Source organism: Salmo salar, chromosome ssa14 (assembly GCF_905237065.1).
Source record: "Salmo salar chromosome ssa14, Ssal_v3.1, whole genome shotgun sequence".
NCBI classification, from domain to species: domain Eukaryota; kingdom Metazoa; phylum Chordata; class Actinopteri; order Salmoniformes; family Salmonidae; genus Salmo; species Salmo salar.
In genome coordinates, this window is record NC_059455.1 from 28,326,075 (window position 1) to 28,470,253 (window position 144,179).

Here is a 144,179-nt window from a genome sequence, read left to right on the forward strand (position 1 = left end):
TGTGTGATTGTGTGTGTGTGTGTGATTGTGTGGGCGTGATTGTGTGGGCGGAGACAGGTGTGCTGGAGTCAGAGCAGATCCGCACCAGCTGCAACCTGTTCCATAATCAAGACCTCTACAAATACTCAGTCCTGTCACTTCCACACTGCCAGATTGTAATCTCTGCCCAGTCAGTCCATGTTTCTAGCTGTTTGTTCCTGTTGTTGTCCCTTGCCTGACGCTGTTTTCCTCTCCGCTACAGTTCTGCCCACTCCGACTCTGGTCCCTGTCTCCAGTCTGACTTCTCGTCAGTCCTGTTACTCTGTCCTGGATTCCCCACTCAACGTTTCCTTGGATTCCCCTCCGGACCTGCTTACCCTGTCCCCACACCTCTCGCTCCAGCCTCAGCCTCCGCACCTGGTTTCCAGCAACTCGCCCGAGCTTCCCCGGGCCTGCACTCAATCTTCCCCCCGTGTTTCAATAAATACCTTGGTTACCTCATCCTAGTCTCCTCGTCTGAGTCAGTCTGCTCTTGGGTTCACCTGTTCCATTCCACGTGACACATTGTGGATCTGGTAGGACAAAAAAGCATGGCGAATTGTTTCCCCCCCCCATGTGTTCATCAGGTTATACTGTAGGTGACAGGGTGACATGTTGTGTGGACTAAAACAGCATAAAACACGGTGTATCACAAAGCATGATCAAAATCATTAGCCAGCTACAGTAATTTTGAGAAACAGTTTGGTAGATTTTTGGGGTCAAATGAACCATTTATCTGCCTTTGATAAGTAGCTAGCTATAGTTAGCTGGTAACTTGCTAGCTAGTTAGCTCCCATGCCAATACCAAGACTTTCTAAACTAATATCTAGCTCAGAAATATTAAGTTATTTCAGAATGAAAGTTAACTGGCTAGCGCATATCATGCTTTAAGACATTATGCTAGCTAGCTATCCCTAGGTAGATAATGTGTGGTAACTTATTGCATCTGCATGCTACTTGTTGCATTCTCCCTGGTGCACTTGTTCATTCCTGAGCTGGCTGCTCGTTCTAAATAGTATAATCTAATCTGTTCAAAACAGTGGCAGCATGTGCAGCAGTGGTCATTCAGTTTTTGACACGCAAAAGTGAAATGGGTGTATTTATGCTGTTGTTCAAAGGCACAGATTGCTTTATTTTTCTTAAAGAAGCTACCGTTAGTTCCAAAACTTGGCATCATATTTCTGTCATGCTGCTTTGTTGACAACTCTAACTATCTCGCGACCCGGGTATTCAGCCAATCAGTGGCCGCCACTGTGACGGATGTGTCTGTGACAGCAGCATCCAGATATGTTATGTGCATGATAGCTAGAGCAGTAGTTAGTGTGACACCCTTCCATCTCTCTCTCCTCCTCCTCACATTGTTTTCTTCTCACCCCTACTTCCCACAGTCCCTTGTGACCAGTATAGATGCACATTCCCTGAAGGCAGAGCCCTGCTGGGCTGAGTGTCCTTCCTCTCACTAGGTCAGCTAGCTCCTCTCTGGACTGTTGTACACCCCAGAACCAGGCAGATAACAGCTGGCTCTAGCTGATCGATATGTGCTTGATGACCTTTTGACCTTTGTGAGGAGGACATAAGAGATTCTGAATATCTGTTTTATGCCCTTTGAATATTGACCAGAAAACTAATGTACACTCATGCATCTCTACTCATATTTACTGTAAACAAACATTTACAACTAACTCTTGGTAGAAAAAGGTCAAATCAAATGTTGGTCAATAGCTACTTTTCTTGTAAAAGTGGTTGTTATTCATAAGAAACAATGCTTTGAGTTTGAGGAATCAAGAAATAAAGAGACAATCGTTAGCTCCAAAATTAGCATTTTATTCGGATTGTTGGGGTCAGATGTATCATTTGTATTCCAGTACATACGATTATCCACAAAGCTTCAGACAAAAACCTTTCCCAGTCTTAAAGCTGATTCAGTAATTAGTGCCAACGGTGGGTACCACAACACCCCACCCACACCCTTTTTTTGGTACAAATTCAAACAGTTGTGCTGACAAGATAGCAATTTTTTCATTTTTTTTGTTCAGTTGTTTCTTCATTTTATACAAAATACTTTCTTAACTTATCTTCTACACATGTAATGTCACCTGGTTTTCATTTTTTTGCTTTGTAAATACATTTTGTAAATAACATTTTTTCATCATTTTTGTTATCGTGAAAAGATAAAAACATGCAAAACCTTTAATTTGTAGTCCAAATTATACATTTACAAGTTCAGAACTTTTTGCACTGCTTCATAGACTACATCAAAAGAAAAAAAGAAAAAACAACATTATGTACACATTTTCTTTACAGTGAAGAAAAAGTTGAAAGTACCCGATGATGACCAAGGCAAATGAAGTGTACATGGATTAGAAGAAAATAAACAATTGCTGTTTTTGTAAAGTACTACACCACTTCAGAAAAAAGAAAAAAAACGTATTCCGCTACAAAAGTATCATTTATGACTCCCTTTATTTGCAACCAGCTGCATAAGTTATATGTTTTAGTGAAAAAAGTCAAAAACTCTAGCATACTGTACAGTGCTGTTCTCAGTTGTTTCTCCCCATCCAAGTTAACAAAGGATCCTTCATCATCTCTTCCTCTTGGTAATTCACTTAAATAATCATTGTTCAACAAACAGCAGTATTGTGTAACCAAAAAAGCATGTAGAAGCATACCATAGTTTAACATACTTTATGTTTTGAAATCACTCCAAAAGTCAGTACCATTAAAGCCTTGAACATAAAACTAATCATTCAGATCCCCAAAAAATGTACAAAAAGGCACATTATATCCCAGTGCTTCTGTACTGTGAAATTCAAGTGTAACTGAGCGCTCTCAATATCAACGATCCAAACAGTGACAGTTCACCAATGTTCCCTCCCCTTCTCCAAAACTGGACCACATTTCAGCCTATGCCTAAGCCTTCAACAAGCATATGTATGCGTAGACTACAACAATAAGCCTAGGTTGGTTGTTTTTTGAAAATATTTAGAAATTATGCTGTAATTTTTTGTACTTTTCTGTCATTGTTCCTGTCACCACTCGGTCAGGGGAATATCGGTAATCAGAACCTGTCCACGTCCATCGAGAGGAAAACAAAATATATTTTCTACTTTCCTGGGTTCACCATTCTTTGTCATCTTGTTTTTTGTAGGTCTTGTCTCCTAGTCGTCGCTCCCTCCGTACATATCTGCCAGTTTTCTGAAGCGAGGGCCCCAGTCGTTGAGGTAATCGTAGTCCTGGTCCCCGCCACTGCTGGAGGAGTTGAGGGAGCTTAGGGAGCCGGCTGTGGAACCACTGCCCTCGTAGTCGAACACCAGCAGGGAGTCGTAGGGCGGGGCTGTGGGGTCGTTGTCTGCTGCCTTAAGTCCCTGGATAGACAGGAGGAAATAAAAAAACACGGTTAGATGAGTGAGGAGATTAAGGCCAGCCAGTCCCCCACAACAGACCCAGTCCGTGTCTGACTGCAGCTACAAAATGCCATTCACATTCACAGACATGTTCTTATCCCCCACTTCCACCTAACCAGGCTAATATTAGACACATTTCCTTTGTTTTCCTCCCTTCTACATGATCAGAAAATCAGGTCCGGCTCTAACTGTCCGTCTGCACCACAGCATTTTGGCTGTGATTCTCCCTGATGTTTCTGGCATTCAGGATTATCTAGAACTTGATCAAATGCTGAGATTGAGCATGACCAAATGCCTCAACTCACTGGAAGGCTGCCACTGATGAGCTGGCCCTCCATCCTCAACCCTCCTTCACTCCCCTCTCCACAGGCGCTGCCTGAGGGGCTTGGAGCGCTGAGTGGAGGAGATCACTGTAGTGGCACTGACAATATGGCAGCTTTCGCCACCACATTCTGGATCATGATGTAGTACTACATACCCCCTCCATTTCATGTGTTTAAGTTTTGCCCTAAAACTATGAATGAGGACTGGGGAACGGTGAAGAAGTGCAGAGCAGTGTGTGTGTGTGTGTGTGTGCGTGCGTGCGTGTGTGTGTGTGTGTGTGTGTGTGTGTGTGTGTGTGTGTGTGCGTGTGTGTGTGTGTGCGCACATGTGTACAGTATATGTATTTGTTCCAGTGCGTGTGTTCCAGAAGGTAGGGTGGGATTGGGGGGGGGTTCCATTTTGAAGACTTACATTCCCAGTACTGTACTTAACATTCCCAGAAACTCTCATTGCCGCGTGAGATTGCTTATCTATCATTGGAGATGTGCTCTGGCCATGAACTGCATTGGGCTCAGGCCTGAATCCAATCTCTTATCACTGCCACTGAAATCTAACAAATAATAACCGAATTAAAAGAAAGCGAGCACAACACAGAGTCACGACCGAGCCATTAGGCTCATTAGAAAAATGTCAGATATGTATTGGAGCTCTTCCATTTTGTTGTTACAACACCACTACCACTTTCTCTCACGCTCTCTGTCTCACGCGCTCTCTGTCTCTCGCACTCTCTGTCTCTCGCACTCTCTGTCTCTCGCACTCTCTGTCTCTCGCTCTCTCTGTCTCTCGGTCTCTCTCGCTCTCTGTCTCTCTCACTCACTGTCTCTCACTCTCTCTCAAATAAGGGATAGATTGAAACAAAGTGCCTCGACGCTCAGTGATTATTTTCCACTTGTTAGCCTTCGCTAAATGTTTGCTCAGGGCTGTGGCGCTGATCACTTGGTGGGAAATATGACAGAGGGATCGTTCATTACAATTACTGCCATCACTGGTCCGGTGGATAGAGCAACATCCGACATAACCACCACCCCACTGGCAGTGTGACAAAGTAAGCCAATCACAAAGCTTCATCCGCCTAATTCCACCAAGATTGAATCATCCACTGTGTGAGAGAGACAATAGTCCATTTTAAGAAAACATTGTGCTGTAGTGTCTTTCCATGTCTACCCTGACTTTCTCTTTTGTTCCACTGCTCACAATAAAGGTCTCTGATTGAATTGAATAACATCCTATTCAGAGATTATAGAGAATGACTGCCTCGCCTGGTTCACCAACTACTTCTCTGACAGAGTTCAGTGTGTCAAATCAGAGGGCCTGTTGTCTGGACCTCTGGCAGTCTCGGACCGACTCTTTTCTCTTTATACATCAATGATGTCGCTCTTGCTGCTGGTGATTCTCTGATCCACCTCTACGCAGATGACACCATTCTGTATACTTCTGGCCCTTCTTTGGGCATTGTGTGATAACCAACCTCCAGACGAGCTTCAATGCCATACAACTCTCCTTCCATGGCCTCCAACTGCTCTTAAATGCAAGTAAAACTAAATGCATGCTCTTCAACCAATCGCTGCCCACACCTGCAAGCCCGTCCAGCATCACTACTCTGGACGGTTCTGATTTAGGAAATGTGGACAACTACAAATACCTAGGTGTCTGGTTAGACTGTAAACTCTTCTTCCAGACTCACATTAAGCATCTCCAATCCAAAATTAAATCTAGAATTGGCTTCCTATTTCGCAACAAAGCATCCTTCACTCATGCTGCCAAACATACCCTCGTAAAACTGACTATCCTACCAATCCTTGACTTCGGCAATGTCATTTACAAAATAGCCTCCAACACTCTACTCAGCAAATTGGTTGCAGTCTATCACAGTGCCGTCCATTTTGTCACCAAAGCCCCATATACTACCCACCACTGCGATCTGTATGCTCTCGTTGGCTGGCCCTCGCTTCATATTCGTCGCCAAACCCACTGGCTCCAGGTCTTCTATAAGTCTTTGCTAGGTAAAGCCCTGCCTTGTCTCAGCTCACTGGTCACCATAGCAGCAGCCACCCATAGCACGCCCTCCAGCAGATATATTTCACTGGTCACCCCCAAAGCCAATTCCTCCTTCGGCCACCTTTCCTTCCAGTTCTCTGCTGCCAATGATTGGAACGAACTGCAAAAATCACTGAAGCTGGAGACTCATATCTCCCTCACTAGCTTTAAGCACCAGCTGTCAGAGCAGCTCACAGATCACTGCACCTGTACATAGCCCATCTGTAAATAGCCCATCCAACTCCCTCATCCCCATACTGTTATTTATTTTTGCTCCTTTGCACCCCAGTATCTCTACTTGCACACTCATCTTCTGCACATCTATCACTCCAGTGTTTAATTGCTATATTGTAATTATTTTGCCACTATGGCCTATTTATTGCCTTATATCCCTTATCCTACCTCATTTGCACACAATGAATATATACTTTTTCTATTGTATTATTGACTTTATGTTTGTTTATTCCATGTGTAACTGTCTGTTGTTGTTTGTGTTTCACTGCTTTGCTTTATCTTGGCCAGGACGCAGTTGTAAATGAGAACTTGTTCTCAACTAGCCTACCTGGTTAAATAAAGGTGAAATAAAAACAATTGCAGTAGCAAGTTTCTCTGTTCATTTCACCAGCTGAAATGTTGAATGGAAAAACTTTCCTCTCAATAACATCTACATCTTAAATCTAAAACTGTGTGAACTTTTGGTCCAGCACATGTGGCCAACAAACGGTTATGTGTATGGTGAGGCTGATTTCCCAGACATTACCTCCCTGAGCGGGAACAGACTAAAAGCTGAATAATAGACTATTGTTGGCCACTCCGAGAGGCTAAATTCTTAGGAGGATTTGAGACCTATGCTTCAATTTTAACTCCCCCTTTTTGAATTAACTGCCAAAGGCTCTGTAGGCATGGGGTTATGTGCACACTCCAGACTTTGAGCCCAGACCCGTAACCCCACCCTCACCCCCCTCCACCCCCTCTCCCTGGGCAGCCAGGTCAGATTCCAACCCCAATGACGACAAGGCATAAACCAGCTGCCAGCAGGGTGTAGTGGATAGAATCTACCATGACCGCCTATGTGTGTGTGTGTGTGTTATGGGAAACAGGCTGACATGTACTGCCTGTAATGTGGATGTCTGGGTCAGGATGCTCCGGACCACAACATCTTCCTGTCCTTGTATAGAAAGAATACATTAACCACCAGACTTTTCTCTGCTCCAACAAGTTGCTCAGTTTTGCAACTTTTTTTTGCTCACTGGGCAAAACACTCAAACTCACTCTATATAAATTGAGCTGACAGGAGCATTAAGTGTATTCAGGACTTTTCTGAGAGAGCGAGAGAGCGAAGGAGGGGGAATGGGAGAGATATAGAGTGAGTAGGGGAAGCTGAGCTGAAAGGGCAAGTTCTAATCTAAAAACATGGGAATAGGCCAAAAACTGGGAGAGGGAGAGAACTCACTTTGTAATACTGTGAAAGTATTGTCTGTTGGAGCTGGTGAAGAATACATGACTGTCTTTTTCATTATAAATTCCCCCGCTAGACTCAATGGTGGCCTGAGGCAAGCGAGGCCATGTTGAACAGAACAGGGTGCCTCTATGGAAAGCCAATGTGCTTCTCTTTCTCATCACACTAGATATCTACAGAGCGACGTCTAAAGCTAACTCCATCCCATGCTACACGGCTAAGAGAAAAATAAAATGATCTACAAGTGAACTCTTTGAATACTCATAATAACATGTGGATTTAGCTCATTTATATTGGACACATTATAAATAGTGAAGTTTTATCAATGAAAAAAAAGTGAGGTTTCCATCAAACTTTTTATGCAAGTAAAGTACATGTCAGATAAAAAATGTAATGACAGGCCTTTCCAAATGTCAACAAAACAATGCTAGACAAGGTGGGATCATTTTGTGTCGGTAAAATTAATTAATGCGAGAAATGTCGGTGGAAACCTTTTTATGCGCAAATATTGGTGATGTTATGTGGTCTTCCCACTACGACTTGTTGGGAAACCATGCAGTTTATTAGGCTACAGATTAAATAAGTTATGAGGAACTTCACAGGGTGGTGAAAGTGCAAGGTGATGCTTGATGCTCCTTTCCAATAAAAATTGAGGGTCTTATTCGGGTGACATGATAATCGATGCCTGGCTGAAGTTTGACAAGTACAAATATCTCATCATGTAGGCTATACGTGGACTCTATCTGCACTCTATCTGCGCTGTTGGCTAGAGTGCCCGTGCCAATACCAGAGTGGGCACACTATATAATGCAACATTTTTTGTGATAAAACCATCAACAGAGTTCAAATGCAATGGAAACCCATTTCACTTGTATTTTTTATTCGGTACATGGGAATTTGACCAGAAAAGGTATTATTATGTGCACTACGTCATCACGCACAGCCATTTATCTGCAACAAGTCAATTTGATGGAAACACATCTCTGGTGAGAGAATGCAAGTTGTTTTTATGCGGATTTTAGAATATTTGCATGAAAATCTATTGCCAATTAGATCGAAACCTAGCTATATTTATGTAATTTTAAAATCAAAAGGGAAAGTTTATTCATGAAATTCATTAACCTTTCATGTTTGTATTTTTTATTTTATTTTATTTATTATTTTATTTATTACCTTTATTTAACCAGGTAGGCTAGTTGAGAACAAGTTCTCATTTGCAACTGCGACCTGGCCAAGATAAAGCGTAGCAATTCGACACATACAACAACACAGAGTTACACATGGAATAAACAAAACATACAGTCAATAATACAGATACTATTTGTATTTATTATGGATCCATATTAGCTTCTGCCGAGGAAGCAGCTACTCTTCCTGGGGTCCAGCAAAATTAAGGCATGTGTCTGCTTTTGTTTCAATCAATACTTCCATGAGTACAGGGAAAGAGCTTGCTAATTTAACCTCAACGAAATTCAAAAGTGAAGCCTGCACCATCTACCTCTGTTTTCCTTTATTTCGAAGCATTCGCTTAATTTAATTAAATTGACAATTGAATGAAATCAATGGACTTTGAGAGGGAGGCAATTTCCTCTCCCTGTTGCATTACTCTAGATGTTTGTTTTTTTACCTCGTTGATGAAGTCTCCGATGTCCCCTGGGTGTGGGGCTGCTGACCTTATAGGGTACTGGGGCTCGGGGTGCAGTGGCCTCTCGTCCATACGCCGTATCCCCACGGGCTTGATGGCATCAGGCTCTATCGTGTCGGGCTGCTGGAGCTGGCTCAAGTCGTAATCCTTGAGGGGAGGGTGAGAGGAGAGGCAGATGGGAGTCAGCAAGGAGCCAGAGATAAGTGTATATCCTCACAGAGCTGGGGAGAGGAGCTTGGCATGGGCAGAACCCCCCCAACCGGACCCAGACTCGGATCCATACACACCACAGGAGGTTGGTGGCACCTTAATTGGGGAGGACAGGCTCATGGTAATGGCTGGAGTGGAATCAGTGGAATGGTATCAAATACATCAAACACATGGTTTATATGTGTTTTATGCCATTCCATTTTCTCCACTCCAGCCATTATCATGAGCGACCTTGTAACATTAGAGCTAAAGAAACCTATCAATGGGTGGACTTTAGACTGTTTGTAAACATCACTTAGACAGTTGGCTGCTTTTAACAAGAAGGTCAAGGCTAAGAAACAGAGCATCAGTCAACAAGCCAGTTGCAATAGAGAGGTGTTCTTCTGGAAGGGTGCGCAGGAAACTGTTCTGCTGTAATCAAGCCCTAGGCACGGAATAGCGGATATGCATAAGCCATTAATTATCCTATTAACATTGCCAAGGCAACCTGACTGGCTTGTTTGGTTTGTGCAGTGTCGAGAGAGAGAGCGAGAGAGAGAGAGTTGTGATGTGGATGAGAAGACAGCAGTGAGGAGCTGGACTGATATGCTATCAGAGAAGATATGATGGAGAGAATGTCATGGGAAAATAGCTGTGTGTTTAATAAGCGTGTATGATGGATTGTCCCTCAGCAGATTTTCGGTAATCCATCCATCTCTAATATCCCCCTTCAAAATTGTCCCTGCTTACTTGCACATACAACTATGCACATTTACACGCTCGCACATGCTCGCACACACACGCTCGCACACACACACACACACACACACACACACACACACACACACACACACACACACACACACACACACACACGCGCACGCAAACAAACACACACACGAACGCACACACACACATGCGAACATTTGCATGATTAAAGATGGACCATTTAAACACATACAGTGCCTTCAGAAAGTATTCACACCCCTTGACTTTTTCAACATTTTGTTGTGTTACAGCCTGGATTTAAAATGGATTAAATTGAGATTTTTTTACTGGCCTACACACAATACCCCATAATGTCAAATTACATATTAATAAAAAATGAAAACCTGAAATGTCTTGAGTTAATAAGTATTCAATCCCTTTGTTATGGCAAACCTAAATAAGTTCAAGAGTAAAAATTTGCTTAACAAGTATGGTAGAAAATTACAAGATTATGTTATAATACTGTTTTGCATCAAATAAGGTTTCTCAGTACTCTCTCATCTGTGTCTGTGTGGACTGAGTTGGGCTGGCAATGGATTTATGATAGCTTGGTAATACAACCTTCAGCCTGCATTCCATAGAATGAGTTGGTGTTTGTGTACTCTGAGGTAGCAGGGAAGAGATGGCTCTGGCATGGATAGCTGATGAGAAGAACCTCGTCTTGGAGGCCAAACCCTGGTTTCTATACAATGAAAATAGTCTTCACAGTAGATACTACCTGATGTGAATTATTCATTTATTTTATACAAATCCTAACCTTTTCACCCATTCCAGACATCTGTTGTTTGTCACGTATTCAGAAGGATGTGTCTTAATTATAAAATGCAGTGGCACAGTTCTGCTCACTGGGCTCTCAACGGTCAACTACAGGTGGTCGTTGACCAGCTCCATTATTGCAATAAATAATCAATATTAAAGTATGATTGTTTGAAGAAATAACAAAGTCTCTCTCACTTGGTTAGAATTTCCACCACACAAGTCACTTAATAAGTTGCATGGACTCACTCTGTGTGAAATAATAGTGTTTAACTTAATTTTTGAATGACTACCTTATCTCTGTACTCCACATATACAATTATCTGTAAGGTCCCTCAGTCGAGCAGTGAATATCAAACACAGATTCAACCACAAAGACCAGGAAGATTTTCCAATACCTCGCAAAGAAGAGAACCTATTGGTAGATGGGTCAAAAATACAAGTTATTACACTTTGGATGGTGTATCAATACACCCAGTCACTACAAAGATACAGGCGTCCTTCCTAACTCAGTTGCCGGAGAGAAAGGAATCCACTCTGGGATTTCACCATGAGGCCAATGGTGAGTAAAACAGTGTCATGACTGACCATGAGAATCCAAATACGTCAGGTCAGGTTTGCAATGACTAACTTCAATCAGACCCCCTTTCACCAGTAGAGAGGGTAGGATAGAACTAGTCGGGATTGACACTCACGCCATGTTGTAAATCAAGGGAGAAGATCTAGGCCTGTGCTCTCAAAATTCACAAAAGCAATGTGCTTAGTCTCAACAGACCTTTTCCCGCTGAAACTCTAACACGATCAAAAGTGAATACTGGAACAATATTTTGAACGTAGAATGTGGGGAATAGTCAAAGGCGATCTATATAACACTAATGTCATGTTTGTTATTAAGTGATGTCATTAAAAATGTTATAAAGGAAATACTGTAACTTGGAAAGTATACACACTACATATAGTTGAAGTCGGAAGTTTACATACACCTTAACCAAATACATTTAAACTCCGTTTTTCACAATTCCTGACATTTAATCCTAGTAAAAATTCCCTGTCTTAGGTCAGATAGGATCACCACTTTATTTTAAGAATATGAAATGTCAGAATAATAGTAGAGAAAATTATTTCTTTCAGTTTTTATTTCTTTCATCACATTCCCAGTGGGTCAGAAGTTTACATACACTCAATTAGTATTTGGTAGCATTGCCTTTAAATTGTTTAAAGAAAAAATCTTCCAGTTCGAGGTGAGTAATCACTGTTCTGATGTCCAGAAGTTATTTTCAGTCATAAGAGATGGTAGCAGCAACATTATGTACAAAATAAGTTTTAAAAAACTAACAAAATAGGACAGTTGGTTAGGAGCACGTAAAATGGCAGCCATCCCCTCCGGCACCATTCTGACTCAGGAGCGGTGAGAGATGATGCACAAAAAGGGTATCTACCACAAAATCACGACACTAATAACCACCCTGGTCAAAATAACTATAAAGAATGTCGCCAGTGCAACGACTACCGCTACAATCAACCCACACAAAGTGTCAGGGCACAAGGGTACCAAAGCGTTCAATGATGCTAAAAACATAAACCAATACTCTCTAAAAGATCTGCTAAGAGAAGTACAGAAGCGGCAAAAAAATTGAGAAGGAGGAAAAAGATAAGTCGCCATGACTAGGCATAGAATTGGTGGAGAACAGGCCCGCCGGAATTAACACCATTAGCGAGGACATAAACAATCCAATAACCCCCGCTCTCACTTGATACCCAATCCAGTGCCTGCTTGATCCAGAAACAAGCCCACAGGCTTTGACAATAGACTTTGATACAAAGGTTGTAACACACAAGGTAAACAACATTGCAATAGCCAATTCTACTCGAACTCCGATAAGTCGATCTGTTTTCACCATGAACACAAATGACACATCACGCCATTGTGAACAATCACTCGACTTTGTGGGGAATATAACTACAAAAGGCAACTGTGAAAGTCGCTGCCTGGAAACCGTCATAGAGGACTGCTTAACCTGTGATGCGCTAATTAATTATGGCACGACAATATCACTCATCTCTCAAACATTGTTCAGTGATCTCAAAAGGACTGTGAACCCAGCTAAACGTTGGTTAAAAACGGTACGATGCAGAACTAAACTTCGAGCTTTCACTTAACCTGTTTAGGATAGGGGGCAGTATTTGCACGGCCGGATAAAAAAAGTACCCAATTTAATCTGGTTATTACTCCTGCCCAGAAACTAGAATATGCATATAATTGTTTGATTTGGATAGAAAACACCCTAAGGTCTCTAAAACTGTTTGAATGTGTCTGTGAGTATAACAGAACTCATATGGCAGGCCAAAACCTGAGAAGATTGCATACAGGAAGGCCCTCTCTGACCATTTCTTGGCCTTCTATAGCCTCTTTATGGAAAATAGAGGATCTCTGCTGTAACGTGACATTTTCTAAGGCTCCCATAGGCTCTCAGAAGGCGCCAGAACGGGGAATGATGACTCTGCAGTCCCTGGCTGAAAAACAGTAGCGCATTTGGATAGTGGTCGATCTGAGAACAATGAAACGGGCGTGCGCGTGAAGAGTCCATTTTACATTTTCAGTCTTTGAACGAAAACAACGTCTCCTGGTCGGAATATTATCGGCATTTTACGAGAAAAATCGCATAAAAATTTATTTTAAACAGCGTTTGACATGCTTCGAAGTACGGTAATGGAATATTTAGACATTTTTGGTCACGATACGCGCCGGCGTGTCACCCTTCGGATAGTGTCTTGAACGCAAGAACAAAACGCCGCTATTTGGATATAACTATGGATTATTTGGAACCAAAACAACATTGGGTGTAAAGTACAAGTCCTGGGAGTGCATTCTGACGAAGAACAGCAAAGGTAATCCAATTTTTCTTATAGTAAATCTGAGTTTGGTGAGTGCCAAACTTGGTGGGTGTCAAAATAGCTAGCCATGATGGCCGGGCTATCTACTCAGGATATTGCAAAATGTGCTTTCACCGAAAAGCTATTTTAAAATCTGACATAGCGATTGCATAAAGGAGTTCTGTATCTATAATTCTTAAAATAATTGTTATGTTTTTTGTGAACGTTTATCGTGAGTAATTTAGTAAATTCACCGGAAGTTTCGGTGGGTATGCTAGTTCTGAACGTCACATGGTAATGTAAAAAGCTGGTTTTTGATATAAATATGAACTTGATTGAACAAAACACGCATGTATTGTATAACATAATGTCCTAGGAGTGTCATCTGATGAAGATCATCAAAGGTTAGTGCTGCATTTAGCTGTGGTTTTGTTTTTTGTGACATATATGCTGGCTTTAAAAATGGGTGTGTGATTATTTCTGGCTGGGTACTCTCCTGACATAATCTAATGTTTTGCTTTCGTTGTAAAGCCTTTTTGAAATCGGACAATGTGGTTAGATAAAGGAGAGTCTTGTCTTTAAAATGGTGTAAAATAGTCATATGTTTGAAAAATTGAAGTTTTGGGATTTTTGAGGAATTTGTAATTCGCGCCACGCCCTATCATTGGATATTGGAGCGGTGTTCCGCTAGCAGAACATCTAGATGTAAGAGGTTAACTTCCTCGCCGCTCACAATGTGACTCATGCTGAAACTAGACTTCCAAAATGTATCGCTTTTTCACCCTGTGTATGTTACCAGCCTCGACATTGAACACCTGCTACTCGGAGCAGACTTGATGGATAATTTTTTCCCACTGATGGATTTGAAAAACAACCAATTGTGGTCACCGTGCCGTCTCCACTGAAGTTATTTGAGCAAGAATTAAGACGACTTTCGAGTAGTAGTAGTAGACGTGTATAAAAGCAACAGATACCATTAACTTCTTTGGGATAGGGGGCAGTATTTTCACGGCCGGATAGAAAACGTACCCGATTTAATCTGGTTACTACTCCTGCCCAGAAACTAGAATATGCATATAATTAGATTTTGATAGAAAACACTATAAAGTTTCTAAAACTGTTTGAATGGTGTCTGTGAGTATAATATAACTCATATGGCAGGCAAAAACCTGAGAAAAATCTAACCAGGAAGTGAGAATTCTGGTGCTTGTAGTCCTTTCAAGTCATTGCCAATCGAACACACAGTGAGTTAGGGTTCATTTTGCACTTCCTAAGGCTTCCACTAGATGTCAACAGTCTTTAAAGAGTTGTTTGAGTCGTCTATGATGAACAGAGACCGAATGAGAAGGCTGAGAAGTTGGTGACCCCGGGAATGAGAAGCGCGTTCACGCGAGAGGTAGCTCCACGTTCCAAAATGTTTTTCAAAACACTGGTTTCATCCGGTTGGAATATTACTGAATCTTCACGTTCTAAAGGCCCTAAAGATTGATGCTTTACAACGTTTGACATCTTTGAACGAACGTAAATCGACTTTTCTTCGTGACATTTCCTCGCACGTCCTACATTTGGAGTAGCTGAACTGAACGCGCGAACAACAAGGAGCTATTTGGACATACATTATGGAGTTTATCGAACAAAACAACATTTATTGTGGACCTGGGATTCCTGGAAGTGCCATCTGATGAAGATTACTAAAGGTAAGCGAATATTTTTAGTTTTATTTATGCTTTTAGATGACTCCAAAATGGCGGCTATCTGTATTGCTTGATGTCTTTTTCTGAGCGCAGTACTCAGATTATTGCAAAGTGTGCTTTCCACGTGAAGTTATTTTGAAATCGGACAACGTGGTTGGATTCAGGAGATGTTTATCTATAATTCTTTGAATAACAGTTTAATATTTTATCAAGGTTTATGAATAGTATTTTTGTAAATCGTGCTGATCACCGGCAGTTTTGGAGGAAACATATTTTCTAAACGTCAAGCGCCAATGTAAAATGGGGGTTTTGGATATAAATATGAACTTGATAGAACAAAAAATGCATGTATTGTCTAACATAATGTCCTAGGAGTGTCATCTGATGAAGATCATCAAAGGTTAGTGCTGCATTTAGCTGTGTTTAAGGGTATTTGTGATGCATGGTAGTTGCTTGGAAATGGCTGTGTGGTTTTTTGTGTCTATGTACTCTCCTAACATAATCTAATGTTTTGCTTTCGCTGTAAAGCCTTTTTGAAATCGGACAACGTGGTTCGATTCAGTAGAAGTGTATCTATAAAATGGTGTAAAATAGTCCTATGTTTGAGAACTTTAAATTATGACATTTTGTGGTTTTAAATTTGGCGCTCTGATTTGTCACTGGCTGTTGAATAGTGTGGGACGATTTCGTCCCACCTCCCCTAGAGAGGTTAACCTCTTGACGCACGCCAAGGATAGGGGGCGCTACAGCGTTTTTTGAAAGAAATACGTGCCCATTTTAAACGGCCTCCTACTCAAACTCAGAAGCTAGGATATGCATATAATTAGTAGATGTGGATAGAAAACACCCCAAAGTTTCTAAAACTGTTTGAATGGTGTCTGTGAGTATAACAGAACTCATATGGCAGTCAAAACCCCGAGACAGATCCTAACAGGAAGTGGAAATCTGATTTGTGGACTCAACTTCAGCCCTTTGCCTATAAAACACACCGTGAGTTAGGATTCATTGAGCACTTCCTATGGGTTCCACTAGATGTCCCCAGTCTTTACAAAGTGGTTTGAGTCTTCTACGGTACAAACTGACCGAATGAGAGGCTGTGGAACTTGGTCATAGGGGGAGGGCCATTACCATTATGACGCGGGCCCCCCTGGCTACCCTCCCCTTTCGAAATGTTTAGAAAGACAATGCAATCGTCCCCCTTGAATATTATTCAAGCTCTGGTTGAAAAAGGCCATAAATATTTATGTTATACAACGTTTGACATGTTTGAACGAACTTAAATATATATTTTCTGCACATTCGTGACGAGAAGTCCCGCGCACTACGGTACATTTTGAGTAGCCTTCGGAACGCGCTAACAAGAAGAAGCTATTTGGACATAAATTATTAACTTTTTCGAACAAACCTACATTTGTGGACCTGGGATTCCTGGAAGTGCTTTCTGATGAAGATAATCAAAGGTAAGGGAATATTTACAATAGTATACAAGAGTAGATTTGATATTCGATTGTTCCTTGATGGCGCTGACCTGTATCGCTAGCCTCCCCTTTTATTGCAAAGTGTGATTTCCCAGTAAAGTTATTTTTAAATCTGGCAATGCGGGTGCTTTCACGAGATGTTAATCTATAATTCTTTGAATGACAATATTACATTTTAAAAATGTTTTCGAATAGTAATTTAGTAAATTGTAGTGCTGTTTCACCAGATGCATTTAAGGGAAAATAGTTTCTCAACGTCACGCGCCGATGTAAAATGCTGTTTTTATATATAAATATGAACTTTATCAAACAAAAGAATGCATGTATTGTGTAACATGATGTCCTAGGAGTGTCATATGATGAAGATTGTCAAAGGTTAGTGCTGCATTTAGCTGTTTTTTGGTTATTTGTGATGCATGTGGTTGGTCGGAAAATGGCGATGTGGCTACTTTGACGATACACTCCTCTAACATAATCTAATGTTTTGCTTTTGCTGTAAAGCCTTTTTGAAATCGGACAATGTGGTTCGATTCAGGAGAGGTGTATCTATAAAACGGTATAAAATAGTCCTATATTTGAGAAGAAAAAAAATATTAAATTTTGTTATGGTTCGGTTATGAATATGGCGATATGGTTTTTCGCTGGATGTTGATCCCGCATGCGGGACGAGCGCTTCAAGAGTTAACTTGGGTCAAATGTTTCGTGTAGTTTCCACAAGCTTCCCACAATAAGTTGGGTGAATTTTGGCCCATTCCTCCTGACAGAGCTGGTGTAACTGAGTCAGGTTTGCAGGCCTCCATGCTCGCACACGCTTTTTCAGATCTGCCCACAAATGTTCTATGGGATTGAGGTCAGGGCTTTGTGATGGCCTCTCCAATACCTTGACTTTGTTGTCATTAAGTCATTTTGCCACAACTTTGGAAGTATGCTTGGGGTCATTGCCAATTTGGAACACCCATTTGCGACCATGCTTTAACTTCTTGACTGATGTCTTGAGATGTTGCTTCAATATATCCAAATCATTTTCTCTCCTTCATGATGCCAAATATTTTGTGAAGTGCGCCAGTCCCTCCTGCAGCAAAGCACCCCCACAACATGATGCTGCCACCCCCATGCTTCACGGTTGGGATGGTGCAAGCCTCCCCCTTTTTCCTCCAAACATAACGATGGTCATTATGAGCAAACAGTTCTATTTTTGTTTCATCAGACCAGAGGACATTTCTCCAAAAAGTACGATCTTTGTCCTCATGTGCATTTGCAAACCGTAGTCTGGCTTTTTTATGGCGGTTTTGGAGCAGTGACTTCTTCCTTGCTGAGCGGCCTTTCAGGTTATGTTGACATCAGCCCCTTTTTACTGTGGATATAGATACTTTTGTGCCTGTTTCTTCCAGCATCTTCACAAGGTCCTTTGCTGTTGTTCTGGGATTGATTTGCACTTTTTGCACCAAAGTACGGTCATCTCTAGGAGACAGAACGCGTCTCCTTCCTGAGCGGCTACGTTTTCCCATGGTGTATATACTTGCGTACTATTGTTTGTCCAGATAAACGTGGTACCTTCAGGCATTTCGTAATTGTTCCCAAGTATGATCCAGACTTGTGGAGGTCTACTATTTTTTTTCTGAGGTCTTGGCTGATTTATTTTGATTTTCCCATGATGTCAAGCAAAGAAGCACAGAGTTTGAAGGTAGACCTTGAAATACATCCACAGGTACACCTCCAATTGACACAAATTATGTCAATTAGCCTATCAGAAGCTTCTAAAGCCATGGCATAATTTTCTGGAATTTTCCAAGCTGTTTAAAGGCACTGTCAATTTAGTGTATGTAAACGTCTGAGCCACTGGAATTGTGATACAGTGAATTATAAGTGAAATAGTCTATTTGTAAACAATTGTTGGAAAAATTACTTGTGTAATGCACAAAGTAGATGTCCTAACCGTCTTGCCAAAACTATAGTTTGTTAACAAGAAATTTGTGGAGTGGTTTAAAAACAAGTTTAAATGACTATGTAAACGTTCGACTTCAACTGTATGTGAGAGTGGATTCTCGGCCCTCACTAGCTTGAAAACTAAATACAGGCACAGTCTGTGTGTGGGAAATGATTTAAGAGTGGTTAATAAACTCACTTCCAAGCTCACAACTGGAGCTTGGTACACAAAGGAGTGAAGACGGCAGAAGGTTTCAGACTTCGGCACAGTGCAATACGGCGCATCTTCACCAACAAAGCCAAAGCTTGGCTTCTCCTCGTGGCCTTTCGGTCCATTATTCCCCACAGGATCAAGCCAACGCCTTGACAAAATCATCAAAAACTTCTGCAACTTTGACCCCGTTCCAGGGAAGCCAAACGACACTGAGACGTTCATAGAAGACATAGAGAACGCCTTACCCGTTTACCCGTTGATGCGTAAGTCGAATAGACACATGACAAGTTCATCTGTCTACAACAGTAACATGTGCAAAACGACTACGCAAAACTAAATTTCTAAAACTGTTAAAATGATGTCTGTGAGTATAACAGAACTTAGTTGGCAGGCGAAACCCCGAGGACAAACCATCCAGGAGAATTTGTTTTTGAGGTGGCTGTGTTTTCAATGGGTTTCTATGTGAATCAAGATTTCTGAGGCATCTGGTTGCAGTTCATATGGCTTCCACTAGATTTCTACAGTCTTTAGAAATTGGTTGATGTTTTTCCTTTGAGAAATGAAGAAGTAACCATATCCTTTCTGGGTTTATAGCCAAGTGGACTGTTTTGTTTGGGGTGCGCATCCTGAAGCTTGCTCTACTTTCATTTGATCTGCTATTGATCACAGTTTATCCCATCTTAAATTTGATCGATTATTAACGTTTTAAAATATCTAAAGTTGGATTAGGAAAGTTGTTTGAAATGTTTGGACAAAGTTTACAGGTAACTTATTAGATATTTTGTAGTCATGTTGGGCGAGTTGGAACCGATGTTTTTCTCAATCAAACGCGCCAAATAAATTGACATTTTGGAGATATAATGATGGAATTAATCCAACAAAAGGACCATTTGTGATGTTTATGGGACATATTGGAGTGCCAACAGAAGAAGCTCTTCAAATGTAAGGCATGAATTATATCGTTATTTCTGAGTTTTGTGTCGCGCCTGGCAGTTTGAAATATGATTGTCATGTGTTTGTTTGATGGGGTGCTGTCCTCAGATAATCGCATGGTTTGCTTTCGCCGTAAAGCCTTTTTGAAATCTGACACGGTGGCTAGATGAACAAGAAGTTAAGCTTTAATTTTGTGTATTGCACTTGTGAATGTATGAAAGTTAAATATTTCTAATAATTTGTTGGGAATTTCGCGCTCTGCAATTTCCCTGGATCTTGTCGAAACGTTCCGCTAGCGGAACCCCTAGCCGTAACAGGTTAACGAGTCCGACATGAAGGATATACTGCTTTCTCGGCAACGGGCCCAAATCCCTGTCATTTGCGTGAAGAAAAGATGGAGAAAAAGGGTAACGGAGGTCGGGCTGCCTTCTGAGAATTCGTCGGCGAGTGAGTAAACCCCCACTGCCATACATTCTATTGGCCAACGTGCAATCATTGGAAAATAAAATGGATGATATACGATCAAGATTATCTTACCAACGGGACATTAAAAACTGTAATATCTTATGTTTCACCGAGTCGTGTTTGAACAACGACTTATTGTTGTTCAAAGAGCTGGTGGGATTTTCCATGCAACAGCAGGACAGAGAAGCTATGTCTGGTAAGACGAAGTGTGGGGTTGTGTGTCTATTTGTCAATAACAGTTGGTGCACGGTGTCTAATATTAAAGAAGCCTCGAGGTATTGCTCGCCTGAGGTAGAGTACCTTATGATAAGCTGTAGTCCACACTACTTACCAAGAGAGTTCTCATCTATATTATTCGTAGCTGTCTATTTACCACCACAAACCGATTTTGGCATTAAGACCGCACACAACCAGCTGTATAAGGCCATAAGCAAACAAGAAAATGCTCATCCAGAAGCGGCGCTCCTAGTGGCCGGGGACTTTAATGCAGGCAAACTTAAATCCGTTTATACCTCATTTCCACCAGCATGTCACATGTGCAACCAGAGGAAAAAAACCTCTAGAGCACCTTTACTCCACACACAGAGATGCATACAAAGCTCTCCCCCGCCCTCCATTTTGCAAATCTGACCAAAATTCCATCCTCCTGATTCCTGCTTACAAGCAAAAACTGAAGCAGGAAGTACCAGTGACTTGCTCAATATGAAAGTGGTAAGATGACATGGATGCTACTCTACAGGACTGTTTTGTTATTACAGACTGGAATATGTTCCGGGAATCATCCAATGGCAATGAGGAGTATCAATTATCGGCTTCATCAATAAGTGCATTGACGACGTCATCTCCACGGTGACTGTACGTACTTATCCCATCCAGAAGCCATGGATTACAGGTAACATCCGCATCGAGCTAAAGGCTTTCAAGGGGCAGGACACTAATCCGTACGCTTATAAGACATTCCGCTATGCCCTCCGACGAACCATCAAACAGGCAAAGCATCAATGCAGGATTAAGATTGAATCCTACTACACCAGCTCTGACGCTCGTCGGATGTGGCAGGGCTTGAAAACTCTTACGGACTACAAAGGGAAACCCAGCCGCGAGCTGCCCAGTGACGCAAGCCTACCAGACGAGCTAAATGCCTTTTATGCTCGCTTCGAGGCAAGCAACACTGAGGCATGTATGAGAGCACCAGCTGTTCCGGACGACTGCGTGATAATGCTCTCAGTAGCCGATGTGAGCAAGACCTTTAAACAGGTCAACATTCACAAAGCCGTAGGGCCAGATGGATTTCCAGGACGTGTACTCAAAGCATGCGCGGACCAACTGGCAAGTGTCTTCACTGACATTTTCAACCTCTCCCTGACTGAGACTGTAATGCCTACATGTTTCAAACAGACCACCATAGTCCCAGAGCCCAAGAAAGCGAAGGTAACCTGCCTAAATGATTACCGCCCCGTAGCACTCACATTGGTAGCCATGAAGTGCTTTGAAAGACTGGTCATGGCTCACATCAATAGCATCATCCCGGATACCCTAGACCAGTTATTCCCAAACTGGGATGGCCCGGTTCCATCATGAGGTTAGCTCCTCCGTGGATAACATAGCTATGAAATAGACTCCTTCATACCTATCATCACTACAATGGTATAAGAAACATTGACTTGTAGTAAAACCACTAAAGGTCCCCTTGGCATATGGGTTGAGGTCGGCACCGATTCTTATTGACACACGGTCAATGACATGGAAATTATCTGATGACGTCAGACTCACTCTGCCCAGGTTGCAGCCTACCAGGCTACTTGGTTTTCTTGCCCTTGGCATGTGCGCTTGTGCATGCATAAACACACATGCACAACAGAACCGGGCTGCGGTTCGTGTGCAAAATATATATGGTTATTGTAGGTGAGAGTAGTTTCTGAATGTGGCAATGTTAAGTGTCTCTGTCCCTCTCTCCCTCTCCATCTCTTCTTTAACAAGTATCCATGTTGGTGATATGAATGGTGTCACGATAATGAAAACCGAGGAAGGATCAACAACATTGCAGTTATTCCACAATACTAACCTAATTGACAGAGGTAAAATATGGAACCCTGTGAAAAATAAATATATTCCAAAGCATGCATCCTGTTTGCAACAAGGCACTAAAGTCAAACTCCCCAAAAATATGGCAAAGCAACTAACCTTTTGTCCTAAACACGAAGTGTTATATTTGGGGCAAATCAAATACAACACATTACTGAGTACCACTCTCCATATTTTCAAGCATAGTGGTGGCTGCATCATGTTATAGGTATGCTTGTAATCGTTATGGACTGAGGAGTTTTTCAGGATGAAAAAGAAGCAGAATGAAGCTAAGCACAGGCAAAATCCTAGAGGAAAACCTGGTTCAGTCTGCTTTACACCAGAAACTGTGAGATGAATTCAGCTTTCAGCAGGACAATAACCTAAAACACAAGGCCAAATCTACACTGAAGTTGCTTACCAAGAAACAGTGAATGTTCCTGAGTGGCTGAGTTATAGTTTTGGCTTAAATCTACTTGAAAATCTTTGGTAGGACCTGAAAATGGTTGTCTAGTAATGAAGAATTTTTTAAAGAAAAATGGGCAAATCCCTCTTTCCTTTTTGGAAAGCTGTTAGAGACTTACCCAGAAAGACTCACAGCTGTAATCTCTGCCAAAGGTGCTTCTACAAAGTATTGACTCAGCAGTGTGAATACTTATGTAAATTAGATATTTCTGTATTTCATTTTCAATACATGTGCAATTATTTCTAAAGACATGTTTTCACTTTGTCATTATGGGGTATTGTGTGTAAATTAATACATTTTGAATTCAGGCTCTAACACAACAAAAAGTGAAGGGTTATGAATATTTTCAGAAGGCACTGTACATGCCGAAAATATATATGAATAGACACATGTATCAGGTTTGTCTCAATATAAACACATGGCTCATGTTTATCTTAATAAAAAACACATGGATCATGTTTATCTTAATATAAACAAATGTATCATTTTTTATTAGAATTTTTTTTACACCCTTTTTCTTCCCAATTTTGATCTTATCTCATCACTGCAACTCCCCAACGGGCTCGGGAGGCGAAGGTCTAGTCATGTGTCCTCCGAAACACCGCTAAACAGCACTTCTTAACACCTGCCCGCTTAACCCGGAAGCCAGCCGCACCAATGTGTCGGAGGAAACACTGTTCAACTGACGACTGAGGTCAGCCTGCAGGCGCCTGGCCCACCACAAGGGGTCGCTAGAGCGCGATGAGCCAAGTAAAGCCCCCCCCAGGCCAAACCCTAAACCAGATGACGCTGGGCCAATTGTGCGCTGCCCTATGGGACTTCCGATCACGGCCATTTGTGATACAGCCCGGGATTAAACCTGGGTCCATAAGTGACGCCTCTAGCACTGCGATGCAGTGCCTTAGACCGCTGCGCCACTCGGGAGGCCTCGTATCATGTTGATTTTAATATAAACACATTGATCATGTTTATCTTAATAAAAACACATGTATTATGTTTATTTTAATAAAAACACATGTATCATGTTTGTCTTAATATAAACATCCAAACACACAGATTGACAGTCACATTGGCTGGAAGGGGACAATGGCCATTACACATCCTAGAGCAGAAAGCCATGTGTGCGTCCCCTCTAGCCTCCGTCCTCCTCCCAGCCCAATCGTCCTCCTCCCAATCTCCCTGTGACCCTTCCATGACCTTCTACGCTACAGGGTCATCCCAGAGGTCAGGGCTTAGTAACAGAGAACTACACCATAAAATTACAGCCACAGAGCCACAACTGGATAATGATGACACACTACGCCCTCAAGGTAACCATTCTTCACACATCACACCACTAAGCACCAACCTGCAGACATATCATTTCCCCTGCCACGCCCGGACAACACAATGAATCACCAACACTGTGGCTGGACATTCCAATGTTGGACTTTAGCCTCCCCTTGATCTTAAAATGGGTGGAGCTGGGCAGTAAACAACCACAACAACATCGGATAAACAAACTCATCACGTAAGGGGAGGAATTTGTTAGGCCATATTTTCACTTCAAATATCTATTTAATATTCTGCTTAAAGCAAAGGTTTGGCTGACGATGGCCCTGATCTACACCTATTGACTGACTGCGTCCTTCCTCTGAGTGAGAATTTAAGAGGTTACTGTTTTCCACCCTTTTTTTCTTTTGACAATTGAATGATTAATTAGGATACCTGCTGCGGCTGCATAAACAGGTTTGCTCTGTCAAGAAAAAATTGCCCGGTGGTAATTTAATAACAGGACTATTTTTCCAGATAATGAAAGGACGCATCTCCAAGCTATTTTGTTTGTGTGGCCTCGAAATAATAATTTCCATATGTATTTGTAACGACTATATCATATGCAGCTTTCCACTGTGGTCCTTTGAAAAACTAGACAGAGATCAAGAGGTCACACTTTATTTGGATAGTCCCATGTAGATGATCTACAGATTGTCATACTATCAACAAACAATATGTTGATATGCAAATGCTTGCTAAGGTTAGGTTAAGAATAAGGGTTAGGGTAAGGTTAGGGCTAGGGCTAGGGTAAGGGTTAAGTTTAGGGTTAGGATAAGGATTTGGGTTAGTGGATAGTTAGTTTAAATGTGGTCAACATATACAAAATTACTAAGCATCTACACTGCCTTGCAAAGTATTCATCCCCCTTGGCATTTTTCCTATTTTGTTGCATTACAACCTGTAATTTAAATTGATTTTTATTTGGATTTCATGTAATGGACATACACAAAATAGTCCAAAGTGAAATAAAAAAAATAACTTGTTTAAAAAAATTCCAAATAATAAAAACCGGAAAAGTGGTCCGTGCGTATGTATTCACCTCCTTTGCTATGAAGCCCCTAAATAACATCTGGTGCAACCAATTACCTTCAGAAGTCACATAATTAGTTAAATAAAGTCCACCTGTGTGCAATTTAATTGTCCTATGATCTGTCACATGATTAAATCCATTATAAACATTTTTTAAGAATATGGCACCACAACAAACCTGCCAAGAGAGGGCCACCCACCAAAACTCAAGGACCAGGCAAGGAGGGCATTAACCAGAGAGGCAAAAAAGAGACCAAAGATAACCCTGAAGGAGCTGCAAAGCTCCACAGCGGAGATTGGAGTATCTGTCCATAGGACCACTTTAAGCCGTACACTCCACAGAGCAGGGCTTTATGAAAGAGTGGCCAGAAAAAAGACATTGCTTAAAGAAAAAAATAAGCAAACAAGTTTGGTGTTCGCCATAAGGCATGTGGGAGACTCCCCAAACATATGGAAGAAGGTAGTCTGGTCAGATTAAACTAAAATTGATATTTTTGGCCATCAAGGAAAACGCTGAAGCATGGTGGTGGCAGCATCATGCTATGGGGAAGTTTTTCATCGGCAGGGACTGGGAAACTGGTCAGAATTGAAGGAATGATGGTCAGAATTGAAGGAATGATGGATGGCGCTAAACACAGGGAAATTCCCGAGGTAAACCTGTTTCAGTCTTCCAAAGATTTGAGCCTGGGACGGAGGTTCATCTTCCTGCAGGACAATGACCCCAAGCATACTGCTGAAACAACACTTGAGTGGTTTAAGGGGAAACATTTAAATGTCTTGGAACTGCCTAGTCAAATCCCAGACCTCAATCCAACTGAGAATCTGTGGTATGACTTAAAGATTGCTGTACACCAGTGGAACACATCCAACTTGAAGGAGCTGGAGCAGTTTTGCCTTGAAGAATGGGCCAAAATCCCAGTGGCTAGATGTGCCAAGCTTATAGAAAAATACCCCAAGAGACTTGCAGCTGTAATTGCTGCAAAAGGTGGCTCTACAAAGTATTGACTTTGGGGGGTGAATGGTTATGTACGCTCAAGTTCAGTTTTTTTGTCTTATTTCTTGTTTGTTTCACAATAAAAAATATTTTGCATCTTCAAAGTGGTAGGCATGTTGAGTAAATCAAATGATGCAAATCCTCAAAAAATCTATTTTAATTCTAGGTTGTAAGGCAACAAAATAGGAAAAATGCCAAGGGGGGTGAATACTTTCGCATCCCACTATATAAACCATCTACTTGGGACAATCCAAATAAAGTGTTACCCACAGATGTACTTCAGTTTGAGACTGCATTTAAGTGCAGGCAGGGCTAAAAGAACACTCATCACGATTGAGTTTCTCTATCAACTTCCAAAACTTCCACAGAAGTTTCTGGAATTTTATGTTCTTTCTTCACCACATTATTCTCCACTTCCCACATGGCCAGTGAGCAAGGGGATGATCATCTGTCTCCTCTTGGTAGAATGAGTGCCACATGGACTAATAAAAACCCAGGTAATGGCAGTCAGCAACTAAAATAAAATACTTTGAGAGCGCCGAGCGGCCACTGCACTGACACTTCAATTTCCTCCCCAGCGGGAGAGATAGGGAGAACAGAGGTGAGGCATTATATAGTCCACATCACTGGGGCTGTATGGTTCATTTTTTACCCACAATACAACCCCGACGGACTGACTTCCAGATTTCATAGACAAGACCATTTCCTTCTGACGTCCATACCTCCTCCTCCCCCTAGCTCAAAATGGAAGCTTGTTTTCTTTTGATAAATATGAAATATGTTACCCTTCCTGCTTCTAAGGTCTTTGAGGAGTGTTATATCACAGTGTCTTCAGACATTACAGTTTGTGTGTGTGCTTCCCTGTGTGTGTGTGTGTGTGTGTGTGTGTGTGTGTGTGTGTGTGTGTGTGTGTGTGTGTGTGTGTGTGTGTGTGTGTGTGTGTGTGTGTGTGTGTGTGTGTGTGTGTGTGTGTGTGCTTCCGTGTGTGCACATCCTTATGCGTGTTTGCCTCTGTGTATGTGTGCCCGTGTGTATGTGTGTGTGTGCCGGTGTGTGAATGTGTGTCTGTTTGTGTGTGGGCCTGTTCGTGTGTGTGTGTGTGTGCCTGTGTGTGTGCATGTTCCCTCCTGCCCAATCATTGGTAGATGTGTAGATGGAGCTTCATTATAACACAGCAGCAGATGTCTGTCTCCCAATTACATTATCGCTGCAATAACCAGCCCTGAACACTACCTGGCCCAGTGTGTGGAGTCCATCACAAAATGGGCCCATGGCAAGAACACACTCCATTTGTTAATGATATTACCAGACATTTACGAAATGATTCCCTTGTATTAACTGGAGTTTATTACAACAAGTGCGGGTTAGTATTGTAAGTCATCTGATGTCTTGTGTGTGTTTTTGTGTTTGTGTGTGTATGAATGTGTGAGTGAGTGTGTGTGTGTGTGTGCCTGCACGTGTGTGTATGTTTGTGTGTGTGTGTGTGTGTGTGTGTGTGTGTGTGTGTGTGTGTGTGTGTGTGTGTGTGTGTGTGTGTGTGTGTGTGTGTGTGTGTGTGTGTGCACGCCTGCATGCATGTGTGTGTATATATGTTAGTGTGTGTGTGTGTGTGTGTGTGTGTGTGTGTGTGTGTGTGTGTGTGTGTGTGTGTGTGTGTGTGTGTGTGTGTGTGTGTGTCTCTACCTGGTCCTCTTCTCCTCCTCCCTCCTCGTCATACTTCAGGATGTTGTCTCTGACATCGTCCTCAGGGTCAATAAGCAGCTGCTTGGCCTGACGCTCCTTATCACGACGCTTCATCCACACCACAAACAACAACACAAGAACTACAGAGGAGGAATGGAAAGGGAGGCAAGGAGGGATCGAGAGAGAAAGATATAAAGAAATAAAAAGAGAGCAAAATATCCCATATTACAAAACATAAGATATTTTGCATACACATGTAAACCTTGCCACGAGACTGATCAGTGCTATCTATCTTTTGGGTAATTGAGAAATAATCTACTGCTATCTCTTGGGCATGACGTTGAGCTCCTTAATAATCCCTGCGGCTATGTTTAGGGATGGTAAGGGATGACATTTATCTTGTTTTGTACAGTGCCTTGCAAAAGTATTCATCCCCCTTGGGGTTTTTTCCTATTTTGTTGCATTACAACCTGTAATTTGAATTGATTTTTACTTGGATTTCATGCTTTGTTTCACAATAAAAAAATGTTTTGCATCAAAGTGGTAGGCATGTTGTGTAAATCCAATGATACAAACCCCCAAAAAATCTATTTTAATTGCAGATTGTAAAGCAACAAAATAGTAAAAATGCCAAGGGGGGTGAATACTTTCGCAAACCACTGTATGTGTGTGGTGGGTGGGGTGACGGCACTGGTGTCTGGTGTGTGTGTGTGTGCATGTGTGCACTGAGGCAAAGCGGCAGTGGGACACTCACTGAGCAGGATAATGATGCAGAGTAGGATGGCGATGATGGCGCCCGTGCCCAGCCCTGCAGCGACAATGTGCTGCTGGTCGGTGCAGTCCCCGTTGTGGTCACACTGACACACCTTGACACGCAGGTAGGATGTGTTGGACATGGGCAGGTTGCCAGAGTCAGTGATGATGATGGGGATCTCGTAGATGCCGCTTTCCAGGAAACCAATCTTCAGGCTCAACTGGGCAAAGTCACCTGGGGGTGGGAGGGAGTGGGGGAGGATGAGAGCGGGAGGGAGGGAGACGTAAAGGAAGAGAAAGAGAGAGAAATAGAAAAATGTTACTTAACACAAAACAACACTAACCTTACCTCTACATAACAAATCCAAGTGCAACTTTTTCATCTCTGAACTTATCTATATTGAGTACACAAATTAGATAACCAACTTATTACTACTGGGAAAAAAGCTTAACAGAACAGCATAACTTCCTATACCTGGAAGTTGCCAGCATATGTCATCCAAAATATGGTCAGGATTTATATTTATAATTTTATAAACCCACTGAAGACCTTTTAATAATGGCGCTTAGGCTAAACTCCCCCAGATCCTATAATCCATTTGGCTGTTATACTATTATGATATTTATTCACTGTGGTTTACACTCACAACATCTAACCACTAGCAACGCACAACAAATGAGTCATTCCTCTTTTTTTGTGTTAGCATAATTAGCATAATCAATTAGTGAGCTGCTTGATGAAGCGAAGGCCTGCTATTAATCTCTTTTATAGTACATTGTCTTCATTAAGGTCATGTGAGGAACCCACACTGAGAACACTGTCTAGTGTTATAGGTCACTGCACCTGGCCCTATGGAAAGCCTGAAACCACATGTCAACCCATGGACATGAAGCCATTACAGTACTGCCTCTAAGCCAGTGCCAAGCACATACAGTCCCAAACCCTACAGTGTTATTATCACCATCCAAATAACTAGGGCCACACGGTACTGGTGGTTCTCCATTTTCACTGGCAGTTGATTGATGAATGTCATTTATTGGCCAGAATGGCTCCTGGTGACCCAGGAGGACTAAATCGGTCTCTGATTACATGGGAAGAATGAAAACCAGAAGTACTGCCAACCCACAGGCCCAGGTATATTGATTAGCCCTCATTTTGTTATTGTTGTGTCTTACCACTGAGCCGTGTGATGGTCCAGTTTCTCTGTACGTCTGAGGGTCTGTTAGCCAGCTCGAATGCGAAGGGTCCGGCATTGGGGCTGAGGTCTCCGTCTAGCGCTGTGATGTTGAAGCCGTTGGGCTCAGGTTTCTCACACATCTCAGTCTCCTGGGGGTAGACGTGGGGCGCGTTGTCATTGATGTCCAGCAGGAAGATCTGCAGGGTGCCTGTACCGCTCGCCGGGGGGATGCCTGGACGGGACAACACATACAGACAGACAGGGACACACGCATGCACACACACGTACATTGATAAAAATATCGATTTTAACAAATCAACATAACGATAAGGGGAAATATATAACGAAGTGATCTGCCTCATTTTAATGCATGATGTCTCACTGCACTGTGGCAATGCATAAAGTCCTTATCCTGAGCCTGGTGCTTGGTGCTAAACTAGGGCATAGAGGAGCAGCAGCAGCCACCCTGCAGGGACAGGACCCCTCCAGACGGGGGGAGGGCAGAGGGTCTGGGTGTGTGATCTGAAGAGAGTGTGTCTTCCTGACGAAGGGGGAGGCCACAGGGTGAGAATACTAAAGCAGACAGACAGAGAAGAGCCTACTGTCGCTGCCTTAGCCCCGGAGCCCCAGAGCCTCAGCTCCTCTATGTATTCATGGGGCTAAGAGGATTTTTTGCCATTCAGGCCACGCTCAAAGGAGCTAGTCATCCAATCCTAACCTATTAATGCTGAGAAAACTCTATATTGGGTGAGTTTAAGCCCATTGGCCTGTGCTGTGCTCCGTGGAACAGGCTAAACCTGAACAGAGGTAAATCCAGTCAGGGAAGGAGAGAGGTGAACACGTCCACAGTGTGGCTGTTTAGTCTGGGCTGGCTCGGAAACATTTCCTTCAACAGGGTGGCTTTTGCTACATTGATGTCAGGGACAATGTTAACCTTGAACAAGGTAGCTGTGTTTGACATTTTTGCTTGCTAAAAACAATATTCTCCTAGGTTACTTGTGGGAAGCAGATATTAGAGCCTGGTGGCTAAGCTACGTACCGCTGTCAGAGGCTAGGAAGGTGGCGCTGTACATGTTGTCCTTCACGTAGGGCGATTCACGGTCCAGGACGGCGATGGTTGTGATGTGCCCGGTGTTAGGGTCGATTCTCAGCCAGTTGGCTGGGTCTGAGAGCCTGGTGTATCTGAGAATACAAAGGACGAGTCAAAAGAGAATCATTGCGCTCTCCCAGAAGCTTGGTTGGTGCGTAAAACCCGCAAATTCAGACAAACAAAAAGGTGTAATGGGTCCGCACTCAAAAAGATGTCGCATAAAGCTTACTTCCTTATTCTACTTTTTAAAATTATTTTCACTGCATCAGGCTTCACAGCCTTCTTCAGTGTGGACATTTACAGAGTACGAGGAAAGCTTACAGAAGATACAAGACAACCTTACATGTTACTTTTTCTCTCATGCAGACATGTAAATTTAAGGCTAAAGGTGTTGAATGTTCAGTAAAAGGGAGTATTTTCATTGACATAATGCCAGTCAGTGCTTTGAGCAAACTGTATGAAAAATTCTGCATGAATACAGCTATTTAGTGTCATTACTACCTAATGGTCTGCTGCATGAATCTATCAGGGTCCTGTGCTGTGAAGGTGGTTAGTGCTGATTCTGGTTGCATCCCCTCCTCCAGCTTGATGAGTTTGGGGTTGGGGTCAAAGTTAGGGCTCTCGTTGACATCGATGACCCTGATGGAGACCGTGGCGGTGGACTGGCGAGGGGAGTGGATGCCCCGGGCGAGGGACACCTCGTTCACCGCTACCACCGTCAACACGTACGTCCTGCTGATCTCATAGTCGATTGGCTGTAGGGAGGAAACCAACAGTATATAAGTGTGTTCCATTGAGTGTAAGAGAATGGATGGATAAAGTATTCATTCTGTTTTTCTTGATCAGTAAAATATTATTATTATTTTTCTAATGCCATAAGACAAAGAGCCCAGGAGAAGACAGCTAGGAGCAACTGTAGCTAGTTCTACAACTGTTGACCAATTAGTCTTCAATTGCTATACATACACACACACACACACACACACACACACACACACACACACACACACACACACACACACACACACACACACACACACACACACACACACACACACACACACACACACACACACACACACACACACACACACAGGGTTAAATAAAACAGTTGACATGCACCTTTGCTCTCTCTGCTATAGATAACTCCTACAGCTTACATACATAGAAGGCATTATAAACTATTAATTTAATCTTTAAGAGCTGTCTTCGTTATTCATGGTCAGTGGCTCCTAGGGGAGATGGGGGGGTGGATTGAGTCTGAGGGGGTACTAGCCAGTCTCACCTTGACAACAGTTACCAGGCCCTCGTTAGTGGTGGGATCGGTTGGCACGGAGAACCTGCCGGTGGGGTCGCCCCCGGTGATCTTGTAGACGGTGTTCCAGGCTGGCGTGTTGGGCTGGTCTTTGTCTGTCACCGTTAGGTTGGCCACGATGACATTCACCCGGTTCTCAGGCACCTCTCCAAAGAACTACATGAATAAAAGATTGGGGATGGGACAGAGAGCAGTTAGAGAGCAGTTAGACATACTGCTGCGCCAGTGGAAAACACAGGCTCTGTGCTCCAGTACTACACTCCCGACATTTCAGGTAAATAAATGTCCACAGCAACTTATCATGTTATCTTCACCATCTCGGTCTGATAGAAAAACAATACACTTACATTACACAGAGGGGAAGCATCTCTCACAAATACATTCAGCACCTTTCTCAGCTCTCCTCTCCTCTGCTCTCGCTCATCTCCTCTCTTTGTCTGCCTGATGTACTTAGGGTATCAGTACTTACATGTGTCAACATCTGGACGGAGTAGGACAGAACAGCAAACGGATGGCTGGCTAACAGCTAATCTTTATGCCATCTGAAATGCTCTGCAAGCAAGGCTGAGTGTGTGCTATGTGTGGGTTAAGTACATATAGACAGTGTGACAGTGCTATGACCGTAACACACAGTGTGGTGTAGTACATGGATGTGAAGCTGTGTTCTTTCTCACCGTCTCTGCAGTGAACTCCGGTGGGTTGTCATTGATGTCCGTGACTTTGATGACGGCGGTGGCGGTGTTGGAGAGACCGTACATGGGGTTGCCCTCCATGTCTGTGGCCTGGATGATCAACGTGTACTGAGGAACTTTCTGCAAGAAGAAAAACATGTTGGAAAATAATTAACTATGTATGCGAACAACACCTAAACCCTTGTGTTGAGCCTTACGTGTAGGTTGAATCTTACATAAACTAAAATAATGATCATTTTCAATTTCTCTACATTATTAAGTTCAATTTCTCTTATCCTAACAACCTAATATCTGTCAAACCACAATGAGGAGGTTGAGGAACCCTAGTTATTCTCACAATGATCAAGTCCACATCCTTTCCCAGTGGAGAGAGAAATGATCTATAGAAGTCTGCTTGCTGTGGGAGTGCAACACTTCCACATTTCCACTCTGTGTAGCATCATGGTGCATGATGGGTAATCCCACTGTAATAAATTACTCCCTTCACATTAAAAGACACTCAAGTGACTAGGTAATGAGAATCGGGCAAATTACTTTCACGGTGGCAACTGCCGTACATATAACAGCTATAACAGTGGCCCCAGGGGTGAACTTGATATAGCAGGCCAGCTAGCCAGATTGCCCTCGCCAGAATTGCACCAACTGGCTTTGTTTCTCCCCCTCAACTTGTGTATTTGTTTCGTCAATTCCATCCAGTATAAGCAAGACCATCGCCATGCAATTAAATAGGAGAGTGTTACCATTAATAGCAACGGGGAGAAAAAGAAACATTTATCTGCTCAATGATGCATGTTGCCTCCTTGTTAGAGGCAATAAGTATGAAGTGGGCGATGAGTCCATTTCTGGGCTCCGTTGGTAAAATGGTAATCAGTCATGCTTAGCGAGCTTAATTAGTTTTGAGACACAGTGAAGATTATCATCAGCAAAAACAACCCAAAACTACATTGTTCTGTTTGTTTTCAAATCTGTATCTGCAATCCACAGCTCATTTAGGTAAACAAAGGAAAGGATGTCTTGACTTATGCATGTTCGAGGAGTGCTGTGCAGCAATGAGGAGCACACATGAATTAATGTGATAAATGGCTATGATACTGGGACTGTAACCTTAATGCTACTGCATTGGGGGTTTAATAGGCACACATATGCGCGTACACACGCATACACAAACTCCTGTATTGCGTACCTCTCTGTCCAGGCCGGCTGCGACGGTAATGATGCCTCCTGTCTTATTGTTGATGGTGAACATGTTGGATGTCGGGCTCTCAGGATTCTGGGATACGATCTTGTAGCGCAGCATCCCATTGGCTGTTTTGGGGTCATCTTTGTCAACAGACGTTACCGTCATAACAAAGGTCCCTGAGTGATGACAAGACAGACAGAAGATGCAAATAGGGGATTTAACAAGGGTTTTTAAAATAGTATGACCTTGTTTTATTTCAGTACTGCATTTAATGTACCTACAGTCATTAAACTACTTCCCTTTTATGAGGATCCATTGACTAATATGGAGCACAGTCAAAACATAGCCCCCAAAAAACTTTGGCTTTGTCTGAAATGTTGACAAAGCACTTCCACAAGAGAATACATTCTATTGGCAGAGATCTTATCCATATCGAACAGCAGCAAAATTAACAAAATGATTACTCCCTGTGATTAATCAATGCTGTTTTATCTAGTGATAGTTTAGTGGCACCGAAGGCCAGAGGATAGGAAGGCTGGGAGGTTGGTCTTGGCCACTACCTGGTTTCGAGCCCTCAGGGATGGTGCCGTTCCATATCTGATGGATGAACTCTGGCCGGTTGTCGTTCATGTCAATCACATTGATTACAATGTCGATGGGGCTCTCTACTTGGTTACCATTCAGATCCACAGCATGGGCTCTCAGCTGGAGGGAGACACCAGAGAGATATCAGCACTCAGCTGACTGTGGTGGACACATGCATACACATGCATGCAAGAACCAAACAATAAACATTCAGCAAAAACACTTACATTTGCCTGAGCAGAACTTTGGCATTGCAATGGCTCTCTTACTTCAGCTATTTCCAATTATAGAAAAAAAATAAACCCAGAAATGTGCCTTTCAATACTGTTAATGCTTGTTTGTTCACAGTGCAGCGCTTCGAGCGATGCCTGCTCCATTATACCTTCATTACAAACCTGCAATTTATAGTTTTTTTCTGTCTGCCCACTGTCTAATACAAGTCTCACGCTGACTACCAAGGGAACCTTGAACACATGCCAGACAGCCTCCTAGAGTATGCAGACAATGTATTAGCCAAAGAGGACACATACCTCTGGATAAAGAATGCTTAATGCTTGGTACACTGTTTAGAAACCTTTTACTGTAACTGTTCAGAATGTCTGCTCTGTTTCTCCTATTCACTGAACTGCACAAGGCCAAGCTTCTCTCTCTATCACTTAAAGTGAATGCACATCACTTTAGGTGGTGCTGAACCAAAGAAAGCTTGAGATGAATAGGACCCGCAGACACTATTGCTCCACCTTACCGTTATTTGGCTAGAAAATAACAATGTTTTGATCCAAAGTGGATCTTGACTTTGTCAGTATGTGTGGTCCTAATCATCTCCTCTCTTTCACGTAGACCCATGTGTGTGTGTATGAGACTTACATGGAAGTTGGAAATGTGTTCTCTGTCCAGGGGTTTCATGACGGACAGCTCTCCAGAGATGGGGTGGATGATGAAGATGCCAGTGGGCGGCTGGTCAGCTCCGGGTCCAGTCACACTGTACCTCAGGGAGCGGTTCTTGTCATTGTCCGACCGGATCTGTTTCAGAACCCAAAAGTACGTTGGTCAACGATCAATAATCAATTGTGGGTATATATACTGTTCAGAATTCTACTTAAAATAATGATGTTATGGCAGGGGTATGTATCGGTGTTGGTGTGTTGCCCCGCGCTAGAGTCCCGTTGGTGAGTGGTACAGACAGATCTTCCTCCCTTGCGTGTGTGTATGTGTCTAAACTATATGCGAGTGTGATGTATTTGAGCCTCTATGTCTTCCCTGGCCTGTCTATCTCTACCCATAAGCCTTGGTATCCATGGTGTGTCTGGATGGTGCCTGGTGCCTCTCCCTTATGTCATCCATTAAACTCAGCCCCTTAATGCTTCTGGATTAAATATAATACATACAGAAAGTATATACTGGATTTAGCACTATGTCAGGATCCAGTAGGCTTATGTTGAGAAAGGATATACTTCTTAACTGACATGAGAAGGATAGCCAGTCCTCCATCATTCATATCCACCCACCCCCTGCCCCTTGAGCACATGATAAAGTGAGGATAATATCTCAACAGGAAACCTGAGGGAAACAAGCCACTGGAGGGCTCTTTGTCCTTTTCACTCTCATCTCTAAAGCTACATAATAGCAGGAACATTCATAGTGACGGCTTGCCTGACTGGGAGAGGGAAATCAGATACTTTAGCACAAGCACTTGACCTTTCAGGACGTGGAGTCAATATGGTGGTGGATTGAGTGATAATGCTGGTAGAACAGAAATGACCGGTCCAAAATCTGCTGCTGCTCCACAGAACCATGAAGCTCAGAATAAGAGCACCGTCTCCTTTCAGGTTGTGGATAACCGGTGTGATAGGTGTGTGTGTGTGTGTGTGTGTGTGTGTGTGTGTGTGTGTGTGTGTGTGTGTGTGTGTGTGTGTGTGTGTGTGTGTGTGTGTGTGTGTGTGTGTGTGTGTGTGTGTGTGTGTGTGTGTGTGTGTGTGTGTGGCTATGTGTGTGGCGTCTTACCCGGACCAGGTCCTGGGGGAACTCTCCTCTGGAGTTCTCTGGGACGTTGATTGGGGGGATTACCCAGTCCCTTTTCATGCGTTTGAGCTGGCCCACGGAGCTGCTGTCTGTCTGCCGCGATGGGAACCAGATCTCCTGGAGACCCTGGGACAGAGCTGGGGGAGCTGGGATATCTTGGACCTGGAGGAGAGAAATAACATCTGTTTACCAACTTGACACATGTAAAAACCAATGGCTTTAGGTAGACTTTTTATACAGTAGCCAGAAGACAAATTATCTTTACCTACCAATGAAGTTATGGAAATAATTCAAGAGAATGCAAATTCTTGACAGCCTAAAACAGTTTATTGGTAATATCATTTTACATGCTTTGTTAATATCAAACGTTTACATGCTTGCAAGAATAATGATTTCCTTAATAATCCTGTTTACATGGACACATCTGAAATCAGGCTACCTGATAGGACTGATAAATGCAGAAAATTGGCAATCAAAATAAACGTTCACTCAGGCATAACATGCACAGATCAAATACACAGCTTGAATTCAGATTAAGGTGTTTATATTTCCTAATACTTCCAAAGATTGCTCAGAAAACCAGGTGTTTTAATCGGTGTATGCTGACTTCGATTATGACCTTAGGATGTTTACATGACTAAAGCTATACTCGACCTACTGCCATAATCACTTTAATATCGAATTATTAGTGTGCATGTAAACATACTCATTGAACTATACCAGCTAGAGGACCGAACATAGGAGGGGGGAGGCTTTTTGATGTGGTCATATTATATTTTTGAGAATTCAGTGAAGGCTAACATTGCCTTCATACAGTGAGGTAAAAAAGTATTTGATCCCCTGGTGACTTTGTACGTTTGCCCACTGACAAAGAAATGGTCAGTCAATAATTTTAATGGTAGGTTTATTTGAACAGTGAGAGACAGAATAACAACAACAAAAATCCAGAAAAACGCATGTTAAAAATATTATAAATTGATTAGCATTTTAATGAGGGAAATAAGTATTTGACCCACTCTCAATCAGAAAGATTTCTGGCTCCCAGGTGTCTTTTATACAGGTAACGAGCTGAGATTAGGAGCACACTCTTAAAGGGAGTGCTCCTAATCTCAGCTTCTTACCTGTATAAAAGACACCTACCCACAGAAGCAATCAATCAATCAGATTCCAAACTCTCCACCATGGCCAAGACCAAAGAGCTATCCAAGGATGTCAGGGACAAGATTGTTGACCTACACAAGGCTGGAATGGGCTACAAGACCATTGCCAAGCAGCTTGGTGAGAAGGTGACAACAGTTGGTGCGATTATTCGCAAATGGAAGAAACACAAAAGAACTGTCAATCTCCCTCAGCCTGGGGCTCCATGCAAGATCTCACCTCGTGGAGTTGCAATGATCATGAGAACGGTGAGGAATCAGCCCAGAACTACACGGGAGGATCTTGTCAATGATCTCAAGGCAGCTGGGACCATAGTCACCAAGAAAACAATTGGTAACACACTACGCCGTGAAGGACTGAAATCCTGCAGCGCCCGCAAGGTCCCCCTGCTCAACATTTTACATTTACATTTTAGTCATTTAGCAGACGCTCTTATCCAGAGCGACTTACAGTAGTGAATGCATACATTTCATACATTTAAAAAAAATATACATTTTTTTTTTGTACTGGCACCCCATGGGAATCAAACCCACAACCCTGACATTGCACACACCATGCTCTACCAACTGAGCCACAGGGAAGAAAGCACATATACATGCCTGTCTGAAGTTTGCCAATGAACATCTGAATGATTCAGAGGACAACTGGTTGAAAGTGTTGTGGTCAGATGAGACCAAAATGGAGCTCTTTGGCATCAACTCAACTCGCCGTGTTTGGAGGAGGAGGAATGCTGCCTATGACCCCAAGAACACCATCCCCACCGTCAAACATGGAGGTGGAAACAATATGCTTTAGGGGTGTTTTTCTGCTAAGGGGACAGGACAACTTCACCGCATCAAAGGGACGATGGACAGGGCCATGTACCGTCAAATCTTGGGTGAGGCAGGGCATTGAAAATGGGTCGTGGATGGGTATTCCAGCATGACAATGACCCAAAACAAGGCAACAAAGGAGTGGCTCAAGAAGAAGCCCATTAAGGTCCTGGAGTGGCCTATCCAGTCTCCAGACCTTAATCCCATAGAAAATCTGTGGAGGGAGCTGAAGGTTCGAGTTGCCAAAAGTCAGCCTCGAAACCTTAATGACTTGGAGAAGATCTGCAAAGAGGAGTGGGACAAAATCCCTCCTGAGTTGTGTGCAAACCTGGTGGCCAACTACAAGAAACATCTGACCTCTGTGATTACCAAGAAGGGTTTTGCCACCAAGTACTAAGTCATGTTTTGCAGAGGGGTCAAATACTTATTTCCCTCATTAAAATACAAATCATTTTATAATATTTTTGACAAGCGTTTTTCTGTTTTTTTGTGTTGTTATTCTGTCTCTCACTGTTCAAATAAACCTACCATTAAAATTATAGACTGATCATTTCTTTGTCAGTGGATAAACGTACAAAATCAGCAGGGGATCAAATACTTTTTTCCCTCACTGTATGTGTGATGATGTTTTTGAACAGCCTCTCTTTCCAGGCTCTCTTCTCCATGGCTGAGAATGAGAGTAGTGTTTGAGATTCTTTGTCGAGGATAGTACTGTAGCCCCTCAGTTAGCTTTAAATCACAGACCTCCTCTCATGTTCTGATAAAAGCAGCATGCACGCACAGGCACACACACAAACAGGCACACACACACACAAACAGGCACGCACAGGCACACACACACACACACACACACACACACACACACACACACACACACACACACACACACACACACACACACACACACACACACACACACACACACACACACACACAGGCTTCTAAAATGGATGTGCCATCCTCCCTTGGCTGTAATGAAAGTGATTTGAAACAAAGCAGGATGGTACCTGCAAGCCAGACTCTATATAGCCAGATGGCTCCATTTGCCTTCGCTGTTCCACAGAGAGAGAGACTGTTGGGAGAGAGACCCAAGTAGCGCCAGAGAAGTCACAATAACCTTGAATGCCCGATAGAAAATGTAAACAAGACGCTGGCAAACTTAGGTAGAACAGTCATCCTGCAGAACAGTCATGCTTCAGAAAGTCCCTTCTTAACTCTCTCTCGTCCGTCTGTAATTACTGATCATCAATTTGTTACACAATATCCAAAGTACTAAAACTAGCCTAAAGCCAGAGTCTGTGCAAACAGCCAAATTAATTACAGTTTTGCCACGTTACAACACGAGCCCCATCCCACGCAGCCTCACCAAGCACGCAGCCCCTCCCTGACCATCTGCGGAGTTGTCGGAGCGCCTCCACTAATCATGTTTGAAATCCGATTATGCTGCTTTCACACATTTGAAATGCAGAGAGGCAAGCGGACAGATAGCGGGGAACATGCATCAGAAATATCTATTACCCTATTAAACCAAAGGAGAGAGTGAGAGCGGTAATTATTTCTGACCTGTCGGCTGGAATGATGAATGGTGTGGAGGGTTTGCTTAGCAGTCTCAGCCCCAGCACAGTCACATCTATCTATCTCTGGAGAGTACTGGAGGTCTCTCTGCCCCCTACATCCTCTGACTGCTAGACTACACTTCAGTATCCCTGAGAGCTTGGGAGTGTTTGTGTACTGTGTGTGAGAGAGAGAGATTGTGGCTTTGTGTGTGTGTGTGTGTGTGTGTGTGTGTGTGTGTGTGTGTGTGTGTGTGTGTGTGTGTGTGTGTGTGTGTGTGTGTGTGTGGGTGTGGCTATAGACAAGTACAAAATCGCCCTCTCTAAAGCCTAGGGTAGGTCTTGGTTTTCAGCCTGACTCTTGTGGTGATGTTTATGCTGATGGTCGTGGTGGTGGTGGAGGTAGGGAAGGTCACCCTAGGCTTTAGAGAGGGCGATTTTGAACTTGTCTATAGCCACACACACAGATAGATAGATATATGTGACTGTGCTGGGGCTGAGACTGCTAAGCCAAAGGTTACTTTTTCATTGATTAAAACATTCCCCTAGGGCCGATGCGTTCGCAGTGTTTGCTAATATAGCATCTAACCGCTGATGTGATTATGGATCACATGATGATGATTCATGACAATCATTGCATTGGAGAGAGAACCACATAAGCACACCAGTGTTTCCCCTATATTCATTTAACAATGGCGGGCAGCTGCTGCTAAATTGTGACCAGCTCTTCCGAAAAACATGATGTATTTGGTCAAACTTTTTCAGTGTCAACTTAAACGACTAAAACCAGATATAAAGTATGTAGAAATTATAATGGAGCTATATTGTTTGATAAGTTATTATTTGGGTATGAGTTAACATAATATGAACTTTTAAAAGTGAGATTTTCAATGGACAGTTACTTTAAAACTGTTCATTTTCTCTCAGCCCCATGGCAAAATGTGTAGAATTGCAGGAAATTAGCTTTAAAACAGGAACATTTTGTCTCAGCAGAGGAGGGCATCAAACTATTTTTGTCATAGACCACGTCATTGGCCACGTCCACTACCAACCCCCCAACCCCTCCCACCCCCCTTCACTAACTTTGCCACCTCTGCTAAAAAATGTCCTAGGGGAAACCCTGACACGTGGCCCAATAAACTGGTGAGATTGACTTCTATATTCTATCATAGATTTGATTGCTACCAATGTTCCCTCTAAACAGTGCGCGGGCGCACAGTAGCCCGAGACTGCCGCGTAGCTCCAATGGACTGCCGTGCAGAATAAATACTGTATCAACCCACAAAGAGAAGCCCTAGATTAAACTTCACTAAACTTTTTAGAGTGTTCCCTGTTAGTTAACACAATCAACGTTTCACTTTACTGTGGCAATTGTGATCGAATCAACTCAATATTAGCCACTTTCAATGCAACATCCCGAAACAAAACAAACTATGCAAGAGATTTTGTTGTAGGCAGAATGCATTGGAGTAGGATTCTATTGCATTGACACGCACCACACAGCTCGTACTCTACACAGACCGTGCGGCATAACTAATCAGAGCTGCAGTAGGCCTATATGCAAATAGACCATATATGGATCTGTGCCATTTACTTTGACCTGGACAGTGTTTACAGCAGGACATGCGTTTGTTTTGAGATCAAAGCGAGAGCTGCGTGTAGCCACGTGTGCACATTTTGTTCACATCCTTTGGTAGTTAGTGAGTCATTACCCCAGTTATAGATCATTTGTAGTCATCAATAGGGGAGGGATTGCTTCCTACAGGAGCACAAAATGTGTACATTTCTAGACATCTTTCAAAAGCAAGTCAGATAAAGAGCTTTTTTTATGTCTTAAAGGGGCAATGTTGCATTTTGAGACAGGCTTAAATAAGCTAAATAGCTAATAGGCAGAGGGTAGCATCATTTGTCTGATTCTCTGTAATAATGGTATGGAAATAATAATGCATTTTATTTTGTAAAGTGTTTTCTTGCATTAAACATCACCACCATTTTCAGTCACCTCCTTGTCAATTGTTTTTGATGATAGGACACTCTGGTGTGCCTAGATTATGGTTAAATAGCCTACATGGCAACTGTTAAAACTGTAACTTAAAGCGGGTACAGCCTCAGTGTTCACAGTAAACACCCGCTGGAAGTTGCACAGAATTTTCACAAAGTTCAAGCAGACCTGCAATTTGCTCAGTGATGAGAAAAATTAGAGGGAACATTGATTACTACCATAATCATCCAGGCCAAAGCAACAACTGTCCATACAATCACATAGAAAACAACACAGACATCTAGGGTCAATCAGAGTCGTCTAAAATGGACATGATTACCCATGATGGTCTTCCTATTTCTATTTAAAAGCTACTGTGGCCAATCCCCTTGTTTATCTGGCCTGGACAAGTGTACACTTCTCTTTAAATGAGTGGCACGTGTGACCAATGGTGTTATTAGAATCACATACCTGCAGGAGTCACTGTGGTAAATGAGCATCAGTGCCCTAACAATGCTGTTTTAAAAACTCTCACTAAATCATCCCCTGTAGAAGTTTAATTTGAAACCACAAAATGCCTTCATTGTTGCTGCTGCTGCTGTTGGCCCACTGCACTCACACCAATTTGACATAACTGTAAAAATGTGCGTTTAATCTGGAGGCTTATAAAAGAATGCACTTGCCTTTTATGTGATGTTTCGGAGAGGTGCTTTTGAAATGGGCAGCTAATTTGTTCTGTATATGACTGGAGGAAAAGACAATGTATTTTCAGATGGTGTCTTGGTTGAACAAAGAGGCTCATTGTGCTGTACTTAAAAGGCATTCATTAACAATAAGAGTCCACAATGTATGAAGATCAGACAATGCAGACTTCAATAATTCAACCTAAAAATTGGAGAGAGAGATAGAGCAAGACAGAGAGTTTAAATGTGAGTCTGTGCACTCTAGCCAATTAACACCATTCCAGCTAGTGAGAAAGAAAGACTTTCACAGGTTATGACCATTGAACTGAACAGAAACACATAATCCAGTACTGAGAATGAGGCTAGAAATACGTTTGAGCCTTGTTTCTCCTCATCTCCCTGTTCTCTCTCTCAATTACACACTTGATTACATAACCACATCACACGGCCTCTCTCATCTACAGAACATTGACTGAATGGCAGGATCTTTGAAGCCTAGAGACAGATGCTCCCTGTTCTCTGAATCACCACTAGGGGTGCACTGCAATGCACTCCCCTCTGGTTGGATGACAAAGATACAGCCATAAACATCGCCGCTGCCGCCACAAGGAAGCTGATTGAAATCAGTCTTTATGAGGAGCTATTCTGCATCTGTTGTGTGTGGCGCCGCTACTCACTGACCGTGTTGAGTATATGATTGTGCTCCCCTTTAAATTGACACATTACGTTTTAATTAGCAAGCATCCATCCCAGTCTCCCGGAACACCTGCTACAATTTAGGGAACAAATCATCTGTGAATGCTCCGGCACGGCTAATACGAGGAAGGAATTAGATGCCGGGGCGGAATTGGAATTAGAACATTCCACATTCCAGAATGCTACCCGAAGTCACAAATAATCAAGAAACATTAGAGAGAGAGAGGAGAGGGTGGAAAAGAGAGGATGTGTGCGGAGGTGTTGGACGTACCTGTTGGCTCTGGCCTATAGGGGGTGTTAATCTCACTTGGGTCTGCCATTGCTGCTGATTGGTCTCGTCCCTGGCCACGATCACGAGGGGCACCGCCCGGAGGGTGGACACGGTCAAGGGCCTGAGGGCGTAGACCACCCCGTCAGCCTCTATATGGAAGTCGGACGGGTTACTGCACTCGAACTGCACCAGTCCACCTTGGCCGCAGTTCACAAACTTCACTGTAAGAGAGAAGGAGAGAAGAGACAGAACATGAGATTGAAGCTGAGGCAACCAGGGAGAGAGAGACAGAAAGACAGTGAGTAGACACTCAGACAGACAGATGCACATCCAGATAGACAGGGACCCTCCTCCCACACCACTCCCAGACTGTGTGGTATAGTCCACAAAGGTTCTCCAATTCCTCCTAAAACTCATACATAATGTATTTCAAGCTGTGCCCCAAAAGTATTGTTTAAAACTGGTGCAGTAGAAAGAGAGAAGGAGAATGTGAGAGAAAAGAGAAAAAGAAAGAAAGCAAAAGGGAAATGATACACCCCTGAAGGGCACTTGCTGAATCACACCGAATATATCTAAAATACCCAAACATTGTTTTTTAAAACTGATGTGCCAATTAGACTGTGGCTAAATGCATTGTTGTGTCTGGGTAAATAGAAGCACCAGCTTAAATAAATAAGAGAGGAATCATTTACATAGGTTCCAGACTTTTTCTAATGCTTTAAGCTCAAGACGTTGCATGCCAGCTTCTCCCCAATAACAAACATGGATGCTTTGCCGTGGTCGGCTAGCAATCCTGACTCTCAGGGAGTGAGAAGTGTGTGATGTTTATTTCATCAGTGTGTACACATACATATACACACAGCTGTAGTGACACACACACACACACACACATACACAGCTCCCTGGAGCTCTAGTACACAGTCCCAGAGCAATTCAGTGGCAGTGGTCTAACATTGGTTCATGTTTCAGGTGAGTGACAGTGCATCTCAAACACCACACCTACACACACACACACACACACACACACACACACACACACACACACACACACACACACACACACACACACACACTTCTACACGTTTAAACACACATAAACAAACGTCTATGCACACACACACAGAGAGAGAACAGAAAAACAGCCAGACATACAGATAATACTGAAACTCCTCCAAGCTAAAGAGATCAGATGTAAAGATATATAATTTCTGTGTAGGCTGCGCCGATGCCATTTTAAATTATTAAACCAAACGGCAAATTACTTAACAAAAGCCTTGAAGAAGGACATCTAATCTCCCATTCTTGTATTACCTTAAGGACAGACAGAGCTACAGAGAGCTGCGATTTCAGTGGGTCTTTACACTGGGAGCACAGCAGTGGGAGGGAGCACACCTCATGTGGGCCTGTGGAGAGAGGTTGAGCCCTGGCTCTGAACAAGAACTAAGGTTTAACCCCTGGCCCTATTGACGGGGTGCTGATCAGGGATGTTGGAGTGTGAAAAGCAAAATAGGAGCTACAATTCTTTGGTGCACGCACGCACACACACCGAAATAGAATTCACCACCTACTAATAACAACCTTTCAGTGACAGAAAGAATTAACACTGTCTTGCTAGTTAAACTAAAGAGAAAGTATATTGTGTTCACTTGCATCCAGCTCTCAAAATAATACACAACATGTACAAGATCCTTTCTACAGTGGCTTGCGAAAGTATTCACCCCCCTTGCATTTTTCCTATTTTGTTGCCTTACAACCTGGAATTGAAATAGATTTTTTGGGGGGTTGTAATCATTTGATTTACACATGCCTACCACTTTGAAGATGCAAATTTTTTTTATTGTGAAACAAACAAGAATTAAGACAAAAAATAGCGTCCATAACTATTCACCCCCCCAAGTCAATACTTTGTAGAGCCACCTTTTGCAGCAATTACAGCTGCAAGTCTCTTGAGGTATGACTCTATAAGCTTGGCACATCTAGCCACTGGGATTTTTGCCCATTCTTTAAGGCAAAACTGCTCCAGCTCCTTCAAGTTGGATGTGTTCCGCTGGTGTACAGCAATCTTTAAGTCATACCACAGATTCTCAGTTGGATTAAGGTCTGGGCTTTGACTAGGCCATTCCAAGACATTTAAATGTTTCCCCTTAAACCACCCGAGTGTTGCTTTAGCAGTATGCTTAGGGTCATTGTCCTGCTGGAAAGTGAACCTCCGTCCCAGTCTGAAAACTGTGGAAGACTAAAACAGGTTTCCCTCAAGGATTTTCCTGTATTTAGCAGCATCCATCATTCCTTCAATTCTGACCAGTTTCCCAGTCCTTGCCAATGAAAAGCATCCTGACAGCATGTTGCCACCACCATGCTTCACTGTGGGGAAGTTGTTCTCGGGGTGATGAGAGGTGTTGCGTTTGTGCCAGACATAGCGTTTACCTTGATGGCCAAAAAGCTACATTTTAGTTTCATCTGACCAGAGTACCTTCTTCCATATGTTTGGGGATCTCCCACATGCCTTTTGGCAAACACCAAACGTGTTTGCTTATTTTTTCTTTAAGCAATGGCTTTTTTCTGGCCACTTCCATAAAGCCCAGCTCTGTGGAGTGTACGGCTTAAAGTGGTCCTATGGACAGATACTCCAATCTCCGCTGTGGAGCTTTGCAGCTCCTTCAGGGTTATCTTTGGTCTCTTTTTTGCCTCTCTGATTAATGCACTCCTTGCCTGGTCTGCGAGTTTTGGTGTGCGGCGCTCTCTTGGCAGGTTTGTTGTGGTGCCATATTCTTTCCATTTTTTATTAATGGATTTAATGGTGCTCCGTGGGATGTTCAAAGTTTCGGATATTTTTTTATAACCAAACCCTGATATATACTTCTCCACAACTTTGTACCTGACCTGTTTGGAGAGCTCCTTGGTCTTCATGGTGCCCCTTGCTTAGTGGTGTTGCAGACTCTGGGGCCTTTCAGAACTGGTGTATATATACTGAGATCATTTGACAGATCATGTGACAATTAGATTGCACACAGATGGACTTTATTTAGGGGGATGAATACTTTTTCAAGGCACTGTATTCTGGAACATAAAGCACAATGGCTAAATCACCACAGCAGGTGACGGAGCCATTTTCCCAATGGCAAAGTATTGTGAAATTGTGAAAATGGGCAAAGCGTAAAGAGAGGGGAAAAACATTCACTTGATCAGATTGTTGACTTTCACAGTGGACACAAAGTTATCCAGTGAAGTGTACCTTACTGAATAACCACCATGTCCTCACAAAAAGAGGCCCGAAATACAGGCCTTTTCTATGTATAAAAAAAATTAAAACAGAAGAGAGTAGAGAGACACCTAGAGATAGATAGAGAGAAGAGAGAAAATAATGAGGGTTCTAATCAATGAATACTGTAGAAGCACTGAGCCTTGTTGGTTGAAAATAAAACACTGAACTAAAATGTATTCAGAGGGTTCTCAACAAGTTGAATGAAAATAAATCCTGCTTTACTTCATCACGTTCGTAGAGAGGGAGGGAGAAACTGTTGAAAGGACCCTAGGTGCGACCCGTTACACTGTGCTACAGTTAAAGCATCGCATCTGCAAAACAAAGCCATAGCAGTGCACTGATCTGCTGCACCTGAGGAATTGCCATTCATCTAAATATTGATGAAAAGCACACAAAGGTGTCTCAGAGAGTGGCTCGGCATTGTGGGGGAAAGAAGCAAAGTGAACACTATGCAATTAAGATATACAAGAATCAACAGAGGAGTATCTATCCTATGCCTATATGCTGGAACACACCAAGTGCCTATATATTGACCATCTGCACACTGCTCAGAGCAACCTCATCCAATTCGTTTTTTTCTGTCTGTTTGAACCTGGCAAGCCAACTTCAGAGCGCGATGTGACCTTGGTTAGCTGAAGTTGTTTCCTTCCAGCCTTCAGGCAATCACCTCCACAGCACTAGTCCGTCTGATGCTCAGACACATACAGAATACACAGAGAAGTGTCAGAACGGCTCAGCTCACAATGACAGCTTCTACAGGGTGGATGAGACTTGAGAGACAGCATATCGTTGAAGGGAGAGGTGGCACAATCTACTTCACACACTCTATTCTTAAATTAGGTATATTGATTGGTTGGCTAAAGTGCTTTGTGCTTTGTTTATTATGGCCTATAAGATCAAACAGATGATAGATCTAATGAATGTTTTAATCTAAATCACCCCAAAACCAAGTACTGTACACATTCTATATGTATGCACCTGGATGGAACATACGCAGATTTGTGTAGTGAGCACACAGTTTGAGAGAGAGAGTGAGAGAGAGAGAGAATGAGAGAATGACTGGGTGGGTGGGATTGACCTCTTTATATTGCTTCATCTTAATTAGCATTTATGGGGCTGCTCTAGCTGCTGAGCCTAGTCGGTAGCTCAAATATATTTTTCTTCAATTGAAGGATACATGCAAGCAAGGCTGCAATGTTGCTCCCTGTGTGTGTGTGTGTGTGTGTGTGTGTGTGTGTGTGTGTGTGTGTGTGTGTGTGCGTGTGCGTGCGTGCGTGCGTGCGTGTGTGTATTCTCTCGTGGACAGACTACATAAACATAAATGGTTCCGTAGATCTGTCATGATACAATGGAATGCGTGAGATAACAAGCACCATTAGGTCTTGGATTTCGGAAGGAGATAGGACGGTTGGTGCAGATGGGACAGTTGCAAAGAGAGAAGGTAGAGCTTTTCTTTCCGGTTCCGATCCTCATTGTCTCTCTTCTCTTAACACGCATGGACCCAGAACTTAATTGAGCATCTGACCAATTACGCAAGACTTTAGTTCTGTGTTAACTGATATTAGTGTGTATGTAATACCATGGGTTAGCCTACACTCGACTGCAGTGGTTTCCTTGTGAGTCTTTGTGGCACCGAGGCCTGTTGTTTGGCTGCTGAGCTGAGCTCCTGTTCCCTAGCTCAGTCTGAGATTTGGCCATATGAACACCTCTGGGAGGCCCTTCAGCAACCAGGCGCCATGGCAATCACTGTGCAAATTCCCAGCAGGCAGCACAAATTCCAATAATAATGAATGGGGATGTCCAGCGTGTGTCTATTCATTTATCATGGCCAGCTCCCCAACCCCCATCTCCCAGCCCCCAAGCTCCCATAGCCCATAGGAGACCAGAGCAGCATTTACTGTACTAACCCTGGATGTTCCAGTTTATCTGCAGTATATCTAGATTTATTAGCTCCCGGAGGTATAACGAAACTGAAAGAGATCCTTGCTGCCACCACCACCACCTCGGCATATCAGACATGTCGTCATGGCCACAGGGCCAGGGAGATAAAGGCCTTTGGTTTGGACAGAAACGCCGATGCAGCAGAGAGAGGGGTATATACTGCTGCTGCTGCTACTGCTGCTGCTGGGGGGGGGGGAAGAAAGCGGGCCAGTCAGCAGAAAGGCCAGTCCAACTAATGCCCCACGCCGGGGCCCAAAATTACCTCCGACTCAACGAGCCCATTCACAGGCTTATAGAAACCCTCATAGCTGACTAACAACACATAAACCACAGCTAACCTTCCCAATGTGTCACTCTTTTGTCTGTCTCCATCACGTGCTGCTGCTTATAGAGAGGCACAAATACAGAGAGCAGATAGAGAGAGAACAGAGAGACAAAAGAAAGAGAGAAGGATAAATTATTAGGTAAATTTGCAGCGTTCTCGAGAACGTAACAAGGGACAATCATTTTAAAAAAAAAACTCAATCAGATGCAGCATATCTCAGTGGGAACACATAAAGAGGCTGTCCATGGTAGCCTAACGTCGAGAGAGTACATCAAATGTTCCAGCCTATACCTTTTTATGCCTGTCTGAAAATCCAAATCCAGTAAGCGAGTAAAAAGCTCAAGGTCCCTGTAATGAGCAGTAAATGTGACAAGGCTGAAGCACCACGTCATGTGGTTCGTCCTGATATTTCCATCATTCATCCCCAGCTGGTGATGTCACTGACAGGTGTGAAATACTCAGCATAGGTGTTTCATCAGTCACCTAACAGAAATGCAGACCCCGGCGAATGCTCCAGAGGCAATTCCATCGGGCAAATGCCTGGACGCCACTGACAAAATGCATTATTCACGAACACAGTTCACCAAATCTAGTTCATGCTCTTACGCTGGCCCTAGCTGACTGCATTGGGGATGAGGAAATGCAGTACAGAAAATAGGATCAAAATTAGCTATGCTCGGTAGAACGTACATGCAAGAGGACGTTGATTACGAGATGGTCGCTAAACTGTAGCTGATCCACGTCGCACTTCAGTGTCTTAATTCAAATTAAAGTGCTAAGAAATTCACTCTGCTATTGGAAAATATAGCAGGGGCTAAATGAATGAATGGCAATTCATGTGACATGAAATGTCATGTGAAATTAGGACTGTACACTATATACACCGAACGAACAATACATTAGGAACACCTTCCTAATATTGTCTGGATGTCCTTTGGGTCATGGATAATTCTTGATAAAAACGGGAAATTGTTGAGAATGAAAAACCCAGCAGCGTTGCAGTTTTTGACACACTTAAACTGTTGCGCCTGGCACCTACTACCATACTCCATTCTAAGGCACTTAAATCTTTTGTCTTGCCCATTCACCCTCTGAATGGCACACATATCCAATCCAAGTCTCAATTGTCTCAAGGCTTAAAAATCCTTCTTTAACCTGTCTCCTCGCCTTTATCTACACTGACTGAAGTGGATTCAACAAGTGACATCAATAAGGGATCATATCTTTCACCTGGATTCAGCTGGTCAGTCTATGTCATGGAAAGTGTATTCCCTGATTGCACCTCGTCTTTTCTACTATGGCGTAACACCCTTCACAATATTTCATCCTATAATTAGCCAATTATTATATAAAATCAAAAGGAACACCATAATAATGCTTTTAAAGTATCATAGCTGGATACTACCCATAATTATGCATGCCTGTGTACTTCATTCACATGTAGGTGGTGTTTAAGCATTTACTATGAATACATTTTATACAGCCTCAAGGGTAATTAGCAAACAACTAAGCCTCTTTAGCTTAGTTTTTTCTCAAACTCTTTTTACCATCTGGGGGCTATATTGAGTAGCTTGGATGAATAAGGTGCCCAGAGTAAACTGCCTGCTACTCAGGCCCAGAAGCCAGGATATGCATATTATTAGTAGATTTGGATAGAAAACACTCTGAAGTTTATAAAACTGTTTGAATGATGTCTGTAAGTATAATAGAACTCATATGGCAGGCAAAACCTGAGAAAAATCCAACCAGGAAGTGGGAAATCTGAGGTTTGTAGTTTTTCAAGTGATTGCCTATCCAATATACAGTATCTGTGGGGTCATATTGCACTTCCTAAGGCTTCCACTAGATGTCCACAGTCTTTAGAACATTGTTTCAGGCTTCTACTGTGAATGGGGACAGAATAAGAGCTATTGGAATCAGGTGTCTGGAAAAATGGCATGAGCTCAGTCATGCGCACGGCCGTGAGAGCGAGCTGAGTTCCTTTTCCTTTCTGAAGACAAAGGAATTGTCCGGTTGGAATATTATTGAAGATTTATGATAAAAACATCCTAAAGATTGATTCTATACATCGTTTGACATGTTCTACAAACTGTGATGCAACTTTTTTGACTTTTCGTCTGGACTTAGTGCATGCGCCTTCTGCATTTGGAATAGTGAACTGAACGCACGAACAAAAAGGAGGTATTTGGACATAAATATGGACTTATCGAAACAAAACAAACATTTATTGTGGAACTGGGATTCCTGGGAGTGCATTCCGATGAAGATCATCAAAGGTAAGTGAATATTTATAATGCCATTTCTGACTTCTGTTGACTCCACAACATGGCAGGTATCTGTATGGCTTGTTTTGGTGTCTGAGCGCTGTACTCAGATTATCGCATGGTGTGCTTTTGCCGTAAAGCTTTTTTGAAATCTGACACAGCAGTTGCATTAAGGAGAAGTGTATCTTTAATTCTATGTAAAACACTTCTATCTTATATCAACGTTTATGATGAGTATTTCTTTAACCTCTCTGGGCTAGGCGGGACGAATTCGTCCCACCTACGTAACAGCCAGTTGAATCCTGTGGTGCGATTTTCAAAACCTTTGAAATGCTATTACTTCAATTTCTCAAACATATGACTATTTTACAGCTATTTAAAGACAAGACTCTCGTTAATCTAACCACACTGTCCGATTTCAAAAAGGCTTTCCCATGAAAGCAAAACATTAGATTATGTCAGCAGAGTACCAAGCCAGAAATAATCAGACACCCATTTTTCAAGCTAGCATATAATGTCACAAAAACCCAGAAGACAGCTAAATGCAGCACTAACCTTTGATGATCTTCATCAGATGACAACCCTAGGACATTATGTTATACAATACATGCATGTTTTGTTCAATCAAGTTCATATTTATATCAAAAACCAGCTTTTTACATTAGCATGTGACGTTCAGAACTAGCATACCCCCCGCAAACCTCCGGTGAATTTACTAAATTACTCAGGATAAACGTTCACAAAAAGCATAACAATTATTTTAAGAATTATAGATACAGAACTCCTCTATGCACTAGATATGTCCGATTTTAAAATAGCTTTTTGGTGAAAGCACATTTTGCAATATTCTAAGTACATAGCCCAGGCATCATGGGCTAGCTATTTAGACACCCGGCAAGTTTAGCACTCACCAATATCAGGTTTACTATTATAACCTAACATAATCATATGGTATGCTTTTGCCTTTTTGAAATCAGACACTGTGGCTGGATTAACAAGAAGTTAAGCTTTAAAATGGTGTATAATACTTGTATGTTTGAGGAATTTTAATTTTGAGATTTCTGTTGTTTTGAATTTGGCGCCCTGCAATTTCACTGGCTGTTGTTGAGGTGGGACGCGTCCCACATATCCCAGAGAGGTTAAGAATCTAAAAACCCATTTATTGTGAGGGAGATGAGGCTTGAGCAGCAATAACCCTGTGTTCTGTAAAATGAAACTCTCGAGAGAAAGTAAACAGTTTACAGTTGTTGTCTGGATGGTAGGATGATGAGGTTGGGCTTTGCCAGACTTCAGCCTCGCTTGAAGGGGTTTTACTAATGCAGAGCACTTCAAACACCATGGAGAGCCATGTGTTTAAGGCTCTGACTAAAATATGTACAGGATTCACATGAAAGAAACATGGGGAAATGTCGACTTTCTCCAATAATGGCTTTCTGCAAAATAAACTTGCGAAAAGGCTATGAAGTCACACGGGCTACGCTATAGCCAGCAGCCTTACATTCTTATGGTGACCAACACCCACAACAATTATGTGTTATTGCAGAAGACATAGTCCCCTCCTGAAACAGAGGCTTCAACTAAAGGATGAAAACACACTAACAAATTGCATTGATACCACCTTTCTTTATCATGCTCGCCCACACTGGCACAAACGCACACAAAGAAACACAACCAGCACAAGCAGCATCATCATAGCAGCGAGCAGCAATATCCTATGCAGGTCCCTTTTAATCTCAGATAGACTGACCCATGGGCTCTTTGGATATGCTAAACAGACCCCCCCCCTTCCCCCATCCGTCCCGAGGGAATAAAACTAGCCTTCTTCCATAAATGAGATTCTCTCCTGTTCTCCTTTCTCTTTACACTTAACATTTCTCTCACATCAGCATATGACCATTTGCTCTCTTGGGGGCTAGCGGACCTGTCTGACAGTCGTTGTATTGGGAGGACAATAACAAGGTAAGATGATCGACTGCCTGCCAGTGCCCAACAGCCACCTCCATTTACTTCACTGTGAGGGAGATGCATCTAGCTTCTCTGGATCTGGCCCATTAAGGTACAAAGGCCCTGTGTTGTTCTGGCTAACCTGCAGAAATTAGTCTTAGCTAGCTATATCTCCTCTGGGTTACAGTATCGTCATCATAATATGAAGGGGTTGTATTGTCATTGTGAAGAATCTGAAGCGAATCAAAGGGTTGTTAGCTGTTGTGTTCTAACTGCTGTTTTCTACAGCTAGCATGTCAAAATTAGCCTTAGTCTTCTCCTTGTTAGGCTACATCATCATATGAGAACCTCTTATTATGAAGGCTGAAGAGCTTTTGAAGTGCTTTTAGTCACAGAATGAAATGCTGCCTGTTAGCTGATGCTAGACGAGGAAAGTTCTGACTGGTCTAAATGGGTCACTGTGAAAGACTCAAGGAGATACCACATATTTAGAAGTCCATCAGTCTTTGTTGGGTAAATTCGATTATTCTAGTGTGTGTTTTCTGGTGCCATATCGTCTCGTGCCTAGCATCTCGCTGGATTACTGTGTCATTGGAGCCAACAGCTGATAACGGCTAAGCTACATCCTTCTATACTAATCAGCAACATAGCTACTGGGATTTGGGTTCTGCGAGCGGAGCGATCAGGACGGCCGCTTGATACAGCGGCTCAGGCTTTAGGATGATATTAAACTAACCACATTATTAACAGGATGTCAAGTAGCTCCCTACAGCTCTTTATGAAGACTTTAGCATGGCTAGCTAGTAGCTAACTCAATGCTTATACATACAGGTTAATGGAGAATATCAGATAAATACGACAATATTACACTCGTTTTAACTGCTAGGGAGCAAACACTTCTTACCACTGTCTTTCATTCTGCTTAGAAGTGTCCTGAGTTTCTTCTTACCACGTGAAACGGTCAGATCACGCTTTGAAGGAATAATACCCACTTCTTTGAAGGAGATCACCAGTAGCATACCATAACCGCTAGCATGTTTCACATCTCCTTCGCTCTCTCTGAGATCAAAGCGAGATAATGAAAACCTATTTCTTTGAACAATAAAACTGTAGTTTTAACTGTAAACAATTATGGGGCTAACAGAGGGGTTAGTGTGTGTGTCCATATAAAACCACTGTAACCTCTCCTCCTCCCGTTGGAATCTATCTGACTGTAGCTGCCTGGGCCGGCACTGCCAAGAACCCTTCGGACAACGTTAAATCAATGTTATTAGAAATAAAACTGTTTAACTTTGTGTCTTTAACAGCCGTCCTTTAGCTCCCCCTCCCATAAAGGTCATCCAGTTTTAATTGCTCTCTACCCTTGTTCAATTTTTAACTACTGAACATTGCTCACTTTGTCCAATCTGCAGGCTAACAGCCTTCCATGAGAGAGGGATGGAGGGAGTGAGGGAAGGAGGGAAAGAAGAGGAGGGCAAGGAAAAGCAATCTATGTGAGGATAGATCCCAGAGGGGCGGATCCTAAGATGCCTTTTCAAAATCAGATTATGAATAATAAGCCACTTTCCGTGTCCACATTCATTGGACCTTACTGCAGCAGCGTGTATAACCAAGGTTAATTCCCAGTGATCATACAGTTAAAACCTCTTGGGGCTAGGGGGCAGTATTGAGAATTTTGAAAAAAATATGTGCCCATTTTTAACTGCCTCCTACACCAACTCAGAAGCTAGAATATGCATATTATTGTTCAGGTTTGGATAGAAAACACTCTGAATTTTCTAAAACTGTTTGAATGGTGTCTGTAAGTATAACAGAACTCATATGGCAGTCAAAACCCTGAGACAAATTCTGACAGGAAGTGGATACCTGATGTGTTGAATTACCTTTAAGCCTATGCCATTGAAACACACAGGGGCTTATTAATTGTTGAGCACTTCCTATGGCTTCCACTAGATGTCACCAGTCTTTACAAAGTGTTTTGAGTCTTATACTGTGAGAACTGAACGAACAAGAGCCTTGGAACGGTGGTGGCCGATTAGACTCTGGCGCGCGAGTTCATGTTGGGTACTCTCGTGCCAAAACATTTTAAAAGAGAATGCAAACGTCCGCCTTGAATATTATTCATGTTCTGGTTAAAAACGGCACTAATGATTTATGCTATACAACGTTTGACATGTTTGAACGAACGTAAATATTTTTTTTCCCCTCGTTCATGACGAGAAGTCCGGCTGGCATAGATCATGTGCTAACAACACAGAGCTTTTTGGACATAAATTATGAGCTTTTTCGAACAAAACTACATTTGTTATGGACCTGGGATTCCTGGAAGTGACATCTGATGAAGAGAATCAAAGGTAATGGATTATTTACATAGTATTTTCGATTTTAGATCTCTCCAACATGGCGGTTAGTCTGTATCGCAAAGCGTATTTTTCTGGGCGCAGTGCTCAGATTATTGCAAAGTGTGATTTCCCAGTAAGGTTATTTTTAAATCTGGCAATCCGGTTGCGTTCAAGAGATGTATATCTATAATTCTTTGAATGACAATATAATATTTTACCAATGTTTTCGAATAGTAATTATTTAATTTGTTGAGCTGCTTGACTGGCGGTTATTGGAGGGAAACGATTTCCTCAACATCAACGCCATAGTAAAACGCTGTTTTTGGATATAAATATGAACTTGATAGAACAAAAAATGCATGCATTGTCTAACATAATGTCCTAGGAGTGTCATCTGATGGAGATTGTCAAAGGTTAGTGCATCATTTTAGCTGGTTTTCTGCTTTTGGTGACGCCTGTCTTTGAATTGACAAAACATTACACACAGCTATTGTCAATGTACTCTCCTAACATAATCTAACTTTATGCTTTTGCCGTAAAGCCTTTTTGAAATCGGACAACGTGGTTAGATTAAGGAGATGTTTATCTTTCAAAGGGTGTAAGATAGTTGTATGTTTGAGAAATTTGAATTATGACATTTAATTGTTTTCAAATTTGGCGCTCTTGATATTTCACCTGTTGTTGATTGGGTGTACCAGGGGTGGGACACTTGCGTCCCACATAGCCCATAGAGGTTAAGGGAAACACATTTGTCCAACGTTATACAGCTTTCTGCATCCCTTTCAGCTGGGCTACAGTACTGTTAAAGTGCCATTACTTCTGAGGCACTGAGAATTTGACACAGGTCAGCCTTGGAATGGAAGGCTGGGAAAAATTCAGGAAATACTGTGCCATCAATGGAAAAGAGCAATATACAATAGAAATACAATTTTGTCAAAGTTAATGAATGTGAAATGAACTTTAGATTCACTGTCAACATAAAATGATGTCATTATTTCACTCACAAAACATATTGAAACAAACAGACACCCACACAAACAAAAATAGAGCCAACAGTCTCACTCTCACATACAGACACACGGCACCACTGACATCCAATTTTCTAAAACATGGAAAGAAGTGAAAAGCTTTTACCCTTAACTCTGCACTGAAATAACTGAAATCACCTTTTGAAAACCACTCTGGTACAATATAAGGGCCATTACTGAGTCCACTCAGATGGAGTAACACGGTAAAAGCAACAAAAAAAACTATAAACATGGTAAAAGCAGTTCAAACAGGTCCTATACCTGTATAAGACCTTACTTTAATATACCAGTACTCTAACTGCACTCAGAACATGGGGCTCTCATATAAAACCTTGAAAGAAGAAGGCCAGCCATCAACCTTGCCATCATCAGCTGATCAGTTAAAACCCTGGTGAGGAAGGCAGGGTCCAGGGCTAGAAATGGAGCCAGGCAGAGAGAGGGAACATATTTCTGTTGGCTGCATTACTGGATCACGAGGGGGCTGGCCACTAAAGTGCCTGAGTGCAACCTGTAATGGGGCATTAGACGGGGCTTTTGATCTGAAACCCAGGACTTCAAAGCTATTCATTTTATCCCCTTGATCATTTGTCAGAATGCCTTTGCCATAAAAAAATGCTGCGGCCGAGAGAAAACAATGAGTGCTGAGGTCTCCAATGTGGGCATGTTTTAATTGGGGCTCGTACGTTTTTTTAATCATCACTCCAGTCAATCAAAAAGGGGGCTGTCGCCGGGTTGTTCCTCACAGCAGGGTCTGGCTTGAAGTTGTAGTTTCCAACAGGCCAATATTCTTTATAGTTTAGCGCAGAAAAAGTGGTAATTACTACAATGACCATAATCCATTGCGCGCCTACTTGTACAGTCAATGTTTATTTTACACGTGCTATGTAAAAGAGACAGAAGAATGCGCAATTGAGGGATAGGGAGTAGTTGCTTCGCGAGGGATCTCTACCAGAAACTCATTCCACAGAGGGCCGAGTGTTTGCAGGTTTTTGCTCCTTCCTTGTACTTGATTGATGAATTAAGGTCTCTAATTAGTAAAGAAGTCCCTTCACCTGGTTGTCTAGGTCTTAATTGAAAGGAAAAAACAAAAACCTGCAGACACTAGACCCTCCATGTAATGAGTTTGACCTCCATAATCTAAGTATTTACTTTGAAGAACTAATAAAATAGTGATTTTGTCAGACAGTATAGGCAGCACGTCTATAGACATGAGATGATTACTTGGAATGAAATAATAAAGTCATCAAATAAAAACAATATAATATACACAACAACTGAAATATTTGATTAAAGTAAAGTAATGATTAACCTGTTAGGGCTAGGGGGCAGCATTGACACGGCTGGATAAAAAACATACCCGATTTAATCTGGTTACCACTCCTACTCAGTAACTAGAATATGCATATACTTATTACATATGGATAGAAAACACCCTAAATTTTCTAAAACTGTTTGAATGGTGTCTGTGAGTATAACAGAACTCAAATGGCAGGTCAAAACCTGAGAGATTCCTTTACAGGAAGTGGCCTGTCTGACCATTTCTGGAACTTCTTTGCCATCTCTATCATTTACTAAGGATCTCTGCTCTAACGTGACACTTCCCACGTCGTCCATAGGCGCTCAGAGCCCGGGAAAAAAGAGAATGTCGTCATTCCAGCCCCAGGCTGAAACACATTATCGCCTTTCTCAAGTGGCCCATCAAGAGACACTAGCTTATGCGCGTGACCCCGACCGCCCCCGCCTTTGGGATTTTTTCCTCTGTTTGCCGAAAAGGAGATTCCCTGTCGGAATTTTATCGCTTTTCTACGAGAAAAATGACGTAAAAATTGATTTTAAACAGCGGTTGACATGCTTCGAAGTACGGCAATGGAATACTTAGAATTTTATTGTCACGAATTGCGCCAAGCGCGCGACACTTCTTTACTATTTCGGATAGTGTCTGGAACGCACGAACAAAACGCCGCTATTCGGATATAACGATGGATTATTTTGGACCAAACCAACATTTGTTATTGAAGTAGACGTCCTGGGTGTGCATTCTGACGAAGACAACAAAAGGTAATGACATTTTTATAATAGTAAATATGATTATGGTGAGTGCTAAACTTGCCGGGTGTCTAAATAGCGAGCCCGTGATGCCTGGGCTATGTACTTAGAATATTGCAAAATGTGCTTTCACCAAAAAGCTATTTTAAAATCGGACATATCGAGTGCATAGAGGAGGTCTGTATCTATAATTCTTAAAATAATTGTTATGCTTTTTGTGAACGTTTATCGTGAGTAATTTAGTAAAATGTTAGCGAATTCCCCGTAAGTTTGCGGGGGGTATGCTAGTTCTGAATGTCACATGCTAATGTAAAAAGCTGGTTTTTGATATAAATATGAACTTGATTGAACAAAACATGCATGTATTGTATAACATAATGTCCTAGGGTTGTCATCTGATGAAGATCATCAAAGGTGAGTGCTGCATTTAGCTGTCTTCTGGGTTTTGGTGACATTATATGCTGGCTTGAAAAATGGGTGTCTGATTATTTCTGGCTTGGTACTCTGCTTACATAATCTAATGTTTTGCTTTCGTTGTAAAGCCTTTTTGAAATCGGACAGTGTGGTTAGATTAACGAGAGTCTTATCTTTAAATGGCTGTAAAATAGTCATATGTTTGAGAAATTGAAGTAATAGGATTTTGAAGATTTTGAAAATCGCGCCACAGGCTGGCAGTGGCTGTTACGTAGGTGGGACGAATTCGTCCCGCCGGTCCCATAGAGGTTAAATGATGGTCAATAAGTAATAAGCAGTAATGGGCAGTGACTACCATCATGGGATGGCATTCAACCCACATAATGAATAGTGCATTTGTGACTCGTTTCAGGAAACTAGACATATGTCGCGCGTCACTACTTCACAGGAGAGCCATTTGAACGTAAACTTTTTTTAAATCAAAATGCGTTTTCGGGCAGAAATGCCTACTGGAACATGTGAACTTTCATGTGCCTTAATAACAAACTTGTATGCCATCTGTAAATACAATTGTTAAATTACGAGCCTAGTTGGTTTAGCCAAAGAAAAAGAGCAACCTTCCCACTAGCCATGATTGACTGAAATAATGAGTGGTCTAGAAATGCCTAGAGATGAGTTCGGATTGGTCTGCCATGTAGCACGCTTCTGTCCATAATATGAGCTGGTCAGTATGTGTAGGTAATCCTTTCTAACAGTGCTTTTCTGAAAGATATCACATAGTAGAACAGCATAAGTTTGCTCTCCACTTTCTGGAAGACCGAGTTTTGAAATCAGTGGAATTAGAGTATGATAGCTAAGGAGATGGACAAAATTCCGGCGTTTGATTGCAAATATGCAGACGGAGTCGAAAAGAGAACACACAGAAGGCTGTTGTAAAACACCTGTCTCCGGATTACCTCTTCAAACTAAGGGCAACCATGGCATCCGTAACAGAGAGGGAGAAGCGTCCACCCATGTATACAGGTAAGATAATCTAGCTAGCTACATTTTCAGATATTACACGTTTCTAATTTTGTCAGAACGTTGTTTTCATTTCAAGTTAAAGTGTACTGTTAGCTAGCTAGCTAGCTAACGTTAGCTGGCTGGCTAGCTAGCTAACGTTACATGTATGATCTGTGTAGTAAAAGACTAATTGTTAACTACCTAACATTGAACCTGGTTGGTTAGCTACCTGCAGATTCATGCAGGGTAGTAACGTTATGAGTTGGGATTATGGTTCATTGTTTAGCTAGCTAGCTACATGTCTAAACAAAATACTCCACTATGCAAGTAACTATTTCAGTAGAATGTTTATGATGTCACTTCGACAACTGTCGATAGATGTAGCTGGCAAATTCGTTCTGGCTATCTACTGTCACTCCCTGATCTGTTTCACCTGTCTTTGTGCTTGTCTTCACTCCCCTCCAGGTGTCACCCATCTTCCCCATTATCCCCTGTGTACCTTCCTCCTGGTTTTTGACCCTTGCCTGTCCTGACCCTGTACCCACCCGTCTGACCACTCTGCCTGTCCCTGACCCTGAACCTGCCTGCCGTCCTGTACCTTTGCTCCACCTCTGGATTACTGAACTCTGCCTGTCCCTGACCCTGAGCTTGCCTGCCGTCCTGCACCTTTGCTCCAACTCTGGATTATCGACCCCTGCCTGCCTTGACCTGTCATTTACCTGCCCCTGGTGTTATAATAAATATTGTTACTTCGACACGGTCTGCATCTGGGTCTTACAGTATCCTGATATCTACTCCAATTTCAGAGCACTCTCGTCTGAGTGTGCCAGAGCACAGAATAACTGACAAATTTACAAACGCCCAACACCCGTTGAATATGGCCGGTGTCATTAAAAGTTGGGGAAAAAATGTCATTAAATTGTTGCCAGCGGCACCGTTGCAGTCACCAACGCTCTGGATAACATAAAAACAGCCTAACCAGCTCTGCTAGGGTGATTAAAATGGTCAGAGTGAGCTGTTCTCTCATTTGTGTCTGGAAGTAGCTAGCAAGCTACCCAATGTTAGCCAGTTCGCTTGGGTGCTTGACTGCTTTTGTTAGGTCAGAACGCTCGGATCAACCCTACTTTTCAGCCAGAAACATTTACGAACACCCCGAGCACACTGTGGCACTCCAAATTACATTTACGAACACACCCGTAGTATAAACCAGACTTTAGACTTGAAATCTTGGTTGTTTAGTACATAGCCTCACAGGTGAATCCTTAAAGAGATGGGTGGGGCTAAAGTTTAAAGGGTGTGAACGATGCTGAATGGGTGTAGACAAAGAAGAGCTCTCCAGTAGGTACCCAAAACATTCAAGGACCATTTTCTCAAAAGTGAGGTTCCAAGTTTATCAACTTTCAAAGCAGAATTACTTTCCCATTGTTCCTCAAATGTAATGTATACAGTAACTACTAACAATTGGATACCACGAAAAATGGGGTAAACATTTTTTTTTCATAAAAAATATTTTAAAATGTTGCTACATAAGACCGAATCGAGCCGGTCGGTCACATTTAATGTTAAACAAAATAATTGAAACGAATTAGAAAACCGTGATTTAATAAAAACTTATTGACAAAAACCGAACCGACCTCAAAAAGCACTAATCGCGCAGCACTAGAGGTGTGGTATGTGTATGTGTGTGTGTGTGTGTATTGTACTGTACTCTGCTGTCTTCACAAGGGCTGATATAGGTCATTATCCCAGGTGTTGGGGACAAAACTTTTGACACCAGTGTCGATCGCTATGTCTCTCTCACACCTCCCACCCCAGGTCTAAACTGTTGACAGTTTTAAAATAATGGCCTGCTCTCTGGTCTCCTCTTTCAATGTCTTCTACCATGGTAAACACTATCCATCAAAATACAACCAGACAAAAGTGCGACAACCTGCTGGCTGATCTTAGCCAATTGCACGACACACTGGCTGGGCCGCAAACTGAAGCAAAGGCTTTGACATCTAATTAGACTTTAAAGCGTCCCTTTTTGTACCTGTATAGGGCATTCAGAAACATCCTACACCAAACATTCCAACTCCTGTTTGCTTCTAATCAGTGGCAGTAAATTCAAATGAAATGCTCAGTTTAATTGTTTAGATTCACTATCGACAGACAGTGGCGTGTGGCTGAGATCAAGAAGGATCAATAGGCTGAGCACACTCAAAGGCTCAGTTCTCCTGATTGAGGGGTAGCATTATCATAAATTAAACCGCCGATAGACATGTAGAGAGAAATTCGTATTGCTGCTGTCAGGAAGTATGTGGCAGATGTATAAAATAAAGGGCAGAGGCTTCTGCAAACTCAACCAGACACGATTTGCATCACCTCCCAATTCAAATGACCTCTCAGCACAGCAGCTTGTTGGGAGATATTCTATTTCTATGGAGGTGTGGAAACGGACAGACTGGCGTCCAGCAGTATTTCAGCATTTCCATTCAGTGAGCGTGTGAATTTTTTTAATGTGCCTGTTTGCTCATTCCAGCCAAAAACCCAGCATCCCTAAGTGTTGCAGCATTTCTGCCAAGTTTCAGGCATTGCTCCTCTCAGGTCCTTGGGTGAGCTACTGAGCTTCACTTGACAATGAAATCAGCAGGGATGGGTAGGGGGCAATTAACTATTTGTCAAGTCATTTATGCTTTGAAGGCATTTTAATGAAATCAAACTGGACCATCATTTCCATGGTGGTTAGGAGTGGGATTTATATCACTTATAAAATAGAGTGATGAATATAAAACAGACCAAACTACTTCAGTGGTTTAGCAAAGCTAACAAGGAACAGCTCTTGACCTTTTTACATAATTAGTCATCATAAAGTGAGTGAGAGCTTGTGATGACCAAATAATGAACACATCTATATAATTAGATGACTATAAGTTCTAAATCAATTTATCACTGGGAGATAAAGCTAGCACAAAGCAGCACCATGATAATAAAGGCACTCTGCATTGCGTCACGTATAAGAACAGCCCTTAGTCGTGGTATACTGGCCGTATACCACACCTCCTCAGGCCTTATTGCTATGCTAAACTGGCTAACAAAGCAATCAGAACAGTAAAAAAAATGTTTTTGTCATACCCATGATATACGGTCTCATATACCACGGCTTTCAGCCAATCAGCATTCAGGGCTCGAACCACCCAGTTTATAATGCAGGGTAAAGAACCTGAATCAAAGAGAGCAATAGAACTTTGATTTGTAACGGACAGACAAAGGCTTCCGATTCCGAATTAAAGAATAAGAAAACAAAGGAGATTTCCCAGGAGTTCCGCGAGAGAGCCAGGGAGAGAAAGGGAGCCATTTGTACATGATCAATTCTGATAAAAATTAACACGCCTGTACATTTGGACGTAATTAAATTCTGACAAATTGTCCAACCTCCTGCGCTTGTGCTCGACATGCAGTTCATTAAACGGCACTCTCTCAGAGCCGCCAGCCAGCTCCATCCAACGCAAATAATAAGTGTCACGCATGACAGAGGGAACACACGTTAGGTGGCCCCGTAATCACACACGTGACAAGCCACAGCCCCAACACAGCCAGATGAATCCTTGGGCCTGTGAAGTGCTCTTCCTAAAAGAGATCATTCTTATTATAAGTGTTTTATAATCCCGTAATGGTATCTCATTACATCCAAAAACAATATCCCGGCCCCCCCAGACCAACCTCGGTGTTGAGTAACGGCACAGACAGACTGTCTCTCCCTGTTAGCCTACACAGTGGCATGCACATGGTGTGAGGATCAAGGCACTCTGACAGAATACAATGAATATTCCCAATTACATGCACTAGTTCCCACGATCTGTTGAACTAGTCATTTGCAGACAAGTGTCCAGACGTCAAGGCAGTCTGTTACTATGAATGTCCCTTATAACCCTGAATAACACTTGGATTTAACAAACAGACTATAGGCAATATAACTAAACCAATCAATGCTATTGTATGTTGGGTGCTCCTCTATGTCATAAATGTGATACCATCAGATCCTTGGCACTGACTGAGTTAGAGCACTTCGGCTGCAATTATCATAAAATTACTTTTATGCAATTAAAAACAGCTAATTTGCCAGCAGAAAAGCCTAATGAAGTAGGTATTGAGGTATTGAACTACTCTCTCCCCATTTTTACTGGAAATGATGACACTTGTGCCTGCTTTGAATAGCCTCCCTGTCAATCAAACTGATGCAAATGACTACCCCAGGTAAAGACTGATTTGGTCCACTGCATCCAATTACAAAAGTAACCACACACACAAACATGCACACACGGACATGCCACCCGCAACCACAGACACACAGACACCGCGAGAGGCAATACGTCTGCTTCTGTGACGTTAAATGCTTATAACAAAACTTGGTTAACTTGTCCAAAGTAAATGAAAATAAAAAGAACATGCTTAATGTCTTCAGAGTGGTGCATTTAGGCTACCCTTAACAATGTGCTCAAGAAAGAAGACAAAGAAAAATACAACAATGAACGGGACATTGGAACAGTCCCCACTCTCCATGCAATTATGTCACAACGTATAAAGAACAATTGTGTGCTGCTCAGGGAGGAAGACTGTGCAGACAGGGAGCAAGCAAATGGGATTTATGCACTCTGCTCTTTGCGAGGTGAGACGTGGGGAAATGGAGGGGAGGTGAAAGGGGAAGTGTTAGGAGATGAGAGGCTGGTTCCTGGATCCTCTTCGGGGGGGACGGGGCGGGGGACGGGGGACGGGGGGGGGGGTGAAGCAAGAGACAATGGAAGGTGAGTCTGAGTCTCTCAGGAGAAGACCAGAATAAGATAGCTGATAGTCTGCCCCTCTCTCTTTCTCAAAGAGAAAACCAGTGATTTTCTAAGGTTAATGAAAACACACAAACAAACTCAGATACACGCACACTTGGTGGAACGTACATTAAGTTGTCTAGCAGTACTGTTAACACCAATTGGATAGGCCTAATCAGTATACCACAGATTGACATCCAAGTTATTCTCCCACATAAAACCATATGAAGAAGATAAATATGAACATTGAATCCGATCCAAAAGAATATCAGATTTCTGCTGGGAATGTAATTGAAATAAACTATGAATAAAAATGCCATATGGACACAGCCAACTTGTATTTCAGATGTCTATATATTGACAAACAGAAAAAGCATTTCTCATTATCAATAGATTAAGCAGGCAGTATCCCCTTCACTCCACCTACCTTCCCACCCCCATTATCCCCTGTACCACACACAATGGGGCATTGCACAGGAAAAACTCTCTGATCCCAACACCAAAATAACCCCTATTCTTCTGAGGGGCCTCTCAGAAAACAGAAAACCTGGATAGATAAAGAGTAGGTGGAAAAAAACATTCCTCAAAACAATAACTCTCGTAAAAGAGAGAGAGGGTTCTTCAAAGAAAGCAGAATTAATGCAGCTGCCAACAGACAGGTAGGGTAGGGTAGGGTAGGGTGTGCAGTCGTCAGCCACCACACGTTTGAGTCAATACGTGTCAAATTCCCCTTGAAACACAATTAGTGTGCCGCTAAAGAAAAAAAAGAAAAATACACACAGGAAAGATTAAAGGATGCATGCAATGTTCCTCTCAAAAGCTTTACAATTCAACACATACACAGGCTTTTCAGACACATGACAGCTTGTTATGTGCCTGCTGAAGTCGAAGAAAGCAGAGGAGAGCAGAGCAGGGAGGAAAGCAAAGCATGCATCTGTATGAATATCCAAACACTTTCTCAACGAGCCTGTCAACTCCACTGAGCCCTTTGTGCTGTTGTGTGGGTTTCCTTAAGATATCAAGCTACAACAACTGGGACACAACACACCATAACAGACACAGTATCTCATCTCATTACAAACCTACTTCGACCTGCTTGATTGTAGATTCCACCCCCCATTTCCCTTCATCCCCCACGCAAAGTTAGTGGCTCAAAGGAGATCAACCAACAGAGTGCAAAGAAATTGAGAGGGGGGAGGCGGGGGTGGGGGAAGTGAGACTGGAGGGGATGGAGTATGGGGGGTAGTGGGTAGTGGGATCATCCATCTGTGCAAGCAATTAATGTCTGTATCTGCAGGCTGGGTGAATCACATACTTTGAAATTGATGGCACAGACTTCTGTAATAGCACTGATGGTCGGTCGCCTCGCTGTTAAAGGAAATAAATAAAGAAATCCTGCATATGTAAAGGAGATATACTGTAGACTGTGTTATGTGCAGACGGTGTTGTATGTATGTTAGGTAAGCTGTCCCCATGTATAACAGAGTGTCCCCTGTTATATGCAAGAGGAAGGGAAAAACACTGCAGTAGAAATTAAACATGACAATATCTCATGTACAGATGAGGTGGTTAAAGATCTGCCATCTTTCTCTCCCATGAAACTTCTGAAGCTCAGACGTAGCATTAAATCTTGAGAGGCGACAGGGGCACATCTTTCCATTAAGGCCTGCTACTTGCTTTCATATGCATTACTTTCTTTTTACTTGGCAGCAAAAGCCATTTAAAACATCTCCAACCTACAAATTGACGTATTGTAATGTTGCAGAGTGAGACTCGGCTTAATCTAAGTAACACAGGAGCAGGATTTGGTCATTGAGGATGCACAAACAATAATTTACACACTTTCTAGAGGGCTCCTATCAAACAGACTGTCATATTTTATCCCCTTTCAAAGATGCTTGTTTGAAAATAAAATGCATAATTTAATAAGAATGCCATTCATATTTGCACATGCCACAGATGGGACGTGTGAATGTTTAAGATTGCCCTGTATTTTATTGTATATCACTATAGCTTTACTAACAGGGAAGGATATGATAAAACCATGCTGTTACATATGGCTATGATGGTGTGAGTACAACTGCATTGCTACATTAGGTATAAATATATGGCTCTAGCAGCATGCGACTAGCCTGCAGGTATTGGCTGGAGTTTTGTATGTAAAGTGGTTCAGATGGCTAGGTTATATACCTAACGGTAGGGGGATATAAACACAGAGAGTACAAAACATTAGCAACAATAATAATAATAAAATTGAGTTGCACCCCGTTTTGCCCTCAGAACAGCCTCAATTAGTCGGGGCATGGACACTACAAGGTGTCGAATGTGTTCCACAGTGATGCTGGCCCATGTTGACTCCAATGCTTCCCACAGTTGTGTCAAGTTGGCTGGATGTCCTTTGGGTGGTGGACCATTTTTGATAAACATGGGAAACTGTTGAGCGTGAAAAACCCAGTAGCGTTGCAGTTCTTGACACATTCAAACCGGTGCACCTGGCACCTACTAGTTCAAAGGCACTTAAGTCTTTTGTCTTGAACATTCACCCTCTGAATGGCACACATACAGTACACAATCTATGTGTCAATGTATTTAAGGCTATATTAGACCAAATGATGACACTGGTAGGGTAATATGTATATCTTTATGAGTATATGGTTGGCTGGCTGTATGGTTCAGTTAGATAACTAATAGTGACAATGGTAGTGAATATGTATACAGTATCTTTCCAAATGTACGGGTATGTCTGTATAGCTGCATGGCTGTCTGGCCATAGATGGCGGCTCATGGGAACAGTCTGTCGCCTGGCTGTTGATAGCAAGATAGCGCTAGCGCCGGGAGGAAGGGGTCATGATGGCATCCGCCCGCTGTGTGGAGCCATGTAGTGCAACAAACAAGTCATCATGTTCTCACTCATCAAGACAGTCTACCACTTTGCGGCTGAGCTATTGTTGCTCCTAGATGTTTCCACTTCACAATAACAGCACCAACAATTGACCGGGCAGCTCTAACAGGGCAGACATTTGACGAACTGACTTGTTGGAAAGGTGGCATCCTATGACGGTACCATGTTGAAAGTTACTCAGCTCTTCAGCAAGGCCATTCTACTGCCAATGTTTGTCTATGGGGATTGCATGGCTGTGTGCTCGATTTTATAGCGAAATCCACTAATAATTTCAAGGGGTTTCAATAATTTCGAATATTACAGCCTTATTCTAAAATGTATTCAGTCGTTTTTTCCCCACATCAATCTACACACAATACCCCATAATAACAAAGCAAAAACAGGTTCAGAAATGTTTGCAAATGTATTAAAACTAAAAACTGAAAAATCACATTTAGAGTGCATTCGGAAAGTATTCAGACCCCTTGAATTTTTTAACATTTTGTTACGTTACAGCCTTACTCTAAAATTGATTAAATCATTTTTTCCCTACTCAATCTAAACACAATACCCCATAATGATAAAGCAAAAACTGTTATTTTTCTTTTGCAAATGTATAAAATAAAATATAAACAAATAATACATTTACATAAGTATTCAGACCCCCCCTTTACTCAGTACTTTGTTGAAGCACCTTTGGCAGCGATTACAGCCTCGAGTCTACTTGGGTATGATGCTACAAGCTTGGGACACCTGTATTTGTGGAGTTTCTCCCATTCTTCTCTGCAGATCCTCTCAGCCTCCATCAGGTTGGATAGGGAGCGTCGCTGTACAGCTATTTCCAGGTCTCTACAGAGATGTTCGATGAGGTACAAGTCCGGGCACTGGCTGAGCCACTCAAGGACATTTAAAGACTTGTCCCGAAGCCACTCCTGTGTTGTCTTGGCTGTGTGCTTAGGGTCGTTGTCCTGTTGGAAGTTGAACCTTCACCCCAGTCTGAGGTCCAGAGCGCTCTGGAGCAGGTTTTCATCAAGGATCTCTCTGAACATTGCTCTGTTCATCTCCCTCGATCCTGACTAGTCTTCCAGTTTCTGTCGCTGATAAACATCCGCACATCATCATGCTGCCACCACCATGCTTCACCGTAGGGATGGTGCCTGGTTTACTCCAGACCTAACACTTGGCATTCAGGCCAACGAGTTGAATCTTGGTTTCATCAGACCAGAGAATCTAGTTTCTCATGGTCTGAGTCCTTTAGGTGCCTTTAGGCAAACTCCAAGTGGGTTGTCATGTGCCTTTTACTGAGGAGTGGCTTCGGTCTGGCCACTCTATCATAAAGGCCTAATTGGTGGAGTGCTGCAGAGATGGTTGTCTTTCTGGAAGGTTCTCCCATCTCCACAAAGGAATTCTGGAGCTCTGTCAGAGTGACCATCGGGTTCTTGGTTGCCTCCCTGATCAAGGCCCTTCTCCCCTGATTGCTCATTTTGGCCAGGCGGCACTCTCTAGGAAGAGTATTGGTTGTTCCAAACTTCATCAATTTAAGAACAATGGAGGCCACTGTGTTCTTGAGGACCTTCAATGCTGCAGAAATATGTTGGTACCCTTCCCCAGATCTGTGCCTCGACACAATCCTGTCTCGGAGCTCTACGGACAATTCCTTCGACCTCATGGCTTGGCTTTTGTTCTGACATGCACTGTGTCGTGTCTTTGGGGGTACCATTAAACGGAAGATATGTTTATCAATTAGCTCCCTGTAATTATTATCACGCGATTAAACTGATTAATCGTTAAATTGTAATTAACTAGGAGATCGGGGCACCAAGGAGAATATTCAGATTACAAAGCTATAATTTTCCTAATATAACTTTCCTGTACTATAATATTATATTCTATTATAGTATAGGTTGATTATCTTCTAGTTTAAATGGTGTATTTACCTCTAGTCCAGTCTCATTCCAAAACGTCGTAAATTGTTGTATCTGCACGAACCCAGTCTTTACTAAAATCATCCATACATCAATTGTCTTAAAATCATTTATTTACTACACTAAGTAATTAACAGAAAAACATACAAACAGTAATTATCGTCACAAAGGATTGGTATCGGAATGTGCCCTACTGGCTAAACAGGCAGGTCGGCCTGTTGAACAATGGATCATAAAAGGTCGGCTGAGAAGTTACACAGGGTTCATTAATATTAACAATTGACAATTGAAGGCTCACTCATTCGGGAACAATTGCAATCAATATATATTTACGCTCAGTGTGTCGTTCTGATTCTTGTTGGAGAGTTCGGTTCTGTTGGGAAGTTTTGTCCGCGTTCTCTCACTCTCTCTCGGTTAGAATGGATCTTTCAGAGCGACATTCATTAATGTCGTCATCGAATGGTTGTTTCGTTGGTCTTCGCGTCCAATGATATAATTTACTTAGCTGCAGACTAATAATTTATATCAAAGACTTGTTCTTATTCTGTCAGTATCGATAGTCTAAAAGTTAACCACGTGGTATGGTTCACTTTCAGTAGAGGAATTGGAAGGTAAAACCTATTAGCCAACGGAGTGTAGGCCTGGTCTAAAGAAATGTAAATCCGGGGGTGTTTTATAGTGCCCATAGAACAGCTTGTCAAATGACGCCTGGTCCTGTATGGGTCCCTGGGGGCGTGCCTATGACTGAGTTAGATTTGGTTACAGAAATACAATTCTATCACATTACATCAGTACATAGCATCTCAATGTCTTACAAAAGCTTTATCCTTATTAATACATTCCATACACCCATATGATGCAAGTCTTAAACTGAGTCTATTATATAAACAGTTTTATGGTAATATGGCTATATTGTCTCTTCTGGGTATCACAAAATTGTACCAAGCGGATCATTTCGTAGCTGGATTCTTCACCAATCTTCCATACCTTCTCCAGAACACAAAATGTCACTTGGCTCTGCAATTCTATGAGTTGGAAGAATTTCCTGTGTCTCTCTATGGGCCATGTGGCCAGAGACTCTCCTGGAATTTTAGAGTTTTTACGACCCTTTACACACAGGGTCGATTGGGTGCAAAAGGGAGGGGTCAACTGTCCTCCCTGTACCAAAAGAGGCCAACGTCATGACAACTGTCAAATATGGGACCTTATATAGACAGGTGTGTGCCTTTCCAAATCATATCCAATCAATTGAATTTACAACAGGTGGACTCCAATCAAGTTGTAGAAACATCTCAAGGATTATCAATGGAAACAGGATGAACCTGAGCTCAAATTCGAGTCTCATAGCAAAGGGTCTGAATACTTATGTAAATAAGGTTTTTCTGTTCTAAATTTTTTATACATTTGCAAAAAAAACTTAAACCTGTTTTTGCTTTGTCATTATGGGATATTGTGCGTAGATTGATGAGGGACAAAATGATTTAATCAATTGTAGAATAAGGCTGTAATGTAACAAAATGTGGAAAAAGTAAAGGGGTCTGAATACTTTCCGAATGCACTGTATATACTGTATATGCAAGGCTATGGACAAGCACTAAATATTCACAATAAGTCCCAGAGAGAATAGCATCGATGCCTCTCTGTCTGATTATATTGAAAACAAGCTTTTTATATTGACAGAAAAAAACTGCTGTCTCATTCTTGATTTTTTCCGTGCTGACTAGGTCTTTCTTTAGTTTTTGTTGTTGCAAAGGCACGCTGTCCGATCTGATAATTAAGTATAATTAAACGCAATAATTAGACAATGCTTTTAGAGCACGTCTGGCAAGCATTTTACCCAGCTGTTAAGTGGGTTGTAGCGCTTCAGGACAGCATAATGAATCCACCTGAGTCACTCTGAAGACTAAATACAGAGAGAGAGCGAGAGAGAGAGAGAGAGAGAGCGAGAGCGAGAGAGAGAGAGAGAGAGAGAGAGAGAGAGAGTGAGAGAGATACAGAGAGATACAGAGAGAGAGAGAAAGAGAGAGAAAAAGACCAGAAGGGAGGAGGGAGACCAGAGAGATGAATGAGAGATAGAGAGATAGAGAGAGAGCCAAAAGGACATGAAGAGTTTAATTCCAAAAAGCTATATATCCATTTTCAATTAAGATTTTGGGGGTTTAAAGAATTTATGAAAGAGATTGGTGTGTATTTTCACTCTCTAATCATGACATGGGGTTGTTCAATGACAGACATAATTGTTTGAAACCTATCACTAGATGGTTTCATTTCAGAGAGACAAATAATCACATATTGTTGCGAAAAGAGATATATCCGCCTCACTCTCAGTGAACAAAGTAACACTGCAAGGTTTTAAGCAAGGTTTTACACAGTCAAATGTGACAAATAACTGTGACATCAATTTAAAAATATCTATATTTTAAAATGAATCAATACAACAATATGAGATCTGGGCTCTGGTCAAAAGTAGTGCACTATTTAGGGAATAGGGTGCCATTTGGGACAAGGTGTAACTCTAACCAAACACTATAGCATGAGGCTGGATTTATGATGTGTTAGATGTATATGTTAAATATAGAGGATAAGCATTAATATTTGATGAAAAAACACAAATGTGAAAAATTGGTGTATATAGCATTTTGGAAATAAACTTCACATAGAGACAGAAAGCGAGACGGTCAGCTAGAGAGAGAAAAAAGAGAGAGATGTGTTATATTTGGTCTGGCTAGCCTCGTCATCATTCCATCCTGCCTCGCCGTTCCCTCCCTCCAGGGCAAACGGGCAAACTAGTTCACAGCGTGTTATGGCCACGGTGGAAAAGAGCTTGATCAGAAAGACATCCCACTGTCATTATTGCTCCTCTATCTGTCTGTGTTTACTGAGTGGCCCTTTCTTTTCTCTTTGAACAGCTCACACACAATGAGTTATTAAACATCAAACCACACAGTTTGTCAAGACTAATCCACTGGCTAGTTCCTTATTTTATCACAGGAGGTGGAGGCGGGCACAGACAGAGAGATGCTAACTGCTACTGAGAGACATGATGAAGAATATATTAAATTACTAATCTCATTTGACTCAACGCTGATTCTGATATTGTTTCTATAATTGAAGGAAGAGTTATACTAGATAGGCTTTTAGGGTTGTTCTATTGATGGAAGAAACTTGAATGAAATACGTTTGCACTTGCAAGTACACCCTAGCCTTGAATGTGATCCGTTGCTACTAAGTATGCTGTTCTCATTCTCGGGATAAGGGCGGGAAAATCTAAACTTGGCAGCGGCTGGCCTGCAGCTATAACATAGACTGACTTGGTACAAGGCGGCCACTTCGCTTCCGGGTTGGAAATAGTTGGAGGATTCAATTGTGCCAGGTGGCGTCCCATTTTCTTCAAAAGTCCCCTGTCAGGCCTCAAGGTATAGCAATTTTAGAGATTGTGATTCTGGGATTTAACCTATTCTTCCGAACATGTGAATAGCAGCAGACCAGGAGCCTAGACTGTGGCTAGTCCTGTTAGCCAGATTACTGATCAGGGCCTCTTCAGAGGCACGCTCATGGCTCCAAGGCATGTCTGTCTGTCCTATAGTTATCCAGAGGTCCCTGACTCTGTTCCGGGGAAATACTGGAGCTTGTGCATTTCACTAGTCTAAGCTCATCATCACCTTTATTGGACTATAGAACGCTTGCTGTGCATACTAAAAGTATTCTTAGTTTGTTTTGATTAAGCACTGATGATTGCTATATTATGTGTGTGTATTCTGTTTCTGTTCTTATTTCTATTCCTCAACATCATGATGTTATAACGATGAAATAATTCCCTCTGTTTTCTCTATTGTCTTGGATCAGCTCGCTCGGACAGATACTGAAGAAATGCAATATGTGCGGCCTAATAACTCATATTACATGAATTCAATAACACATGCATATAGCTCTCCATGGTTGTTGATGAGTGTAGTAAAACCAATTTAATATCCCAGTGTGCTAGAATCGCAAATCTTCACCGCTAAGGCCCGGAAGGTCTGGGAGGCTCACCATCCACAGCATTGTTTCCTCTGGAAAAATGTGTAGCAGTGGGGGGAAAAGGTTGTGAAGGAGGGATCCCTCCCTTGTATTTAGGGGTACGGGTCACTTTTTTAAAAGGACATTGTACTCCAAAATGAATGAAAATACAATTATACAATTATTCTGACACCATATATAATATAATATATAATATAATGACCATCTCCTGAAATGAGCCCAATAACATATTAGGGAAATGATTTGTTCCAATTATTTTATATAGCCTGCGCATGGTCCATATTATCAGGTATGCTATTAGAAATAAGCATTATCACCATCAGCCCAACTAATGAAGCATTGTGACTATAAATAAATAAATAGGCTGAAGCATGGGGTCGCCTATCTGTATTTCCCTTATTGGGTTAATCAGTAGCTATATCCCAAATGTGATCATTTAGATACTTAGCATTCTATTGATGTGTTTTTTGGTCCCAAAAAAACTTGCATAAACACAGTGAATATAATGTATAATGTTAGGATAACTTGGAGTAATCCGCCACCCGGGGGATAATACGTTTGTAACACTGTGCTTCGGCCATAATCGTTCAACAGGAAAATATGACATTGACAGTGAAGGTAGGCTCTGGCTGCTCACGTGATGACATGACTTGTCATCGGCAGACAAGGGCATTGAGTCATCATCACCACCACCAGCACTGTGGCTTCAGTATTTTTGGTACAGAGTATTTGCATGGCAGAAACCAGTGATGGCAGGTCAGGCAAGAACACAGTCCAAGCCTGTTCTGTTGATGCTACGCTGCTAAACCCCCCAAAACAGCTGGCTGGAATCACGTTGTGGTGAGCAACTACAAGAAAAATACGCAAAACCACAGTGTCCCTTTACATCATGGGCTCTGAAAATATATAATTACTGACCTAGTTATTGACTTATGTGGCCTCTTTGTTGAAAAAACATACAGCGATTGCAGCAGCAAGTGACTGGACTGATTAATCCATCAGCTGTTTTATTTGATATTTATTTCCCTAACAGTTGCCTTCCAGCAGATGTCAGAGTGAAATGACAATGTTTCACAAATGCAACAGCACTGTGCATTTAAAATCCCACTACAGTACAAATCCATGTTGGGCTATTGAGGAATAGGAACGGCTTGATTTGTCACCTCATGTCAAAATAGTGTCACAAGCTAAAGAAAGTGGTCAAGCTATCACACTGGCACAGACTCAGAACATTTGACAATTGTTGTCTCTTGTCAGAAATATTGTGTTGCCAAACATTCATGTGTGTAGTGTGATAAAATTCTAGGAACTAAAAACTGGAATACACAGACACCAATCGTCAACAACAATAAAATCACATTTATGTCAAACTTTTTTTAACCCACATTGATTCTGAAGGTCTTTTCTCTCTGTATCCTTCCACTTAAACTCCCTCATTGTCCTGTTCAGAGCCAACCACATGAAAGCAAAAGGAAAGAGAGAAGAAAAAAACCACAAAGACAGCAGTGAACACAGAAAATCCATTAAGTCCACCTGTGCTTCTCTTCCAACTTCCATTAGCGACGTGTCAGAAAGAACCAGCAGGACTAGCATCCCCATATTTATTACGTACCAAGGGAGGGGCATAACATATGTTTTCAGCCTCTTGTTCGAGACAGCAGGGGAAAATCTAGTCAATGAATGTTAACTTGGTTTCACAGGGGCACTTCAGAGGTATCAGGTTTCTCAGAAGAGACTACTAAAACCATTAGAACCGGTAATGGTCACCGCAAGCAAGATAGCGAGGCTCTGGGAAAGGCCGTTGTCCGTGAACCTCGACACCACCTTGGCCCATATTCTGTTATATGTCCCCCATCGTTTATGTAGTGGGAACAATGACAGAGTTTGGGAGTGGGGCTGGGGCTGGAGGCCCGGTGGGGGAGCTCTAGTTACCATCGCCAGTCTACTAACACCAGGCAGCGTGTGGGGTTGGTGTTCTGGTTCAGTTACATGACAACCAGTTTAGCCTGGTGGTGTCGTTCTCCAGCAAACAACATGCTGTTTAGATGCCTCAGGGCTTGGAAATGTTAACGTGAAACACACACACAGATGGAGCAAACACACACACACACACACACACACACACACACACACACACACACACACACACACACACACACACACACACACACACACACACACACACACACACACACACACACGTAACACTCACAAACCCATTTACATAATGTGGGAGTGAGAGGGCAAAGGTCGTCCCCAAAACAAACTGAATCCTTTGAGATGACTCACAATGGCCAGTAGCTGAATGTCTTCAGCGTAGTCGGCAGGGGAGAGAAGCTCCTACCGGGCAGTGTTCCCTCACTCCCTCACTTCCTCCTCCCTCCCACCCCACCCACCACTCTGCTGTGATATCACATTATTCTCTCTGTTCACCTTTTGAAAAGTATCTGCCAGTCAGCACTGTAACCTGAAGCAGTCTTTTGGATATTGGTTTTCAAGTGAGAGGGGGGGGGGCATACGAGAGAGCAGAGACACACAAACTGCCTCTAAAAACAAAAGGGAGGAATAAGGGGGTAAAAAGAGCTAAAGCTTTGCAACGTTCATAGCTTTCATGTAAAGTAACATCCCAGTGCAGTGCAAGGGGGAAACCATGGAGTTGTATTCAGACGTCCCATTAAAAGAGATTTATCTGTCAGAAACAGAGACTCCACTGTGATCTCTACAGCCTGACCAGGGAGCAGTTTCACTGCAAAAAGCCCAAAATCCACCAAAACAGACTCATGTAAATAAAACTTTCCATTAGAGCGCTCTCTGAGCCTCAGCCAAAGAGGAGCCATAACATTCCACTAAAGTACTGGAAACAATGGAGTTTAAAGAGAGAGAGCGAGGGGAGATTTATTTTTTGTGTGTGCTGTAACCAAGGGCAACTGAGTGGCGAGAGGAGAGGGCACCTTATCCAAACACCATTTTAATTACAAATTGATCCGGATGTTCGGTTCATGTGAAATTCACTTAACACCACTAGGAGGAGAACACAGCGTTAAACGAAGCATTTAATCAGATTTCTTCTTCCTCAAAATCTTCAAAACAGTTCTTGTTGATGTGTTTTTCGATTTGGGGACTTAAGCCTCAAAGAAGAGGAGCATTGTGCCGGAATCCCTAATGATTAAGTATGCAAGCTTCTGTCGTTTAACGGAATGGAATATTAGCAACAGCGGATATCTTAAAGCGTCTGCAGCTGGGATGCTAGCGGATATTGTGTTGCATTCTGGGTCGGGGTGGGCAGCGATGCAGGTTGTGTGTGTGTGTGTGTGTGAGTGTGAGAGGAAATAGCAGCTGTGGCAACTCGGGATACCAGGAGGACACTGGACAACTAACATTTGACTTTCTGCCTCCCTGGAATCCTAAGTAGGAGGTCATCACCATTTCGTGGACCCCCGGCCCATGGACCCCCAGCCCAACGCAACTGCTGCGTGTGGGGTTAAGGACTAGACAAACAAGAGATAGAGTGAGAGGTGTTTGTGGCTGCTGCCACGCCTTGGCTATGTGACACTTCACTCTGCCCAGTGTAAATCCAATCTCTATTTCAAAAAAGAAACCGTTGTCTACGACTAGGTAGTTGAATATAAAAACCAAGGCCGTATTTGTTTTCATTGTATTGGGAAGGAAAGAATGAGGTCAAAGCATACAGAGTTGTAATGTGAGAAACCCCAATGGCGACATAAATTAATCACGATGATATGATCAAATTATATTACACCAAATACTGGAGTCCTTAATGTTTGTCCTTGGGGGGGGGTGGGGGGTCATTGGTGAAGAAACAGTTTGAAGCAGATCAGTGAGATCTAGCCTGTTCATGGCACACACCGTAACCGGAGGGGGCCGGCACCCACGTGTTAGATTTAAACAGGCTAGGACAGCTGGTACCGAGAGCTATGACAAAATGACAGGGGATAATCTTGGGGAATTTGGCTCGATTTTACGACTGTGTGCAAACTGTTGGAGCTTGGAGTTCCTCCTGGTAAGAACATTAAAGGGGTCTTTATAGGTCCCGCCAGCCAAGCCCCTTTAATGAAAGACAGTGTCCAGCCCACATCTCCCTCTTTACTGCCACAGCCTCCCCCTGCATCCCCCCTCACTAACGGCCAACTGTGGACCCCCAGCCACATCGACGACCAACGACATCTGGCCCCTCCATCTCCAGCCTCCTCCACCGTATATATACCAGGCCTAATGGCCAATTACAAACTCAAAGGCCAGGGAACAGGAACATGGTCCCGATTTATAGTTCCACTGTATCTACTGCCTCCCTCCCCAGAATCCTCTGCTCCTGCTCTGTCTATCACTCCCACATTAGGTTATAGGAGACAGGAGGTCCATCAGACCTAAACAGGCTTATCCTTTCCAGAGGACGGCTATTAAACTAGCCTCCCTCCTACCATGCCACGCCAAACATAAACTCCCAGTCCAGTGAATTAAACAAATGAATGGCTTCCTCACTATTACAATTAAACTAGCAACAACAAAAAAACGAGAAGAAAAAAATGATGAAACCTCAATATAGGAGCAAAGACTCTATTCCATGCCTCCATGCATCAGCTTGACGGAGCCAGAGCCAACTGAATTATAAAACATTTATGAAGTCAGAATGGTATGGAATGCATGTACACCTGATATATTTTGTTTCAGCCTTTCAAAGACTGGTTAATATTCTGCCTGGAACTTCCCATGCAGTATAGAACTAGTAGGAGGGGACGGGGGAAGAAAAGAGAAGAGTTAAACAGGTTGCAAAAAGCAATTCTGCCTGGTCGTCCATGACAACCCATTGCTTTTGCCCATTTTGAGCCCCTCTTCATTTGAGTTTCTCTTCTTCTCCTTTGACTTCTCCTTTATTAGCTCCCCTCCCCCTTTCATTACAAACACAACAGTGTTATCCGTGTCAAATCCATTGGAGACGGCCTGAGGAAGTCAATACAGAGCCAATAGATTCTCTCCCTCCGCTGAGTCACTAGCGCTACTGCTCTAGGCTAGACAGACAGAGGGAGAGGGCGAGCAGCAACCTGCTTCAAAACAGAAACATAGCGCCTCAAATCTGTATCTTATATAAACCAAATTTTGTGGAATATGTGATATATTCTGTGTAAGTCCTAAGATTTTCAGAATTGCTTTGCAAATCAGTATAACAAAGGCTAATTACCATACAGTAGACACAGCTCTTTGCCACTTAAAGGTCTATTATACATTGCTTACACCAGTAACGATATTATGTGCCTCACACATTGAACCTGTGAATGTGGTTTCACACATAAGTCTTCCCCATTTATCAGAGGTGACATGTTTATATCCTAGCACACTGTTATTTCATTCTTTCCTCCAAACCAAATAAACTGTGGTTGAGGATGTTAAAGGCCTAGAGCCTCCATGTCTAAAAGAAAAGCTAGACACATAGAGAGAGAAAGAATGAAACTCTGGAGTAGTCCTGGTAAGCTCAGAGCCACTGAAAAGAGGATTTTGTATAAACACGTTAATCTGCGTACTGTATTGATAGGGCTTAACAGACTGAGCGCAGACCAAATTCCTATGCAAGGCAGGCGGGGAAGAACAAAACAATAGCATCTGACACATTTTAATCCTCTCCTTAAAGTACAACAAAAAACAGGAAAATATATTCAGTCTTGCAGACACTGGAAAACGTAACGTTATGATTACTGTTCCCTGAAGGAGGGAAATGAGGTACAACATACTATGGGGAGTTGCACTCTTGCGACTTCAGTTGAAGGATCAACAATCATGGCCAATGAAACTCACGCCTCGCTGGAAGCCCCACCTTCCACAAGTGATAAGCGTGATGCTCGGATTCATACGTTCAATTTAATACCGCTCTTTACTGAGACCCGGAATGGCAGCGGGGGGCCAAACAGGTGCTGTACCAGTAGTTATAGTCATAACGTTCCCTTTCAGTCAGTCAACTTCGGTACAACATACTATGACAGTCGGGGTATTGCGCACACGGCGCAATAGTGACTTTCTGTTGTTAAATGTGCTGTTTAGTGACTTTCCCCGTCCCAGGCATAAGCACAGTGTGGGCTACACACTCATAAAAGTGTGTGGTGATGCCGCAGCACAAATATCTCATATAGTCAAACCTTTAAACAATGCCCAAGTTGCTGCCAGGCCCCTGGTGGAATGGGTGCAGGTAACCCTTGCCGCTATGTGCCAGGGAGATAGTCTCCACAACCAGTGGGAGAGACGCTGCTTAGGGAGCACCCTGCCGTAAGCAGGATTAGCACAAAAGCTGGTCACATAACCAGATATCCCAGGTCCATTCAATATATGCCTGTAAAGCCAGCACAGGACACAGGGCATGAAACCGCTGTTGCTCTTCAGAGGCAAAAGTAGAAGGCAAAAAGGGAAATAGCTTAAAAGCTAAGGACCTATAGGACATAGCCATGACTTTCAGTGGTGAATGCTGCATTTGGACGCATCATCTTAGACTCGCACAAGGCAAACTGAGTACCGGATGATGCATGAAGGTCCCCAACACGTTTAGCCAAGGCCAAAGCCATGAGCAGGGAGGTTTTGTAGGAGAGGATCTTCAGATCCACCAAATCCAGTGGCTCAAAGGGGGCTGCACACAATGCATCCAAAACCAGAGCAAGGTTCCTTGTGGGCGCAATAGGTTCAGAGACTGGTCTGAGACGACGTATACCTTTCAGGAACAGCACAACCAGGCAATGGCCCCCGGTGAGGCTCCGTCAATTTCCACATGACACGCTGCAGGTACACTTTTACCATGGAAAATGCCCACCCCTGGTTGAAAAACTCCTGTAGGAACATAATGTTAGCAATAACATTCAGAGGTCAACTTCTAGCCATCAGATTGGCCTTCACAGGTGACAAGTCCATAGGAACCAAATCTCCAGCTTCGCTTGCCAAACCAGCCTGTGCTAATGGAACCACAGGTTCCTGCGCAACGGGAGTTGCCACAGGTCCCCACCCAAAAGGCAAATGATTTCCACAAATCAAGACTGCCTGTCCAACGGAGAGCCACAAGAATCAATGATAAGCACTCCCGGTGTGCCTTTTACAATGTGGGCTGAATCAGAACTACTGGTGGAAATGTGTAAAGGAGGGTTCGAGGCCACTGGTGCGTCAGTGGGTCTGTTCCCAACAGGGCACTCGGGTCCCTCATTGAGAAGATTAGACACAGTGCATTTCCTCGGGATGCGTAAAGATCTACGTCGGCCCTGACGAAAATGTCCCATACCTGGGAGACCCCCTAGGGGTGTAGCCTCCACTTCTGAGAGAGGGTCCCACATGGATAAAATATCTGTCGCCCAAAGCGAGAGTATGTGCTCACTGCTCCCCAGCAATTGAGAACGAGCCAAGGTTGGGATGGAGAGAGACAGAGTCTCTACCCATCTGTTGATGCATGCCTCCACTAACATATGTCGGATCTGACCAGCACAAGCTGGCTGGACAAAAGCACGGGGAAGCACCTGAGCGCCAGATACACTGTTGGGAGCTCAAGGTAATTGATATACAGCGCACTCCGCGCCAGTGTCCATACCCCCCAAAATCAATTTGTTATCTTAAAGCACACCTCACCATCGGGTGGTGCCAGAACCTATCCCTTAACGTAACCAAGACTAAGGAGATGATTGTGGACTAGCTGAAAAGGAGGACCGAGCACGCCCCCATTCTCATCAACGGGGCTGTAGGTTGAGAGCTTCAAGTTACTTGGTGTCCACATCACCAACAAACTATAATGGTCCAAACACACCAAGACAGCATTGAAGAGGGCATGACAAAGCCTCTTCCCCCTCAGGAAACTAAAAAGATTTGGCATGGGTCCTCAGATCCTCAAAAGGTTCTACAGCTGCAATATCGAGAGCATCCTGACTGGTTGCATCACTGCCTGGTACGGCAACTGCTCAGCCTCCGACTGCAAGGCACCACAGAGGGTAGTGTGTACGGCCCAGTACATCATTGGGGCTAAGCTGCCTTCGATCCATCCAGGTTCTCTACACCAGGCGGTGTCAGAGGAAGGCCCTAAAGATTGTCAAAGACCCCATCCACCCCAGTCATAGACTGTTCTTCCTACTACCGCATGGCAAGTCTAGGACCAAAAGGCTTCTCAACAGCTTTTACCCCCAAGCCATAAGACTCCTGAACAGGTAATCAAATGGCTACCCAGACTATTTGCATTGTGTTCCACCCACCCACCCACCCCCAACCCCTCTTTTACGCTGCTGCTATTCTCTGTTTATCATATATGCACAGTCACTTTAACTATACATTCATGTACATACTACCTCATTTAGCCCGACTAACCGATGCCCCCGCACATTGGCTACCCGGACTATCTGCATTGTGTCTAGCCACCGACCACCGACCACCCGCCAACCCCTCTTTTACGCTACTGCTACTCTCTGTTTATCATATATGCATAGTCACTTTAACCATACCTACATGTACATACTACCTCAATTAGCCCGACTAACCGGTGACTGTATATAGCCTCACTACTGCTATAGCCTCGCTACTGTATTTTTACTGTTGTTTATATTTCTTTACTTATCTATTGTTCACCTAATGCCTATTTTTTACTTAAACATTTCACTGTAAGGTCTACCCTTGTGGTATTCGGCGCACGTGACAAATACACTTCGATTTGATTTGATGCGTCTGTCATGATCACCTTGCGGGATACAACTCAGCACATGGCAACTCCCTGACAATAGCAGAGGGTCCTACCACTGGGCCATGGCCCATAGGTCTGACAGGGACACCGGAAGCGACCGGCTTAGGCTGCGAGATGCGTCCAGGTGAGTGGGTAGCACTCAGCGCTGGAAAGGCTGCATCAGCAATAGCCCCACGGAAACAACTTCCATCACAGAAGCCATCATCCCCAGTAGCCGTAGGCACAGGAAAAAACGCACTGTTTACCCTAGCCGAAACTTGGCTAAGCAGAGCTGGTACCCAGACACCCCCTCCGTGGGGATAGACTCTAGCTCAAGACCCAGAAACGGAATGCACTGAGATGGAGTCAGACAGCTCTTTTTCTGGTTTCTTATGAAGCATAGAGACTGAATACAGGACAGTAGCATGGATGTGTGTAACACTGCTTTCCCTCTCGACTCCGACACCACCAGCCAATGCTGTAATAGAAATAGCTATAATAGCATCTTCCCTCAAAAAGGGTGCAGAGGCCTCGGGAAAAGTTGACGTGATGATGGTGCAGAAGCATTGGAGATGAACAACAAATTATAGCCTGTAGCCTGATGTCACTGTTCGCATGATGCAGGGTGACACTGCGCATGCACGCCATTGGTCTGAGCAGACAGCGAACCTCTCGTGAAGTGCCATCTGAATGGGTGGGATGCAATTTTGTGAACTGGGAGAGATTAGTTCTTCTTCTATTTCCATCACTCTTGACATCCGTGTGTCTTAAAATCAAACTCATAATCAGTGGTATAAAGTACTTACGTAAAAATACTTTACAGTACTACTTAAGTCATTTTGGGGTTCTCTGTACTTTATTATTTATATTTTTGACAACTTGTACTTTTTCTCCACTACATTCCTAAAGATTATTACATTTTTACTCCATACATTTTCCCTGACAAAAGTAGTCATTACATTTTGAATGCATAGCAGGACAGAACAATGGTCCAATTCACACACTTCTTAAGAGAACATCCATGGTCATCCCTACTGCATCTGTTCACACAAATGCTTAATTTGTAAATGATGTCTGAGTGTTGGAGTGTGCCCCTGGCTAGCCGTAAATAAAATAAAAAAGAAAATCATTCCGTCTGGTTTGCTTAATATAAAGATTTTGAAATTATTTATATTTTTACTTTTGATACTTAAGTATATTTAAAACCAAATACTTTTAGACTTTTACTCAAGTAGTATTTTACTGGGTGACTTTCACTTTTACTTGAGTCATTTTCTATTAAGGTATCTTTACTTTTACTCGAGTATGACAATGGTTACTTTTTCCTCCACTGCTCATATGCGGAAAACACAATCCTTTCAACACCTTCGAACAATATGGAACTTGGGGTTGAAAAAACTGTGTTTATGTGGCAAGGTTTGCCTAATGTCCGGCCCACTCTGGGTACAAGGGCTCCGTCGATCAGTGACGTACCCCGATTGCCACCTGGGGGTACTGTTGTCACAACTAGCCTCACTCGGTTTAAGCGGTCCTGTAACCAGCAGGCACCCAGCGCTGAACAGCACTCATTGCAAATAGTAAAAAACTTTATCATGGAGGTTACCCTACCAACCAGTCATAGGTACTGGCGACAAAGCGCTTTGTAACCTAGCTGGGAATGGGACAGTAGCTCTGAAAAACAGACCCCTCCAGCCCTGAGCTGGAGAAAGACAGCTCATTTCGGGGTTCATATGTGGGATAATAGGATAGTCGCATCCAACCCTGCTTGTTCCCTCGATGCCGCTACCAACAACCTATCACCTACATGGCCCATAATTGTATCACTAAGCACCTCATAGGGACAGTGAGCAACAAGGCAGGAATCAGCAATGAATCACAGTAATGAGAGCCACCCATGGCGGAGGGGTGCCCCCTTGGGGACAGATAGCAAATCGCTCAACGTATTACTCCCACCCTGGGGAGATTGATATACCTATTGAATACCCACTGAACACAGATGTAACAGAGGGGCATTAAACGTGGACATGCTTATAACACACGTTGTGCTTCCATGAGACTGTATAGCCTGCATGAAGCTCGGCCCCCTTATGGGCAGAGAGGGCTCTGGCAATGGATGACGTAGTACCCCAGTTGCTGTAACAAAATGTGGGGGCACTGTTGTCACAGCAATGTTTTTCTGGAGCGGCGCAGTTGCTCTGGGGCTACTTCCTCATCGGAATAGCATGCAAGCCCTACTCGCTCTACTCCCTTCAACTCCAGGAATTTAAAATAGGAATGGGGTTGCCATAGCGCCAGGGGAACACTAGTAAGCTTCATTCACCGGAAGTTATGCATGCTAGCCAACATTAGCCAGGAGGCTCTTTAGTCTAAGCTAGGCTAGCTAGCCTCTTTGACCACAACATGGTCCGTTAAGAATAACCGAGACTTAAAGCTAAGTATACTAAACAAGAGAGCTACCCAAGCAACTTCACCATGGGAAAGCAGGAATAGATAGTTAGCTAACTTGTTAACCAGATCACCGAGGTAGGACCCAGACCGTTCTGGGAAGAAAGGCAAGCGGGGCTTAACCAAGACAGACACAGGCTGTCGGGGGGAAACCCACAGAACCTGGTCGGCATCTCTCTTCGAGTAGCCTCCCATAACTGGCGACAGAACGCATCGTAGCCGGGAGACATTCAACCCGACCAACGCCGCAAGGAAAGACAGTCTCGTGTTCCAATTATTTGTTTAAAAGTAGCATGAATCATTTCTGTTCACACCGAGGTGAAGAGCAGATTAATTTGAAGGAATGAATACGAGCCTCAAGCTTATCACATGTGGAAGGCGGGGCTTCCAGCGAGGAGCAGATTTCATTGGCCTTGTCAGGTGTGATTGTAGATCCTTCAACCGAATTTGCGAGATTGCAACTCACCATAGTATCTTGTACTGAAGTTGACTGACTGATTATGCTCTCGATAACCATTAAGTGTTGCAGTTGCAAAGAAGAGAGAGATTACAAAAAGGGGAGCTTTTTATGACTCGTTTTGTCACCTCTTGTTTTTATGACTCGTTTTGTCACCTCTTGTCACCTCTTCTCAGATCAGCCTTTCACCTTCTCTTCCTGACTGGGACACAGGTGTGACATGTGTCAAGGTGCGACTAGATGAAAGACACACCATTGAAGTGACAAAGGCTCATTAACCTGTTGGGGCTAGGGGGCAGTATTTGCACGGCTGGATAAAAAAATGTACCCGATTTAATCTGGTTACTAATCCTACCCAGTAACTAGAATATGCATATACTTATTATATATGGATAGAAAACACTCTAAAGTTTCTAAAACTGTTTGAATGGTGTCTGTGAGTATAACAGAACTAATTTGGCAGGCAAAACCCTGAGACATTTTCTGACAGGAAGTGGATACCTGATGTGTTGTATTACCTTTAAACCTATGCCATTGAAAAACACAGGGGCTGAGGAATATTTTGGCACTTCCTATTGCTTCCACTAGATGTCACCAGCCTTTACAAAGTGTTTTGAGTCTTCTGGAGGGAGATCTGACCGAACAAGAGCCATGGAACGATGATGGCCCATTAGACACCTGGCGCGCGAGTTCATGTTGGGTACCCTCGTTCCAATACGTTATAAAAGAGAATGCATTCGTCCACCTTGAATATTATTCATGTTCTGGTTAAAAAAGGCCCTAATGATTTATGCTATACAACGTTTGACATGTTTGAACGAACGTAAATATATTTTTTCCCCTCGTTCATGAAGTGAAGTCCGGCGGGCTTAGATCATGTGCTAACAAGACGGAGATTTTTGGACATAAATGATGAGCTTTTTTGAACAAAACTACATTCGTTATGGACCTGTGATACCTGGAAGTGACATCTGATGAAGAGAATCAAAGGTAATGGATTATTTACATAGTATTTTCGATTTTAGATCTCCCCAACATGACGGCTAGTCTGTATCGCAACGCGTATTTTTCTGGGCGCAGTGCTCAGATTATTGCAAAGTGTGATTTCCCAGTAAGGTTATTTTTAAATCTGGCAAGTTGATTGCGTTCAAGAGATGTAAATCTATAATTCTTTAAATGACAATATAATATTTTACCAATGTTTTCTAATTTTAATTATTTAATTTGTGGTGCTGACTTGACTGCCGGTTATTGGAGGGAAACGATTTCCTCAACATCAATGCCATAGTAAAATGCTGTTTTTGGATATAAATATGAACTTGATAGAACTAAAAATGCATGCATTGTCTAACATAATGTCCTAGGAGTGTCATCTGATGGAGATTGTAAAAGGTTAGTGCATCATTTTAGCTGGTTTTATGGTTTTGGTGACCCTGTCTTTGAATTGACAAAACATTACACACAACTCTTGTAAATGTACTGTCCTAACATACTCTAAATTTATGCTTTCGCCGTAAAACCTTTTTGAAATCGTAAAACGTGGTTAGATTAAGGAGATGTTTATCTTTCAAAGGGTGTAAAATAGTTGTATGTTTGAAAAATTTGAATTTTGACATTTATTTGGATTCAAATTTGCCGCTCTTGAAATGCACCTGCTGTTGATGGAGTGCACCATCAACAGCCCATAGAGGTTAATTAATATTAACACCCACACTGATCGATAGGCCAGCGCTTATCTGGTCTTGCCTAGGGAGGTATGTTTAGCCTCTCTTAACGGCTAGCCTCTCCAACGACAAAAGCCCTGCACTAAAAAGAAACCATTACTACACTGTCCAACCAGTTGGGAAGAAACTGTTATTTACTGGCAGGCAGTTGCAAAACAAACTAGCCATTCACTAACTCCTTAACTGTGAGGTAGGCCCACATGTTTTTTGAGCAGTAGAAAAATAGATCAGAGCAGACAGATAATACTAAACATGGAATCACAGGTGAGGCCATGAATCAGGCTATGCTTGCCACTATTTCACTCTGGCTGTCTCCGCTTCAACAACGGCCATAACCATAGAAGTGACAGTGAATACTAACAGTGTGAGACTCCTCGTGTCTCCGAGGCCGCTCCAAACTACCCCGGCACACACAGTGCACTGCAGCAGAATCATAAATGAGTAACTTTTACATAAAACACAGGCTTAAAGGGGGTAAATGAGAGACAGTCAAGGCAATGAATTTACTGGTTGGGGGGGGGGTTTGGAATATGACATAGGTGGTTTGTTGCTGGCAGCGAGCGTCGTGCCCCCTCCACCTACAAAGAGCCTTTCATATTTCCTGTGAACAGTGACACAGACTTCCATTAATCCCCAGGGGGAGGGCTCATCTTGGCCTTCTCCTCTTCTCTCCTCCGCACATAAATTACTTTCCTCATACCATTCCTCGTATTACTGCTCAGTGTTTTTACCCCAAGGATGTAGGAGGAAAGTAAAGAGAGCAAAGGAGCTGGCCGCACCACATCTTTAAAGTGTTCGGCCGCTCTTAAAACAGTTATGTCGTTGCTAATTCTTAACACATGCTCTCACTTCGTTGAGCTTTGGTTAGAACCAAAACCAGAGGAAAGCAAAGAGACTGTGGAAAGCAAAGAGACTATGGAAGTCTCTCTCTCGATGGCCATCTCTTATTAGAAAGAGTCAGTAGAGGAGCGTAGTAGAAGAGACATTGGCGTGGTCCAAAGCTCAGTCCAGCTGTCGCGTTTTGTGAGCAGATGAAACGCACTCGACGGGCAGAGCAGAGTAGATCAGAGCGCATGCCAATTCTCACTTATCCCCCACAGAATGGAGCTTAACAGCGGGGCACAGCTGCCCGGCTGAGGCCAACAGACACACATGCTCAGACCCCTCAGTGGTCAGTGGGGCAAGGAGTCACGGCCACTCACACAGCACAGCAGGCTCAGGAAGTAGTCACATTCACAGAGAGAGAGAGAGAGAGAGAGAGAGAGAGAGAGAGAGAAGGAGAGAGAAACAAGGAAGAGGGAAAAGGGAGAGGAAAGATCTCCCTCCCACCTAACTATGTGTCTTTCTGTCTGGCCCACCTTATTTCAAACAGGCACAAATCGATGGTGGTGCAATCACATTTTCCAGGCATGCTGCGTTGCGCTTTGCTGTGCCGTGGACAGGCCGACCAATAAATAGACGCCAGGGATAATCACAGGGCCCAGATTGGAGTGGATTGGGCGAGGAGAGGAGAGGACAGACATTACCTCAGCTGTGTCCAAGTGGCTTGGAATACTGTTCCAGCTGTCAACAGCAGCCAGGCAGCACCTAATACCCCACACACCAACCCCTTAACGGCTGCACTACCCCGGCTCTGAATGGACCGCGGGTGGGGGTGGAGAGGGTTGGTGTGGGGGAGAGAGGGGAGCTCCCGCAGCAACATAATAATTACAGCCTCTTATTGTTATCTTGACTATGTAAGCAGTAGGCCACATTGTTTGGCCGTGACGTTATAGTGATACGTGCAGTGTGACAGGTAGGCGTGTGGATAGCGTGGTTGGTCACGGTGGTGAGGTGTTCTTGTAGCGTTAGCATGCCACACAGGTTATTCTCCCAGGCAGCTCTACTTTAGTAACAGCCTGTGTTGCTGCTGCTGCTGTCATTGGTTGATATGATTCAAGCCCATGAATCATGGGTAGTGTGCACACAGCTGCAGGCATGGCAAAGCGCCAGCCAGGCAGCCCTGCCTGCATGCCTGTATGCATTCAAATCTATGCTATACTAAACAAAAATTTAAACGCAACATATAAAATGTTGGTCCCATGTTTCATAATCTGAAAGAAGAGATCCCAGAAATTTTCCATAAGCATAAAAATATTATTTATCTCAAATTTTGTGCACAAATGTCCCTGTTAGTGAGCAATTATCCTTTGCCAAGATAATCCATCCACCTGACAGGTGTGACGTGTCAAAGAAGCTGATTAAACAGCATGATCATTACACAGGTGCACTTTGCGCTGGGGACAATAAAAGGCCACTCTAATGTGCAGTTTTGTCACACAACACAATGTCGCAGATGTCTCAAGTTTTCAGGTAGCGTGCAATTGACATGATGACTGCCGAAATTTACATCAAAGTTGTTGCCAGTGAATTTAACTTCATTGGGATAGGAGGCAGCATTGGGAAGTTTGGATGAAAAGCGTGCCCAAAGTAAATTGCATGTTACTCAGGCCCAGAAGCTAGCATATGCATATAATTGGTAGATTTGGATAGAAACTCTAATTTCCAAAACGGTTAAAATAATGTCTGTGAATATAACAGAACTCATATGGCAGGCAAAAACCTGAGAAAAATCCAACCAGGAAGTGGGAAATCTGAGAATTGTAGTTCTTCTTTTGAATCCCTATCGAAACTACAGTGTCTGTGGGGTCATGTTGCACTTCCTAAGGCTTCCATTGGCTGTCAACAGCCTTTAGAAACGTGTTTCATCCTTCTCCTGTTACTGGGCAGAAAATAGGAGCTCAGTCAATGAGTGGACTGCCTGGGACCAGTGAGTTGTTTAGTGCAATTTCACTGGCTGTTGGCGAGGTGGGACGCTCATGTCCCGAACAATCCCAGAAAGGTTAATGCTAATTTCTCTACCATAAGCCGCCTCCAACGTCGCTTTAGAGAATTTGGCAGTACGTCCAAACGGCCTCACAAACGCAGACCACGTGTAACCACACCTGCCCAGGACCTACACATCCGGCTTCTTCACCTGCAGGATCGTCTGAGACCAGCCACCCTGACAGCTGATGAAACTGAAGAGTATTTCTGTCTGTAATAAAGCTCTATGTTGAGAAAACGTATTCTGATTGGCTGGGCCTGGCTCCCAAGTGTGTGGGCCAATGCCCTCCTAGGCCCCCCCATGGCTGTACCCTACCCAGTCATGTGAAATCCATAGATTAATGTTTAATGAATTAATTTCAACTGACTGATCAGGAAAATCTTAGAAATTGTTGCATGTTGCATTTATATTTTTGTTCAGTATACATTGTTTTATAAAAATCTAACACCCAAATGCTGTTTGATGTCTTCACCTATCATTGGAAAACACACAATAAATCCATAGTTTAAAATCCCCACTCTATATATAAACATGCCACATTTTAGAATGTGCATGAATATAAAAAAGTAATGAACGTCAATATCTTCCTATTCAACACACATGGAAGGCAAATTGCTTAACCAGTTACTCACAAAAAAACAGTGAATTTAGAAACTTTTCAGACCCCTTGACTTTTTCAACATTTTGTTACGATACAGCCTTATTCTGAAATGGATGAAATAATTTCAGGAGGCTGTGGAAGAGGAAGGAGAGGCCATGAGGCTCCCAGAGGTGCCCATCATCCCAGGAGTGTGAGGGGAGGACCTGAGGATCCCAGAGGTGCCCAACATCCCAGAGTTGCCCAATATGGTACTAGTGCGACACACTAGGACAACGGCTAACTTAAGACCGCCCCAGCGGTATGGTAACTACGTCCCTTAAGAGATGGACAAAAAAGGGTGTTGATAATGTAAATAGGTATTTTCACTGTGGTATTAAAATGGTATGAAGTGCTTGAGCTAATTCTATACGAAAAGGAAGACGTTAAGATATTGGGCATAGTGCCAACCCAGAGATAGCGCTAGTGGGGCAACTATCTAGGATATATAAACAGGTGCATTATGAGTGTCTGATTATGATGTTGTGACCTGTAACATGTTATACCTGAGTAAAGGATTATGCTTGAACTTTACCAAACTCTCTGATGTGAATAATTCACATACACATAAAAACAACCACCATGCTTCACCGTAGGGATGGTGCCAGGTTTCCTCCAGACGTAACACTTGGCATTCAGGCCAAAGAGTTCAATCTTGGTTTCATCAGACTAGAAAATCTTGTTTCTCATGGTCTGAGAGCCTTTAGATGTCTTTTGGCAAGAGGGCAGTCATGTGCCTTTTACTGAGGAGTGGCTTCTGTCTGGCCATTCTACCATAAAGGCCTGATTGGTGGAGTGCTGCAGAGATGGTTGTCCTTCTGGAAAGTTCTCCCATCTCCGTAGAGGAACTCTGCAGCTCTGCCAGAGTGACCACTGAGTTCTTGGTCACCTCCTTGACCAAGGCCCTTCTCCCCTGATTGCTCAGTTTGGCTTGGCGGCCCAGCTCTAGGAAGAGTCTTGGTTGTTCCAAACTTCTTCCATTTAAGAATGATGGAGGCCACTGTGTTCTTGGGGAACTTCAATGCTGCAGACATTTTTTGCTACCCTTCCCCAGATCTGCGCCTCGACACAATCCTGTATCGGAGCTCTGGAGACAATTCCTTCGACCTCATGGCTTCGTGCTGCTCTGACATGCATTGTCAACTGTGGGACCTTATGTAGACTGGTGTGTGCCTTTCCAAATCATGTCAAATCAATTTAATTTACAACAGGTGGACACCAATCGAGTTGTAGAAACATCTCAAGGATGATCAATGGAAACAGGATGCACCTGAGCTCAATATCGAGTCTCATAGCAAATGGTCTGAATACTTATGTAAATAAGGTATTTCTGGTTTTTATTATTAATACATCTGCAAACATTTCTAAGAACCTGTTTTCACTTTGTCGTTATGGGGTATTGTGTGTAGATTGATGAGGTGTTATTTTTTTGTATCAATTTTAGAATAAGGCTGAAACGTATCAAAATGTGGAAAAAGTTAAGGGGTCTGAATACTTTCTGAATGCACTGTATGTTGTAAGTCTCATACAGAACAGTTATCAATGCCAAAATCATATTCATCAAATCTCTATTCAAACACAAATCATTCAGAGACCATATAAAAGAGCCCTAACAATGGCCATTGCTGGTCAGGGAAGTAGCACAGCAGAATAGAGCTGGTAAATACACTGCTGATTCACCCAACACAATGGCTTTGTTTGTGTCACTGTGACCTTAGCACTCCTAGACAATGCATTCTCTGTGGGAGAGAAAACAAGCCTTTCACATTGAAATGACCTCCCAACCAACAGTTGCTTTGTTTTTTCTGCTCATCCGATAAGGTCCACTTAACGGGGACTAGACAGTGTTGCCCCCTTTTCCTCATTCCGACCCTAAACAAAACAATCAAACTAGAAGTCATCATTTTGTGTCAGTCGTTTGGCTTATTTCCTGGCATGTCCTGCACAACATATACGAGAGTGAAGAGCCAGGAGAGACGACTTATCTCTGTTTACATTATCCAACTGGCACCCACTTCCCTATCCCTCCTGCCAGGAGAGATGGCCCAATGATATGGAGTCCCCCTGCATACCTCCACTATCCACTGAAAAAAACATATTCCTCTACATTGGCTATGTGTTGTCTATAAATTACATGCATGGAACGGATCCCCTCTACAGACACACACACACACCATCCTCATTCATCCGTCCTTCTACCTCATACTTTGTATCTATCTATCAAATAAACAAACACTTGATGAATTCAACAGGCTAAGCTAAATGAATGACTCAGAGGGCTAAGCCAGCATCATCCATTATCTGTCCTCTCTCTGTCCTCTGTCTTCTTCCCTTTCCTAACCAGACTAGAGCTAGGGTCCTGGTTTAATGTGAACATATATGAATAACTACACAAAGGACCAACAGCCAGAGATAAGTTTCTCCAGCATGATCAAAAATGTGCTTTCAGATGGATCCCACAAGGGACACTTCGCCCATTTTCTTTTCTTCATCTGTTTTCGTCATTTAAAAAAAAAACATATATTTGTAATGGGGAGAGATAGTGATCTTGTGTTAATATGTGCATCCAGGATTCACTAAAGAAAGATTATCTTCTCTCCAAAGTCAATAAAAAAGTGTTTTAGTTGAACCCCACGAGGGACACAGATGGTTGTGTGATTACAAACACAGAAGTAGTTCAGTACAGACTGCTGGGGAAAAAAGAAAACAATTCATAGAGAAGAGACTGCAATAAGAGCCCAATAACAGTGCTGCGTGCCTCCATCACCTCCCACTAAGACATTCATACTGGGGCCTTTGAGGGCAGACCAGCGCCTAATAACATGTGGTCAGTCTCCTTAACCCACGTCTCTCTCCGACATCCTCCCCGACCCCTGTCCTTCCAGCCGACATTCTTTACATAGTTCATTAAACTCTGCATCTCTTGCCCTCCACTCAGTTGTATTGTTTTCCAGCTATAATCATACCAAATCAATCCACAGTACAAAGAGCGAGCAGGGAGAGAGAGAAAAGATTTGAGATTGAAAATGAAACATTGAAGCAACTCTAGCCTTAAATCGCTGTTGCATAAAATCCTTGAAACACTATCTTTTCAAATCCCCCCGCAAATCCCTTCTCACGTCCAGTAATAATGACCTCAGTTCAAGATTGAGATGCAGTAAGTAAATCAGGACTGCAACTGTTAATCTTACAATCAGTTCACGCATTTAACCCTCTGTTTGCACAGATGCATTAGGATTGAGTAAAGGCATTATGATTCTGTGTGACTTTCACTCTAGGCCAACACCGCCGGTGCCATCAATTTCTATTCTAGCAGAAGAGAATTGGTCAAAAAGTGTAAAACAAAGAATTGGAGGATCAAGTTGCCCCTAGGTCTTTGATTCCAATCCCTGGTCCTTATTAACGCCAATTAATTCTCCTCCCAGGCCTAAGTCTCTCTATCACTAGTGACAGGCGTGAAAGGTCAATAACCTTGGCTCATAGCCCTCAGGTTAGCAATGGTATAAATTAATGGCTGAGGCTGTTATTCCAAACTCTTAAAGTCAGCTGAAGGAAGCTTATCTTTGCCAAAAGGTCACAGTGCTTAGAACACTTAGTGGGGAGAGTGAAGGAGTGACACAGGATCTATAGAAGATTGAGTGTGTTGCTCTCTAGTGGGGAACAGTGGGGATGGGGGTTGGAAGGTTTACCGGAAAGCAATGCACCTGGAATGTAACGCTAGTAGGTGAGTTAACACAGATAATGTATAGTGCCCTGTAGTAAATGTACTACGCCTATAGACTGAGTGTACAAAACATTAGGAACACCCTCCTAATATTTAATTGCACCCTGTTTTGCCCTCAGAAAAGCCTCAATTCATCAGGGCATGGACAGGTGGACCTGATACACCCAGGAAACTGTTGAGACTGAAAAACCCAGCATCGTTGCAGTTCTTGACACACTCAAACTGGTGTGCCTGGCACCTAGTACCATACGCTGTTCAAAGGCACCTAAATATTTTGTCTTGCCCATTCACCCTCTGAAAGACACACATACACAATCCATGTCTCAATTGTCTCAAGGCTTAAAATTCCTTCTTTAACCTGTCTCCTCCCCTTGATCTACACTGATTGAAGTGGATTTAACAAGTGACATCAATGAAGGAACATAGCTTTCATCTGGATTCACCTGGTTAGTCTTTGTCATGGAAAGAGCAGGGGTTCCTAATGTTTTGTACACTCTGTGCATAATTGATAGACCTCCTTGCAGCTTGAATAAAAATAATATATATGTTGGTTCATGTTGATTTATGAGATGTGAGAAGCAAACACAACACATGTCCTTGTTGTCACAAATCCGTAATCAAATGTATTTATTGAGCCTTTCTCTCATTGGATACCTCATTGGGTCATTTAATGTGCAGGGCTCAAATAATACACTGCACTGCAGACCCAACATACAGTACATAGGCTACATGGTGCATAGAGCAACCAGGCCTATCAGCTCCCAGTAGTATACATCCACCCCCCTGACTACATCCCCTCCCTCCAGCTACAGCCCATCTCTTGCTGAGCCCACGGTAACACAGCAAATAAAGTGGCGACACGCTGCACGCTTTTTAAGGCCTCAGTAAATATCGACACAGGGTGAGATAACATAAACCCAGGATAATGGCGGTGAGCGGAGGGAGCGGGAAGTGGATCTCTGTTATGCAGCAGCCCGTATACATACGCCTGCCACCGATGGTAACTAGGAATCGCCACAGGTCAATCATAACGTCCGCAGTGTGATAGCGGGAGGCGGCAGTGTCAGCACGGCCTGGTAACGGTATATTACTTTGAGTGGGACAGTAATACGGACAGGCGCATCCGCTCATCTGATGAGGTAAACAGTTTGGGTGGGAGACAGGAGGCGAAGAGGAACCGTCGCCTCTGTGTTCCCAATCACCAGATGCCCAAGATTAAACAGATATTCAGGTAAATCAACTTAATGAGTTTTTTTTCTCCAAAGACCATGTTTCCAAATATCAATAACCGTCTCTTCGGAGGTGCACTTGCTCGATATGATCAGCAAGTAGTGGATGACAGTCAGCGTTACTCATATCCCCACTCTCTCTCTATATCCCTCCATCCCTCCAGCCCACCTCAGCCAGACACAGAGGCCTCTTCAGCTGAAGCATAGAGACCTCTGGGAAATATAAAAACCCAAACCTCCACAAAACAACACCGGGCCAAGCCATTCATCAAAAATATTACAAGCACTATTTGAATGGTGCTTTATGTGCTCAGCTCATGACTAGAACTCATTAGGTTGTCAAGGTTTCCATAAGGAACTAAATCCGTGGCTGGTTTTAATGCAGTATAATGTTAAGCAGAACGCTTCAGTAGTGTCAATGTATTACTCAATTAAAGCACATCAGTCATCCCATGGAGGAAAGGGGGGCTCATCCATCCCACTACTGCTTACATGAATAGGAGGTGGATGGGGAGGGAGTGGTAATAGGGAGTGATGGATAGATGGAGGGGGAAGGAGACGGGTGGGAGTGGAGAGGAGGACGCGTCAGGGAGGGATGTCACAGGATAGGACCTGGCGACTCATCAGAAAGTAACGTCCAAAGAAGCGCTGGTGCGTTGAAATAGAAGCCCCCTCCGGAACACAATAGTTGGCATAGCCCAAGGCGGGCGGTGGTGAGGGAGAGAGGAGGCAGGGAGGCTCCTCATCCTAGGCAGGATATTGGCATATGTGGAACTTGGTTACAGTATCTGGGTCAATTAATGTCTCTCTGCCTCAAATGTCCCCTTTTGTAGTCAGTGAAATAATGGTGTGTCAATTCCCGTAGCCTCTCCAGCTCAGCATGGGGCTTAAACCATGAACTGAGCTTTACATTTGACAAGAATAAAAGATAAACACTGTAAATACACACTCAGGCATTGGTTTTGCTCTGTTTCAATAAAAAAAAGCTCTGCATTCTCTCCGTTCAGTGAAGCTGTGACCCTATGACCCTACAGACAAGAGATGGTGCTGTTCTGGGCTCTTCTCACCGGCACTTTATTTATTGTTAAACACCAACAAGTTCTTCTCGTTCACAGATAAGTGAGATATGTAGTGTCAGAGGATCAGACACATGTGCTGCCGGGGCCACACCCCGGTCTAGTGCCAACAAAATAGTAGTTTAGAATTTAAAAGTATTCTAAAGCAAACAAAAGATCCCTGAAGGAGAGAAAAGCAGTGAGTTCCTGTGGTACGATGAATATTTGTTATTTTTGTCTTTTTTGCTTAGTGACGCATGAATGGTAGGATGCAGTGGAAAACATGAGGGCTAGCCTCCACACACTCAGCTAGCTAGCAGCATAATGAGAAAAACAACTGCACAACACAGAGAGAGGGAATGAACGAATGGGACACAATAAAACTATGTTTCTTACACTACTCAATCGACTGCTGGGTCAACACTGTAAGCAGGGCTAGAATCTAGCAGAAGAGATATGGAGTTGTTCGCTGTGCTGCTGCCCAAACTAAAGTTGCCTGACTCCTGGAGAGAAAAAAAACTAGTGAAAACCACAAGCCTGTCGGTCCTTTAGTAAAATAAATATTTCACTCCACTGTGTTGATCTGTTGTCTGCCAAGTACAAGCTGGACAGTTTTTTTTCCTCCATTGAGGTCTGGAGTTTCACTGGTGAAAAATAACACTAGGCTACATATATGGAAGCATATTATGCGGAAAGCGAGGCCAATACAGCCAATTATACCTGACCTCATTACATAGAAGGGTCATGTTCTGCACTTTCCAGATGTATTTCATGTTAAATAAAACTCAAACATCTGAATTAGAGTCAAAACCACCATGCACAGCAACCATTCCCAGTCTCCTCAGTCACACCTCACCTCATAACAGAGTGCTTACAGGAAAGGATTGTTTAAGAAACAAATCTTTGCCATCTGACAGTCTTTTAAATTGAAGCACGCACATCAATTTCAGAAACCCAAGCCAGAGTGGTTCATGGCTGGAGGGGCCCAGGTGTGATTCAGAAGCAAATAATCAATAAAAGCACATAACCTTCAAATGACTGAGGACGGACCCATGCACCTATTGTATGAAACCTTTGTTTCCATATCCAATCCCCATGGATACACATTCAACACAATTATTATTTGAAAATGTAGTTAGAAACGACACTCAAATAACCGCATCTAGGCTTATGACGTTAACCCTTATAGAAAGCATATTGAATGCTGCTGAATGCCAGTTGAGATATTTGAACGATAGGTAGGTCATGTGACTAATGATAAGGCCTTGCCTTTCGCAACAGCTGTGGTTTCCGGAATTTTCCTCTGACTGGTGGAGAGGGAGAGGAGACCCACTGGCTCTCAGGACTGTCTGGGGTGAGCGAACAGGCTAATTATATGCCAAGGACAAACACCCACACACTCACCCTGACACACACACAGGCACAATGGAGAGGAACCTTACTGCTGCCCAATGTCAGTGTCACACAGTCTAACAGGGGACAGGGCTTGCGGCTGATATGAGCGATATGAGCAGGAGCGCTGTGTAGTGAAAAGTGAGCCAGACTAAAGGGTTAGCGCGGGCCAGTGTCAACCCTCCACCAACCACCCTCCACACAAAAATACCTTTATCTGCATTCAAGTCCCTGTCTGCTCCCAAAAAGTGTGGAAACACTGAGCAGACTACCTGTTCGATAAGGAGGCGCTGGAGAGAAAAAAGGTCAGCCATAAATAAAATATGTACTCTCCAGTCACACCGCCGAGCATCATAGCCTTAAAAGGCAGCGCCAGCCTCCCCACCTCTGTGCAAATTAGCCGCGGATGGGTGCACTTGCTTTAAAACGTTAACAACATTACTATTTCATGGTTATGATATGGCCTTTGGAATGCAATGGAGCCGGGATCACGTGAAAGAATCAGTATAAAGTGTTCTCAGCCCCCACCTCTCACTGCTAGACTACTAAAGGCAAAATTGCATTAGAGGTCGGAGATATTGAAGCCACACTGCCTTCAGAAAGTATTCACACCCCTTGACTTTTTCCACATTTTGTTGTGTTACAGACTGAATTTAAAATTGATTACATTTCGATTTTTCTGTCACTGACCTACACACAATACCCCATAATATCAAAGTGGAATTACAGTAACAGTCACAGGTTTGGACACACCTAGTCATTCAAGGGTTTTTCTTTATTTTTACTGTTTTCTACATTGTAGAATAACACATATGGAATCATGTTGTAACAAAATAAGTATTAATATTTTTGGTTTTGGATTCTTCAAAGTATCCACCCTTTGCACACTCTTGGCATTCCCTCAACCAGCTTCATGAGGTAGAATGGGGTAGAATGGAATGAGGTAGAATGGAATGCATTTCAATTAAGAGGTGTGCCTTGTTAAAGGATAATTTGTGGAATTTCTTTCCTTAGTGCGTTTGAGCCAATCAGCTGTGTTGTGACAAGGTAGGGGTGGTATACAAAAGATAGCCCTATTTGATAAAAGACCAAGTCCATATTATGGCAAGAACAGTTCAAATAAGCAAAGATAAACGACAGTCCATCATTACTTTAAGAAATGGTCAGTCAATATGGAAATTTTTAAGAACTTTGAAAGATTCTTCAAGTGCAGTCGCAAAAACCATCAAGCGCTATTATGAAACTGGCTCTCATGAGGACCGCCACAGCAAAGGAAGACCCAGAGTTACCTCTGCTCCAGAGGATAAGTTCATTAGAGTTACCAGACTCAGAAATTGCAGCCCAAATGCTTCACAGAGTTCACGTAACAGACACATCTCAACATCAACTGTTCAGAGGAGACTACGTGAATCAGGCCTTCATGGTCGAATTGCTGCAACTAAAGGACAACAATAATAATAAGAGACTTGCTTCAGCCTAGAAACATGAGCAATGGAAATTAGACCAGTAGAAATCTTTCCTTTGGTCTGATGAGATTGTTGGTTCCAAACTCTGTGTCTTAGTGAGACGCGAAGTAGGTGAATGGATGATCTCCGCATGAGTGGTTCCCACCGTGAAGCATGGAGGAGGAGGTGTGATGGTGTGGGGGTTCTTTGCTGGTGACACTGTCAGTGATTTATTTAGAATTCAAGGCACACTCAATTGAGATGGTTTGGGATGAGTTGGACGGCACAGAGAAGGAAACTCAGCCAACAAGTGCTCAGCATATGTGGGAACTCCTTCAAGACTGTTGGAAAAGCATTCCAGGTGAAGCTGGTTGACAGAATACTAAGAGTGTGCAAAGCTGACATCAAGGTAAAGGGTGGCTACTTTGAAGAATATAAAATATAAAATACATTTTAATTTGTTAACACTTTTTTGGTTACTACATTTTTCCATATGTGTTATTTCATAGTTTTGATGTCTTCACTATTATTCTGTTATTCTAAATAGTAAAAATAAAGAAAAGCCCTTGAATGATTAGGTGTGTCCAAACTTTTGACTGGTACTGTATGTTTATTTAGTTTTTTTTTCAAATTAATAAGAAATGAAAAGCTGAAATGTCTTGAGTCAATAAGTATTCAACCTCTTTGTTAATGGCAATCCTTAATAAGTTTAGGAGTAAAAATGTGCTTAATAAGTCACATAATAAGTTGCAATAATTGTCACGTCCTGACCAATATTTAGGTATTATTTCTATTATATTTGGTCAGGACGTGGCAGAGGTATATTTGTTTTGTATTATGGGGTTTTGTGTGTGGTGTAGTGGGGTGTATTAGTTTGGTATAGGTTCTAGGTTTGTTTTTCTATGTGTAGTTTTGGGTGCTGGACTCTCAATTGGAGGCAGGTGTTTCTAGTTGCCTCTGATTGGGAGTCCCATAAGTAGGTGTGTGTTTGTTTGGTTTTCGTGGGTAGTTGTTTTTGCACTGCGTGTTGTGTGCCTGCAAAACTGTTCCTGTCGTGTATATTGTTTTCCAGTGGATGCGTTACTCCTTTTTTGAATTAAAACATGAGCATCCATATTCCCGCTGCAGTTTGGTCTATTCAACACGGCTCTTTTTGTGACAGAACTACCCACCACCAAAGGACCAAGCAGCGGAGAAGAGGACAGAGGCAAGTGAGGGAGGAATGTTGGAGGCAGCCCCAATAATTTTTTAGGGGGGGCACAAGGGCTATTTGGCGGGGCGAGATTACAGCCCCAGGCCAGCTCCCCGTACCCTTGTAGGGCAGACTGGACAGGTCCCGTGCTTTGGGGTTGGGGCTGTGGTGAGGCCTGGGATTTTCAGGCCGGTAGGCAAGGTACCAGCGCCCCGCATGTGCCAGGGGCGAAGTAGGCATCGAGCCGGAAGGGGTGATGCCAACCCTGCGCTCAAGACCGCCAGTGCGCCCTTTCGGTCCGGTGTTTCCCGCTAGATGCACTAGCATGGAGGTGCGTGTCTCCAGGCCGGCACGTCCAGTACCAGCCCCACGCATCAGGAGTCTAGTGCGTCAGCCCAGCACCGCCAGTCAACAGTCGTCGGAGCTGCCCGCCAGTCAACAGTCGTCGGAGCTGCCCGCCAGTCAACAGTCGTCGGAGCTGCCCGCCAGTCAACAGTCGTCGGAGCTGCCCGCCAGTCAACAGTCGTCGGAGCTGCCCGCCAGTCAACAGTCGTCGGAGCTGCCCGCCAGTCAACAGTCGTCGGAGCTGCCCGCCAGTCAACAGTCGCCGGAGTGGCCAGACTGCGCTGAACTGCCGGAGTGGCCAGACTGCGCTGAACTGCCGGAGTGGCCAGACTGCGCTGAACTGCCGGAGTGGCCAGACTGCGCTGAACTGCCGGAGTGGCCAGACTGCGCTGAACTGCCGGAGTGGCCAGACTGCGCTGAACTGCCGGAGTGGCCAGACTGTTCCCCGGCCCAGCCCGAGGGGCCCTCCTGTCCCCCGGCCCAGCCCGAGGGGCCCTCCTGTCCCCCGGCCCAGCCCGAGGGGCCCTCCTGTCCCCCGGCCCAGCCCGAGGGGCCCTCCTGTCCCCCGGCCCAGCCCGAGGGGCCCTCCTGTACCCCGGCCCAGCCCGAGGGGCCCTCCTGTCCCCCGGCCCAGCCCGAGGGGCCCTCCTGTCCCCCGGCCCAGCCCGAGGGGTCCGTCTGCCTGGCGCAGCTATCTGCTCCACCGAAGTGGGCGACGCCGAGGGTGGAGCAGGGTCCACGTCCTGCACCGGAGCCACCTCCAGGATAGGTGGGTTGGGGAGGGAGGCAGGTGTTTCTAGTTGCCTCTGATTGGGAGTCCCATAAGTAGGTGTGTGTTTGTTTGGTTTTCGTGGGTAGTTGTTTTTGCACTGCATGTTGTGTGCCTGCAAAACTGTTCCTGTCGTGTATATTGTTTTCCAGTGGATGCGTTACTCCTTTTTTGAATTAAAACATGAGCATCCATATTCCCGCTGCAGTTTGGTCTATTCAACACGGCTCTTTTTGTGGCAATAATAGTGTTTAACATGATTTTTGAACAACTACCTCATCTCTGTAAGGTCATCTGTAAGGTCCGTCAGTCAAGCAGTGAATTTCAAACACAATTCAACCACAAAGACCAGGGAGTTTTTCCAATGCCTCACAAAAAAGGGCACTTATTGGAAGATGGGTAAAAATAAAAAAGTATGGTGAAGTTATTAATTACACCCAGCCACTACAAAGAAACAGGCATCCTTCCTAACTCAGTTTTTGGAGAGGAAGGAAACCACTCAGGGATTTCACCATGACAATGGCGACTTTAAAACAGTTACATAGTTTAATGGCTGTGAGAGGAGAAAACTGAGGATGGATCAACAACATTGTAGTTACTCCACAATACTAACCTAATTGACAGAGCGAAAAGAAGGACGTCTATAAAGAATACAAATATTCCAAAACATGCATCCTGTTTACAATTAGTCACTAAAGTGCTGTAAGGAAAGATCTAGTTAAGCTGCAGTTGGCCCCGAACAGAACGGCACATCTTGATCTTAATTGTAATCAGAGGGCTAATATAAATACTATGAATGCAAGTCTCTCTTGGCTAAGAGTTGAGGAGAGACTGACTGCATCACTTATTTTTATAAGAAACATTAATGTGTTGAAAATCGCAAATTGTTGCATAGTCAACTTTCACACAGCTCTGACACACACATTTACCCCCCCCAGAAATGCCACCAGGGGTCTTTTCACAGTCCCCAAATCCAGAACAAATTCAAGAAAGTGCACAGTACTTTTTCTTATTTTTCTTAAATTTTTTATCCTGTTTTAGCATATAAAAAATGCTTGGAAAGATCAGAGGTTGGACCTAAGCAAGTGTTTAAATACTTCCCTACACATATAGAATATTGTGCACAGTACTACGTTCCATCTCATATTGCTCAAATTAACAACAAACCTGGTTTCAAACCACAGATAAAGCAACACCTCACGGCACAATGCCTCTACCTTAATTGACCTAAATAGTTTGTCTATATGTATTGGTATTGATATGTAGGCTGTGTGTGCCTTTTTTTTGTTTAGTTTTTTTATGTAGTTCTGACCTTGAGCTGTTCTTGTCTATTAATGTTCTGTATTATGTCATGTTTCATGTTTTGCGTGGACCCCAGGAAGAGCAGCTGCTGCTTTTGCAACACCTAATGGGGATCCTAATAAAATACCAAAATACCAAATGAAAAAATGTATACCGTAAGAAATGTCATAAAGCAATTCACTCTTGTCCTGAATACAAAGTGTTATGTTTGGGGCATATCCAATACAACACATTACTGAGTACCACTCTCCATATTTTCAAGCATAGTGGTGGCTGTATCATGTTATGGGTATGCTTGTAATCGTTAAAGACTGGGGAGTTCTTCAGGATAAAAAATAAACGGAATGGAGCTAAGCACAGGCAAAATCCTAGAGGAAAAACTGAATCAGTCTGCTTTCCACCAGACACTTGTAGCTGACAGCAGGACAATAACCTAAAACACAAGGACGAATCTACACTGGAGTTGCTTACCAGAAGACAGTGAATGTTCCCGAGTGGCCGAGTTACAGTTTTTACCTAAATCTGCTTGAAAATCTATAGACTTGAAATGGTTGTCTAGCAATTATCAACCACCAGTTTGAGAGAGCTTGAAGAATTTTGAAAATAATAATGGTCAAATATTGTACAATCCAGGTGTGCAATGCTCTTAGAGATTTAATCAGCAAGACTCAGCTGTAATCGCTGCCATGTATTGACTCATGGGTGTGAATACTTATGTAAATGAGATATTTCTGCAAAAACATGATTTCACTTTGTCATTATGGGGTATTGTGTGTAAAAATCAATTTATTCCATTTTGAATTCAGGCTGTAACTCAACAAAATGTAGAATAAGTCAAGGGGTATGAATACTTTCTGAAGGAACTGTATACCACTGAGATCCAATCAACCGACACAATATGTGGCGGTTATCTAGGCCATGGTGGCGTGGCATGGGGCAAAACCAACACAGACGGGCAGGTGATGAAAATGTATAGGTTCTCATAACAATAAAAAATAAAGCTGATTCTTCCAAAAGCCGTCAGGCAGCCATACTTTAGCTGGGAATTGGAGCACAGCCTTCATTACAACATATTGATCAGGCCAAACAAAGACCCTGGATCTATTGATCCGCTTGGTGGGGGAAAAACTGAGAAGGTGGGAATGAGAAGGAGAGCAATGGACTGGTGCTGCAAACAGGATCACCCAGAGAGAAGTGCTGCATCGGCTTAAAACAAGGGAAGCGGGGGATTGGAATTTAGAACCCCCATCAAATGAGATGGGGAGAGAGGTGCGGTCGTGGGGTTGCACTTGATGTCGGACTTTAAAAAACAGAGCTGGAGGAACTTGTGTAACATGCAATCCTTGTAATGAAAAAATAAATAAAGGGCTGGTTGTCCTGCTGTTCCTAGCCCCTGTTCCTCTCCTCTTCGCATCTGACTGAAGGATGATGGCTCTTCTGTATTTATGGTTCTCATCTCACCAAGGGATTAGAATATTAAGGCAGCCTTGTTTGACTATTGAATAATTCAGGATTGGCACAGACATCAATGCTTCAGACAGTGCTTTGCTACACAACCTCCTCTGCAGCAAGGTAGCCAGTGAGAGCCTTCATTGGACGAGGTTATTACACATTGTCTTATCTATGACCATGATGTGCTGTGCCATGACACTGACTCAGGCTAACCCTTAGATACACATTATTTACAAAAGGAATGTGTTTTCTGATAATCCCATCCCCTGAACTTGTGTATCTTTGTTATAATTTATTATATAGTTATGGGGGCCTATTGGGCGTTCATCAATTAGAAGAGAATCACATTCCCTTAGTGTTCCAGTGTTTCGCAGGCAGCCTCTCATAACTAATGCAGATGCCTTTGACTTCGCTGTGATAGTCACGTTAATTCATTACCATTTGTCATGTATCGTATGGAGGATGGTGGAAACATCCATAGAGATCCAACCGACCGGTGCTCCCTCTGAACGCTCCACCTCTCCGCCTCTCCTTTTTCCAATGATAGATGTTCATTTTGGCAAGTCAGGACAGCGTGCCCTGAGAGGTGTCGTGCACATGGGGCCACCCCGGTGAGGGTCACAACCTCCATTGGCTGGCCTCTCCATTCACGGTGAGTTCACCAGAATGCCATGCCACCACCCCCTCCACACACACAAACACACACACACAGAAGCATCACCTCCTCCTTCCTGGAGCTGTAAGAGGTTGAGTCGGTTGCAGAGCACCGGCCCCAATTTACAGGACGGAGTCGACCAGGATCACGTCTCACCAAACACACGGGCCTCTCAAGCACTTCTGAGAGCTGCCCCAGCTGTACTCTATACCAGGGGTCATCAGGAGCCTTGACAAAGTGCAGAGAACCATACCAACACCACACACCCCCCCAACCCCCAGAAAACATCAAAAGACAGAAAAAACTTGTATTATTTATTTTTCTCCGAATATTTTATTTTTGTCAAAAGGGTCTGATTCTCTGTGGGTTCAAGAGGTTTGTATTAATCAAACAGAGCAGGGAAAGGTAACTACACTAAAAAAAATCATAGAAAGTGTTGTGATTTCTTATGCCCAGGTCTTTCCATCCAGTATACCGTACATTTCATTAGACAGAAAAAAAGAGCCGATGTTGTACACCCAAAGTGTGAGTGTGTGTGTGTGTGTGTGTGTGTGTTCTCTCTCTCTCTCTCTGCTTGTTTAAACCATATAGTGAAATTGGCCAACTGTGTCTCCCCAGGCCGGCTCAGGGTTTGAACCCCCAGTCAGTGGAGCCAGATACAGACAGCTCAGTGGACACGGTCGACGCACTGGCGTTAAAAGCACTTGAACTGAGGTTGAAGACTATAACCACAGTTGCCTTCCATCAGCCCAGCACACTTAATTGGCAAAAACATCTGAAATTTAAGAGCTTGGGGAGTGTGGAATAAAGAAAAAGATTGAAAGTAGGTGGTGGGGGGTTGGGGAGGCAGGGTGGCTGCTACTGAGAGGAGTATGTATTAAGTTCAATTAGGCTTTTGGGCTTTTTCATTAACCCAGTTTTGGAGAGGAAAGCCTCTGCTGAATAATGCTACTGTTACTGACTCACTTTACAATCCTGCTTAAAAAGCCTCCTAGTCTGAAAGGCAGGACAATACATGTCAGCTCTCTATATCCAATTCTCCATTAACCCATTAACCAGCAGCCCCAAGACCCAGTCCACACTACCATCGCCAGCCTTACCGGCCATTTTACCTGCTGATTTCATCAGATGGGTCATTTTGATCAAACAGGAAACGAACACAACATGAATGTTAAAATGTCCTTTCTATAGGAACATTCACTGGTGGTGACACAGTGTTAGCTAAGCTGTGGTAGTGAATGGTGATGAGTGTAGTGAGTGGGAGTAGATATATAGGCCTCCACTCAGGGACTCGGTATCAGCCAGCCCTAAACAAATAGGGATGCTTAAAGACAAGGTCACGAGAGGCCCCTGGGGCCGACAGTGGGAAACCGCCTGAGCCTGTGGGCTTTACGTTCACAAACAAAGAGCTAAAATCCTCTTTTCCACATCATCGGATACATAGGAGAGGAGGCCTCGTAGCAAAATAATTGTCCTCCCTCACTTTCCCCTCCACTGCCCTGCTAATGAACTTTGTTCAGAGCCACCTGAACAATTCCAGTGAAAACTGATGGAGCGTTCGCCAGGGCCAACCAATAGTTAATCTCTGGATCTGCATCACCTAACAAATAATTACATCTTTATAATTAAACAATTACTTCTGCTTATTGTGGAGGAATTGCCATTATAGAGAATACCCAAGCAGAGCCAAATGTGTCTTGGGCCTAGAAAACTTTGGGTTTTGTTATTCATTCCAAAAATTTGCATGTGAATGCTGATGTTCTCCCAGATCTACTCAGGGTGTGTAATCTGATAATCAATTACTGAAATGAATCACCTTCAGAGACAGTAGGGTCGGCTGTAACGTCTTCTCCTATTGTCTCCACTCACCACAGGGTCAGCTACCGCAAGAACAAAGAGATCGTATTACCGTTACCTAGTACGGTATACTGATAGGGTTACAGTCATATTCACAACGATCCTCTTTCCCAACTTGGAAGAAGGAATCTATTCCAGCTCTACAGAGAGAGCCTAGTATAACAACACTCGCTAATAGCTTTTCTAAAGGAGGACAGGTCCATGCATATTACAAGGAAGCTGCTAGATTATTTCTGATATAACAAGGAAGGATTTTCTGTTACAATGAGCATGAATACTCAGGTATGGTTGAGGAGAATGACTGCAACTAGATTCAGTCAGTCCTCATTCATTCATTATTTAGGGCCTAAGGGTGCAATTAAGAAAAGTAATTAAATGCACAGGAGGCAGACATTCTCACAGCAAGAAAAAAACACAAAGGTGTCATGGCGTTAGTCTCCACACTACACCTCTTGTGGCTAGGAGCCTCTCAAAAAGCCCCTGTTTCCCTGCCTCCTGGTAAAAACAATATTCACAAGCAGCATGGTGAAAGTGGAGTTAGAAAACAGGAGGGGGGGTTTAACACTCCCTCCACACCGTGGGAGCTTTGTCTTTCAAAACATGCCACAGGAGCCTTTCATTAGCGACTGGAGCTTTCATTAGCATCATCCCACGCTACTGAGCCCCATGCAGCCCCAGCTCCAGGCCAACGCATTACAATGACATAGGGGTGCTGTGCCTCTCTCTCTCCCTGTCAGAGAACCTCTCTCCCCATAGAGGGCTGAGGGCTAGGTGAAGGGAGGGAAAAGAAAGAGCAGAGGAGAGAGGAGGTGAGGGAGGGTAAAGAAAGAGAAAAGGAGAGAGGACGGTGAGGGGAGGGGTGAAGGGGGGCAGACAAAAGGGAACCTGATTACCCCTGGTCACAGCCCATCCACAATTCAACTGAGAGGGGAATCCATCACCTGGAGGATCAAACTGGAGGTTGAGCTGAAGCTGTAGAGCAGGTATAAGGAAGGGCCAGTGAAAGCTCTCTCTTTCCATTCCAACCACCACTCCATTACTCTCTTTCCCCTCTCGCTCTCCTTCTTTCCCTTTTCTCTCTCTCTCTTTTTATCTCTCGCTCTTCTCTCCTTCTCCTTCTCTCCTTCTCTCTCCTTCAGTCTCTTCTGACTCACACTCTCAGCTGACTGTGACTTCTTAGAACACACTGTGAAATCCAATGCTACTGGAGCTGTTTTCTGGTTCAGATGACCTCAAGGCCCAAATCCCTGGGGTGGCACATTGGTGGTATATTCTTCTTTTATTATCGGCAGTCACTCTCAAGGCGTCCGCATCAGAGGAGGCTGGTGGGAGGAGCTATAGCAGGACGGGCTCATTGTAATGGCTGGAATGGAATAAATGGAACGGTAGCAAACATATAGAAACCACGTTTGACTCCGTTTCGTTTATCCCATTCCAGCCATTACAATAAACCCGTCCTTCTATAGCTCCTCCCACCAGCCTCCACTGGTCCGCATGCTTCTCAGCCGAAACAGTTCTGAACAGTTTGTGCATATATTATGACGTCATTTTGTGATGTTTTGTTTGTTTTGGACCTTGGCAAGGGTTTTGTCGACTGTTTGGGCAGACTACATTTTTTCAGAGGCAAGTCGAAGTCGGTAGTCGAAGTCTATGCACTCTCGTCTGTGATTGGTCAACAGTAGGGATTCTTCAATTAAGTGCCTGTTGTCATTCAACAAGAAACGACTCGTCCTTGTGCACATTTTTTCACTTGAGAAATACTGCACCAAACATCTCAGTCAGATGCAAAATTGAGCAACTAAGATCTCCCCGGCAAAAACATCAAAATTAATGAAATATTTCTTGAGATATCTTAGATTAATTCTGACTATTATGAGGAAGTGTATGCTGGCTACGGCATCTCAAAATGGACAAACAGCACTATTGCCACTTCTTTCCCCAAAAAATTAAGGCAGTATGCGAGCACACTTGTATGGTTCGTCTTGCTAGGCACCAGCCGAACTGAAGAATGCTGACGACTTCAGTCTCAGCACTGTTCAGAGGTGCTATTGGTGACTGTAATCGTGTGATATTTGTTTGTGTGGCAGCACTTTTACTTTGGGAATAGTTAACCGCAAATAAGCAATTAATTGGTCATGTTTTCCAAGATACATTGTAATTACTGTTTCCAATCATGCTGCGGGTCAGTATCGTTATAATAATTAAAAACAAAACATTACATTGATTTTGTCTTGTTTTTCTGAGGGATATGGTATAGAAGCAAAATGAAACAGATACAAATGAAACAGATAAAAGCATAGTCAGATGTAGCAAGCTGTGCTTTTCAATGTTGTATTTCCAACAGAGCAGATACTGTACAAACACAACTTTGATACTGAAGCTGTGTTGAAAGGAAATGACAGCCATTGAGAGGGGTTGGGATTATAAAACAGCATGGCCACTGACCACTTCTTTCCTTTATGTTTCTGCTATGTACAGTTGAAGTCAGAAGATTACATACACCTTAGCCAAATACATTTAAACTCAGTTTTTCACAATTCCTGACATTTAATCCTAGTAAAAATTCCCTGTCTTAGGCCAGTTAGGATCACCACTTCATTTTCAGAATGTGAAATGTCAGAATAATAGTAGAGAGAACGATTTATTTCTGCTTTTATTTCTTTAGTCACATTCCCAGTGGGTGAGAAGTTTACATACACCCAGTTAGTGTTTGGTAGCATTACCTTTAAATTGTTTAACTTGGGTCAAACGTTTCAGGTAGCCTTCCACAAGCTTGACAGAGCTGGTGTAACTGAGTCAGGTTTGTAGGCCTCCTTGCTCGCACATGCTTTTTCAGTTCTGCCCACACATTGTCTATAGGATTGAGGTCAGGGCTTTGTGATGGCCACTCCAATACCTTGGCTTTGTTGTCCTTAAGCCATTTTGCCACAACTTTGGAAGTATGCTTGGGGTTATTGTCAATTTGGAAGACCCATTTGCGACCAAGCTTTAACTTCCTGACTGATGTCTTGAGATGTTGCTTCCATATATCCACATAATTTTCCTTCCTCATGATGCCATCTATTTTGTGAAGTGCACCAGTCCCTCCTGCAGCAAAGCACCCCCACAACATGATTCTGCCATCCCCGTGCTTCATGGTTAGGATGGTGTTCTTCGGCTTGCAAGCCTCCTCCTTTTTCCTCTAAACATAATGATGGTCATTATGGCCAAACAGTTCTATTTTTTTTTCATCAGACCAGAGGACATTTCTCCAAAAATACATACACAGGTACACCTCCAATTGACTCAAATTATGTCAATTAGCCTATCAGAAGCTTCTAAAGCCATGACATCATCTTCAGGAATTTTCCAATCTGTTTAAAGGCACAGTCAACTTAGTGTATGTAAACTTCTGACCCTCTGGAATTGTGATACAGTGATTTATAAGTGAAGTAATCTGTCTGTAAACAATTGTTGGAAAAATTACTTGTGTCATTTACAAAGTAGATGTCCTAACCGACTTGCCAAAACTATAGTTTGTGAACAAGAAATTTGTGGAGTGGTTGAAAAACGAGTTTTAATGACTCCAACCTAAATATATGTAAACTTCTGACTTCAACTGTACTTGCAAGTTTTACACATTTCCTTGAACCTATGTTTAAGGCTAACATGGCAGAAATAATGATTTAATGACTGTGAAAGCAACATAATCATTCACTTGCATAATAATTATTGCATATATCAGAGATTAGTACACAACATATAAAAGCTTTGACCAATTGATCTGCGTGCCACTTGGGTTAGCTTATGTGTAATAATGAATGGTGTTAGACATACAGAAACAGACATAGAAGATATAAGTAACATTTCCATTCCATGACTGTGCTTTGCACCCAATGTGCACCCAAGTGCATCCAATGTGTTCACTTTTTGAATTACAACTGCCATGGTTCCATTTCAAAACAAGTAGAGAGGTTTGGTTTTTCATTTCCTATTCAGAAGAAAATTGCAGTGAGTCTCCATCTTTGAAACTTTCCATGACTTCAAGTTTATGCATTTTCTATGAGGGGTACTGTACTAAGTAATCTAATTTCAAATGTTTTACATTTTTTTATTTCTTTAAATTCAGAGCTCTAAAACTATTTTTAAAAGCAAGTAAGCTGGAACACATTGTCCTGCTGTTTATGCATTGGTTTTTCAGCGACACTGTGCTAAGATTGGAGAGAGAAAATTATTGAACTCTGTTGTTCAAAAATGGCCTGTGTAAGCAAATTATTAGAAGTAGGGCTACATTTATCCAGATTGACATTTCATTGTTTACAAGCCAAACAACATGGGGTTTTAGGCCCACATAACAGCAACGCTAATTGTTTAAATATGTTTGATGTTTGTTGTTACCCACCACCGCACTCAACATCATACATGTGTTGAATGAAACACAGTACACACACACACACACACACACACACACACACACACACACACACACACACACACACACACACACACACACACACACACACACACACACTTAAGCACATGTGCACAAACATACTACAAACAGGCAGTGAAGAGTGTAATGGAAAAAATATATATTCAAACCAGGACTTACCATTGAAAAGGGCCTGTCCTTTATCTGCACTCTCTGGAACCTCTGCAACGTACATATCTTCAGTGAAGCCCGGCCGACACAGAGGAGGGGTGCCCCTGCCCTCCGTTGCAATCTGAGGGGGGTAGGAGGGGGGAGGGGTTAGAATGATTCAGAATCAGAAATCACCCTTCCAAAATGCACTTTCGACTACCCCAAAAACTCCTGGTCTCGTTCTGAACCCTCCACTCTATCTCCCTCCACAGTCATACAAATGCACCTGTTGTTTTTATAGCAAGGACTGCAATTAGGATAATGAGGCCAAAAGGGTTAACCATTAGCCAAGGAGCATGGCTAGGCAAGAACAGGCCCCATTAATCTCTTTGAGGAGATAGAGGGGCCCAGACTCAGGCCCAGGCCGTGGTTATGGCTCTATGTTGGGTCTATGGCTCACTGCTGGCTGGTCCCCCTTATCACTACTCTGATCTGAGTAAACGGGATGCTTTGAAGTTCAGGAACAGTAGAGCTAGGCTACAACTCCTAACACTCCTACTAAACTGTAGGGGTGAAAGCAAAGCTTTGTGTGTGATTTCCTGTGTCTACTAAAACAAAACACTAAATCATCATCCCTCTTTATCTCCCCTATCATCATCCCTCTTCATCGCCCCATCATCATCCCTCTTCATCTCCCCCATCATCATCCCTCTTCATCTCCCCCTATCATCATCATCCCTCTTCATCTTTCCCTATCATCATCATCCCTCTTCATCTCGCCCATCATCATCCCTCTTCATCTCCCCCATCATCATCCCTCTTCATCTCCCCCTATCATCATCCCTCTTCATCTCCCCCATCATCATCCCTCTTCATCTCCCCCATCATCATCCCTCTTCATCTCCCCCATCATCATCCCTCTTCATCTCCCCTATCATCATCCCTCTTCATCTCCCCATCATCATCCCTCTTCATCTCCCCCATCATCATCCCTCTTCATCGCCCCCATCATCATCCCTCTTCATCGCCCCCTCTTCATCTCCCCCATCGTCATCCATCTTCATCGCCTCCCCATCATCATCCCTCTTCATCTCACCCAACTCTATCTCTGATTTAATCACAACAGTCTGATGTTGAATCCGATAAGTCATTTTTCTGCCATTTGTTACATAATAAATGATTATCTATCACTTTATTTATTTTTATCTATCTTATTTCCAAAACAAAATACAAACATTCATGTAACAAATTCAATTTAACACAAATTAGATATTAGATAGACCTAGAGTTTGACACTTATCTCATCAAGCGTAAGTAGTCTATTACAACATAACACATAATCTATTACTAGCCTACCACATCATGGGCATCAAATTGATCAAAAATGATCCAAAACAAAATAAAACGAGCATATGACCCCACATCCCCAAATACACTTAATACTATTTATTTAGAAGGGCCGGGCCGGACAACAAAAGAATGTGAAACGAGAAGAGTTCCACGGAAAACAAGTATTGGGAGTATCCGTGCCACTTGCCATTCTTAATCAGTGGAATTGAAATCGAATATGCTGGGGGAGGGGCGGGGGGAGGTGTATGCCTGGCTTTCTAGCACACTACATCATCAATTGACAGGGCACACCACCATGCATAGAACAGCATAGTTCGTTTTTTAAATGAATACATGGGCCTACATTTCATTAGACTGTCTCTCATATTAGAGCTTTAATTATTTAAACATTTTGGCAATTTAAAGAAAACAATCCTTAATTATTATTTTACAACTCAAGTAGGCTAGGTCAGGCCTAAATTACTTATTAAAAGATACATAATTTTGATGAAACTATAATATTCAGAATGAACTATAAAATGTGATAAGTACAAGGCTGGACTAGGCTACTTTGGTAACCTACTTTACATTCTGCCGAGGCACTATAAGCAGCTGAGGTCAAGACGATTTTGTACTTAGGAAATCAAAAACGAACACAGCATTGTCTCTGGCAGAGTTTCTGGATTGCACTAGCCTAGAGAAACTCAACATAAGTGCACCGTAACTGTTGTTTGCACTGATAGCCTAATTACAAGACGGAAAGGGCCATTGCCTCGAGGCTCATTCCGTGTCCGTTAGGAAGAAATAATAGGCTTTTGTAACCCATAGCCTTCATCAATAGACAACAGCAACTTACTAACCATATCATGTTGTCTCGTGAAAAGGTTACAAATGTAGCCAACAAACATGCAAGTATAGCATTTTAGCAAGTTCAACAACAAAAAAATACTTCAAGAAGAAACATTGTATTTCTTGAGGCCCATATGAACTAATAAACCACGTCTATTATACCGTAATAGATAAGACTATGTTTATAATAGATTATGCGGGCTAGATTTATTTTCATGATTTTCGAAAGCAAGTGAATAGGGTACTAGTGAGTGATACATTGTAGTCAACACAATAACATATTTTGAACAAGCGAAGCTTTTTAAATGGCAAAGCATCCCATCCTTCAAATAGCTTTCGGCTCCAAGCAAACCAGGGTTGATCTTCACGCAACATCAATTTACTACATCTTGTCATTATTTGTTGACGCATCACATATCCAAGTTCCCAATACTGGCTGCATTATAACGAGCATCCATCCAAAAAATGCCCATGTAGCCTTTTTGGAGGCAAGCTATAACCGACAACCAGGCACGTAACCCGACAGATCACAGCACCAGCATCGTCACAGAAAGAAAGCAATAGTCCTAGAACTGTCTTGTGCAACTCAACAAAACCGTTCCGGAGACACATTACCTGCAAAGCGGCCAAGAGCGTGAGCAGAAGCAGTCCCCTGCCCTCGTATAAGTACATTGAAATGCCGTTTGTTTTGTATTTTCCCTTTCAATGCGTGATAAATATCCGTATGTCTGCTGCAGTCTGGATGTAGTGGTGAAACCAAACGTTCCCTGCTTACAACAAAGGCGGCAGCGGCAGCAGCATGTAGCAGCCTCCCCTATCCACTCTCCGCTCCGATCTGAGATCACCGCCTGGTACTGAGGCTGCTACTCCCTCCCATGCATACAGTCCCTCCAACAGAAAATACCCTGTCGCTGTGCCAGGATCTCTCACTGTCTCTCCCTACTGGTCAATTCGCCAAGTTCACTAAACACAATGTGGCTCCTTGAGACTCCGTCGTCTCGAAACTCCTCCTTCTCCTTTCTAAAAACAAACATACAATCTGTTGAAAAGCACTTTAAGTATTTTATCGCCAGTCTGCTGCCCTCCTCTCGCTGCCTGAAAATCTTGGGGGAAGCTCAGGCTGGGAGATTTAAATACATGCCCTTAATCTTGCATTATTTTTATAGTAGGCCTATGAATGAATTGTTATTTTGAGCTTTATCCAAATGAATGACACACTTGGGTTTCTACTGAGCATGATTATGCTCTACATTAATCATAGGCAATTGAATATTTATCAGGTTTAGTCTTCCATCTATGCCTATCTGACAAAAAAGGAAGAAATCATTTTGGCACATGTGCTGAACAGTAAATGGGCCCTTATAAAACACTGATTAAATGTTGCCATACTTTCCTACCTAGACCTGATTTCATTTTACTGCAATTGCAATGAAATGCATAAGAGTCTATAAAAGGTTTCCTATTCCTAATCTTCCCATTCAGCAGCCAATCATGGATCAATGAAGGGTGTCTCCGAACTGCTAGGAGAGTATTGATAGATATGGCTTGATCTATATGGGTCACAGCAAATTGTTTATCTTACATTTCATCTTAAGTGTTAATTAATTGCTGATTAATGCAGGGTTAATTACTTTTAAAGATATGCAAACAACAGCCTCAATGCAAATCAAATGTGACACCTCTCTCTCAATCTGTGGGGCCATTGTGGTGGATGTTGCAGTGTGTGGAGGCAGACACAGATATTAGGGTAATTTGGGGCAACTTTACCTTATGTGAAAGAATATTAAGTGTCAATTAATTGCTGATTAATGCAGGATTCATTATTTTTGAAGGGTATGTAAATAACAGCCTCAATGATAAGTAAAATGTCTAATTGCTGACACAAGAAAACAAAGTTTGTAAAAAAGAAAAATCCCACTGGGTACACACTGGTTGAATCAACGTTGTTTTCACTTCATATCAATGAAAATAGACGTTGAATTGACATCTGTTCTGAGTGGGATAGCTATGTGGATGATGGTCATGGTTAGGCAAACAAGCTATGAAGGGACATAAACGTCTAGAATTGAAAAATGTTTAGTTGCTCACTTTATTAAAATGTACCTTAATTTTGACTGCTTTATTAAAGCTGCAATATGTAACTTTTTGGTTGACCTAACCAAATTCACATAGAAATGTGAGTTATAGATCTGTCATTTCCATTGATAGCAATTCTAAGAAGAGGTAGATCTGTTGTATGTGCACTATTTCTATGGGTCCCTTGCTTAATTTTCATTTTTGCGTCTTTTACTTCCGGTTTTGTACACCAGCTTCAAACAGTTGAAAATACAATATTTGTGTTTATTGAAAATATATTTCACAATTGTTTAGATTGTACAATGATTCTCTACACTATAAAGTAGATGTTTTGTTTTGTTACATAAAATGAAATTAGGCAAACTATTCAAATTTTTGCAACTAGGAAATGGTGAAGCAATTTCAGCATATTGCACCTTTAAAAAAAAAAGATTAAAATATTTATCTCTAAAAAAGTGGATTATTTATCTTTAGGCTCCCTTAATGTTACACTATATAATGTAACCCAGCACTGGGACAATATTGGACAGAACACACGCTTGGTTATTTTGACCTGGCCAGTTGGGTTGCGTGAATAACTCAACATGTTATTCATGGATTAATTTAACCATTTGGTTAGTTTATTTCACTTTCATCCTGGGTTGACGCAGCTGCTGGGTCTTTTTAATGTAATCCTTAGGTTATTTTCAGGAGAGTTGGCCTATTAGTGGTATGGCTTTTAGATATGTATTTTTGGCCACCCATGAGTAAATTTCATTCCTGTTCATCATGTTAAGTTAGTAAATATATTTCTTCCTTAACTATTTGCATAGGCCTACAAGGTATTCACACACTTTTGTAACCCTCATTGAAGCTACTAAACTGTTCAACCTTAACATTTGATAATAGTACAACATAACAGGTGAACAGGAATGACATTTAATCTCATGGGTGGCAACAAAAAAGTTCCAAAAAATGTTGCCCATAATTATACCCAAATGGTCAATCACCATACAAAAATGCATGAATAACAATATAGGCCTACACGTCTTCAGGCAATAAACATAGCCTACATACAGTATTTACCATATATGCACCCTTTTCAATCAAGGTGCTAAAAGATGCCTTCAGTGATATTTGAAACATATTTGAAAAGTTAATTGTGGTTACCAACTACAAGACTGTTAAAGTCATAGAATTAGGCATTAGAATTAAGCAATAAGACCTGAGGGGGTGTGGTATATAGCCACTAAACCACGGCTAAGTGCCATATACCACAAACCCCTGAGATGCCTTATTGCTATTACGAACTGGTTACCAAAATAATTAGAGCAGTAAAAATAAATGTTTTGTATACGGTCTGATATACCACAGCTTTCAGCCAATCAGCATTCAGGACTTGAACCACCCATTTTATAATACTTAATTTAATAGGATCTCTATGGTTAAAACTTGAGCTATTGAACGTGCCTCCGTTTTTGACGCTTGCGCGCATGTGAACAAACAAACCCCTCTTCAAGTGCGAGGAAAAACAAAAAGAATTTACATTTCTTTTAAAATATCCATGTCCATTTAATTGTTTACCATGACCAGTTTTAGTAGTAAACATTTAATAATAAAATGCATGAATCGAAACAGAGTAATACTGTATATAGTGAGGAGCCAAACAAATGTTTGGCGCCAAATGAATGTGCTTGCGACCACACACTTTTCTCTTCCAGTAATTAACAATCAAAATATAGTGGAGAACCACTGCTACATTCACAAAACGTAAACAGTTTCAATAAATAACTTTTTTAGTAAGCTGTCTTTTTCTTTGGTCCATTCTTGAGTAATATCTACAGAAAGCTGAGTCAATTTAGTTTAACTTAATAAGTCTGATGTGATTCATTAGAATCCCTTTCTGTGTGAAAGTCTGTTGACTCATCTTCAGGGATGGATGTAAAGCAGCTTTCATGTTCTCTTAATAAAACATGGGATGAATAATGCTCTTTCAAGTTCCCAACAGGCAGCAGACATCAGCAGACTGAAGACCATCCAGATGTTTCCTCATATCATACAGGTTGGCATAAGTTAAAATCTAGAATCATCTTCACTTTGCTTTTGAGATTTAGGTAGATAATTAAGATAAAGGTTAAATAAGGATTGTGTGTAGCCTATAGCATTCGACGTGTAGAAAAAAATTATCTAGAGTTTTCCTTCCTATTTTTTCCCCAAGCATGTCTACTCCATTTAATAAACACTATGTGCATAGGCTATACATGTCCAATGGTTGCCTTTTGGCTTTTGGTTGGCTTTTGGTTTTGGCTTACTGTCTGTGTGAGTCCCCAATTGTCACGCCCTGACCTGAGAGAGAGGGTTTGTTTCTCTATGTGGTTAGGTCAGGGTGTGGGGTGGGCATTCTATGATGTCTATTTCTTTGTTTTGAGCCGATTATGGTTCCTAATCAGAGGCAGCTGTCTATCGTTGTCTCTGATTAGGAATCATACTTAGGCAGCCTTTCCCCACCTGTAGTTGTGGGAGCTTATTTTTGTACTAATTGTTAAGCCTGCAAGACGTTACGGTCGTTGTTTATTCTTTTGTTTGTAGTGTTCTGATTTATAATTAAATACAAAGATAAACACTCACCACGCTGCACCTTGGTCTACTCCCTTTGACAGTTGTGACACCAGTACACAATCCATTGTAAAGGAAAATAAAGTGTCTCTCTGGTTATTGGTGTGTTAAAACTAATGAGGAATTAGGGTGTTGATGCTAACACTGTTGACTTGCTAACTCCCTCTCACCCACCACACTAGAGATTTCCCAGTACCAGTAATCCTGAGCAAACAGATGGTAATATCACCTATGACTGGCTCAGGTTTAAGCATACTCAGTGAGAGTTTGGGTTGCGTATTTGTTTTAACAGATGCTTACAATCCACTGTAAGGTACTTTTGTGTTAATTGATCATTACACTTTTGGCTTCCCTTTGCATTAAATTCTACTTACCAACACCCATTCCACATGTAATCAAACAATTCCAACTTTGATAGTTAAATTAAATTCAATCTACTACACTGTATTGGAGAAACGTATTGTAAAATGTATTTTAAATTTAACTCAAGTATATCCAAAGGAAATACAATTACACTGTGCAATGTCTAAATTGGGTTAGAGATCAAGTTGAATGACCTGTTGATAATTCGTATTGCATTTTGTGCAAATTGCTTCAGTTTATGTAATCTAATCTAATTGAGAGTGGGATCAAAACGCTCCCTCTCTTTGATTAACGCTGTCGCGGTTATCTTCTGTCAGGGGGGAGACAAGGGGGAGGAGAGAGGAGGGGAGAATGAGGGGAAATCCAATTATGACTCAGAGCATTCAATCAAGCTATATCAAGATTCATATTTCATAAAGCCACTCTGCGCCCATGAGAACTGTGTACGCAGCATATTTCTCCTGTGGGCTGCCTTTTATGAAAACAACATGATATAAAACTGCATGCAGCCTGAAGTGGAATATCATTATCATTACTCCGAATCAGAATTGTCTCTTCCCATATCATACATACACAGACTTGGATGTGTAGAGCAGATAAGGCCAGAAGAGGAGTTGTAGAGAAGGCTAGAGAAGAAGTGTTTATGTAGAGGTGGTTGGGAAAAGAGAAATAGCCCTGCTCTCAGGCCAGCTGTAAGGTGAGTGTTTATGTAGAGGTGTATGTGTGAAGAGAAATAACACTGCTCTCAGGCCAGCTGTAAGGTGAATGTATGATGCATGTGGCCCATGTTGCTGACACTGCTGTTGACTCCTATAAGGGCAGGTGTCTGGTGGCTGGGGCCAGGACATTCTGGTGGGGGCTGGTAGCCTGGGGGGGAGCCCTTGACTCCAGGCCTATTACTCTGCACAAACGGCTCTTACCTCCAGGAAAATGGTGGCCTTGATCTCTCCAAGGGAGAGAAAATGGCAGAGGTCAGCAGCACCTTTATAACCCTTACATACCTCTGTACTTCTTCATGCTGACTATATGTGTGTTGATACAGAGACTATGAACTGTATGTAGTTCTCATAGTCCCCAGGGTAATTGCTACCACATTGTGGATGAGACTAGTAATAAACAGACCATCACTTTGAATGGATAGTTCTGTAACCATGGCGTTCCGATCTCTTCAACATAATGTCAGCCCTTTTGACTAAAACCACATATTTTCACCCCTCTCTATCATTGGCTAATTAGTTAGCCAATGGCATTCCCCGATGTGTCAAAGGTTGCCCTTTAACAAATGAGTCAGCTGAGAGGAGCATCCTAGCTTTCAAAGCAGCTTTTAAGCTTAATTGTTATGCATTCAATAGAGCTTCTGAGGACAATAGTAACAATGTGATTATTTGTTTCTACTGCCAAATCTGCTGCTTTCAATCTTTTATGCCATTTGAACAATAGGGCCAAATAGAGTTGTGCTGTGTAGTGTGTCTATTCTGTCTTAGTGGTTTTCAAATGTTTTTTACCACTATCACTGCACGCCATCTCTCTCCCCAAGCATATGTCACCCCATTACATATGTTTCAGTCACCCACATATTTGAACGATTAAACCTAGTTTTGATGGATTTGTGGCCTGGCTCGTTTTGATGGTCTAAAGTGCCGTCTGAGCTAAACCGATAATTGCATTTAAAATCAAAACATTATTTTAGAGCCATATTGTTCCCTGCTGTACATCATATCTAGTTTCAGCACAGAGGGTTCATCATAATCCTTGTGAGAGGAAGAGTCAACACAACAGAGCAGAGCAGTGCCATCGCCTTGTCCACAAACAATGGGAAGATGTTACTCTGCAGGCTCTGGCATGTAGTGTGTGTGTGTGTGTGTGTGTGTGTGTGTGTGTGTGTGTGTGTGTGTGTGTGTGTGTGTGTGTGTGTGTGTGTGTGTGTGTGTGTGTGTGTGTAGGCTCCCTGTGTCTTCTACAGACCAGCCAGACCTAGGCTGAGTGAGCATCTGGCTTAATTGAGGGGTTGTAGTTATAGCTGGCGCTGTAATAGCAATTGATTGGCTGACTAGGGAGGACCATGGACCGTGGCAAACTCAGGGAGAGGGGCGAGCAGGGCCTGTCCTTAAGAGATAAGATAAAAGCCATAGCTATTGTTTTTATTGGTGGTGTGTGGCAGGAAAAGTGTTTGTTGACATGCTTGTTCGTTTATTCATTAATTCATTAATTCATTAATTCCATCACTATCAGTGGGATTTCAGTATGAATAATTTCTCCTGGAGGAATTCAATCTGTACTTTTCTGTCAAAGTGTCCGCGTGGACAGATTATTCTGACAGTGTGTTCTACACTACAGTGTGCTCTACAATCGACACGAGCAGTGGGAAGCATTTGAACAAGTTTCTATTTTCTCTCTCCTTCAACACCGAATGAGAAAATGATAAATGGCTCTGGGATTTCGCTGTGAGTTCTGAGAGTGAGACCAGAAAGTATTTTTCACAGACCATGATCTCCCAGCACACTGCAGGTCAAATAGAAGAGCCAAGTAAATTCAATGAAACCATCTTTAAATCATTGCAATATTCATATTTATTCATTCATACACTAATCCTTTTGGCATGATGCCAATGAAGGGAATTCTGACTGAATTATTTTCATACATACACATACAAACACACATGCATACACAGCGCACACACACACACACACACACACACACACACACACACACACACACACACTCACACACAATTACACATCCCCACTCAGGGAGAAGGGTTCAGAAGAAACAAATAACAGACCCCTTGTGAGGAAGGAGGTGTGATTAGTCACGGTTAATCAATACCCAACTCCAATCAGTTTCCTCCTCAGCACCATTCCAGCATCCATCTTCTTCTCCATCTCACTCCACTCTAAATGGGCATTAATGATTAAAGACAGTGCCAACAGAGAAGTTCTTGAGGATCTAAATGAAGTATCCACCTCCTCTCCTCTCCCAGACCCAGTCCCAAACCATTTGCATACAATAGGAATGCCATCCCTTTCAAAGTGATGCATGGTCTGTATTTATCTAGTCCCCTCTGATACTCTCCGCAACAGTTCTCATTCGGCATAAACAATGTTGACCAAGCCATCATCATCACTCCAAGGGGTCAATATTCCCTTTGACATTCAAATATGCATGATACTTATGGACCTCTCACTCTCTGACTGGAACCTGAGCAGTTCTCTCCCCTATCTCAGATCTCTGGGCTTGAAATCCATTTCCCCTTATCGCTATTGATCTGTGAGGAGACAGGCTGTCAGTCCTTGACAGTCTGGCCTCTCTGATTTAGGATGGGATCATCAGCCTGTATGAGCAACAGAAGCCCTACGATGGATTTATATCATATTCAGGTTGCTGGGAGGGTCCAAGATGTCCGCCTGGCTGCATTTGTCTCACTGGGCTTCCTCTGAGACAGAGTTTAGGATTTAGATTGGCAGCAATAGATTGGATGTAAACCATGATTATTGATTATCATTCAGTTGATTTGATCACAATTTAGTGACGGAGTTAGATCACGGCCAATCTACCCCATCCAGTCAATTCTTCCATTTCCTTGCTCTATCAAGGATTTAGCTTTTTACTTAATTTTTGGGGGGGAAATTGCAATTTGAAGCATTACATCGTTAAGCAATTATAAATGGCTCATGAATTACTCAGCAGGTTATCACATAATGCTTAAGATGCTGTTTTTCTTTCGTTAATTCAGAACACATTCATATTTTTCACTTGAATTATGGGTATGCTGAGAACAGAGCATATCTGCATATCATACTCTGTGTTTATTGTGAATTGTTGCTCTTTGCAGTGCTCTTGTTTGAAGTGCAACCGGGGAAGGAATATCCAACCACTTTAGCGATTCATAGAAGCACCTATATTGGCTTGTCTTTGTTCTCTCTAATTAGTACAACAGACTTTAATTACTTACAACAAGAATCACAATTTCAAATTCAGGAGTGTTATGATCTTGTCTTCGGAATGATGATCATATTTAGTTTGTAACGATCATGGCGTTTGTGTGTGCCTGTGTGTGTGTGTGCCTGTGTGTGCGTGTCTGTGTGTATTTGTGCATGGTTTACAACGTAAGGTTGAGGCAGCCTGGTGTCAGATGTAACTCTGGCATAAAGAAGAAAGGCATATGCTTCCAACACAACAGATGTTAGTGGCAGGTTGCTTGGAGCGAAGGTTTCCTCATTTGGCCGGATCACAAGGTGATCATGAAACATATTGCTTCACACTGCTCAGTGTGGACACAGCACTACATTACTATCCCAAAAGGAATGTCATCACATAATATCTTAGCTAAAATGGTAATTAGAATCAAATTGATGCCTATATTATATATTTTCCACAACGCCTATGCCTTGATTTCCCGTAGGCATTTGCATGGAGGTGTGACCGTGTGACACCTTACACACTATTATGATTCAGAACACTGACAGACACCTCCCACATACACAACAGAGAGCTCTCTGTGCACTCACTGCACTGTGCCTCTCCACCCACATGACACAAAACACAAGCCACGCTGTCTCCAGGAACTGAATGGCAGTCTGAAACATCAAAACCTGCGTTGGGCTTTTTATAGCACAATATCTCAATTTAGCAGATCATTGACAACACCTCGCTAGCGCTAGGTCCTGGATAGTGTTGTAGTGTTAGTGTTAGTGAACCTGAAAAAAGTTTGATTCAATCTCAGGTGTTTTCACAAAGTTACCTCAGAGGGAGAAGGATTGAGGATCCTTTTAAGTCTATCTGTGCTTTTTGGTTCTATTTCATTTACCTCTCACCTTGGCTTTTCTCAGTGTCTAATTGGGTTTAATTGATTTATCCGCCGTGACGCTGGTTTGGCCCCAGCCTCTGCTGACACTGCAGAAAAATACCAACCCTGCCGTCTAACAGCACTCTCTACGCTCCACTTCCCCAGCACACCCTAAATGTGTCAGAGAGCTGGAACTGCATCTACCTGCCTGCTCTCGCTAGCTTTCGCTAGCCCCACATACACCAACAGAGCACGGTGATTAGCAACTCAGAGATAACCGTAAAGAGCTCCGGGGGTTGGTTGGTGGTGTTGGTGTTTGAACTGTAGCTTACCCTCTGTTCAGGGGCTATTATTTTGAGCTTTGGTGGTGTAGGTGAAGGAAGGGAGGCCAGGTTTGCTAGTGGAGTGAGGCCCCGGAGTAGCCGTGGGGCACGGCCACAACCAGTTGTCGTGTCTTTGGCATCATTAAAGTGAAGACTGTTATTTTATCAAATCAATTCTCAGTAATTATTATTATGTGATTAAACTAATCATGTAAATGTAATTAACTAGGAAGTCGGGGCACCAAGGAAAATCTTCAGATTACAAAGTTATAATTTTTCTAATATAACTCTTCAGATATTTTAATATCTGATCAATTAGTCTTCTAATTAATGAATTATTCTTTACCTCACGTTAGTCTCATTCCAAACGTCGTAAATTGTTGGTAATCTGCACAAACCCAGCCTTTACTATGAATCCTCCATACATCAATTGTCTTAATCATTTATTTACTAACTAACTAAATAATCACAGAAATGCACAAACAAACAACACGGTAGATATGGTTACAAGGAAATGATGGGCTAAGCCGATATGACGGCTTGGTGGACAAAGGGAAGTGGATGTGGACTGAAAAGGGCAGGAACGACAAAAGGAGTCACTACACAGTTGATAATTATATTAATTGAAATGCTAATCCTTTGCACATGAACGCTCGCTCATTCGGGAATAATTGCAAGCAATATATATTTACGCCCAGTGTGTCGTCGTGATCTCTGTTGCAATCGTCAGTCCTTCTGTTGGAAAATTCCTCCAAGTGTCTCTCTCTCTGCTTCCCTGAAGTATTTTGTGGTTAGAATGGATACTTCAGAGTAACATTCAGAAATGTTCTTATAGAATAGATGTTTCGGCGGTTGTCGGTCTTCGCATCGCAGGTTGACTTAGTATCTATGATTTGCTCTTATTCTGTCGGGATCGATAGTCTCAGAGTTGAACCATTTCCAGCCGTGTAGCCAGTGCTCCACGTGGTATGGTTAGGAATTCAACAACCATTACAACCTTAGCTTAAACTGAGGTTTTTGTGGTCTAAACTCAACCTGTGCCCCCTCGGTGTCCATCGAGGTAGGCTTGGTCTGAAGAGGATTTCCTCAGGGGTCGATTTTATTCGTAACAGTAGAAAAGGGCTGTCCCATGACGCCAGATCATGTCTGTGCTCATGTAACCGATGTGAAATGGCTAGTTAGTTAGCGATGGTGCGCGCTAATAGCGTTTCAATCGGTGACGTCACTCACTCTGAGACCTGAAGTGGTTGTTCCCCTTGCGTTGCAAGGGCCGCTGCTTTTGTGGCGCGATGGGTAACGATGCTTCGTGGGTGTCAGTTGTTGATGTGTGCAAGGGTCCCTGGTTCGAGCCCAGGTTGGGGCGAAGAGAGGGACGGAACCTACACTGTTACACTCACGGGGGTGGGCCAATGACTTAGTAAAACTTTAAAGGGAACACATTAAGGGTTTAACATCATATTATATAGTTTCATCTTTACTCATTCATTTTATACAAGAATTAGATGCAAACCCCATAATTGAGAAACGTACATATTCAGAGATATAGTCATGTGTGTTTCCTGTCCTCTCTGAGGTCACCAAATCAAACACACTCGTCATACCCATCCCTTAAGTGTCCACAGACCATTCCCACCTTCTCACAAGTGGACATTTTGTATCAAATCCTAATTTTGGGGATTCAGGAGTTCGCCTTTGTTCTCTCTATGTGTCACTTTCTGCATGGCCAGGGGGAGAGAGTCTCCTCCTTGAATTTACGACCTGAGATAACAGAACCTGGGTGTAGGAGAGAGAGAGGGGGAAGCCACTAGCTATACCCAACAAGGGCCACGTCATGACACAGTCATCAGCAGCCTGAGTAAAATGTGTGTCACCTTGAGCTCTCTGGAGGAGGTGTCCGGAGCTCCGGACACACTTCCACTGGGCCAGACAGGGAGTGAAGAGGAAGGCAAAGGGAGGGAGAGGAGAGAGGGGAAGGAGAGATCTCTGTTTATGACAAGTGTGACTTCAGGGCTGAGAGAAGGAGAGCTGGGTAACAATCTAAAGCTGAGAATTTTTAATTATTCATTATACATTTTCCTCATCAAATTCAATTGATTGGACATGATTTGGAAAGGCACACACCTGTCTAAATAAGGTCCCACATTTGACAGTGCATGTCACAGCAAAAACCAAGCCATGAGGTCGAAGGAATTGTCCGTAGAGCTCCAAGACAGGATTGTGTCGATGCAGAGATCTGGGGAAGGGTAAAAAAAAATGGCTGCAGCATTGAAGGTCCCCAAGAACACAGTGGCCGCCATCATTCTTAAATGGAAGAGACTAAGAGTCTTCCTAGAGCTGGCTGCCCAGCCAAACTGAGGGAGGTGGAGGTGACCAATAATCCGATGGTCACTCTGACAGATCTCTAGAGTTCCTCTGTGGAGATGGGAGAACCTTCCAGAAGGACAACCATCTCTTCAGCACTCCACCAATCAGGCCTTTATGGTAGAGTGGCCAGACGGAACCCACTCCCCCTATCTAACATTTCTGGACAGACCTGAAAATAGCTGTGCTGCAACGCTCCCCATCCAACCTGACAGAGCTTGAGTGGATCTGCAGAGAAGAATGGGAGAAACTCTCCAAATACAGATGTGCCAACCTTGTAGCGTCATACCCAAGAAGAGTCAAGGCTATAATTGCAGCCAAAGGTGCTTCAACAAAGTACTGAGCAAAGAGTCTGAAAACTTATGTAAATGTGATTTTTCAGTTTTAAAACTTGTAATACTTTTGATAACTTTTCTAGAAACCTAAAAAAACTATTTAATCAATTTTAGAATAAGGCTGTAATTATTACTGGGGTGGTAGGTAGCCTTGTGGTTAGAGTGTTGGACTAATAACCGAAATGGTTGCAAGGTTGAATCCCTGATCTGACAAGGTAAAAATCTGTTGTTCTGCCCCTGAACAAGGCAGTTAACCCACTGTTCCTAGGCTGTCATTGAAAATAAGAATTTGTTCTTAACGGACTTACCTAAAAAGAAAAATTACTCATATTTGTTCTATTGTGTGACGTTACATATTTTTTTTGGGGGGGGGGGGGAGTGCAACCAAATCATGGGATGGTGCCACAACTGAAAAACTTAGGAAAATGTTAGTCTGGAGTCCTGATCTGTAGGAGGGGGAGCATGAACGGCAAAGATCCCAAAAGTTAAAAAAATTAGACTAGAGTGGATAGTGACAGAGAATCTCTTGTAAATGTCGTGCATTCCTGACTGTGATGACAGATTGTACAGTGACTGTGTTTAGGATTCTGGTGACAGAATGTCGATTCACATTAGCTCAGGCAAGATAGGCGTCTCAGTGAAAACGTAGCAAAATGTGGATAAAGTCAAGGGATCTGAATACTTTCCAAATGCACTGTACATATACAGCAATACAGAGCAGAAGAGAAGTGAGTTTAAAACCCAGAACGTTGATATTGTCTCTGTCCAGAAATTCTCTCTCTCTCTTTCTCTCTCTCTCATATGCATTATAAATGGCTGATGATGACAGCGACAGCTCCTTAGGTGTACACTGTACCGGATTTTGTCTGCTCACAGGTGTAGCAGCCCCTCCCTCTAACCACCTGTGTTGGCACGACACACACACACACACACACACACACACACACACACACACACACACACACACACACACACACACACACACACACACACACACACACAAACAAACAAACACAGCTGCTGTGTCAGAGGGACGCTGGGGCCAGAGAGAGTGGGGTGTTCTCTTTCTAGATGTATCTGTTTCACTCAACCATCGGGGGTGTTCATAGAGCCATAACAACATCATAGATACCCTGCTTTACTTCTCTGTTTAGACAGACCACACATGCTAATCATTCACCCTCAATTTGAAACTCCTTAACTTTGAACATATTATTTCAGCTATACTACAAAGGCATTGTGGTGATCAGTATATTTAGTTAGTATGGATGCTGTGGTGGTGCTCAGTGTGAGCTTCATTGATAACGCCTGTTGGTGAGATGTGATATGAGGGGTCATTGGCCAGACAGTCCGATGAGAGAGACAGCCTCGCCAGGTAAAGAGGAGTCTTTTCAGCAGGTTCTCAGGGCAGCTCTGCCTGCCTTCTTTTTACTGAGTCATTTCAGAACATAACACTGAGCATCTGTTCCTGCTGACTTCAACATTCTGGACTTTTTCCCCTGCTATGTTTAGTATAAAGGGAGGGATAAGTCTGTGCGTCCACTGTGGTCAATGAAAGGAAAGAAGAGAAAAACAATCAAGACCTTTGGTATTAATTATGGATCTGAAGGAGCAATGTGGTAAATGGAAGAAAGAGGAGTGATAATATTGAAGTAAAAACACTGAAGGTTGTTGGTAATAATATGAGGGCCTAGTTAATAATAACAATGATGATGATGATGGTGTTAAAGGCTCACCACACTGTGTGTCTCAGAGTGTCTGTGTTGTTTCTGCTGAGCCCTGTGGCTCAGGACACTTTAATTTACTCCAGCTTTGGACCCACTCTACCATGTAAATGCATTCAATGTTGCTGACAAAGTATTTCTGTTGGCAGTGTTGCCATCTGCCCAATTCTCTGCCTTGCATTCTCTGCATTTAAAATAAATAAATAAGTAAAGCGGTAAAATTCTCTAAAAATAGAAACATTAAAATAAGATAGCCCAGGCAGGCCTCATTGTTGGAAGCAAGAACTTACAGAGGGTTATGACTTCCTAATTTATCTATCCACAGAAATTAAGCAGTATCGATTTCACTAGGCATTTTTTAATTTCACAAAGGGTTCATTATGCGTCAGTAATATTTTTCATAATCCAAGACGACTAGGTTAATTTAATGAGAAGCACAGTGAGACAGATTGCTGACCTCTTAACATACATAGACCCAGTCAACTCTTAATTAGGTTGCCCTTCACTTCATTACAGTAGATCTAACCGGAGTAGGTTAACAGATTATTGGCCTTTCTTAGATGAAGACTGATTGCCCAACCTTACACATGTTAAGGTTGCGTCAACCTTCAATTAAGGCTTTCTTTCACCATATTTATTCCGTCTTTCTTCTGACATGCAAAGCATGCTGTGGACGTTAAAGGGAGTGGCGGTTCGGGTCAAGAACACCAAATGTTAATGTCCTAGTACCTAATTAACTCACTTTCACTCGCAGTCCAGAATTACCTCTCATAAATGCATCGTTAAGTTTCCATTCAAGGTCTGCCTCAGGGGCTGAACCTCTGAAACACGTCATCTTGATGGTGGGCTAGCTAATGTGCCATTACGAGGCTTTCTCTTGGATAAAAAACACATAGCTGGACACTTCTGGGGGAGTGTTGATTTTGTTGAGCTATGTTAAACACATACAAACACGTTTTAATATCTGTATAACAAGAAAAACATATGAAAGTATCGGTGACTGAGCCCTAACCCAAGTTTTTTTTAAAGTGTAGATAAAGTTTTTCAACTTTTCAGTGTCAAACATTTGCACTTGTTCAACTTGAGAGAGAATGTGATAAATATTACACACTAAAAAGTGTCTCAGCAAAGGAGCATCAGAACCAGATGTACGTTCAGCAAGGTGAATGTGTTTCCAGTGAACTGTTTTCTTGAAACATAACAGTGCCTGCTGAAAGATCTGAATGAGCATTCCAAATCGTTCAGAAATGTGAAGAAAATCCTTAGTGTATAACTATAGATAACTGTTTTGATAGATGGCTGATGATTTCCTAGCAGTATTTCTACACCATTTACAATAAATATCACTCTGAAATATATGTACTGGAACGCATTAATCATCACACCACTGTTGGATATGGAACTTTAGATTCCCAAACTGTTGTTTTTGCTTATTGTACAGAAGATGTGGGTTAGCTAATGTTAGCAAATGTCTACTGTGAATAAACATTTCTGAATTGGTTAGCAAATGTTTGTCAATGTGAGTGATTTGTTGCCCCATAGAGTGCATGTTCACAGAAAGAATGCTAAATGAATGAACGATAAATACCACGTCATCTTCCTGAGGGATGGGGGCAGGGGGGCAAGAGTGGGGCTCCAGGGCTTCAGATTGCAGGGCTCCAGATTGCAACTATTTAGTCGCATTTTCCGACCCTTTGACTTAGCTGTGCAAGTAAAAAAATGTATTGGTCGCACTGGTATGATCTGCACATTCTAATAGTGCATTAGTGCATTATCCTTGTGATTCCTGTACAAAAAAAATGTCTGCTCTGCCGCTGTGCCTTTTTCGCTGGGGTCGCCTGCTCTACTGAGCAAGCCTCTCACACTCTCTCTCCCCCCTGCGCTGTGCTCCCCGAAAAATGCCTCTCTCTCCTGTCACTCAAGCAGGGGCAGCACACAGTGCCTCTACACTGTTTTAGTGTTTATTCTCTCAGGATACTATCAGTACATGAATCCTGAGTGGCGCAGTGGTGTAAGGCACTGCATAGTAGTGCTAGAGGCATCACTACAGACCCGGGTTTGATCCCGGGCTGTATCACAACCGGCTGTGATCGGGAGTCCCATAGGGCGGCATACAATTGGCCCAGCGTCGTCCGGGTTAGGGGAGGGTTTGGCCGGGGTAGGCCGTCATTGTAAATAAGAAATTGTTCTTATCTGACCTGCCTGGTTAAATAAAGGTTAAATAATACAAATAAAAAACATGTACTCAACAGATTCTTTCAACAGTTTATTAGGTACACCCATCTAGTACTGGGTCGAACCACTTAGCCTCAAGAACAGCCTGAATTCTTCGAGGCATGGATTCGACAATTTCGGAAACGTTCCACAGGGATGTTGGTCTATGCTGACATGATGGCATCACGCAGTTGCTGCAGATTGGACAGTGGTATACCACCGCCACCAACCTGTACCGTTGACAACAGGCAGGATGGTTCCATGTACTCATGCTGCTTCCGGAAATTCTGACTCTACCATCAGCATGAGGCAACAGGAACCAGGATTTGTCGGACCAGGCAATGTTTTTCCACTCCTCAATTGTCCAGTGTTGGTGATCGCATGGTCACTGGAGCCGCTTCTTGTTTTTAGCTTATAGGAGTAAAGCCAGGTGTGGTCATCTCCTGCAATAGCCCATCCGTGACAAGGCTTGAAGTTGTGCATTCAGAGATGTCGTTCTGCTCACCACTGTTGTACTACTCCGTTATTTGTCTGGTTATGGTCCGCCTGTTAACTTGCACAATTCTTGCCATTCTCCTTCGACCTATCTCATCAGCAAGGTGTTTTTTGCCCACAGGACTGCCGCTGACTGGATATTTTTTGTTTGTTGCACAATTTTCAGTAAACCCTAGACACTGTTGTGCGTGACAAGCCCAGGAGGACGGTCGTTTCTGGGATACTGGATGCTCAAAGTCGCTTAGGTCAGTCTTGTTACCTATTGTAATGTTCAATCAAACAGTTTAGATAGCAAGCTATGGCCACGTGACTCAGTCTGTAGGAGCGATCCATTTTCCTGAGCACGTCGGTGTACCTAATAAACTATCTGGTGAGTGTATATTGCAAATAAAAGTTCCAATTGAATAATTCGTAGAAAAATCGCAATTCGATTTTTTTATCCATATCGTGCAGCCCCATTTGGAAGCAATTAGTTGTTAAAAAGAGGAGAATCTCAGCTTTCTGTAGGTACAATTTGTATTTCTTAAGGCTAAATATTGACCTCAAAGCACACTGTTCTAGAATAGAGATATATGCTATGGCTTTGAAATTGTGAGTGCTCTAGGCCTCATTGCAAAGTTTTTTAAGGACATTACATTTACTGTTAGATTATTACATGGCTACTAGTAGTAGGTGTTATATTTACAGTTATCGATTTAGCTGTGTTTTGAGTTTCCACTTCGTCAGGTGGTGAATTAGCACCAATTGAATTTGGCCTATATGTAATATTAGAGGACAAAGGAATCTATATTGAACAAAAAAATCTGAAAATTCTGGTGCCCTATTTTTTCCGTAAAACGTAAAAAAAATCAACCCAAAATGTATGACAATCACTGGATTTATTTATTTATTTAATACCATCTCAGTAGTTTATTACACTTGTGACAGCCCCTCCCTGCTCTGTCTACTGGGTTTTGCTGCAGGAGATTGGTGGGCGGAGCTGGGAGGGTCGTCAGTGCTGATTGGTCACACCTGTGAAAGCTCAGCTGTGGCATAAAGCCACTGTTTCCCCATTCAGCAAGATATTCCTCTCTCCATGCATACCTTTGGTTGGGTTGTTGTGGCTTTTGCAATTGACACCTAATTTACTGACCTTCATGCCTCAACTGATTATTGTTGAGTGTTTACTTTATTTATGGAATACATTAATATTGTTATTCCTTTACTCAGTGTGTGGTTTCCCATTGTTTGTTACAATCTTGAGCCAGGTTGTAACACACTTAATAAAGCATTGTGAATGACTTTATAATGAGCCCTGATCTGGAGGGGAAGCATGAATGGCAAAGATCCAAAAAGTCCCCAAAATTTGACTAGAATGGATAGTGACAGAGAATCTCTTGTAAATGTCATGCATTCCTGACTGTGATGACAGATTGTACAGTGGCTGTGTTTAGGATTCTGGTGACAGAATGTCGACTCGCATTAGCCCAGGCAAGATAGGCGGCTCAGTGAAAACAAGTTGGCAGCGAGGTGGAGAGAGAAGAGGGGGGTGCAGAGAGAGGGGGGAAAGACAGAGGGTGTCAGCAGACAAGGCTGTTCACATACATAGTGTGTCAAGATATTCAAATTTTGAGAGAAGAGGGGGGTGAGATTGGCACATTGTCTGGTCGGTTGTCATCATCCAAATTGAAAAGTCATACTTTTACCCTTGTCTCCTCCACAGCGGGTGAGTCAACTTGTGAAGCAGGTGTCCCACAAGAGATTCCAAGTGAGTCCCAGAGTATGTCAGGTTCTCTTGGTGCACGTGCAAATGTGTGATGTGTATATGTCCTATTATTATGGAATGCATTTCACATCGATTTATTTTTGATGTTCATATTCACAAATACAGTGAATGTACAAAACATTAGGAACACCTGCTCTTTCCATGACAGACTGACCAGGTGAATCCAGGTGAAAGCTATGATCCTCTATTGATATCGCTTGTTAAATCCACTTCAATCAGTGTAGATGAAGGGGAGGAGACAGGTTAAAATCCTTAAATCTGTCGATCGGTGTGTCAATCTAAGTAACACAATAAAAACATTCCCATCAAAATCTGTCAGAGTAAGCTGGAGATATCAGTTTTTTTGCATGGGCTGCGTCTCAATTTACCGCATCCGCATGGCATAACTACAGCACTATTTTTCAGACCAGGAGACATCCCAAAAATCGGTTTTCTCACCAAAATGCCTGTAGCGTCTGAACAGTTTGGGCTACAAGTAAGTATTCAGACACTTTACTCGGTTATTTGTTGAAGCACTTTTGGCAGCGACTACAGCCTTGAGTCTTCTTGGGCATGACGCTACAACCTTGGCACACCTGTATTTGAGGAGTTTCTCCCATTCTTATCTGCAGATCCTCTCAAGCTCTGTCAGGTTGGATGGGGTGCATCGCTGCACAGCTATTTTCAGGTCTGTCCAGAGATGTTAGATCGGGTTCAAGTCGGGGCTCTGGCAGGGCCACTCAATGACATTCAGAGACTTGTCCCGAAACCACTCCTGTGTTGTCTTGGCTGTGTGCTTAGGGTCATTGTTGTGTTGGAAGGTGAAACTTCACCCCAGTCTGAGGTCCTGAGCGCTCTGGAGCAAGTTTTCATCAAGGATCTCTGTACTTTGCTCCGTTCATCTTTCCCTCGATCCTGACTACTCTCCCAGTCCCTGCCACTGATAAACATCCCCACTGCATGATGCTGCCATCAATCTTGGATTCATCAGACAAGATAATCTTGTTTGTCATGGTTTGAAAGTCTTTAGTTGCCTTATGGCAAACTCCAAGCTGGCTGTCATGTGCCTTTTACTGAAGAGGGCTTCCATCTGGCCACTCAACCATAAAGGCCTGATTGGTGGAGTGCTGCAGAGTTGGTTGTCCTTCTGGAAGGTTCTCCCATCTCCACAGAGGAACTCTGGAACTCTGTCAGAGTGACCATTGGGTTCTTGGTCACCTCCCTGACCAAGGGCCTTATCCCCAATTGCTCAGTTTGGCCAGCTCTAGGAAGAGTCTTGGTGGTTCCAAACTTCTTCCAATTAAGAATGATGGAGGCCACTGTGTTCTTGGGGACCTTCAATGCTGCAAACATTTTTTGATACCCTTCCCCAGATCTGTGCATCGACACAATCCTGGCTCGGAGCTCTATGGACAATTCCTTCAACCTCATGGCTTGGTTTTTCTCTGACATGCACTGTCAGCTGTGGGACCTTATATAGACAGGTGTGTGCATTTCCAAATCATGTCCAATCAGTTGAATTTACAACAGGTGGACTCCAATCAAGTTGTAGAAACATGTCAAGGATGATCAATGGAAACAGGATGCACCTGAGCTCAATTTTGAGTCTAATAGCAAAGGTTCTGAATACTTATTTAAATAAGTTATTTCTGTTTTTAAAGTTTTAATACATGTGCAAAAATGTATATAAACCTGTTTTCACTTTGTCATTGTGGGGTATTTATTGTGTGTAGATTGATGAGGAGTTTAATTAATGAATAAGGCTGTAAGGTAACAAAATGTGGAAAAAGTAAATGTCTGAATACTTTCCAAAAAAACACAAATATTTCCTGATATTTCTTATATCTTCTAGATATAGGACAGACACTTCAAAACCTTATTCCTTTGGATTTATTTTTGACTGTCTTTTTTTTGCCATTTATTAATGTGTTATTCAATGCTTTTCTATGGGCTATAGTAAATTCAAATTCAATATTTTATCAAATATTGTTTTTTCATAAAATTCGAAATCAAATAGCTCGTGATCCATGGTATGACCATCATAAAACAATTCCAGCATCCCTGTAGAGCGCTTTTCGACACCTTGTAGAGTCCAGGCCCGACAAATTGAGGCTGTTCTGATGGCAAAAGGGGTTGCAACTCAATAAGGTGTTTCTAATGTTTTGAACAGTCAGTGTATATCAGATATGATTCAACACTAACACAGTGTACATGTGCTGCCCTGTCAAGCAGTAACAATTGGATCAAGGGCTTTAAGCTCTTCAGCGTGTCAAAGCTCAGGTTCCCCCAACTGGCATCAAACCCCTGACATCCATTCTCCCCTAGGCATCTAGGCTTGTCATGTTGAATATCAGATAAAAGAACAGAGACAATTAAAATCCACTGCTTCATGTCACCACTCTGTATTTAAACAAAATCATATTTCTCAGAGGACGTATTAAGTGAAACAATGATTCATTTTGAGTCTTTATAATATTTTTTAGGCCCTTATGATGATGTTCTGTTAAAAATGTTGTGACGTGGGCCTCACAAACCAGACCTGGGTTCAAGTACTATTAGAAATCTTCAAATATTTTGAGCATTTGCTTGAGCCATTTTCTGAAGTGCCAGATGGTAGGGGCTTTGCACTTTTTTGACTATTCTATTGGATCCATTGCAACCGGCATGCTCAATCAAGCACAGCTAAAATTATTGCAAAATGTATCACTATTAGAACCCAGGTCTGCTTCTCAGACAGACCAGCAGACAGTACAGAGCAGACCAGAGACTCAGTGTCGTAGTTGTGTCCTGTCATTGTCGGGTCTCTGTCTCGCTCTCTGCCTGCCTGCCAGCTAGACAGCTTTATTGTCCTTCACCAACCTTCCCTGGCCTGTTTGATCAAATTAGGCAAAACACAGGTCGAAGATTTGTAACATTTTCACATCCTTTGCCCGAAGACATCGCTCCTCCTCGCATGGCGTTGCTCTGGGCTCTGTGCATTAGCGCGTCTCTTCTGTTTACCAAACACATCAAACATATGAGTTGTGTATCATCATAACCATTAGAAAATATGACAAAAATAATGAATGCCATTAATAGTTTTCCAGAAAATTAGTATCCTCCTCAAAATCCTCATGTTTATTCAATTTTTTATTTGATTTTTATTATATGGTGATTTGCTAAAACAAACAGACACATGATATGAATACCTCCAAATTGCAAAGCAATACTTTATATCGGAGAATGTGTAATTAGGTTTGGTATGTGACTGCATGCTGGCATGTTTAACAGTTTTAATATCTTTAAGTCCTTCCAAGGATAATCTTCTTGTTTATGAACACCATTGATCGCCGTAACAGAGTTGACACATCTTTTATTTATTTGAAAAAATTTAATAAGACTAAGGTCATGGTGGGTTAACTACCACTCACAGAACTTTACTAGGGATATTACTGATTAATAAAAAATGTCAAATACAGCAAATATTTAATTAGCTCTTCATTTGAATTTGAACAAAAGGTAGACTTTGGTTTCATAAAAATAAAACGAGAGCCGCACACTCTAGGAGCTCAGAGGCAATAATTTAATACCAACATTTTGACAGCCAAGCTGTCTTCATCAGGGTATAATGACAAACACTGTGGATCACTAGTTTATATAGAGTTTCGAAGGACACACACCAGTGTCTGTAATCATGGCCAGCTGTGGCAAAATTTCATTGGTCGATTTGCAAATATCAATAGAACATTATAAAAAAGCATGAATGGATTGCATTCGATCATAGATAGAATTAGGCTACGTCATATAGGCCTACAAACACATTATTTACAATGGATAGCAAAAACACTAATCACAGTAACGGCTTTCGATCAAACTCTACGTGACCACTCATTTTAACAATAAATTGTCAAGGTTAACCCCTCTCCTAGGGAGGCTGACGTGTTCAATGCCAATATAGTGAAGGGATGAAATAGGGTGGTTCGCTTCCAAAAAGTGGGCTGCAGTTCTTGCACCTAAGGATGCTACGATGCTAAGAGATTCTTACTTTTAGTTTGTGTTCCATTTTGCCCTCATCATTTTTTACCAAAAGGACAAGTTATAAGATAAATAACTGCCTTAGTGGAGCATTTGATAACACATTTAATTGGGATATGTTTCCCTGTTTGGGGAATGAATGATCTACATTTTGAAGTGCCATTGCATTAGCGCAGCCCGTACAGTTGTAGATTCCATCCGGTAGAGGGGCAAGGAGACATTGTGCTGTGGGTATTTTGGGGTGGTAAATCGGAGTTTACCAATTGATCTCGGAGATTTCTGCCCTGCGAGAATACGACCAAGGGAGTGTCCGAAAACACATTACTGATATGAGCCAGTATTTGTGAACGATTCCCTTAATTTGTTCAGAGCACTTTGAGTAGCGTGTAGTGCAGTGGAGGCTCCTCAAAGGAGGAATGGGAGGACCTTCATCCTCAGTGACCATCATCCTCAGTGAATATCATAAGCATTAAAATTGTAAAACATTAAAAAAGTTATCCTTTTTAGATAAAACTATACTAAATATAATAACACCAAATAACTGATTTAAACACACTATTTTGCAAAGAAGGTCTACAGGACCATGCCTCAGGACTACCTGGCATGATGACTCCTTGTTGTCCCCAGTCCACCTGGCCGTGCTGCTGCTACAGTTTCAACTGTTCTGCCTGCGGCTATGGAACCCTGACCTGTTCACTGTGATTACTATTATTTGACCATGCTGGTCATTTATGAACATTTGAACATCTTGGCCATGTTCTGTTATAATCTCCACCCGGCACAGCCAGAAGAGGACTGGCCACCCCTCATAGCCTGGTTCCTCTCTAGGTTTCTTCCTAGGTTTTGGCCTTTCTAGGGAGTTTTTCCTAGCCACCGTGCTTCTACACCTGCATTGCTTGCTGTTTGGGGTTTTAGGCTGGGTTTCTGTACAGCACTTTGATATATCAGCTGATGTAAGAAGGGCTATATAAATACATTTGATTTGATTTACATTGACTTCAATACAAAACCTAGGAGGCTTATGGTTCTCATCCCCTTCCTTAGACTTACACAGTAGTTATGGCAACTTCCGGAGGACATCCTCCAGCCTATCAGAGCTCTTGCAGCATGAACTGACATGTTGTTCACCCAATCAAAGTATCAAAGAATTGATCTAGTACTGAAAGCATAAGCTACAGCTAGCTAGCATGGCAGTGTATAACATGTGGTGAGTAATTGACTCAAGGAGAGAGAAAGACAATAGTTGAACAGTTTTGAACAAATTAATTTCTTCCAAAATGAAGGAGAAGCAAGAGAGAAATAGAGAGAGATTTGTTTTCACTTACTTAGCTAGCACATGCAGCTAGCTAGTTTAGCCTACTTAAACACCCTGCTCAAACAGGGGGATGCTATGTTAGGGAGTTGGCTATGAATTTCCAACACAACACTGGAACTCTTCCAAGTCAAGTTAACATTAAGCTTTTGGTATTACTCATTTATTGTCACCCGGGCCCGCAGGTGTAACTGCTTACTGACTGTACACTTACGTTACTGCATGATTGTAGAGTGTTTACTAACGCGTTAGTTCTGTTTGCTATGCTGACTATGACATTACTTTAGCTAATATGGTGACAACGATGTAGGCTGTGTGTAGAGGTTTGGCTTGGAAAGGTTTTTTCGCCTGGTCACATACAGCTGATTTGTTATACATTAACGTCCACAAGCGAAGGGAAGAGAAGGAATACAACGTGGCTATTATGAGAGTGAACTCTCTTTACGTGTGATCAGGGGTGTATTCATTCCGCCGATTCTGTTGAAAAATGTTTCTTAAACGGAAACAAATGGAACAAAACGGGGATAAACATACCGGAATTTGTCCATTAGAAATGCTCGTTTGCAACTGTTGGACTAATAATTACATTATTGTTTAAGTACGCTGTGTTGTTAGCTAGCTCCTCTGAACAACACTCTCCTGACGAGAGAGCACATTTTCTGTTCCAGGTGAAATTGCGCCTCATTAGCTCATTGTTATGGATGTATCCAAATAAATGTCACTAGAAAACAGCTAAAGCAAACACAGCTACTGTTGTTATTCTGTCTGCACTGTTTGATGTGACTGTAAGTCAGCTGTAGTTGGCTAGCTAGCAAGCAAGGGATAAGAACGTTGCCAGCCAGTATGGCAATAGAACATTTGGAACGCACATCACATTTGTCTCTCGACCTGTGTTCACCTACGTTGTAAACTTTCATTCATAGGCTAAGTTTTAGCAACCTAATGATTGTTATAGGGAAAATTTGAGTATCATGTAGTAACCTAAATCTATCGCTGTTACATTGAACTGGATCAATGGAATATGAATGAGAGTCATCCAATATGCTGTAATAGAAGTAAGGCCATATTCATTAAAAGAAAATCATCCTCCCTCATCTGAAACAGCACTGACCGCCACTGGTGTAGTGAGAACGCCAAGAATTATACTTTTTTTTGACTGTCCTTGAAAGATTTGTTTTGGATTTTCTCAACAGTAGTATTGATCTGACAGTTTTTGTAACCCCTTTCCTTGAATTTTCTTTGCATCTCAGCCATGTTTCTATCGAGACTGGTTTCATGCATTATGTGGCTTTTAAAGGTTCAATGCAGCCGTTTGTATCTGAGTGTAAACTAATTTCTTGATAAGAATTAAATACCTTACTGTGATTGTTTTCAATTACAATGGAAAACAACTCTTGGAACTGTCTTTCTTATTGGTCTATTAACTAATTTACCGCCTGGTGATGTCACCAGGCAGGCCAAAACTCCATCCCATCAAAACAGGCTGACATTTCAGGCAGTCTTTTCAAACAGTTCTTACACTGTAAAGGTATTATCATAATTTTCACAATTTCACAGTATTATTCCAACCTCATAGTGTGGAAATATCTATAAAACACAGAAAAAAATATGTTTAAGACTGCACTGGGCCTTTAAGATATTTTACATTTCAACCCACTTAATTGAGCGGAACATCCATTTTTAGAATCTCATTTCAAAAGAGCATTTAGAAGAAGATGTTAATAGAATATGTTCTATAATTTAAAATGTACACGATTTTCATTTCAGGGATCTTGGCACATATTTTTCAAACACACTAAAGTGATCCAATATAACCTGCTAGTGCAGTGGCATGCTAACTGAGGAGGGGAGTGTGTCAGAAGGCATCAGGTAAATGAGCAGATCAATTGTCAACAGTATTGATTGGCCAGCCAGTCCCTTCTGGAATCACTGGTACAACCCAGACTCCATGCCTTAGCCTCAACTTCCACACAACACTCAAATGAATCTTGTTTTGTTCTCTACTTGAGGAGAGGGCTCTGGGGTGGAGGTGTGTGGAGGTGTGTGTGTGTGTGTGTGTGTGTGTGTGTGTGTGTGCATGCCTATTGTGTGTGTGTGTGTGTGTGTGTGTGTGTGTGTGTGTGTGTGTGTGTGTGTGTGTGTGTGTGTGTGTGTGTGTGTGTGTGTGTGTGTGTGTGTGTGTGTGTGTGTGTGTGTGTAAGGGAGCAAATGATTAGGCACTAGGTTCAGCAGATCTATCCATCCCTGTAGGAAACCATGTTGTTAAAATGCTGATGGCTTCTGTAGATTGCCCTCTCTCCACTTTGGGCATGGACCAGGGGGCTTTTGGTTGGTTTGTTTACCATAGCCTGGTGCCTTGTTAAATGGGGTGTCACTGATGCTGTCACACAGACAAATTGACTGGTAAATTTGCATACTGCTGTGCCAACTAACCTAATTGCTTTCAATTATCACTTTTGATTTGCTAATGGACCTCTATTACTGGGGAGTTCTCTAACATTGGCACAAGACAGAGTGTGCATGGTCAACTTGGGTCCCAGACAGTTATGCAATAAAATAGGTGTGAAAGTAGCAAATACACTTCCTCAAACTCATTTCCTCAATAAAAGTCTACAATGTTTCCTCAATAAAGCTGATAAAGTTCCTCTGAACTACCAAGAGTGAAACCCTAACAATAGAAGTCAAAGAGTATTTGTAAGTGAGGGCAGCAGCACAGCCTATCACTAGTGAAACCAACCTGTTCTCTCTCCCCCTTTGTTAACACGACTTCCTGCACGGTGAATCATGCCCTGGCATGGAGGGAAGGGATATGGCTGCCCGCTCCCAGACACCCGCTCCTTGACCTTCTCTTAGCCTCTCCTACCCTCTGGGGCTGCTATGGCTGCAGTAGGAGAGATGCACTACACTGTTCTAACCTACTGTAGAGCCCTGTGCTCCCTGTCCTGACTTGGATAGTATAATTGGATAGTATAATTCAAACACACTTTCAAGGTTCACACAAGGGCTTTTGACACAAGAGGTAATCTTATCCGCTGGTAGAATTGACTTTGCAGTACAGCCTGAGCTGTGGCAGATACTGTTTCCTGTTGTGTTTTTGCTTGGTCAACATGCAGTGACTGTTAAGGGGTTGGATTTCACTTGCTAAACCCACTACTAGAATTCCAGCAATCTGTATTTTGGCAAGATTAACAAAATAGTTCTATTTTTTAGAGCGCTGATTGAGAATTTATTTCAAACTGTTTTCAGGCATTCATGCTGAGAATGAGGAAAATGCAATCAGTGGGGTAGCACTATTTTGTGTTATTTTGTGAATGGCTAAAGATTGTAGTAAGTAAGTAAGTAGTAAGTGTGGTGCAATCAAAAAGTTCCATAGTCCATCTGACTCATGTTTGATTTTCACTTCTCCCCGAAATAAGAGGGAACTTTCCAGTGAAATGAAACAAACAGGTCTAAACTCATCACAGTCAGATAAGCTGAATAAACACTCCACACTCCAACTTCTCATTCATATTCTACACCTTCTTGCCTGGCCTGGAGCTGAGTCTGGGCTGAGCTGGGCGGATGGTTCCTGTTGAGATTTCCCTTTTCTGGCTCCAAACTATTCAGTGACATATGACTTCACCATGGTGCCGGCTACTCCTCACTCTTCTCTCTCCTCTCTGTGTATGCCCACACCCTGAGACATTCCAGCAGGCCTTGCCCTAAATGCTTGTGCTGTGACGCCTTAGACACATCCGTAAACCGTGGACACAAAGGGACGGACAGGGAGTTGGACCTGCATGGGCCTTGGCCCCGGGTTCCTCCTCTGTGACGCATGCTGGACTCCAGTCTGACAACGGTGGCGTCAGCCCTGCTGCTTAGACAACAGGCAGGTTATAGCCTGCAGTCAGGAAGCAGGATTAAATTAAAGGTGCAGTCACATTACACTATGGTTGATTAAGATGTTAAGATGTAGGTAACTAAGAAAGGATTTTGACACCAGCACATAAGTACTGTAGATTAAGGGTTAGGGCAGTGAAGATGAGGCATCCTAAACTCAGAATGGTCGGGTTGTAATTTGTGCGGCCAGTTAATGCTTGTGCAGTCAGGCATGGGGTAAAATACATTGGAGCGTTTGTGATTCCAGTTTGTTTTTCTCAAGTCTTTTTCACTACGCAGTACCAACTCATGTTTTTCAAATGAGCGTCCCTGAAGGCCACATTTTGCTTAGATCTACAGCTCAAACCCCCAAGGCATACAGTAGGAGTAAGTTACAGAAACCGTTAGAGAAACCGTGAAATTATCTTATATATTGAACTTTATTCCTCTATAACTGGCACCTATATATTCTTTGAGAAGAGCAGCTCATAAGCAATAAACTAGCAAGTGTTTTTTGTACTTGGTAGACATGGTAAACCATTGCCAAGTCAATTTTAGCTGTCCTATATACTTTTTCACAAAAAATGGATCAAAATGGTTAAAGGATTTCATCAGCACTTCTAGTATTTTTTAAAGGTGGGGTAACATAGACCTACTGGGCTACTGTTTTGAACATTTTAGGATGGATCCCCAGGATCCTTAGAGACCACTAAATCAGCGGACCATTATCTTACACTGTGCACAGATGTATTTATTTTCAATTGTTCTGAATTGCAATCTGAATTAGTCCCCCCCCTCATAGTTTTGATTTAACAACCCTATGTTGGATTAGAGGTTCTACATAGAGCTGACTGTGTTTGAAATGACATCACAGGCACCTGCGAACGGATTTCACATTTAAGAAACAGATGGCCACCCCTAGCAAACGGAGACTTTCACAAACACACTGTTTATAGTAAATAATGAGTACATTAATAATATTCAAAGAAAAACAAAACATTATAGGATATGCCTAAATTTAGTAGTATTTATGATTACCATCAAAGTCCATTCCAACAAGGGAAACAAACACAGGAAGTCTGACGGGAGAAAAGCGCTTGTTAAAAAGTATATTTTGGTGTCAAACTGTCAGATAGTGGAGCTGATAAATGGTAATAGAAAGGATATGTTCTCCAACAAAATAGTTGAGATGCCGCTTGCCGTTGTCACATGAGATGACAGGTGGGAAACGGGAAGGAGCTTGCATGAAACAGATATTTTCTGTGATTCTGACATGGTGAATTTCCTTAACTCATAATACATGTGATTACAGTTCCTTGTTGGTGGTGGAGTAATGGCACTGGATTTTTCTTGCCGATTACACACACACACACACACACACACACACACACACACACACACACACACACACACACACACACACACACACACACACACACACACACGCACACACACACACACACACACACACACACACACACACACACACACACACACACATGTAGAGAGGGTAGAGAGGGTCTTGTCAATAATAAACCAGGATTTGTTTCCCTTTTATATGTTTCATATTTTGGATTCAAAACATCAATTACATTGTGAAACAACACACACGTAACGCATAAAAACAGAGAACTTGTGTCTATGGTATTTCCCTCAATTATATGATTCATACTTGACCAGCTTTTCCCAAAATCGGTCCTGGGGACCGCAAGGGGTGCACGTTTTGGTTGTTGTCCTATCACTACACAGCTGATTCAATCAAAGCTTGATGACAAGTTCATTATTTGAATCAGCTGTGTAGTGCTAGGACAAAAACAAAAATGTGCACCCCTTGGGAAATGCTGTTCTTGACCTTCAAACAGCAAGATTTCTTCTTGGAAACCTTTTTCTACTGTGTTCATTGAATAACTGTGATAATTCCAAAAGCCTGCAGGACCACATACTGTATGTTTCAAAACAAACCAGGAGGATGTAGGTCTACTTAAAAGCTACTTATAGTTTTCAGCTTTTTCTTGACTTAGCCATAATGGGGGGTAGCCATAATGGTTTTTGTGTGAAAAATCAATATATATTTTTATTAGATACAATCTAATATGTTCCAGAAAATCT

The 144,179-nt window shown here is 42.6% G+C and overlaps 1 protein-coding gene across 1 annotated transcript; it reads right to left on the reverse strand.

The window, feature by feature from the left end:
* Positions 1-1,821: 1,821 nt before the first annotated feature.
* LOC106569171 (cadherin-2) lies at positions 1,822-114,778 on the reverse strand. Its single transcript, XM_014140224.2, has 16 exons — positions 114,486-114,778; positions 111,723-111,834; positions 43,704-43,924; positions 36,532-36,711; positions 35,395-35,550; positions 34,503-34,647; positions 33,946-34,118; positions 32,745-32,882; positions 32,041-32,226; positions 31,257-31,510; positions 30,705-30,847; positions 29,664-29,897; positions 28,489-28,722; positions 27,735-27,874; positions 8,870-9,034; positions 1,822-3,383 (listed from the first exon to the last, which is right to left on the reverse strand). Exons 1-16 carry the CDS (start codon positions 114,540-114,542, stop codon positions 3,177-3,179), a joined length of 2,745 nt encoding a protein of 914 aa, XP_013995699.1. The 5' UTR covers positions 114,543-114,778; the 3' UTR covers positions 1,822-3,176.
* Between the last annotated feature and the right edge of the window lie 29,401 nt (positions 114,779-144,179).

Bases quoted from the DNA above. Each gene is read 5' to 3' on its own strand.
- LOC106569171 (XM_014140224.2), bottom strand. From the start codon at position 114,542: ATGTACTTATACGAGGGCAGGGGACTGCTTCTGCTCACGCTCTTGGCC. The intron at 43,925-111,722 runs GTAAGTCCTGGT...TCTCTCTTACAG, and splicing joins AGGACAGGCCCTTTTCAATG to TGAAGTTTGTGAACTGCGGC. The intron at 32,883-33,945 runs GTACGCAATACA...TTCTTCTTGCAG, and splicing joins CAGCCGGCCTGGACAGAGAG to AAAGTTCCTCAGTACACGTT.